The sequence below is a fragment of the Primulina tabacum genome, chromosome 14 (assembly GCF_025594145.1).
Source record: "Primulina tabacum isolate GXHZ01 chromosome 14, ASM2559414v2, whole genome shotgun sequence".
Lineage (NCBI taxonomy): Eukaryota > Viridiplantae > Streptophyta > Magnoliopsida > Lamiales > Gesneriaceae > Primulina > Primulina tabacum.
The window spans coordinates 22,297,638-22,441,816 of record NC_134563.1 but is presented as its reverse complement, the minus strand read 5'-3'; the positions used below and the strand labels follow the sequence as shown (position 1 = coordinate 22,441,816).

Genomic DNA, 144,179 nt, shown 5'->3' with positions numbered 1-144,179 from the left:
AAGAGAGCGCAGGATAGGCAAGCCAAGTACGCGAATATACGTCGCCGACCGTTAGTGTTTGAACAGGGAGACAGAGTATTTTTGAAGATCTTTCCTTTCATAGGCATTGTCAGATTTGGCAAACGTGGGAAATTGTCTCCTAGATACATTGGTCCGTACGAGATTCTTGAAAAGATTGGTGACCGTGCATATCGACTTGCTCTTCCTCCTTCTTTATCCGGGATACATGACGTCTTTCATGTGTCGATGCTATGGAAATATCTGCCAGATACTTCTCATATACTTCAGCCTGACGAATCCGAACTCGACGAAACTGAGTTCTTTTGAGCAACCGATTCAGATTCTTGATCGGAAGGAAAAACAACTCAGGACGAAGACTATTCCGCTGGTGAAAGTCCAATGGAGTCGTCATGGCATTGAAGAGGCTACCTAGGAAACGGAGTCAGCTATGAGACAAAGATTCCCAGAGTTATTTCACTGATGTAAGTCTTTTATATATAGCCTTTTCTATTATACCTTCTTATTGATATGATTGAATTGCCTTTGATTTCGAGGACGAAATCATATCTTAGGGGGGGAGAAATGTAATGCCCGAGATTTTGACTATGTTAATATGGAATTATGGAATTTGAATTGATATGATTATATCCGGCCATTCCGAGACCAGATTGGACAAATTATAAGAATTAAAAGGACGAAAAGATGAGTTGGGCCGAATGTTGTGCGCCCAGGCGGAAGTCTTTGACCGCCCGAGCGCTACATGATAAGGGAAGAGGGCCATAGGTTTCGCGCCCGGACGGAGGTCTTTGACCGCCCGAGCGCGCTTGTATAAAATTTCAAGGCCGAGAGTTTCGCGCCCGAGCGGAACTTTATGTCCGCCCGAGCGCGAAACGTGTTGGACAAAGAATAAGCCAATTGCCCCTCACCATGCATGCTATATAGATGATGTGTACTTCATTTCCTTCATTCTTCAGCTGAAAGCAACGAGAGCAAGATTCAGAAACTCCTCAAGTGTCATTTTAATTTGATCTTGTGCAACATCTAACCATTTGTTGGAAACTAAATTCTGGAGTTTGACAAACTGATTAACCAACTGAAAATACGAACCAACTGAACTCAGCAACTGGACTTAATAACTGAAATCGACTGTCTGATCGGTTGGAAACTGATCAGTTAATACATCCAGCCGAATGCCTTAAAGTTAAGTATCTCTCAGCTGAAGATGTCTCGGGAAAGAACCTTCAACCGACAAAGAGACATAACAGATTACAACTGAATATGAAACGCCGCATCACAACCAAGACTACCTAGAACAACGCGTTCCGGCTAAAGCTATTAAGACGCCGCAAACAAAGTCCGAAGAAAAATGAAGTGGAAATCAACAGATACATAGATTCAAATTTATCTCAAGTTACCATTGGAAAAGAAGCATATAAATATGACAGAAGAGCAGCTGAAAACGATAACGAAGTGAATACTATTCAAAAAGCTTGCTGTCACTCTGTCAAAATCTCAGCTCACCTCTTACTTGATTTATTCGTAGCAGTTAAGGCTACAATTTGAGCTTACAAGCAAGTTGTGATAATCATTGAAATTCGATAGTGCTAAGATCAGTTAAGCACTGAGAACATTCTGTTATACTAAGAGTTTCAGTTTTTGGCAGTGTTAAGTCCAAGCTGAAGTGGGTCAGTACAATTCTTGTATTTGATCAAAGTCTTTTAGTGAATGTGGGGACCCGGACGCTAATCATCATCTTAATCATCTTTGGGATTTAATTATCAATTAAGATAAACAGGGTCTAATTTTTTTTCTTTAAAATGCGGAAGGTAATGGAATCAATCTATTATACATCTCAGTATAAAAGTACAATAATGTACAACAATTATTCAAACTAGTCTAAGGTTCAACTACTAAATTTCAAGTAGTAAACCAAGTCGACAATAAGTCCAGAATCGCCACTCTAACTCATCTTCTCTCATCATCTTCTTGACCCCGATCCTGTCCCACCTGTTGTCATGCACACATACAAAACAAGACAACAGCCGGATACTCCGGTGAGAATAAATCCCAGTATAAAACATGTATACATGCATACGCACAATATAAATCATAAAGCATATTATCATGCATAAAATTCATAACAATAGGTTTCATAGTCTATGAAACTAAATCAAAATAAGCATGCAGTAACAATGGGTTCCATAATCTCTGAAACCAAAATAACATAAGCATGCAACTCAATTCAATTCATATCTTGACTCGACTCGACTCTAACTCTAGGGATCCCGGTGTGAATAAGACGTCACTGTCTGTCACCTACCCTCCCAATCGGGGTAACTGTACGTCTTATTCCTAGACTTCGGTCCTGTCTGTATCGAATGTCTACAATCGGATTGAATCTGATCCGAAGCGTCGATACCACCGAACATCTAGTTTGGCAAGTCTGCCAATGACTCTCCTATGTCAAATGCTTGAATATAAATCTATAAACAAGGCATCGTCATATCAAGAGATTTGAATATAATTTCATAAACAAATCAATTATATCAAAAGGTAAACAACAACCCTAGTATGTGATTTTGTTGGGCAACTCAAATTGAATCTCATTTGAGTTGTGTCTCCCCCCAAAACAAAACATGAATTATACCTTTGTCTTCCCGGTCTGACGAAGACGAAGTCTTGTATTCCAATATGTCCATATCAGTCTGGAAATGACAATTGCATATATACAATATCAGTATATAATTCGATTCAAAACCTGTTCTGATCAATACTCAATTCAGTATATACTCTGATCCATATCTGAACAAGGTACAATCTAATTCATATCAATGATATCACGATACAATCGAAATCATTACTGAATCTGATCAATATCAATCTACTGATGTTTCGACGGCATAACAATACAGTCACGATAACCCCGTCTATCTCAACATCACGGATATAGTACCAGAATTCAGTACAACTCAAAATCTGAATAATAACACAACTCAGATATAGAATCTCAACTAAATCCACTCTGAAATTCATAACAATTTCATAAACAGTCTATTCTTTAATCTGACTTCAGTTATACCATGTCTACTGTAGCAGAAACATCATATCTGATTCATATTCAATTCTGATAATATCATAAATTCAAATCATGTCTAAATGTAACAAAACTTACGTCCAGTTGTAGCCTGCGTCGATAGGAACACAGTACTGAAACCGGATTAAAATTCTAACGGGCTGATCTTTCACAATCACAATTCTACAAAGCCTCGACCCTTTTCTGAATTTTTTGAAGGAAAGGCGTGCAATTCTTATATATATACTACATGCAACACCAGGAAACGTGGCTTATTTTTCATGCTGCACGTCGCACCGCGGGTGCGCTCATTCAATAACCGCGGGTGCGCTCAGTGTAATGATATACATCAACTTTTCCGAAAGCTTCGACCACGGGTGCGCTCAGTCCTGTAACGCGGGTGCGCTGACCTCACTGTAGCAGAACCGCGGGTGGGGTCTGTCTAGCACCGCGGGTGTGGTGTCACTTCCGTAATTAATCTCCAACTCTCTGTCCATCAACCGCAGGTGCGGTCTTGTTCGTAGCGCGGGTGCGGTCTAGACTTTATGCACCACTTCATAATCTCATTTAGTGCTTCTCATTACATGTCATGCATACTCATATCTTCCGAATATCACATCAATGAAGACTAATACATCTCGAGCCTTACAGTGAATATCATATCCTTGTGATAGAAGGGGTGACGTAGGAGTAATTGAAATCTCCGAACATCCAGAAACAACCCTTGCGCATTTTATTTTTGTATTCTATCTTTCAGTCAGTTACCTTCCGCATCTGATTCAGTTTAGCTTATTGATATTGATCAACAAGATTCCGAGAATCAGTTTGTCACCAAACTGAACTCAAAATTTGAAAAGATCAATTTTTATTGTGAGTGTTTATTCAACCCCCCCTTCTAAACACTTTTGATACGTTAACCGATCCTAACAAGTGGTATCAGAGCGGGTGAATCTTGTTCTTGAATACTTTTGATATATAAACTTGCTAGCATGACTTCATTCAACAAAATTCCTATGTTCTCCAGAGAAGAATTCGATGATTGAAAAATTAGAATGCAAGCTCATTTAGCAGCACAAAATGATGACATGTAGTATGTCATAACTGATAGACCCATGAAGATTCTAAAAGCAAATACAGCAATTGCCATCACAGAAAGGGCACCACAAAGAATAGAAAAGCCCGAGATGAATGGACAACTGAAGACAAAAGAAAAGCAAATCTTGACAATGTGGCTAAAGACATTCTGTACAAAACGCTGGACAAAGTAACTTTCAGCAAAATAAAGATGTGTAAAACAACCAAAGAAATTTGGGAAAAGCTGATCCAGCTGTGTGAAGGAAATGATCAAACCCAAGAAAATAAACTTTCTGTTGCTGTGCAAAAGTTTGATAACATCAAAATGAAAGCAGGAGAATCGATGCACGAGTATGATGAAAGAGTAAGTAGTATCATCAATGAGCTAAATGCACTTGGAAAAGTGTATACCAACAAAGAAATTGCACTAAAGGTAATGAGAGGTCTTCCCAAAGAATGGGATGTCAAGACCATGGCAATGAGGGAGTCCAAAGATCTGAACCAAATCGAACTCCATGATCTATTTGCTGATTTAAAAGCCTATGAATTTGAGCTGCAGACCAGAGAAGGAGAACCATCTATTTCTGCAGCCACAACTGCTCTAGCCGCTGTCAGAACTGAACAAATCAGTTCAGTTGAAAAATCTGCTGATCAGTTGAGTAACGATGCTATGTCATTGTGTATCAAAAAATTTGGAAGGTTCATGAGAAAGAATCAAGGGAACTTCCAGAAACCATATCAAAGAAACAATGCCAAGGATGAATCAAATGCATGCTACAACTGTGGCAAATCAGGCCGCTTTATTGCTGATTATCCAAAACCTAAGAAGGATGTTCAAGGCTCAACTGATAGGAGAAAGAAATCATATGAACACAAAAGAAGACCCAAAGAAGATAAAAAGTTCTTCAGAAAAAAACATGAAGTACTCTTAGCTGAAGAAAACAAATCAAAATGGGCAGAAACTGACAGTGAAGAGTCGGAACTAGAAAGCTCATGCAGTTCTAGTGATGATGAGGAAGTAAAGTGCTTGATGGCTAATGATGCAGCAGAAGAGTCATCTAGCCAACAGGTATTTGAATTTAGTTCAACTGATTTTACACGAGAAGAACTCATTTTCACATTACATGACATGGTAGATGAGTATCAGAAACTTGCATCATCATTTGAAAAACTCAAAGCAAAGCAAACTGATCCCACAAACAATAAAACCAAAACTGATGAATCAGTTGAAGGGTTGAGTCTAAAAAGGGAAATTGCTGAGCTAAAAGCAGATTAAAACAAAAATCAGTCATTAATACAGAAGTTGATGCTTGAGAACACAAAACAGACTGAGCTTATTCAGTCGTGGAACAAATCATCTATCGCATTGACTGATATACAGAACTCCCAAAAATCGGTAACTGATAAAACTGGTTTGGGGTTCTGTAACCAAGATGAAATGTCAACCAATGATACTCAACCAAAACTGAATATTAGCAAAGGAAAATACATTCACTTTGTCAAATCAGTTATGGTACAAGAAAAATCGGAGCCAAGTAAACTTGTTGAAAAGCCAACTGAAAGTATGAACAAGGGCAAAAGATATGGTATTGGTTATAGCCCAAAAGTGGTAAGTGATTCATGTAGTCGGTCACCAAAAAGCTTTTACAAAAACTATTCGAATGGCTATTCCAATTACTATAACTGCAAGCCAGTTCAGAAGAGATATAGACTGAACAATCAGTTGAATAAAGCTAAAACTCATATTGTATCATCCATACACTACACAAGCACACAAAAGCCGAGAAAAACCATTTGGAATACAGCTACTGGAAAGTCTGTTAGACTAATTCAGGTATGGGTTCCTAAGGGACTAATCAGTTCAGGACCCAAATAGATATGGGTACCAAATTATATTATGTGTGTGATTGCAGGTAACAGGTACAAACAAGAACTCAATATGGTATTTGGACAGTGGATGCTCATGACATATGACAGGAGATGCAAGTGTGCTATCTCAACTGATCAAATACAGTGGTCCAAATATCAGTTTCGGGGACAATTCCAAAGGTAGAACTGCGGGTAAGGGTAAGCTTATCCATGGTAATTTTACTTTTAAAGATGTTCTACTAGTAGAAAACCTGAAGTATAACTTGATCAGCATCAGTCAATTATGCGACAGTGGATTTTCAGTACATTTTGACAAAAACTCATGCTCAGTTAAAACTTCAACTGATGAAATCATACTAACTGGCAAACGTTGTGGAAACACATATAAAGTCAGTTGGAATGATCAAACTAATGCACCAGTTTGTTTTATTGCTTCCAAATCATCTAAAAACTGGTTGTGGCACAAGAGACTAAGTCACCTAAATTTTAAATCCATTGCCTATCTGAGTAAACATGAACTTGTAACTGGTTTGCCCAAAATAGAATTTTCAAAAGAAAAACTTTGCTCAGCATGTCAGTTTGGAAAACAAGTAAAATCGTCTTTTAAAAACAAGGGCTGTAAATTTTCATCCCGATGCTTAGAACTATTGCACATGGATCTCTTTGGTCCTATACCGGTCATGAGTTTAGGGGGAATGAAATACACCTTGGTGATTGTTGATGATTTTTCAAGATTTACTTGGGTTATCTTTCTCAAATCAAAAGACCAAACTGCTGCACAACTGATCAAGCTTTTCAAAAGACTTTTAAATGAAAAATCAGTTGGAATTGATCGAATCAGATCAGATCGAGGAACTGAATTTATCAATCAAACTCTTTCAAATTTTCTAGAAAATGCTGGAATCAAGCATGAGCTCTCAGCAGCTAGAACTCCTCAGCAAAATGGTGTAGCTGAGAGAAGAAATCGTACCCTTAAAAAAGCTGCTAGAACAATGCTTGCTGATTCTAGTATTTCTCAAAGGTTTTGGGCAGAGACAGTAAACACTGCGTGTTATACTCAGAACAGATCAATGATTAATAAGAATCATATGAAAACACCATATGAGATCTGGCATGGAAGAAAAAGTATAATCACTTATTTCAAAATATTCGGGTGCAGATGTTTTATCCTTGATAATGGTAAAAATTATTTAAAAGCATTTGATGCTAAATCTGCAGAGAGAATATTTCTTGGATACTCATCAGTTAGTATAGCTTACACTCTTTAACAAGAAAACCCTAAATGTTGAAGAATCTGCTCATGTTGACTTCGATGAAACTGAACTAACTAATAAGCCAACTGATCAAGTTGAGCTAGTTGATCGACTGACAGATATCAGTTTGGATGATGATAATGAAGAAGACAATCATATTAATCAAAACACTCTTCAAACACCCGAACCAGAAGTGTCAGATCAATCAACTGAACAAGAAGCCATTCCTAATGATCAGTTGATAGAGCAAACTGATGATATTCAGTTACCAGCTGAAGAAATTGCCGACACAACAAATACAGAGTACAGATGGAGAAAATCACACCCACCTGAATTGGTAATAGGAAATTCATCTGATCCAGTAAGAACTCGCAATCAAATGCTAAATCTATTTATCTATTCAGCTTTTGTTTCACAAATAGAACCAAAGAAAACTGATGAAGCTCTTGCTGATCCTAACTGGGTAAATGCAATGCAAGAAGAGCTAAATCAGTTTACTCATAACAATTTCTGGAACTTAGTTCCAAGACCAATTTCAAAAACTGTCATAGGTACAAAATGGGTTTTCAGGAAAAACTGAACGAAGATGGTTCGGTTGGACGCAACAAAGCAAGATTAGTAGCACAAGGATACAGACAAGAAGAAGGAATTGACTATGATGAGACATATGCTCCAGTTGCAAGACTGGAAGCAATCAGAATGTTTCTTGCCTATGCATCATACAAGAATTTCAAGGTCTTTCAGATGGACGTAAAAAGTGCATTCCTAAATGGCCAATTGCAAGAGGAAGTATATGTTGAACAACCCCCAGGTTTTGTAAATCACATCTTTCCTGATCATGTATATCATTTGAACAAAGCATTATATGGTCTTAAACAAGCTCCCAGAGTTTGGTACGAAACTCTTTCAAAATTTCTAACTGATCATGATTTTTCTGTTGGATCAGTTGATAAGACCTTGTTCAAATTTACTAAGAATAATCACATTTTATTAGTTAAAATTTATGTTGATGATATCATATTTGGGTCAACTAACCCCAAATTATGCGAGAAATTTGCTAAGTTGATGCAGGAAAAGTTCGAAATAAGCATGATGGGTGAACTGACATTCTTCCTTGGACTGCAAGTGAAGCAACTGGAGACTGGCATATTCATTAGTCAGACTAAATATACAAAGGAGCTGCTGAAGAAATTTAGCATTGAATCATGTTCAGCTGCAAATACTCCCATGAGCTCATCAGTTAAATTGGACACTGATCAAGGGGGAATATCAGTTGAGGCGACACTATACCAAGGTTTAATTGGGTCATTATTATATCTAACTGCCAGTCGCCCTGATATTGTATTTGTTGTGTGTATGTGTGCTAGATTTCAGCAAATCCTAAGCAATCACATTTCTCAGCTGCTAAAAGAATTTTGAGATATCTTAAGGGCACACAAAATATTGGGTTATGGTATTCTAAAGACTTTACTTTCAATTTAGTTGGATATTCAGATGCAGATTATGCAGGATGTAAGCTTGATCGAAAAAGTACAAGTGGATCTTGTCAGTTTCTAGGAGACAGACTGATCTCTTGGTTCAGCAAGAAGCAGACATCTATAGCTACCTCAACAACTGAAGCAGAATACCTTGCTGCTGATAGTTGCTGTGCAAAACTGATCTGGATCCAGCAACAACTGAAAGATTATGGAGTAATTACAAATAATTCGCCCATATTTTGTGACAACACGAGTACAATTGCCATCACTTATAATCCAGTTCTCCACTCAAGGACAAAGCATATAGATGTCAGACACCACTTCATCAGAGATCATGCTTTGAAGAAGGACATTAGACTGGAGTATATATCAACTGAACAACAAGCAGCCGACATCTTTACCAAACCATTACCCGAGACTTAGTTTTCTTACTTTCGCAATATTCTTGGTTTAATTGATTTGTCTTAAAATTATTACTAATGTTGCTTTCACTAATAGAATTATCTGCAAAAAATAAGAACACAACGAATTGAAAATAATAATTCATTAAGAATACCACCGTTCCCAGTTTACAGCATAAATCATAGAACCAACTGTATCTAGCCAATCCCTAACCCAATCATTCATCTCATAAATTCGAATTTTAGAAAATGCCCTAGTTTTAGAAATCTTATCAACCACATGCCACTCCTTCCATAACATAGCCTCCAACAAACATTTGTCCTCAATCAAATCTGTAACATGCCTAACTTCAAAACGTTCAAGATACTTTCTTGCTGTTGCTTCCTGAGCAAAATTAGGAATCGCACCACTTCTACTCACTCTCTGCAACTCATGAATCTTAAACCATGTTGACATCACCTTTTTGAAAACATATTCCTCCATCCTTCTCTTCATCACTTCTAAACGTGGATTCGATTGTTCAGTAACATGAACGTGTGTACTGCTGCATGCATCAGAGTCACTTGAATCCGACATTTTGAACTGTTGTTGTCTCACATTCTATCATCTTATTTATAGACAGATAAAATTTGAACGATAAAGAAACTGAAGAGACTCTAGTCAACCGAAGCGTTTTTCTCATTTACCGAGGCCTCTTAACTATCAGTTGTTCATTGTCAAGTGATATCAGTCTACCATTTACAACTCAACAATTAACTGATTTCAATTCTTAATCAACTCATATCAGTTAGTCTTTCATCAGTTCATTTGTTTATAATCATAATTTATTATTTGCACGAAAAGAAAAACAAAGATAAGCCAAAATAAATACTTCATTCAACAATAAATATTTGCCTGAATTACATTTTCATATTTTTCCTCTATATCATCTATCCACATTCTCAACCAAACAGATAGAGCTAAGGAAGATGTTTTGCAAAAGCTGTGAGAAGAAGCTATGCGATTAAGGAGCTCCAGTTCCTTTTGAAGCATCAGCTGATAGATATGACCTTCTTTGAAGACGTCCACCCACACAGCTATGTTCAAGTGCTCCCGCGCTTCTCTCAACTCTGCCATCAGCTTGGGGGTAGTAGCCTCTCCAGAATTATACAGGAACTCTAGCTCCTGTAACCTTTCCCAGTAGGGAAGACTCTCATAGAAGATTTCGTCTTCTATGGCAGTCTTCCTAGCTTCCAGAGAAAATGGCGAAGCACTCGAGCTACTCGCATCTGCCATTCTTTAGTTTTGAATATTTTTCACCAATATAGCTGAAACTAACCGTGTTATGTCTATTTATAGCAGAATATCAAGGAAGCTGAAGAGTCATCAACATTTCAGCAGACCGATAATCTTTCTAATCTTTGAATTTATTCGCTTTAATTATCTTATGCACTAATTAAGGGGGAATAATAGTTCTAAGAGGTTAACTGAGAAGACAAATGTTAGTAAATGCTTAGACTGAAAGGACACAGTTTTTCAACTGATCTTTCAGTTGGGAATTTCACTAATCTTCTCATATAAGTTAACTGATTAAAACGAATTATATTCCAAATCAAGTGACGTGACTGTCTACTATCTAATGATGAATCCTATTTTGAAAACGTGGAAGCATTTGAACCATTTAAATTGTACACACGCTTATAGCACACGTACACACATTTTTACTCAAATTTTTAATGGACTGACACGTGTCCCGAATTTAAACAGTCACGAACAACTATACTAAGCCCGCTTCAATTCAGTTTTTCTTCTTACGCGTACAATCAGTTTCTAAGAGAATACTAATTCCAGAGCTCTCGTTTACAAATTGCAGATCATTTTATCTATCAAAATGGCGAATCAAATTCCCGCTTACATGCTGAATGCAATGGCTATCAACTTTGGATCAATTCTATCTTTTGGCGACACTAATGTCAAGAACGTTTTTCAAAAACTCGAAACTGCTGGGTTAAGGACATTCTTGGGACAATCATCACAAGAGATCTACCCCAAAGAACTTCAGGAAATCTACTCTAACGGTACGATCAATTCTGATGGAAACATCGCTTTTACTATCAATGGTCAGCTGCTGACCATTTCCGAGAATTCCTTTGGAGAAATCTTTTCTTTACCATCTGATGGACTAGCACACTTATCTGATGTTAAGGCATCTGACATTGAAAAGATGCAAACCTCAATTTCTGCTGAAGGACGGAAAATCTATGTTTCCGATCCAAAGAAGGAACTGAAGCACGAAGTTCAGTTACTTGCTGATATAGTCGCCAAAGGGATTTTGGCGAAAGCTGGATCTTTTGCTGCACTTACTTTGGAAAAATTTCAAGCTATTTCTGTCATTATGGCTGAACATAAATTCAACTGGAAGCATCTTATGTTCAATACTTTAAAGAATATGTTTCTATCATCCAAACAGTCCAAAGGTTTTGCAGTGCAACTGAGCTATCTGCTGAAAAGTGAAGGGGTTAGTGGCAGATAATACAGAAAAATCATCAAAATTCAAAGTATTTAATGCGAAGAATATTATGCCACCCAAGACAAAATTGGACATCTCTCCTGATCAGTTTGTAAAGATAAAACAGGAGATTGTGATTCAACAGGCGGCTCCTAAATCAATAAAAAAAGGCCAAGACATTGGCTCAACTGAAGTCAGCAAAAAGAAAATTAATTGTGGAAGAATCCGATCCAGAGAAAACTCCTTCCCCAAAGATCACCAAGAAACCGAGAACCCATAGGATTAAACCAATAACTACAGAGGAATCTATTCCTACTGACAAGCCAATATCTTCAGATGCTCAGCAATTGAAGCAGTCCCTCTGAAGATCATCCCACCAGAAAAATCAATTGGTTCAAAGAAAGAAACGGTTAGGATGAAAGCCCATCTGATTAATATTACTCGTCCCACTCCTCTGGCACCTGCCCGACCCAAGGGCATTAGTATTATAGAACGGGTGGATACTACACGAATTGGTCTGGAAATTCCACACATCTTCAGTTCTGACAAAGGCAAGGGAAAATTGACTGAAGAACCAAGGCCATCCAATCCCATTCAAACCCACATTGACCTTGTTTGGGACGAGGTTAATGATTTTGCAGCATCAAAACTTCAACTCTATGATGCTTGGACAGCCTATCGTACACAGATTTTTGCCAAGCAACTAAGAAAGCAATCTCAACTGAACAAATTCATCAAGCTGGAAGCTTCTGTCCTCAAGATAGTCAAAGCTGCCACCATTGCCCAAGCTATGGAGAGAAAAACATATTTGTTTGATCAGATGAGAGCAAAGAAGTTAACACAAATTATTGACAAACTGAAGGCTAACTACGTTCCAACAAATCCTACTGCCTATGCTGATCATGCGGTGATCACTCAGCTAGACACCGATCTGATGGGATTGCTATCTCAGATAAAGTTTTGGGAAATGGATCAAGAGTTAGTCCTTCATAAATGAGATTCAGACGATGATGAAAAGGAAATAGTTGAAGAACCTCCCTCAAAGCAGAAAGAGTCATCCTCAGAACAGGCTATTATTCCAACTGAAGAGCCAGTTCAGGATGTGTCTCAATCACCAACTGGTGAACATCAAATGTACACTGAAGCAGAATTATCTTTCGCAAACATTGATGAAATTATTCAGATAGTGGTGCAAGAATCCCAATTGAGTGAACCCATTTCTGATAATGTTGATCATCCCGTTGATCAAATCAATTCAGAGGTACCTATCTCTTCAGAAGCACCAGTTCAGCCAGATCCTTTTGCTGAACAGACTATTCCAACTGATGTGCAAATTGATCCCCAAGATCATCCTCTAGAGACACCAATTTTTACTTCATCAGACTCTATTATTCCTCCAGGCAGCTCATCTGCTGATCAACATCCACTTTCTCCACCTCAAGTTCCAGAAGACATTGCTGCAACAATCACTTCAGTTCAGAATGTTGCTGAAACAGTAGCAACTAACCAAGAGTTGGTTATATTTGATCAAACCACAAAGGGACCGGAATTCCCTCATCAGTCACCTCCTCCTCAAACCACAGAAATGGATCTTGTTCTTGAAGAGATCCATAATATGCAGCACAATATGCAGCAGATAATCACTGACATCAAGAAGATTCAATCTACACAATTATCTCACACTGTCAAATTGGATTCTTCAATTGAATATGACTCTGCAAAACTGAAAGCAATTCAAGCAAACATGGATTCTCTCACCAAAACTGTAGATGAGATGAAGAAAGGTCTAGCTCAAATCCTATTTACAACTCAGGATATAGTTAGTCAACGAGTTCAACGATTAGAAACTATTGTTTCTAATAAAATGGAATTGCTGCAGACCTGTTTGCAAACTGCTGTCTCAAGTATCTCAGCAGATATCAAAATTCTTTCAACTGATGTTTGAAAATTATCTAAGAAGATGGAGTTGTTTGACAAAAAGGGGGAAGAAATCAAAAGAATGCTAGAACAACAGAAGAAATTCTCGTTTCAGTAGCAGTCTTCACTGTACTCATCAAGTTACTGATTCAGTTGATCAGTTTCTTATTTTATCTACAAAGAGTCCAATCAATCGTAAAATTCAGTTGATCAATCTCTTATCTACAAAGGGTTCAGTTACTTAATTTTGTCAAACACCATAAAGGGAGAAATTGTTGGAAACTAAATTCTGGAGTTTGACAAACTGATCAACCAACTGAAAATACGAACCAACTGAACTCAGCAACTGGACTTAATAACTGAAATCGACTGTCTGATCGGTTGGAAACTGATCAGTTAATACATCCAGCCGAATGCCTTAAAGTTAAGTATCTCTCAGCTGAAGATGTCTCGGGAAAGAACCTTCAACCGACAAAGAGACATAACAGATTACAACTGAATATGAAACGCCGCACCACAACCAAGACTACCTAGAACAACGCGTTCCGGCTAAAGCTATTAAGACGCCGCAAACAAAGTCCGAAGAAAAATGAAGTGGAAATCAACGGATACATAGATTCAAATTTATCTCAAGTTACCATTGGAAAAGAAGCATATAAATATGACAGAAGAGCAGCTGAAAACGATAACGAAGTGAATACTATTCAAAAAGCTTGCTGTCACTCTGTCAAAATCTCAGCTCACCTCTTACTTGATTTATTCGTAGCAGTTAAGGCTACAATTTGAGCTTACAAGCAAGTTGTGATAATCATTGAAATTCGATAGTGCTAAGATCAGTTAAGCACTGAGAACATTCTGTTATACTAAGAGTTTCAGTTTTTGGCAGTGTTAAGTCCAAGTTGAAGTGGGTCAGTACAATTCTTGTATTTGATCAAAGTCTTTTAGTGAATATCCTATCCTTGTGATAGAAGGGGTGACGTAGGAGTAATTGAAATATCCGAACATCTAGAAACAACCCTTGCGCATTTTATTTTTGTATTCTATCTTTCAGTCAGTTACCTTCCGCAACTGATTCAGTTTAACTGATTGATATTGATCAACAAGATTCCGAGAATCAGTTTGTCACCAAACTGAACTCAAAATTTGAAAAGATCAATTTTTATTGTGAGTGTTTATTCAACCCCCCTTCTAAACACTTTTGATACGTTAACCGATTCTAACACCATTCGATTTTAAATCCGAGCTTAGATTCTTGTTCCTTGCATCATAGGCTTCTAAAGGATGTAAGTATTACTACATTTCAGCATGTTTTGAAGTTGAGATGATTGGGAAAATCAGATTTTGATTGTTATTAATTGTTATTGTGATATCGGTGATAGTATATTCGAAACCGGATCAAAGAACGGATATGATATGCGATTTTGTTCAATTTCCAGCATGTATTGAGTGGAGTATTTGCAGATTTCAGCATGATATATTGTTTTTTTATGATGATGATTATGAGTTATTGTTATTGATTACTGGTGTTTGAGATGACCGGTATTGCGAGATTACGCCGTTATGCCGTTGAAATGTACAGAGATTGAATATTGATCTGTATGTGTATTGATTTAAGCTAGAGATTGATAGAATGCATCTTGAATATGTCATTTCAGATTTGTCTTGACTAGCTTCGACATCGAGACCTCGACATCGACAAAGACTGAACAAGGAAAGGTATAATTCAATGTTGATTCGGGAAGACACAACTCGAATCAGATCCGGTTTGAGTTTCCCAAAATCACATACTAGATTGTTTATAATTTGATACGGTTATGCCTTGTATATAGAGATGTAGCAATGCACATGAGATAGGTGAGTCGTTGGTAGACATGCCAAGATATCGGATGTTTGGTGATATCGACGTACGTAGGAGAAGATCGACTCCTATTGTAGATATTCGATACAGAGAGGGCCGAAGTCCGGGAATAAGACGTACCGCCACCCCGATTGGGAGAGTAGGTGGGAGATTGTTACGTCTTATTCACATCGGGATCCCTAGATTTAGATATGAGTTGAGTTAAAGAATAAGAGTCGAATTGTTTTATCTGTATTCACTAATGTGTCATAATTACTGATTTATGTGTTATGATTTTGTATGTAATTGCATGACATGCATGTATACATGTTTTATACTGGGATTTGTTCTCACCGGAGTATCCGGCTGTTGTTGTGTCTGTATGTGTGCATGACAACAGGTGGGACAGGATCAGGGTCAAGGAGATCGTGACTGAGATTGGATAGCGTGGTGATTTCGGGCGTGAGAAATGAACTAGTAGTTGTACATTTTCTATGTAGTTTGTTGTAAACGCTATTTTGTATGACTGTAATGGAACAAGACATGTACCGACGTTTGTTGAAATAAAGTTGAGATAACGTTGATGTATGATTTATATACAATTTTTTTGATATTAAAAGCAAAATTTTGATCCACATTTTCTAGCAAAGATCCAATTAATCCCAAAGACAATTGAGTTAGAGCCCGGGTCCCTACATATGTTGCTACAGCTGTTGAAACAAATACTCCCAATCGGTTCAAATTTGCCAGAATCCTATTATGATTCCAAAAAAATTATTAAAGATCTTGGTCTCTCTTATCAAAAAATAGATGTGTGTAAAAATGATTGTATGCTGTATTGGAAGGAAGAAGATAAGTCTGACATGTGCAAAATATGTGGTGCTTCTAGATGGAAAGAAAATAGTCATAATGAGGAAACCATAGTTCGAAACAATGGTAAGAAATTAGCAGTGAAGACCTTGCGTTACTTTCCTTTAAAGCCGAGGCTTCAAAGGTTATTCATGTCTAAAAAGACTGCTTTTTTCATGAGATGGCATCATGAAAAAAGAGTAGATGATGGACTGATGAGACATCCAGCTGATTCTATGGCATGGAAGTCGTTCGATGATTTGCATAAAGATTTTTCCATTGAACCTCGAAATGTACGACTTGGTCTTGCTAGTGATAGTTTCCAACCGTTTACTCATTCAAAAAATCATACATTATTTGGCCAGTAATACTCATTCCATACAATTTGCCTCCATGGATGTGCATGAAAGAATCTAATTGTATTCTTTCAAGTCTCATACCAGGTCCCGAGTGTCCGGGAGATGCTATTGATGTCTATCTTAAACCTTTGATAGTAGAGTTGAAGGAGTTGTGGGAACTAGGCATTGAAACATTTGATAACTTCAATTCGCCAAAATTTTAAATTGCATGCATCTTTATTGTGGACAATCAATGATTTTCCAGCATATGGGAATCTTTCTGGTTGGAGTACCAAAGGTAAGATGGCATGTCCTTGTTGTAACGTTTCATCATAAAATTTCATAAATATTAAAAATAAACATTTTAGCATATATTACAGCATTCAAGGCACTACCAGGACGTCTATCAAATTTTTAGGAGTGAAAAGACCGTTTTATCCCTAGAAGCATAACTTTCCATATTTATCCCTATACCTCAAAACGATGTCCCAAATCATTCCAAACTTAACCCATTACCTTAAAACACTCCTTTAAATATTCCTTAGGCTTAAAATTTAGGTTTTCGATAATTTTTTCGATTCGTTTCGAAACTTAGATGTGCATCCTGATTTTGACTCGTATTGACCCGAAACTTAACCAAAACTTACCAAATTTGAACCAAAGCTTACTAACACATAACTAAAACTTTTTCAACCCAAACTAAGCCAGTCAAGTCCCTTGAACACAAATAGGAGGCTACTGAATTTTTTTGCACAAGAGTCCTAGTTCTAGTGTGATTCGTACTTATGCTATCTCGACTCCAGCCCTTAACCCCTCGGTCCAGACCCTATTTGACCCTCCTAGGACTCTAACCAAATCCTCTATTAGACCATCCCACCTGACCCATGCACGTAAACATGCAGGTTTCCTACCTATGTTCTCGATCGCGGCTAGGAAGAGTCCTAGTTGTGCGTGCCTCCCCTTCCTACCCTTCCAGCAATGCATGGACCTTCCTAGCTTGTGGCTAGGACCCTCACGGAGTCCAGACATTCACCCAGTAAGAGCCTCGCGCAGCCTCTCTCCCTTTATTCTTCAAAAGCCGCAGCTAGCCCTAAGAGTCCCCCACCGTGCGGTCCCTCTCCTATTTGCTTCCAGCCCTTGCACTTCCACCCTAGGACCATTTGATCCCCTTAAGTCTCTTGGACGTGACCTTAACCACAGTTAAATGGTGTTTTCCCTTAGGAAAAAATCCCTCGTCCTCAATACATATAATTTCCGTTCAACCTAATTGCTCTATTTGTCCAGCCTTGAAACATGCACCTTAGGGTCCTTAAACATGTAGGAAATCATCTCTTCAAGTTACCCTACCATGGCAGCGCCCTTTTGCGTCATTAGGAAGAGTTTTAGGTTTCAAAAACACATGTTCTAATCATAGTTTGGCATAAAAACGAAAACAATTACAAAACCAACATCTTTTCATGCAATCATACATCAAATATATATTATGGTGTGATAGATGAGAAAAAGGAGAATTAACACGTGCCTTTGCGTTTATTACGTATGAAAACGAGTTGGCGATGCGAAGAATGACGACGTAGAAAACACTAGGATGTAATCCTCTCAAAACCGTGGCTTTTTCTTCTTCAAACTCTCATGTGTGTGTGTGTGTGGTGAGGGGGAGAGAGAGTCCTTGTAAGATTATGAAGGGTTATGGTTAGGGTTTTTAGGCTTTTATTTTGACATAAAACAGGTAGTGTAAGTTTAGGCCCATTAACATGGTATAATAGGTCCATTAAGCCCATTAAGTAATTTTTAAAATATTTTGTTTAGGGAATCAAAAAGTTCATATTTTTGTCAAAAATCGAATACCGTATAAAAATACAACTCGGCGTATAAAAACACCTCAAAACACCCCATTTTCAAAAATAGCATATAAATATACCATATTTTAAATAATTAAAAATAATTATTTAATAAAAAATATTTTCCTTTTTTTAGCCATCTGTCTCCGTTCCTCGATTGCGTTTCAAATAAGCTTTTAAACACAGTTTTATGCATTCGTGTCGAAATGTGCATTTTAAACATGTAAGCATGCACCATATATTTAATTCATGCAATTAAAACCGTTTAATTAGTCATTTTCTATTTTTCCTATATTCACATGCAGTTAGGTTACGTTAACGCATTTTGGATCTTACAATTTTCATGTTTTGAGTTTTGTTCAAATCATTGAGGAATACAAGCCAAAAGCGCCCCGAAGGGTGTCGTGTGTATCGTTGTTCCTTCAATGACACATTTTGGTAAAATGAGCATAACGTTTTACGCAGACCTTCAAATGACATGAGGCCAATTGGAGATGCAAGAAAAGACATAGGGCTACAACTTTCATATTTACCACTCTTTCTAATTCTGAAGTGAAATGGCATTTCGGAAGCAATCTATGTTGTAGCTGTGTGCTGAGCGCGCTGGGCTATGGATTTTTGGTGTTTTGACCGAGAGGTCCGCGCTAGGGCGGTAAAATGTGACCGCCCTAGCGCCCAGCAAAGTGTAAAAAAAACGTGTTTTGAGGTTTGGGAAGGCTTTTAATTGATGGTGTATCAATTTTCTCTCATTTTATCTCTTTTCCTTCTCTTCTCTCCATCGGTAAGTTAGGGTTCTTCATTTTTTATTCTTCAATCCAACTTTTAGCAAGGCTTTGAACTTTGATTGGAGATTTTAAATTTCTTCTCCTCAAGAGCTAAGGATTAAGGAGCACACCAAGAAGCTAGCCTATCTTTGTTCATTGGGTTGTAAGTAAACTTTTCCTTTGAATGCATATCATGAGCTATGTGTATGATAAATGAAGTTTCTATTAATTTTAGCTCCTTTAAATAATTGATTATGTATATTGTATGTATTGATATATTGAAAAGAAGTGGAATTGATGCCAATGGCAAAGTAAATGATCTAATTATTTAGCACATACGCCACATGTTTGATGAAATGTTTCAATGAATGTTTTAATGGTTTTATGGTTATATGGTATAGTGTTGTTACCTTTGGTAATTTTGAACCCACGCGACTGAAGTTGATCAACATAATGACCAGTACTATGACTGATTTTGATTGAGACGTACATGTATACCATCGACGGATGACCTATAAATGTCATGCAAAGGAAAAGAAAGTAATGTTTTATGGAATGTCATCTTATAATTGTTATATACGCATTTTATTGAAAGATGACATATTACGGTTAAGAAATGATACAGATTCCTTCTTTACACTATGGTATATGTATTTGTTATTACAATGTCTACTTGCTGAGTTTTATAACTCATTTTAGTTATGCTAATGAGATGCGGATGCATGTAACAAAGATTAGATATGACGGAGCGTCGAGACAGAAAAAGAACTGGTGCCAATCTTGGAGGAAATTATAATGAAGTATATTTTGTAGTAAAAATGAAAAAGTTATTTTGAAGTGCAAACTTGATTTGTAATGATTTTTGATAACGTCATTTGCTACTTTTGGTTATGTATATAGGTTTTTATTTTGTAGTTAATGGTTATATGGAAAGTTGTTTTTATTGGCCTTATTTGAAATATTTTGCTTGAGACAAGTGGCAAGTTCCTTTTAAGGGGAAACTCTGCCAAATTTTTTTAAAATGAAATCTTTTCTCCAATTGTATTTATGGCTTCCGCATTACGGTATTACGATTTTATAATTGCATGGTAGAGCATAACAAATCTTGTTGAATGAGGCCATTTAAGAAAATGTTCAAAAACGAGAATAAGCCTCTGATAGGATCGATTAATATGTAGAAAAGTGTTTAGAAGGGGGGTTGAATAAACACTGACTATTTTTTTTATAACCTTCTTGAATGAAGTATCAGTTTTGTGATAAACTGAAACTTAGGAATCTTGTCAGTCGATGACAATCAGTTTAACTAAATATAGTTGCGGAAATAAACTGACTGAAAGATAGAATAAATGACTGAAATAATAATGCAAGGATTTATGGATGTTCGGAGATTGAATAACTCCTACGTCACCCCTTCTATCACAAGGATAGGATATGCACTAAAAGACTTTGATCAATACAAAACATGTACAGACCCACTTCAGTTTTGGACTTAACACTGCCAAGACTGAAACTCTTAGTTAACAACAATTTTCACAGTTCTTCGACTGGATCTAGCATGACTGATATAAGTAACACAGAAGTTTGTGATATTAAGCTCAAAAAGTAGCCTCAAATGCTACGAATATTTCTAATAAGCGTGAGCTTTTTTAATCCCAAATGAGAGTAATAAATCTAGCAGAATAACAGCAAGCTTGAGAGAATGGATGAATCGTAATTTTCCAGCGTTGTATCTCATCTGCTCTTCTCGCCTATTTATAGGCTTCCTTCCAACGGTAACAATAAATATAATTTGAATCTTTGTATCCGTTGATGGTCACGTCAACATTCTTCTGACATTCGTACACTGTATTCTCTGAAATGCGGCGTTTCACTACGAGTTACAGTCTACTTTGTACTATTTTCGGTTGAATGTCCTTTTCAACTGATGACGTGTCCAGCTGAAAGATAGAAGCTGAAGAGATTCACAACTGCAGTCAGTTGACTGCGCGTCCAGTTTCGTAGATCAGTTGGTTAGATAATTCAGTTGCTGGATTCAGTTGCGGCGTCCGAAAGCCCTTCAGTTTGTCAAACATCCGAAACTTGGTTTCCAACAATTTTCCCCTTTTTGGTGTTTGACAAAACTAAGCAAATAATAACTAATCAACTGAGCTCATTGTAGATAAAATAAGATCTTGAACAACTGATCTTCTTTATAGATAACTCTCTCAGCGTACAGATTTATTATAAGGAATGAAGGAGTACAATAATCTTCAGTAATCTTCAAAAATCTGCTAAACTTTAAAAATCTGCTAAAACGAATCAATCAACTGCTAATAGTTTCTTGATGTGCTGTTGATCTAGTTAAGCTTTAGCTTTAGTATCTCTTCCCCCTTTTTGTCAAACTCATCCATCTTGTTAGATAATCTCCGAACATCGGTTGATAAGAGATTAACAGTAGTGGATACGTCTGAAACATCATTGAGAATAGTAGTTTGCAGCAAATCTATCTTTCTGGAAACAGTTGTCTCCAAAAATTCAACTCGTTTTCCAATAACATTTTGAGTTACGGAAAGACTTTCAGCTATACCTCTGTTATTTTTGATTTCTTCCATTGTAAATGAGAGAGAGTTCACAATAGCTTGAATATTCTTCAGTCTCTCAGAATTGAATACATTTGAAGAATTCAACTTTAGAGTATGAGCAAGCTGAGTAGATTGGATGTCTGAAATGGCGGTCATCATATCTGATAGGTTGTGCTGGATGACCTGAATCTCTTCAATTACTGAATCAATATCTATTGAGGGATGAGGAGATAAAGGTCCAGATGTTTCTGGTTCCTGTTCTCTGGTAGCTTGATCAAAGATCACCAGAGTCCTATCAGTTACTACCATTTCTGCATGTATCATTTCTGGAGCATCTTCTACACAGTCTTCCTGTTGAAGCTGGGGAGGAGAGGAACGATTCAGATCAGAAGAAGTGGTTGGTTTATTAGTTTGAGGATCAGCTGGTTTTTCAGTTGAGGGACTAACTGATTCTTCAGTTGTATGAATAACTGGTTCGTCAGCTGGCACTTCTTCAGTTGTAGCTGAGTGCAGCTGTGCTTCATCAACTGATTCAATAATTGTCTGTTCATTCATAACAACTGACTGAACCGGCTGCTCATTTTCTTCAAAAGATTTCTTCTCGGTAGGTTCTTCAGTTGAGCATTGCTGAATCTCCATTGTTTCAGCAACTACCTGTTCAGTCATGACAGATGACTGAACCAGCTCTTCTTGTTCAATTGGGATGAAGGACTGAACTGGTTCCTCAGTTGTATCAAACGTAGCCCCTACGGCTGCTGGATCAGGTGAAGACACATTGGGCTGAAATTCTGTGGCGACTGATTGAATAATTTCATCGATATTTGCCAGAGATAATTCAACATCAGTGTAAATGAGAGGATCAGTAGTAGAAGATGGTTGAGGCACATCCTTGACTGGCTCAGTTGAAGTAGTAGACGGTTCTTTGGATGGCTTTCTGTTCTGAGATAAAGTTTCCGCTTCCTCTTCTGAAGATTCTGTTGGATCTGCTTGAATTACCAACTCTTGATATTGTTCCCATTGTTTTATCTCCATTTGTAACGTGATGAGGTCCATGTTCAACTGAGTAAACACGGCTCTGTCATTGTAAGCAGTTGGACTGGTTGGGTTGTAATTGCTCTTCAGTTTATCAAGCAGTTGATATAACTTCTTGGCTCTTATTTCATCAAAGAAATACTTTTTTCTATCTAGTGCCTGAACAATGGTAGCAGCTTTGAATACTTTGAAAATTGCTGCTTCCAGTTTAATGAATTTTTCCAGTTGAGACTTCCTCCTCAACTGTTTAGCAAAAACATGAGTTCTGAATCTCACCCACGCATCAAAAGTTTTGATATGAGACTTAGCAAAAGCATTGACCTATTGCCAAATGAGGTCAATGTGAGTCTGAATGGCATTAGTTGGCCTAGGCTCTTCCATTAATTTTCCCTTGCCTTTTTGATTAGTAAGGACATGAGAAATGCTCAGTCCTGAGTGAGTAGTATCCACCAGTTCCCGAATTACAACTCCTTTAGGTCGTGCAGGAGGAAGAATAGTAGGGCGAATAATATGAGTCATAGGAACTTTGACTCCTGCTGATTTCTCCTTTTCACCAGATGTGGTGATGGAATTTTTAGATTGAGTAATTGGTGGAGGTAACTGAACCTCAGTTGAGACTTCAGCTGGAATAGCTTTCACTGGAACAGCCTGAATAGGATGTTGGGCATTCGATTGTTTCAATCTTTCAGTTGGTATAGAGCCAACCACAGAAACAGGTTTTGACTTCAAGGTCCTTGGCTTCTTTACAACATGAGGAGAGGATGTCTTCTCAGAATCTGATTCACTGACAATCAGTTTCCTCTTGGTTGTCTTCAGCTGAGCCAGAGTCTTTGCCTTTTTGACTGATTTGGAGCCATTTGTTCCGTCCCAATCTCCTTTTTAATTTTTACAAATAGTTCAGTAAAGATGTCCAATTTGGTCTTTAGTGGCTGGATATTCTTAGCATTGAAAACTTTGAACTTGGATGATTTTTCAGCAGTATCACCCACGAGCCCCTTCATCTTTAGTAGAAAACTGATTTGCACAGCATATCCTCGTGACTGCTTCGTTGACTGAAGCATATTTCTCAGAATGGTGAAATTAATATTCCTCCAGTTCGTCTTCTTCTCAGCCGTGATCACCGTCATGACTTGAAATTTTTCAAGAGTAAGGGCAGCAAATGAACCAGCCTTGGCTAGTATCCCCTTGGCTGAAATATCCGCCAGCAGTTGAATTTCTGGCTTGAGCTCTTTCTTGGGATCGGAAACATTGATTTTCCGACCATCAGCTGATAGAAGAGACTGTATTCCCTCAATATCAGAGGTTTTTACCTCAGAGAAATTGTTAAGCCCACAATATGCAATTGAAACAGTTCGCCGAAAGATTCTTCAGAAATGATCAGCAACTGACCATTGATAGTAGCAGCGACATTTCCATCAACAGTAACGTAACCAGTTGAATAGAAGTCATGAAGCTCCTGTGGATAAATTTCCTGAGAGGATTGTCCCAGAAATGTCTTTAAGCCGGCTGTTTCCAATTTCAGAAATACTTTGTGACTGTACAATTTCTGGACACGTGTCAGTCCATGGAAATTTGAAAAATAGTGTGTACGTGTGCTACAAACGTGTGTACAATTTTAAATGGTTTAAGTGGGTCCACGTTTTAAAACACTGTTCATCATTTAATGCGAAAACTAACCGTCACGTCACTTGATTTGGAATAAAATACGATTAATTATTTAACTTATATGAGAGGATTAGTTAAATTATCAGCTGAACGATCAGTTGTGAGACTAAATCATTTCAGATGAAAATTCACTAACTACTGTCTTTTCAGTTAACCTCTTAAAACCGATATTCCCCCTTAATGAATGCATGTTTAAATTACGAAGATTTAAACGACAAATAAAGTGACATAATAAATTTTATGCTTCAGAAAATGAAACGTCGAGTGTAATGATTTCGTCCCTTCAGTTGCTATGAACCTGGGTTAAAAATAGGAATAATTAGATTAGTCTTAACACATTAGCAAATAAATATTTCAAGAAATATAATGGCAGGTGCAAGCAGTTCTAGGTTTCCAGACATGGCTGAAACGTTCATGGATTCAGCGCTGGAAACAAGAAAGACTGCTATGGAAGATGAAGTCTTCCACAAGATTCTCCGATTCTTGCAAAAACTTCAAGATCGTCAGTTCCTTCAGCAGGGAAGAGCAGTTGCCACCCCCAAACGGGTGGCACAAATGAAGAAATATCGACGGCGTTTGCGCGTTGCTGATGAGATGGACATCTTCACAGATGAAGGTGTCTACCTGCTGATGCTTAAGAAGGAGAAGTGGACTCTGAAACACATATCTATTTCAGAGGGCTTCCTGAAGACTACCACTGGGGTTTTAAACGGTTGGTTGACCTCATGGCGGTCTGCTGTTAAAAAATAAATTACCAATGTACGCTCCGTTTATAATAAATGAGATGTTTAATTATTTTATCGTTGTCTTTTACTTTTCTGCATACAAACAGGTGTTAGATGACTAACATGCAACTGAAAATAATTCAACTGAAATGTTATTAATTGGCAACTAATTGACTGAGTAATTAACATATGATAAAAGACTCAGTCACGACAAAAAAATGGTAATAACTGATATAATCAAGTTAAATCAATTAATTCAAGTATATTGCGAAAGTAAGAAAACTTAGTCTCAGGTAGAGGTTTGGTGAAGATGTCAGCTGCTTGTTGTTCAGCTGAAACATACTCCAGTCTGATGGCTTTCTTCAAGACATGATCTCTGATGAAGTGATGTCTGACATCTATGTGCTTGGTCCTTGAGTGAAGAACTGGGTTATAAGTGATAGCAATCGTACTAGTATTGTCACAAAAGATGGGTGATTCTTTAGCAGTAACTCCGTAATCTTTCAGTTGTTGTTGGATCCAGAGCAGTTGAGCACAGCAGCTTTCAGCAGCAAGATATTCTGCTTCAGTTGTGGAAGTAACTATGAATTTCTGCTTCTTGCTGAACCAAGAAATTAGTCTGTCCCCTATAAACTGACATGATCCACTTGTACTTTTAAGATCAAGCTTAAATCCGGCATAATCTGCATCTGAATATCCAATTAAATTGAAAGAAGAGTCTTTAGAGTACCACAACCCAACATTTGGCGTGCCTTTAAGATATTTTAAAATACGTTTGGCAGCTGAGAAATGTGATTGCTTAGGGTTTGATTGAAATCTAGCACACATGCAGACATCAAATACAATATCAGGATGACTAGCAATTAGGTATAATAATGAACCTATTAAACCCTTGTAGAGTGTCGTCTCAATTGATATTCCCCATTGATCAGTGTCCAGTTTTACTGATGAACTCATTGGGGTATTTGCAGCTGAGCATGATTCCATGCCAAATTTCTTGAGCAACTCCTTCATGTATTTAGTTTGACTGATAAAAATACCACTCTCCAATTGCTTCACTTGCAGTCCAAGAAAAAATGTCAGTTCACCCATCATGCTCATTTCAAATTTGTCCTGCATCATCTTAGCAAATTTCTCGCATAATTTTGGGTTAGTTGACCCAAATATGATGTCATTAACATAAATTTGAACAAGTAAATATGATCATTCTTAGAGAATTTGAACAATGTCTTATCAACTGATCCAATAGAAAAAACGTGATCAGCTAGAAATTTTGAAAGTGTCTCATACCAAGCTCTTGGAGCTTGTTTAAGACCATATAAAGCTTTGTTCAGATAATAGACATGATCAAAAAAAGAGTGATTGATAAAACCTAGAGGTTGTTCAACATAAACTTCTTCTTGCAACTGACCATTCAGGAATGTACTCTTTACATCCATCTGATAGACTTTAAAATTCTTGAATGATGCATAGGCAACGAATATTCTGATTGCTTCCAGTCTTGCAACTGGTGCATATGTTTCATTGTAATCAATTCCTTCTTCTTGCCTGTATCCTTGTTCTACTAGTCTTGCTTTGTTGCGCACAATTGAACCATCTTCGTTCAGTTTGTTTCTGTACACCCATTTTGTATCTATAATAGTTTTTGAAATTGGTCTTGGAACTAGGATCCAGATGTTGTTATGGGTAAACTGATTTAACTCTTCTTGCATTGCATTTATCCAGTTAGGATTAGCAAGAGCTTCATCAGTTTTCTTTGGTTCCAGTTGGGAAACAAAAGCTGAATGAATAAATAGATTAAGCATTTGATTGCGAGTTTTTACCGGATCAGATGGATTACCTATTACCAATTCAGGAGGATGTGATTTCTTCCATCTGTACTTTGCATTTGTTACATCCAAGTAAGCAACTACTCCAGTTTCCAACTGAGTATTGAAACTGCTGCATCAGTTGGTAACTTAATATTTTCAATAGGTTCCACCAACTGATTGTCAGGAGCAGCTTCCTGTTCCACTGGTTGATCCAACACTTCTGGTTCAGGTGTTTGAATGATATTTTGATTGATATGATTTTCTTCTTCATTATCATCATCTAAACAGATATATGTAAATCTATCAACTAGCTCAACTGGATCAGTTGGCTTATTAGTTAGTATATTTCATCAAAAACAACATGGATAGATTCTTCAACATTTAACGAATTTTTATTGAAGACTCTATATGCTTTGCTAGCTGAAGAATATCCAAGAAATATTCCCTCTGCAGATTTAGCATCAAAAGCTTTTAAATGATTTTTACCATTATCGAGTATAAAACTTCTGCAGCCAAATATCTTGAAATAAGAAACCACACTTTTTCTTCCATGCCAGATCTCATATGGTGTTTTCACATTATTCTTATTAATCACTGATCTGTTCTGAGTATAACACGCAGTGTTCACTTCTTCAGCCCAAAACCTTTAAGAAATACCAGAATCAGCAAGTATTGTTCTAGCAACTTTTTTAACGGTCCGATTTCTTCTCTCAGCTACACCATTTTCTGAGGGGTTCTAGCTGCTGAGAGCTCATGCTTAATTCCAGTGCTTTCTAAAAATTTTGAAAGAATTTGATTGATGAATTAAGTTCCTCGATCAGACCTGATTCTATCAACTCCAACTGATTTTTCATTTAGTAATTTTTTAAAGAGTTTGATCAGTTGTGCAGCAGTTTGGTCTTTGGATTTGAGAAATATAACCCAAATAAATCTTGAAAATTCATCTACAACCAACAAGGTGTATTTCATTCCCCCTAAGCTCATGATTGGTATAGGACCAAATAGATCCATATGTAACATTTCTAAGCATCGGGAAGAAGATTTACAACCCTTGTTTTTAAAAGAAGATCTTACTTGTTTACCAAACTGACATGTTGAACAAATTTTATCTTTGGAGAAATCCATTTTGGGCAAACGAGTTACAAGATCATGATTACTCAGATAAGCAATAGATTTAAAGTTTAGGTGGTTCAATCTCTTATGCCATAACCAGTGTTTGGAAGATTTGGAAGCAATGAAATAGACTGGTGCATAAGGTTGTTCAGTCCAACTGACTTTGTTAGTATTACCTCAACAATTTCCAGTTAGAATGACCTCATCAGTTGAGTCCCTAACTGAACACGTGTGTCTGTCAAACTGAACTGAGAAATTGTTGTCGCATAACTGATTGATGCTAATCAAGTTATACTTCAAATTCTCAACAAGAAAAACATCTCTAATTGTAAAGTTACAATGAATAAGCTTACCTTTACCCGCAGTTTTACCTTTGGAGTTGTCTCCAAAATCGATGTTTGGACCATTATACTTGATCAGTTATGATAGCAAATTTGCATCTCCTGTCATATGTTATGAACAACCACTGTCTAGATACCAAGTTGATTCTTTGTTTGTACCTGTTACCTGCAATTATACACGGTATATAACTTTGGTACCGATATTCATTTGGGTCCTAAACTGATTAGTCCTTTAGGAACCCAGACTTGGATCATTCTAACTGACTTCCCAGTTTCTGTGTTCCAAATGGTTTTTCTCGATTTTTTAGCAGTATGTGTGTGGTGTGAGGATGAGACAGTATGAGTTATTCCCTTTTTCAACTGACTGTTCTTTTTATACCGTTTTTGAACTGGCTTACAGTTGTGATAATTGTAATAGTCATTCCTTGAGTACTGATATTTGTAACTGAATCGTTTAGGAGACAAGTTTCTTGTATCAATTGAACTCTCTGAGCTATATCAAATACCATATCGTTTTCCTTTGTTCTTTCTTTCTATAGTTTGAACAATTGGTTTACTTGGTTCTGAATGTTCATTTACCATGGTTGATTTTACAAAGGTAATGTATTTTCCTTTGTTATTATTCAACCTTGGCTAAGTATCACTTGCAGAGTTTTTAACATGACTGTTAAAACCTAAACCAGTTTTATCAGCAATTGATTTTTGAGCATTCTGCATTTCAGTTAATGTAACTGAAGACTTGTTCCAAGCTTGAATCAGTTCAGAATTTGTTGAAATCTCAGTTTTTAACTGATATATCAAAGCTTGGTTTTCGATCAGTTCAGCATTTTGCTTTGCAATCTCCCCTTTTAAATTTATCACTTCGACTGACTTATCAATTTCAGTTTTGTTATCATTGGGATCTTCTTGCTCAGCTTTGACCTTTTCAGATGATCGAGCCAGTTTATGATACTCATTTACCAATGTGGTAATGAGTTCCTCACGAGTGAAGTTAGTTGAGCTAAAATCAAATACCTGTTCACTTGCTAAATCCAGTTCAGCATCATCTGCCATCAAGCACTTGATTTCCTCTTCATCATCACTTGAGCTGCTTGGGCTTTCAGATTCTGACTCATCACTGTCAGTTTCAGCCCACTTTGATTTTCTCTCCTCAGCCAGGAGCACTTCATGCTTCTTTTTGGATGATCTCTTGTCATCCTTAGTCTTTCTTTTGTGCTCATACGGCTTCTTTGCTTTTTCAATTGATCCTCGACTGTCCTTCTTTGACTTAGGATAGTCTGCTATGAAATGACCTGATTTGCCACATAGAATTCTTCTTTGGATTGGTTCTTCTGGTATTGCTTTTGGAAGTTTTCTTGATTTTTACTCATGAACCTTCCAAATTTTCTGACAAACAATGACATGGCATCATTGCTAAGTTGATCAGCAGATCTGTCAGCTGAACCAGTTGGTTCTTGTCTGACAGCAGTTAAAGCTGTTGTTGCAGTTGGTGTAGAAGGTTCTCCTTCTCTGGTTTGTAGTTCAAATTCATATGCCTTTAGATCAGTAAATAGATCATGTAGTTCAACTTTGTTAAGATCTTTTGATTCACGCATAGCCATGGTCTTGACATCCCATTCTTTGGGAAGACCTCTTACCACCTTCAGTGCCACTTCTTTATTTGAGTACACTTTTCCAAGTGCATTCAATTCGTTTATGATGCAACTGACTCTTTCATCATACTCGTGCATAGACTCTCCTGCTTTCATCTTGATATTATCAAATTTTTAAATAGCAACTGACATCTTGTTCTCCTTGGTTTGTTCATTTCCTTCACACAGCTGAATAAGTTTTTTCCATATATCTTTGGCTGTTTTGCACATTTTGATTTTGCTGAACGTGACTTTGTCCAGCGTTTTGTATAGGATGTCCTTGGCCACATTATCCAAGTTTGCTTTTCTTTTGTCTTCAGTTGTCCATTCATCTCTGGGCTTTTCTATTCTTTGGGGTGCCCCGTCAGTGATAGCAACTGCAGCGTTTGCTTTTAATATCTTCATTGACCATCAGTGATGACATACCACATGTCATCATCTTGTGCAGCTAAGTGAGCCTGCATTCTTATTTTCCAGTCATCTCAGTCTTCTCTGGAAAACATAAGTATTTTGTTGAATGAAGACATATTGAACAGTTGTAAGTGAGAATATTCTGAGACAAGATTCAACTGCTCTGATACCACTTGATAGGATCGTTTAATAGGTAGAAAAGTGTTTACAATGGGGGTTGAATAAACACTGACTATTTTTTTATAACCTTCTCAAATGAAGTATCAGTTTTGTGATAAACTGAAACTTAGGAATCTTGTCAGTCGATGACAATCAGTTTAACTAAATATAGTTGCGGAAATAAACTGACTGAAAGATAGAATAAATGACTGAAATAATAATGCAAGGATTTATGGATGTTCGGAGATTGAATAACTCCTACGTCACCCCTTCTATCACAAGGATATGATATGCACTAAAAGACTTTGATCAATACAAAACTTGTACAGACCCACTTCAGTTTGGACTTAACACTGCCAAGATTGAAACTCTTAGTTAACAACAATTTTCACAGTTCTTCGACTGGATCTAGCACGACTGATATAAGTAATACAGAAGTTTGTTCTAGTAAGCTCGAAAAGTAGCCTCAAATGCTACGAATATTTCTAATAAGTGTGAGCTTTTTGAATCTCAAATGAGAGTAATAAATCTAGCAGAATAACAGCAAGATTGAGAGAATGGATGAATCGTATTTTTCCAGCGCTGTATCTCATCTGCTCTTCTCGCCTATTTATAGGCTTCCTTCCAACGGTAACAATAAATATAATTGAATCTTTGTATCCGTTGATTGCCACGTCAACATTCTTCCGACTTTCATACACTATATTCTCTGAAATGCAGTGTTCCACTACGAGTTACAGTCTGCTTTGTACTATTGTCGGTTGAATGTCCTTTTCAACTGATGACGTGTCCAGCTGAAAGATAGAAGCTGAAGAGATTCACAACTGCATTCAGTTGACTGCGCGTCCAGTTTCGTAGATCAGTTGGTTAGATAATTCAGTTGCTGGATTCAGTTGGGGCATCCGAAAGCCCTTCAGTTTGTCAAACATCCGAAACTTGGTTTCCAACAGCCTCTATCTGATACCACTTGACAGGATCGATTTAAGTGTTTAGAATGGGCGTTTGAATAAAAACTTACTAAAATTTATTTCTTAAAAAATAATTCAGTCCGGTTAGAAACTGAACTTGATATTCTAGATTGTCAATGCCAGTTCGCTAACAAAGTATGTGTAGAAAGAAGCCAAACTGACAGATTAGAACTGTTCAAATAACGGCTAGGCTATATAAATTGTATGATCAGTTTTTCTTGTAATTTTGAAAACTTGAATCAGATATCTGTCTGTGTAATCTTTTGTTTTGTTTATTGGTCACCTCTGCTCGACTGATCTGCATCTATTTATAGACTTCAAACTACAATGGTCACAAACTTAATAAAAGGATCTGTTCCAAATAATGATAGTCGTTGCTACGTCTTTTGTCCAGGTCATCATTCTTTGACATCCGTACAAAATATAGTGCGGTTGGATTTGGCTGCATCAGCAAAGTACAAAAAATTATCAGTTTAGCAATCTGTTGTAAACTGATGTCCTTGAGAATGAATGATAATCTCTAAACTGATAAATTGATAAAAAGTGCTTTTATATAATTCAGTTTAGGTCCAAGTCAGTTTTTCTTAATTAGTCCAGTTTGGGTAAACTAGTTTAGCTTGTGGACACAGTCATTTCCATTCGGATGACTCAATTTAGCCTTGTTCAGTTTAATTTAGATCAGTTTTGCTTTAAATTATTTGATAACACCAAAAAATAAATGATGTTTCTTATAGCCTCTTCTACCATACAGCTGAGTTTATAGCATGTTATGAGGCATCCAATCATGGGATGTGGCTGCCAAATTTGTCACAAGACTTCTCATTGTTGCTGGTATTGAAAAACCACTAAAGTTATTGTGACAATAAATCAGCAGTCTTATATTCCAACAACAACAAGAGCACGACAAAGTCAAAACATATTGACATCAAGTTCCTGGTTGTTAAAGAAAGAATTCAGAGTGTCCGATTGTCTATTGAGCATATTGTTACAAACTTCATGGTTGTGGATCTGTTTATAAAGGGACCACTACCAAAATGTTTCATGAGAACGCCATATGGGTGTTATGTCAATTGAAGATATTCGGTTTGGTTGAAGTTTGTTATTTTTATGTCTTTTCTGTTATAGACATTTTCAGTTATGGTTATTTAAAGTTATTTTCTACAAAAATAATTTCAGTTTATTCACATTATGTTAATGTTAAAGTTTGATCTGAATAAGGTTTGAACCAGATTGATTATAGACATATTCAGGAGTGAATAGTTTTGAGCTCATAATGTTATTTTTCACAAAAAAAAAACATAATGATAAGGTTACACATTAAACGTCTACTATTCGTTTTCTTTAAAATATACTAAAGAATTTTCTTTCTTTCTTTTCTTAAAATACTTTTGGCCGAATATACTCACACATACACACACACACACATATATATATATAAATACTTTGCACTATTTAAAATAAACTTACTGACTAATTATTTGAAAATCCAAACCGCAATGCAAAACATGAAATTGTAGGATGTCAACCAAACCTAAAACTAGTATTTTTCAAAATAAAGTATAAGCATCTGAAATCCTCTCAAATCACTCAAAAGCATCAAAAGTCATAAAATATTTAAAATCATAATAATGTGGAAAAACTAGCAAAGGTACTCGGGTTATGTGCACCATCAGCCAAGCCAGTTCAACCATCAAGTCCTCCATCATCATCAAAATTATTGTCATCTGCATCATTCACATCTAGTGAGTTTATTGACTCAGCAAACCTTAACCATGATAACAAGTAGTATATATATACATTCACAAGCAACACTGAAAGATATTTTTAATAAAATAGCCTTTCATGAACATGCATAAACTTTAAACCGTTTTCCTTTCATCATATCCTTTTTCTTTTCATCATATACGTATATGTCTCCCTTTAAGGTGAATTCCATTTATTAATTGTGATCATCCTTTCATCATTCGGTCGATTGATCAATCTCAGCTGTAACCATGGTACCAGGCGGCGAGGAGGCATTAACCACTTTTCTGTTATGTGCCTTGGCCTATAGTCGGCGGGCATATCAACGACACTCTCACCTGTCAACTGAGCCTTAGCCTTACATATCGTCATATCTTTTCGATAGAAATTCGATCGTTGAGCTCCTCTGGGGCCTTCTACAATAAATAGGCTCCCTCTGGGGCCTCGTCCCTTATGAATCCTCATTTCCTTCCTGTCACAATTAAGTCACTTCTTTCAAAACATTTTTTTCTTGTTTCCATCACTTCAGAAAATTACATACAATAATATCATTTTTTTTTCTTTTAAACCAAGCATGCAACACGTCTTTTAGCATTACCTTTATTCATCATAAAATCCCATAAACTTTCAAAATAAACATGTTATCATTCAATTCAGCATTCAGGGCACTGCCAGGACATCTAATATTTTTCATGTGTAAAATGACCATTTTGTTTCTGAAACCCTAACTTTCTCAATTTATCATTAGACCTTAAAACGACGACCAAAATCCATTCAAAATTAACATAACTCCTTAAAATACACCCATAAACATTCCTTAGACGTAAACAAAAGCTACTTGAATAATTTCCCGATTCGTTTTAAAACTTCACTGTACCTCTCGATTTTAACCCGAATCGAATCAAAACTTAGCCAAACATTACCAAACTTGAACCATAGCTTAACAACACCTAACCATACCCTATATAACCCAATTCAAACCATTTAAGACCTTTAGAATAGCTTAGAACACCTACTGAATTTTCTGCACAAATTGATCAAACCCTAGATTATCATACCATGGTTTCCTTCAAGCCTAGGCTCTAACCATCATGTCCAGACCCTAACCAACCATCCTAGAACCTAGACCACATGCTAGGGACCCTACTGGAACGAGCCTACAATGCCTTGCATGAGTTGCGCACACCCTAACTCGCGCCCCTACAAGCCTTGAGCGCCCAAATCGTACGCACCTTCCCTAGCCCTTGCACCAGTCTTCCCTCAAGCTATCTAAGACCATGACTAGACCCCCTTAGGACCCCTGGACGTGACACAACAGCATCACATGGCCTGCTCCTTCCTAGACCTCAAAATCGAAACCCTATCTTATTGAAACCCAAATTTTCGTTCATCCTTTTGCCTTATCCTTTCCCGCCTTTAAACACGCATCTAGGGGCTCTTAAACATACTGAAATATGTCCATTTTTATAGCCCTACCATGGGAGCCCTTTGTGCATCATAAACATGAATTTTAAAACATAAAAACTCATGTTTTGTTCATGTTATGCCATAAAAATGAAAATTTAAGAAAGTGAATCATTTTTTCATGCACACATGTATTAACACATATAATATGATATGAACGATGAGTGAAGGAAGATTAAGGCGTGTCTTTGCGTATTTCACGCACGAAAAACAATCCTTGACGCAAGGGACGTTGGCGGAGAGACGGGGGAGAAGACCTTGCTGAAATTCCTTCAAATCCACGTGAATAGCTTTTTTGTGTGCTGGATGGTGGAAAAAGCCCTAGGTTTTTAGTGTTTTAAACATGTGGTTTGAAGTGTTTTGGGTTTACGAAACTCTATCTTTTGATATAAATAAATGATTAGAAAACTAGGCCCAATAACCTTATCATAATAGGCCATTATATTGTAGGTAAAATATTTCGTTTAGGAAAGTTATCAAAAATATTAGCCGAGTTCCCAAAAAGTCCTTATTTTTGCCAGAATTCGATTACCAGTTAAAAATACGACTTGATGCGTAAAAACACCTCAAAAAATATCATTTTCGAAAATACATTTAAAATATACCATATATTAAATAATTAAAAATAATCATTTTATAAAAAAAATTTCCCTTTATGGTCACCGGTCTCCGTTCCTCGATCGCGTCTCGAATAACCCTTAAAACACAGTTTTATGCATTCTAATACAAAACTCTATTTTAAATATGTAAATATGCCTACCACATTTAACTAATGCAATTAAAACAATTCAGTTAGTCATTTTCCATTTTTCCTAGATTTTAATGCAGTTGGAATACAATATTGCATTTTGGACGTTACAACACATATAGTCCAAATGCGAGATTTTTAAATCAATTTTATATTTTATGTGCCTACATATGAATAATTATGTACTATGAGTTATCTGTTAAGATAAAATTCTAATTAAAGTGATCGAGTAAAGTTTTGGTTAATGAGCTTTAATGTATCTGAAAAATAGTGGGTTTTTAATGTATAGAGATCAAAATGTAATTTTTATTTTTATGATACGTCAAAACAAAATATCAGAAGATAATTATCAATAATTTCTATATAATGGTTATAGTCCATAGCCCTATCTCTGAACCCCATTATAAAATTTAGATTTAGAGAGAAACTAAAGAGCTCTCCAAAAGAAAGAATGCATATATATGAAAGATTAATCACTCTTTCTAAAAGATTAAGGATTGTGACTTCAAGTATATTTCCACTACAGTTTATTAGTTAAATTCTTGATGATATAACGTGATAGAATCTAGGTTTTCATGTGGTTATTCTCTAACAGTAGATTCAAAGATTATTCTTTTATCATAATAATAACCTCCAATGGGTTGGAAAAACACAAACTTTACACAATAATTTATAGTAAACTGCAATGAAAAGCAAACACAAAGATAATGGTACGTACATTCATATTACTATTTCCGGATAGAGTGGTAGCTTCTTGATCTTCTTGTAGTATTGAGCAAGGCAATGAATCCTACTCTCCACCAAAATCAACCTGAACTTGGAGTATTATCATTCATGTTCCTCTCCAAATGCTTCCAAATTGTCACAACTTTCAATATCAAGAGGTACAAGCCTGAACATTATCCATTAACCAATCGTAGAAACATTAATGAACAAAATAATATTGTGGGACTTTAGAATAAGAAGAAAAGAATGAGAACATATATTTGGAAGAGTTGTTTGGATCACTCACATACTTCAACCAGCCATGATTTGTGCGCGAAGAGAAAGCCAAGAGACTAGGGGTTTGGGCGATGATGGTGTCTAGTTGAGATGAAAAGTGTTGAAAATAATTAATTTGCAATTGGCTTTCAATATTCTTGGATAATCCTAGAAGATGTGAGATGAATCAGCAGAAGCCGAGGAGTGCATGGTTGGATGGAATGAATCTGCATTAATTGAAGGATATTATTATTGCTTAGTATCAAATTAAAATTAGTCTATAAAGAGGCTTGTGTATTCAATCATTCGGTGATAGGGAAGATAATAAAAATAAATAAAAAGAGATAACTTCAAAAATATTGTAATTCTTGCAATATTATATTCTAAACCCAACATATTTTTGGTATCAGAGCCACCCTTGGCCTAATATTACCTCCCAAATTCCTATATGGCATCCACCGGCAATCAAGAGCTTGCCTTCACATATTCCCAACAAGGTGTTCCTATCTTTGTTGGTCAAGATTATGAGCTTTAGAGTGTTCTCATGAAGACCTTGTTCGTGTCTCATGAATTATGGGATATCGTCGAAGAGGGTTTCGCCTCTCTCACAACGGAGGAGGTAGGCGCATTAACAAATGCGCAAAAGAAAGAGCATAAAGAGAACAAAACAAAGGATGCAAAAGCCTTGTCCTTTATGCACCAAGGGGTGAGTCGATTCATACTTCCGCACATCACGAGTGCCAATATAGCAAAAGATGCATGGCAAATTTTGAAGAATCAATTCGGTGGCCATGAGAAGGTGATTACAATCAAGTTACAAAATCTATGGCGAGACTTCGACAATTTGACCATGAAGGATTCTGAAAATGTGCAAGAATTTTTATCTAGAGTATCTTCCGCTGTAAACCAAATAAAAGGATATGGAGACAATCTAGAAGAAAAGAAGATCATAGAGAAAGTTCTACGATGTTTGCCAGCAAAGTTCGAACATATAGTTGCTATGATTGAAGAATCCAAAGATCTTTCTAAATTAACTTTGGATGAACTCATGGGTTCTCTCGAAGCCCATGAGAAACGGATGAGCAGGTTCTCAAATCAAAGTTTGGAGCAAGCCTTTCAAGGAAAGGTTAATATCTCACAAAAAGAGGATGATACCCTGCAACAAAAGAAGAAGGAGCCGATTCAAAGATCATCACGAGGAAGAGGTCGTGGAAGGTATCTGAGTTTTCAAGCTCGAGGTCATAGAGGAGGTAGAAGCTTCAGCAATTCGAGAAACTCCAGTCAAAATCAAGAATCTTATTGTGGAATTTGCAGAAAGAATGGCCATGACACCAATAGCTGCTGGAACAAATGCAAAAAATGTCGAAATGCAAATCATTCTCAAAGAGACTTTTGGTATCAAGATGGCGGTGAATCTAGGGAGGCAAATTTCACCGAGGAAATTAAAAAAAATGAGACTGATCAAGTATTTTACTCCTGTTTAAATTCTCAACATCAACTTGAGAATATTTGGTATGTTGATAGCGGATGCAGCAATCATATGTCTGGTGACAAAAATATGTTTGTGGATCTGGATGAATCGTACTCATCAGAGGTAAAGCTTGGAGATAATAAGGCTGTAAAATCACCGGAAAGGGAGCTATTGCGGTCCAGACAAAAGACGGCAAAACCAACATTATCAAGGATGTATTTTATGTGCCTGAGTTAACTCAAAGTTTGTTGAGTGTCGGCCAGCTGCTGAAGAAAAATTACAAGGTGGAGTTCAATAATGATCTTTGCATTATTATTGATAAACAGAAGAAACTCACGATAGCAAGTATCAAGATGACTCCAAACAAAGTCTTTCCTCTCAATTTGCCAATGGCTCAGAAAGTTGCATTGAAGAGTACCTTAAACGAGGATCACAATCTTTGGCATTTTAGATATGGGCATCTAAGTTACAAAGGTTTGAATTTTTTGAAGAAAAAGAAAATGGTTTTTGGTCTTCCTAACTTTCCAGATCAGGAAAGCCCATGTGAAGGATGTATCTTTGGCAAAATGCATCGACTTCCATTTCCAAAGATCTCCTATCGAGCCAAAGTCCCTCTCGAGTTAGTACATGCCGATGTTTGTGGACCAATGCAGACACCTTCTATCAATAACTACAGGTATTTTTTATTGTTCGTGGATGATTATACAAGGATGATGTGGGTCTATATTCTCAAGGAGAAGTCCGAAGCATTTCAAAAATTTATGGAGTTCAAGACCCTTGTTGAAAATCAAAATGGCAAAAAGATCAAGATTTTACGAACAGATCGTGGATGAGAATTCATTGGAAAGGCCTTCATGGATTTTTGCAAAGAGAAGGGGATCCAAAGGCAACTGACAGTTCGTTACAGTCCACAACAAAATGGGGTTGCCGAAAGGAAAAATCGCACGATTGTAGAAATGGCTCGAAGCATGATGGCAGGCAAAGGGCTTCCAAAGTCATTCTGGGCAGAAGCTGTAAATACTACTGTTTATATTCTGAATCGATCTCCTACAAAGACACTTCCTAATAAGACTCCATATGAAGCATGGTACTGAAGAAAGCCTCAGGTACAACATCTCAAAGTTTTTGGATGCATTGCTTATTATCATATCCCTTCTCAGCAGCGAGAAAAGTTTGATAAAAAGGGAGAAAAACTCATTTTTATTGGCTACAGTGATGAATCAAAGGGTTTTCGTTTGTTTAACCCGAAAACAAATAAGTTAATAATTTCCAGAGATGTTATTTTTAATGAAGAACAGTCTTGGAGTTGGGGAGATGATCAAAAGATGAAGACAACGCTTGAGTATCCAATTGAGCCATTATCAATTTCAGCAAATCAAGTGGATCAACCAACCACAAGTGGCGCCAGTCCAAGTGCAAGCCCAAGTCCAAATTCCTATACTTCAGGAACCACTGATTCTGAAAGCCCTATAAGAAAGGTTCGAAGCTTAAGGCAAATTTATGAAACATGTGATGTGGCGTTCTTTTCAAGTGAGCCACAATGTTTTGAGGAAGCTACTAAAGAAGAAGTATGGCAAAAAGCATTGGATGAGGAGATTGCCAGCATTGAGAAAAATAATACGTGGGAACTTGTGGATCTTCCCACTGACAAAAGCGTCATTGGAGTTAAGTGGATCTACAAAAGAAAACTCAAGGAAGACGGTTCCATTCACAAGCACAAAGCCCGCCTAGTTGCAAAAAGGGAATTCTCAGCAGCCTGGAGTTGATTTCAACGAGACCTTTGCACCAGCCGCTCGAATGGAAACCATACGAATTGTTCTTGCCATAGCAGCCCAATTAGAGTTTCCTGTGTATCAACTTGATGTCAAATCTGCATTTCTCAATGGAGATTTGGAAGAAGAAGTGTACATAGAGCAGCCAGAAGGCTATAAGGTTGAAGGCAAGAAAGACAAAGTCTATCGGCTCCGCAAAGCATTGTACGGGTTAAAACAAGCACCAAGAGCTTGGAATAGCAAGATTGATAGCTATTTCCAAAATAATGGATTTATTCGAAGTCAAAGTGAACCATCATTGTATGTGAAGAAAGGTGCGCAAGAGTATCTCATTGTTTGTCTTTATGTTGATGATTTAATTTATACAGGGACAAATCCAGATTTTGTGCAAGAATATAAAAATGCCATGATGAAAGAATACGAGATGACTGATTTGGGTCTCATGAAATATTTCCTTGGCCCTCCAAGTTCAGCAATCAAAAGGAGAAATCTTTATTTCTCAAGAGAAATACCTTGATGAGTTATTAAAAAAGTTTCAAATGAAAAATTGCAAGTCTGTATTGACACCACTTGTTGTTAATGAGAAGTTGCAGCTGAATGATGGAGTAGCAAAAATTGATGCTAAGTTGTACAGAAGTTTGGTTGGCTCTTTGATATATCTCACAAATACAAGGCCAGACATTGTCTATCCAGTTAGCTTGATCTCAAGATTTATGCATGATCCAAGCAAGTTACACTATGCTGCTGCAAAAAGAATTTTGAGGTATCTTCAAGGCACAAGAAAACTTGGCATCAAATACGTTAAGGAGAACAAAAATCAGCTTATCGGTTTCACTGACAGTGATTGGGCCGGATCATTGGATGACCGCAAAAGCACCTCTAGATATGTTTTTTGCCTTGGAACAAAAGTTATTGCTTGGGCATCAAAGAAGCAAAAGACCGTTTCACTCTCATCAGCAGAAGCCGAATACATTGCTGCCACTGATGCTGCTTGTGAGGCAGTTTGGCTTAGGAGAATTTTGGGAGATGTGTATCAAAATCAAGATAGTCCTACAACAATTTTTGTGACAATATGTCCACTATTGCAATGACAAAAAATCCAGTCTTCCATGCGAGGTCGAAGCATATAGAACTCCGTCACCACTTCATCAGAAATCTAGTGAATGATCAAGAAATTCAGCTGGAGTTTATAAATACAAAAGAGCAATTTGCAGATGGATTCACGAAAGCTGTAAGTGCGGACAAGTTGGAGCAATTCAAGAATCACACCCGAATTACAAATTAAGAGGGGGTGTTGAAAATAATTAATTTGCAATTGGCTTTCAATATTCTTGGATAATCCTAGAAGATGTGAGATGAATCAGCAGAAGCCGAGGAGTGCATGGTTGGATGGAATGAATCTGCATTAATTGAAGGATATTATTATTGCTTAGTGTCAAATTAAAATTAGTCTATAAATAGGCTTGTGTATTCAATCATTCGGTGATAGGGAAGATAATAAAAAAAAAATAAAAAGAGATAATTTCAAAAATATTGTAATTCTTGCAATATTATATTCTAAACCCAAAAAAAAGGGCGGAAAAAAATGTTAGGACGACGGTGGTGGGGGTTGTGATGAGAAGGAGGGAAAAAACTTTTAAGGTTATCGGAAGAGAGACTTGGGAGAGAAATGACCCATTTACATCATGGCCCGATACATTACCCATTTGACCCACATTTTTTTGCCTAAAAACTTAAAAACACATCCTAATTGTTATTAAAAAAACTATATTTGGAGAATATGTTTTTTGAAAAAAATCAAAAATGTTTTATAAATTTTTTTATCAAAATACATACTTTAAGTTTTTTCACTTATAAAACACCAAAAATGTTTTTAAAGTTGAAAATAATTTTTTTAAAGTGTTTTTTGTCTGTTAAAGTGCTTCTTCAACTAAACCCAGTCTTAATAAGTGAACTGGGCCAAGAATTCTAAAAACTGGGCCGAGCTCAAATATACCAGCAGCGGTTTATATAATATAATATATCGTTGAAATCACGAAATAAGCAAAATTCACATCACATCACATCACAATATATAAACGGAGGGAAGGGCTCCAACCAATTTCAAAGCCCCTCCCTGAAATACCTCACTTCTGCTTCATTTTGAAGCTGTCTTTTTTAATGACCCAATTCCCTTTTACTTTCCATTGAAGCATCAAAGCTAGGGTTTGGTTTGGTTCTTAGGGTTTTCGGTTAGCTGGGTGTTATTTTACCTGCTAGGGCTTTTATTGACAGTAGGGAGTAGTGATATTCTCCATGGCGGCAGAGAAGTTGCGGGATTTGAGCCAGCCGGTGGATGTTACTCTGCTCGATGCCACTGTCGCTGCTTTCTACGGAACCGGATCTAAAGAGGAGGTCTGAAGCACTCTTTTAATCAATTTTTATTTTTATTTTTGTAATATTGGAGTTTCTCTTTTTGTCGTTTGATGGTTGTTGCGTTTGTAATTGCTAACGGTGAGGGAGGACAAACAATGTAGTTGTTATTGATTTTCTAAGAAATGTTTGTGGCATCGCAAGGTTAAAGACCCCGGACAGTTTGAAGGAGGAAGTAGCATTATCTACTTTGAACACTGACTACAATTTTTCCTTTTGAATATCGTGAATTTGGTTGTCCATGAATGCCATTAACTGTTGGGTGAATAGCTGTCCAACATCTCCAAACCATGGAGTGTTGGGTGAATAGTTCAAGTCCACTCGGTGAATATTTGTCCATGATTTAAGTTAATGATCTAGAAAGTGAATACTTAACATTGTGATTAAACGGTAAGCTTTCTCATTCCATGTTTATCATAAGAGACAAATGTTTCTCGCATCTATTCAGGTCTTTTAAACAATTTGTCTGCATCTATCAAGGATTCTGGCTCATTGTGTTTATTTATTCCCATTCCCTAATTGTCCTTTAGAATAAAAGTAAAAATGTGAGGTGTGGAACAATGTGACTCGTCTGGTCTGTTTTTGGGAGTGATAATATACTTAAGAGGCCCTTTGAGCATTTGTGTAATTTATTAGGAGCTTCTCCACACTGGCGATGACGTGATGTAGAGTCATTTACAGCGATCACCTATGAGTAGGCAATTATGTTTCATATTATTTTCCGAGGGCAATAGTGAATACATTCTGAACTAACGGAACATTGAACCTTCTCATAATTCCAAATTATGGCTCTCCTACCATGCATAAGAACTATGTGTCTGGTTGTTGGATATTACGTTTTCTTTCATGATTTTTGTGCATGTTATGAATACCTTTACTTATTTTTTAACTTTTTAGCATGGACACTGTTAATTTTGCTGCTTTGCTTTCTGTGTGGATGTATGGAGTTACGCAATTGATTGCCGCAAAGGGTTTGTTCGTAACTTATAGAAAAAAATTCCTTGCTTGGAATGGCGAAAAATCTAATTTCTTGCAACAAGTCTGTGTATTTTGTCTTTTCTAATCTGCTTTGTTATATTGTACCGTGTCTCTTGTAGTAGCGTCGGTTATATCGAAACTCCCTTGAATTTATTAACGTGTCTCGGCCAGGAGCCCATGACAGAGAAAAAGGTATAGTGTGACTCGAGCTCATTTCGATTTACTTCGACCTAACAAACTCTCGGTGCACGATAAATGTTGTAATTAATGACATCACTGTTATTAATTCCTTAAAGCATATTCCTTAAAGCATATAATAATTTTAACATCCAATCTCGTAATAAATAGGGACAAGCTAATCTGAATAATCAGTAAATCTTTGTTTTTTGCTTTTCAATTGGCTTCTATCGAACTCAGCTTAAAGCCTTAACCTTCATTTTGTGTTAAATTCAAAAGTATTACATAACCTTCCTCTATTCTTAAACTAGTGGAGGAATGTGCAATAACTCATGCATAATTTCTACCAACATCAATTGTTTAACCATAAAATAATAAATTTAATACCCATTTTTTCCAACCATATCAGAACGAACGAATCGAAACTGCCTAGTCAGTTTGATTGAATAAAAAGTAGAAAAGTATCTTAAATAATATTTAATGTTGTAGGAACGGCTAATGGATCTGGCAGGGGAACATGTAGATATTATTTTGGTCTATCTTTTTAAAAATTTTGATTTAAAATTTACAAATAATATATTACAAATGTATGAACCATGAAGAAGGGAACATGTCTTAATGTTCTTGAGGATGAATATTGGTCGATTCTTTAAAATTTTACGCCTTGTAAGAAGTTTTTTTCACTTGATTATTTGATTATTCACACCTCTCCATGCATCTCTCAAACTGAATATATTTACTCGTGTAAAAGTTTCTGTTTATTTAATTTCAAACATTTATTCCTGTTCACGGATCTGCATTGTAAATTTGGCAATTAGTTTAATCTTTTTCTTGTGGTTTCTCTTGGTTGGCATTGGTAGTTATTTGATTCCCATTTCCAGCATATTATTGCTGCTTTATTTAGAATACGGTAGAGAAATTTACATTGAAAAGATAAAGTGCATAGAATGGCCATTGGAAGTTTTTTCCATTTTTGCATTTGATGTGAATAACAACTATTGATTTTCCCTTTTTATGATGCAGAGGACTGCCGCAGATCATATTTTGCGAGACTTGCAAAATAATCCAGAAATGTGGCTTCAAGTGGTTCACATTTTATCCAGTACTCAGAACTTGAACACCAAGTTTTTTGCCTTACAGGTCTGTGATTAACTATGCCATGGATAGTAAAGAAGTCTAATATGTATCATAGTAAGATTTTTGCCTTTTTTAACACTAACTTCTCTCTGCTTATTTCTAATTCTTTTGTTTTGTTTTTTTATATACGTTGCTTGGTGATACTGATAAGTGAACTGATTCTTGAACAGGTTCTAGAAGGTGTTATCAAGTACAGATGGAATGCTTTACCCGCCGAACAACGAGATGGCATGAAAAACTATATTTCTGAAGTTATTGTGAAGGTGATTATGACCAATTCTTTCTGGAACAAGTTTTATGATTGTCTTTCATGTTATGTTTAAGTTATGAGGTTTTGTATGCTTAGAGTTTCACCAAGCAATGTGTTTTGTAGCTTTCAAGCGATGAGATCTCCTTTCGGCGAGAGAGGTTATATGTTAACAAACTCAACATTATATTAGTGCAGGTATTTACGTTCTATTTTAATATGATTTCCCCTTTATTATTCAGAGTTTCTTTCTATGGATCTCCTCGTTCAACTAGGGAATCTTCAGATTAGAATTCTCTATGTGTTAACTTGGTTATTATTGTGGTATGGTTTTCAAGATTTTGAAGCATGAGTGGCCAGCCCGTTGGCGAAGCTTCATTCCTGACTTGGTTTCAGCTGCAAAAACTAGTGAGACCATTTGCGAGAATTGCATGGCCATTCTAAAAGTCAGTAATTCACAACTGTGTTTGTATTTATTTATGAATTAAATTTAGTTGACGAAAAGATTTTCTGACAGCTTCTAAGTGAAGAGGTCTTCGACTTCTCAAGGGGTGAAATGACTCAGCAAAAGATTAAAGAGTTAAAACAATCATTGAACAGGTAGCCATTTGATTCTTGGTCTAGTTATGGATTACTTCAATTGTTATAACGTTGTTGATTAGATTTTCATTGCAGGTTAGTTCAATTCTTTATATTTGTAATTGCATGGATGTCTGCTATGAGCAATCACTTGTTCATATTGTATCCATCCTTCGATGCTTAAATTGAATGCGTTCATTTTTGTTTTATTGTTCTGATGTGCATTGTACTTATTTGCTATGTTTTTTATGTGTAATCGCTTTTATTTTATTTTAAATCATTCTGTTTCTTTTCTCCTAATGTTGAGTAGTTTTATTTGTTTACAGTGAGTTCCAGCTCATTCACGAGTTATGCCTGTACGTATTGTCAGCATCTCAAAGGCCCGAACTTATCAGGGCTACCCTAGCTACATTGCATGCGTTTCTTTCGTGGATTCCGCTGGGTTACATATTTGAGTCTCCACTGGTGTGCGGTCTTTCCTTTCATGTGGTTTCTTCTTAGATTGGGGGGAGCTGTAACCTTCGGATTTGCAGAATCTTTTGTTGATTTTTTTATAAAGTTTTTTGTTGTTTTGTTTGTGCTAAATTGTATTTGTTGCCCCTGTGCTTTTGCTTGGCAGCTTGAAACACTTCTTAAGTTTTTCCCTGTGCCTGTGTATCGCAATCTGACGCTTCAGTGTTTGACGGAGGTATATTGTCCTGTCACCTTTGGAATGGTAATTATGCTCTTTCCCGGTAATAATTATTGGCTGGCATGAACCGGGTTTTGCAGGTTGCTGCTCTGAGTTTTGGGGATTTTTACAACATGCAGTATGTCAAAATGTATACAATATTCTTGGTGCAACTGCAGGTATTTCTGATATTTATGCAATATATCGATGTTCATTTAACTAAATTTTAGGGACAGGGTGGGATTCTTGGATGAGTCTCTGAAACAATCTTTGTTGCCTTGCAGAACATCCTCCCAACAAGTACAAACTTTTTAGAGGCTTATGCGAATGGAAACACTGAGGAGCAGGTATTTTTTTTGAATGATATCAAACGTCGAAGTTTGTAATTTGTTCCTTGTTTGTCAATGCTGATATTCTGCTACTACTTTTTTTGCTCCCAGGCCTTCATTCAAAATTTGGCTTTGTTTTTCACATCATTTTACAAGGTAACTCCCTTTGTCAACTCTTACAAGGAACTAGAAGGCAATAAAAAACCTTTTGACAATTGGTTTGCTACGATTGTTTTGTTGATGACATCATGTGGAAGTTGCAATTATATTTGAATATTTTTAATTTTAATTTAAAGCTTAAAGCTGATTTATCTCCTTTTTCAGGTATAATTTTTTTGTACATGTGGAATCTTGATCTCATTTTTTTTTGATAGGAAACATATATTTTAATTAATTATAAAAGACATTACATTGTAAGCAGAAGAGTTTTCCGCAAAATAAAAAAGAGTAAAACAATCAAATTAAAACGGTACAAACTTCCAATCCCTAACCACATCTGAAATAGCTAGATGACCTAGTTCTTTGATATTTCTAGTTGACTGTGCCACCCTGAATTTCAGCAATTCCCAAACTTTGTCCTCCGAGTTAGACAAGTCATTGAAAATTCTGTTGTTTCTCTCGAGCCATATTGTCCAAAACGTGAAATGAACGACCGTATACCAGAAAGTATTCACGATAGCCCCCTTTTGAAACCTCAGATCTATGATAAACATATCTTTGGCCCTCCTCGGAAAAATCCAAAAGAATCCTAACTCTTCCATCACCTTAATCCAAATGCTTCTTGAGAAAGAACAATGCACCAATAAATGATCCTGATCTTCTTCGTGGTTTTGACATAAGCAGCACCACTGTGGCCTTAAAGCACATGATGGCCATCTTCTTTGCACTGAATCAGAGGTCTGTAGCTTGTCCAGAGCAACAATCCACGAGAAAATTTGAATCTTTTGCGGGATAGGAACTTTCCAAATATGTTTATATGGGTGGAAAACAGGAAAGTTATGGAAAGGAAAGAAAGACTCGTAAAAAGAGCGGACTGAGAACAGAACCGAAGAATCTCCCAACCACACCCTACTATCCTCCGAGCCCAACTCGATACTGACCGAATGAAGTACACCCATTAAATTACCAAACTCCCCCAACTCTATCTCATTAAGGTGTCTCCTAAAACACACGTCCCAACGATAATTACGACTGACTCCTAACTCAAAAACCTCAATAAAATTACGAATTGGTTTATTGATGATGGTGCAAATCGAAAACAAAGAAGGAAAGCGTTCTTTGAAACAAGGACCCCTTCCCCCCCAAACATCCTCCCAAAACCTAATGTAATTACCCCCTCTCAAAACCTACCCACTCAACAGTTGAATTGCCGAGAAAGAACGAGAAATAAATTTCCAATGGCTTCTAAAAGTCGCGTTTCTGGCCAATCCCAAATCACATCCATTCTCTTGAAGACCATAAATGCTCTTAATTACGTTCTTCCACAACTGCTCCTTTTCCTCTATTCCTCGCCACCACCATGTTGCGATCGATTAGGGGGGTAATCGTTGAGCTACAATAGCTCAGTTCTTGAAATATTGAACACCGATGAATTAAATCAAGTTTGGCTAAAAACCAAGCGGAAGATACTCGAAATAATCCTTCGTAAAAACCGATTAAATATTTTGTTAACCATTTAAAATATATGCAAGTTGAATGAGTAAAAATATTCAGTTGAAGCATTTTATCAAACACTTGATATGCAACATTTTGGTATTTGAAGAACACATAAAATGATTCAACAATGCTTCTTTAAAACTATGAAAATGATGAGTAAATTCAATAAACAAATAGACACGAATTTGTTTATGGATGTTCGGAGATTTCAAACACTCCTACGTCACCCCTTCTTCCCCTTGGGAAGGATCCACTAGAAGACTTTGATTTATACAACTACTTGTACAAACCCATTCCGGAAGGGCAGCACCCAACTAGAACTCCTAGCACTCAAGATTGTAGGCAGCACATCACAATCAGCATATTGTTTAATGTCTCATATGCAAAGATTACATACACAAGTTTATTGTCTTTGTGCAAGACTCACTCAACTAATCTTTGAAGTTCAACTCTCTTGTATATGTGTGAGTGATTGTGTGTGAGGAATTTATCATTTACAATGTATATCTCAAATGTATCCTCACACAAAGGCTTGTGCTCTCAACTAGCTGATATCTTCATGCTAACTGCCCATGCTTTGAATCAACTTCAAAAGCTGTTGTTTGATCTTCAATATGTTGTATTTATAGGCTCCAACACTGATATATACGTTAGACACAAGAATATGACCGTTGGAAAGTTTCTGTACTATTTCTGGAATTGCAACGGTCAAATTCGTCTTGCTGGACATTTTCTCGACTGGTCAACTCTGGTCAACTGGTCAACTCAACTGGTCAATCAGTTCAACTGGTTCAGTTGGTCTGGTTCAGTTGGACTGGTTCAACTGATCTTCAGCTGGTCCAGTTCAACTGGTCTTCAGCTGGTCTGGTTCAACTGGTCTTCAGCTGGTCTGGTTCAGTTTTGCATATATATGTGTAAAAAATCTGAAATTTTCGAATTTTAAACATCAAAATCAGTTTCAATGTTCTTTCGAGAACAACCCGCTCTGATACCAATTGCTGCGATCGATTAGGGGGTAATCGTTGAACTACAATAGCTCGGTTCTTGAAATATTGAACACCGATGAATTAAATCGAGTTTGGTTAAAAACCAAGCGGAAGATACTCGAAATAATCCTTCGTAGAAACCGATTAAATATTTTGTTAACCATTTAAAATATATGCAAGTTGAATGAGTAAAAATATTCAGTTGAAGCATTTTATCAAACACTTGATATGCAACATTTTGGTATTTGAAGAACACATAAAATGATTCAACAATGCTTCTTTAAAACTATGAAAATGATGAGTAAATTCAATAAACAAATAGACACGAATTTGTTTATGGATGTTCGGAGATTTCAAACACTCCTACGTCACCCCTTCTTCCCCTTGGGAAGGATCCACTAGAAGACTTTGATTTATACAACTACTTGTACAAACCCATTCCGGAAGGGCAGCACCCAACTAGAACTCATAGCATTCAAGATTGTAGGCAGCATCTCACAATCAGCATATTGTTTAATGTCTCATATGCAAAGACTACATACACAAGTTATTGTCTTTGTGCAAGACTCACTCAACTAATCTTTGAAGTTCAACTCTCTTGTATATGTGTGAGTGATTGTGTGTGAGGAATTTATCATTTACAATGTATATCTCAAATGTATCCTCACACAAGGGCTTGTGCTCTCAACTAGCTGATATCTTCATGCTAACTGCCCATGCTTTGAATCAACTTCTAAAGCTGTTGTTTGATCTTCAATATGTTGTATTTATAGGCTCCAACACTGATATATACGTTAGACACAAGAATATGACCGTTGGAAAGTTTCTGTACTGTTTCTGGAATTGCAACGGTCAAATTCGTCTTGCTGGACATTTTCTCGACTGGTCAACTCTGGTCAACTGGTCAACTCTGGTCAACTGGTCAACTCAACTGGTCAATCAGTTCAACTGGTTCAGTTGGTCTGGTTCAGTTCAACTGGTTCAGTTGGACTGGTTCAGTTGGACTGGTTCAACTGATCTTCAGCTGGTCTGGTTCAGTTTCAGCTGGTTCAGTTCTGCTGGTCTGGTTCAACTGGTCTTCAGCTGGTCTGGTTCAACTGGTCTTCAGCTGGTCTGGTTCAGTTTTGCATATATATGTGTAAAAAATCTGAAATTTTCGAATTTTAAACATCAAAATCAGTTTCAATGTTCTTTCAAGAACAACCCGCTCTGATACCAATTGTTGCGATCGATTAGGGGGTAATCGTTGAGCTACAATAGCTCAGTTCTTGAAATATTGAACACCGATGAATTAAATCGAGTTTGGTTAAAAACCAAGCGGAAGATACTCGAAATAATCCTTCGTAGAAACCGATTAAATATTTTGTTAACCATTTAAAATATATGCAAGTTGAATGAGTAAAAATATTCAGTTGAAGCATTTTATCAAACACTTGTTATGCAACATTTTGGTATTTGAAGAACACATAAAATGCTTCAACAATGCTTTTTTAAAACTATGAAAATGATAAGTAAATGCAATAAACAAATAGACACGAATTTGTTTATTGATGTTCGGAGATTTCAAACACTCCTACGTCACCCCTTCTTCCCCTTGGGAAGGATCCACTAGAAGACTTTGATTTATACAACTACTTGTACAAACCCATTCCGGAAGGGCAGCACCCAACTAGAACTCCTAGCATTCAATATTGTAGGCAGCATCTCACAATCAGCATATTGTTTAATGTCTCATATGCAAAGACTACATACACAAGTTTATTGTCTTTGTGCAAGACTCACTCAACTAATCTTTGAAGTTCAACTCTCTTGTATATGTGTGAGTGATTGTGTGTGAGGAATTTATCATTTACAATGTATATCTCAAATGTATCCTCACACAAGGGCTTGTGCTCTCAACTAGCTGATATCTTCATGCTAACTGCCCATGCTTTGAATCAACTTCTAAAGCTGTTGTTTGATCTTCAATATGTTGTATTTATAGGCTCCAACACTGATATATACGTTAGACACAAGAATATGACCGTTGGAAAGTTTCTATACTGTTTCTGGAATTGCAACGGTCAAATTCGTCTTGCTGGACATTTTCTCGACTGGTCAACTCTGGTCAACTGGTCAACTCTGGTCAACTGGTCAACTCAACTGGTCAATCAGTTCAACTGGTTCAGTTGGTCTGGTTCAGTTCAACTGGTTCAGTTGGACTGGTTCAGTTGGACTGGTTCAACTGATCTTTAGCTGGTCTGGTTCAGTTTCAGCTGGTTCAGTTCTGCTGGTCTGGTTCAACTGGTCTTCAGCTGGTCTGGTTCAACTGGTCTTCAGCTGGTCTGGTTCAGTTTTGCATATATATGTGTAAAAAATCTGAAATTTTCGAATTTTAAACATCAAAATCAGTTTCAATGTTCTTTCAAGAACAACCCGCTCTGATACCAATTGTTGCGATCGATTAGGGGGTAATCGTTGAGCTACAATAGCTCAGTTCTTGAAATATTGAACACCGATGAATTAAATCGAGTTTGGTTAAAAACCAAGCGGAAGATACTCGAAATAATCCTTCGTAGAAACCGATTAAATATTTTGTTAACCATTTAAAATATATGCAAGTTGAATGAGTAAAAATATTCAGTTGGAGCATTTTATCAAACACTTGTTATGCAACATTTTGGTATTTGAAGAACACATAAAATGCTTCAACAATGCTTTTTTAAAACTATGAAAATGATAAGTAAATGCAATAAACAAATAGACACGAATTTGTTTATTGATGTTCGGAGATTTCAAACACTCCTACGTCACCCCTTCTTCCCCTTGGGAAGGATCCACTAGAAGACTTTGATTTATACAACTACTTGTACAAACCCATTCCGGAAGGGCAGCACCCAACCAGAACTCCTAGCATTCAATATTGTAGGCAGCATCTCACAATCAGCATATTGTTTAATGTCTCATATGCAAAGACTACATACACAAGTTTATTGTCTTTGTGCAAGACTCACTCAACTAATCTTTGAAGTTCAACTCTCTTGTATATGTGTGAGTGATTGTGTGTGAGGAATTTATCATTTACAATGTATATCTCAAATGTATCCTCACACAAGGGCTTGTGCTCTCAACTAGCTGATATCTTCATGCTAACTGCCCATGCTTTGAATCAACTTCTAAAGCTGTTGTTTGATCTTCAATATGTTGTATTTATAGGCTCCAACACTGATATATACCTTAGACACAAGAATATGACCGTTGGAAAGTTTCTATACTGTTTCTGGAATTGCAACGGTCAAATTCGTCTTGCTGGACATTTTCTCGACTGGTCAACTCTGGTCAACTGGTCAACTCTGGTCAACTGGTCAACTCAACTGGTCAATCAGTTCAACTGGTTCAGTTGGTCTGGTTCAACTGATCTTCAGCTGGTCTGGTTCAGTTTCAGCTGGTTCAGTTCTGCTGGTCTGGTTCAACTGGTCTTCAGCTGGTCTGGTTCAACTGGTCTTCAGCTGGTCTGGTTCAGTTTTGCATATATATGTGAAAAATCTGAAATTTTTGAATTTTAAACATCAAAATCAGTTTCAATGTTCTTTCAAGAACAACCCGCTCTGATACCAATTGTTGCGATCGATTATGGGGTAATCGTTGAGCTACAATAGCTCAGTTCTTGAAATATTGAACACCGATGAATTAAATCGAGTTTGGTTAAAAACCAAGCGGAAGATACTCGAAATAATCTTTCGTAGAAACCGATTAAATATTTTGTTAACCATTTAAAATATATGCAAGTTGAATGAGTAAAAATATTCAGTTGAAGCATTTTATCAAACACTTGTTATGCAACATTTTGGTATTTGAAGAACACATAAAATGCTTCAACAATGCTTTTTTAAAACTATGAAAATGATAAGTAAATGCAATAAACAAATAGACACGAATTTGTTTATTGATGTTCGGAGATTTCAAACACTCCTACGTCACCCATTCTTCCCCTTGGGAAGGATCCACTAGAAGACTTTGATTTATACAACTACTTGTACAAACCCATTCCGGAAGGGCAGCACCCAACTAGAACTCCTAGCACTCAAGATTGTAGGCAGCACATCACAATCAGCATATTGTTTAATGTCTCATATGCAAAGACTACATACACAAGTTTATTGTCTTTGTGCAAGACTCACTCAACTAATCTTTGAAGTTCAACTCTCTTGTATATGTGTGAGTGATTGTGTGTGAGGAATTTATCATTTACAATGTATATCTCAAATGTATCCTCACACAAGGACTTGTGCTCTCAACTAGCTGATATCTTCATGCTAACTGCCCATGCTTTGAATCAACTTCAAAAGCTGTTGTTTGATCTTCAATATGTTGTATTTATAGGCTCCAACACTGATATATACGTTAGACACAAGAATATGACCGTTGGAAAGTTTCTGTACTATTTCTGGAATTGCAACGGTCAAATTCGTCTTGCTGGACATTTTCTCGACTGGTCAACTCTGGTCAACTGGTCAATCAGTTCAACTGGTTCAGTTGGACTGGTTCAACTGGTTCAGTTGGACTGGTTCAACTGATCTTCAGCTGGTCTGGTTCAGTTTCAGCTGGTTCAGTTCAGCTGGTCTGGTTCAACTGGTCTTCAGCTGGTTTGGTTCAGTTTCAGCTGGTCAGCAGCTGGTTCAGTTCAGTTGGTTGGTCAGCTGGTCAGCAGTTGGTTCAGTTTCAGCTGGTGTGCTGACTAGGCTGATTTCAGTTTGTGCAGAACCAGTAACTTCATCGTCATTTATCAGCATCTTAAGCTTTGATTCAAACTTTGACTTCTGAAGATGATTTGTAGATCATCGTCTTATCTTTCCAACGCATACTGAATCGCTTCATTTCGATAACCGAGCTGAGATATATGACCAAAATACCGCAGCTGCTCAAACTCAACTGATTGCTGTTTTCGTGTGATCAGTTTGGTAATTGAGCGATCAGTAAGACCATGATAACATCCGATTTTGCCCAACTGACGTGAAATACGATTTGTTCCAAATTGAGTTTTCTAACCAGTTGAGAGATATCATCAAAATACCGAAGCTCGCCAGAAATTCAGTTTGTGCAAAATTCAGTTTCAGTTTGCTTCTTGTGTTTGCAACTTCACTTGAGTAAATATGTTAGAAACACAATAACAAGTTTTGTTAACATCAAAATCAAGATTGCGAACTTGAAAAGTTCCAACACACCATTTCCCTAGTAACGCTTTGTTTCTCAAACCAATATTCCCCAATCCTAGCCCACCCCTATCCTTCGGTCTGCATACCTGTTCCCATCCAACAGCGTGACAACTCTTATCCCCAGTCCGCTCCATCCCACAAGAAATCTCTCATCAGTTTTTCCATTATTTTTGCTACTTTTGCTGGCACTCGAAACAGGGACATGTAATAAGAAGGCATTGCGCTTAACACAGCTTTGATCAGGGTCAACCGACCACCTCTTGATAAGAACGATTTCTTCCAGCTTGAGAGTTTTTTGGTCATTTTTGTAAGGACTGGTTCCCACAACTCAAGAGTCATCGGTTTCCCTCCCAATGGTAACCCAAGATACTTAATCGGCCAGTCATCTTTTTTGCACCCAATTGTTTGGGCCAAGCAAACCCACTTCCTCTTCCTCACAACCAATCCCCAACACCATACTTTTGTGAAAGTTGATCTTCAATCCCGATTTCAGCCCAAATAATTTGATTATTTCCACTAGTTTCCTCACATGTCCTTCCGTCTGTACTAAAAACAATGTATCATCAGCAAATTGAATATGCGAGATTTCCACGTTACCCCTGCCAACCACCAGTCCTCTTACCTCATTCAAAACCTTAGCCCTGTCAACCAACCTCTCCAAAGCGTCAATGACCAATTTAAAAAGAAAAGGGGACAAAGGATCTCCTTGTCGAAGTCCTCGTTCCCCTCTAAATTTCCCCCTTGGTTTTCCGTTAATAAAAATCGAGAACGAGATGTGAGACACACACCCTCTTATCCACCTTCTCCATCTTCTTCCGAATCCTTTTTTTTCGAGCACAAAATCAAGAAATCTCCCATCAACGTTGTGATACGCCTTTTCCAAATCCACCTTAAGCACCCACCCCTTTTTTTTCTTTTTACGATATTCTTCAACCACTTCATTAGCAACAAGGCAACAATCCATTATCTGTCTTCCTTTGATAAAAGCACATTGATTTTCTGCGATTGTAGAGCTCAACACTTATTTAATTCTGTAAGTCAACACTTTGGCAATTATCTTGTACAAACTCGTTGTGAGGCTTATTGGTCTAAACTAAAGTCATTGATCTTAACAGCATCTTGTTTCTTGGGAATGAGGCAAATGTAAGTTTCATTTGTGATGCCGTTCACCACTCCCCCTCTGTGAAATTCAGCAAAAACCTTCAATAAGTCCTCTTTAACCGTGTCCTAATTCTTTTGGAAAAATGCTATTGTGAATCCATCCGGTCCCGGCGCCTTCGAACCTTCACTTTCAAACACTGCTTTTTTGATTTCCTCCTCGGTAAAGGAAACTTCCAGCTCGTCTCTTGCACCGATATCCAAAGGGCACCACTCCAACCCATCAAATCCCCCCCTTCCCCCTCTGAATTCCTATACAGATGCTTATAAAATCTTACAATGTTTTCCTCAATCTTTTTCTCCTCCGTAACCAAAGTCCCATCATCCAACTCCATCTTATCTATAATTGATTTATTTCTTCTGTTGGTCAACATCGAGTGAAAGAACTTAAGAGTTTTGATCACCTTCCCTCAACCACCTCACTTTCGCTTTTTGACTTTCCAATTGATACTTTTTAAAAGTCAAATTTTCCAGCTCACATTTCGCGTCTCTTCTTTCTGAATTTAAATTTTTAGTCCATCCTCCCTCGGCTTCTAACTCATCCAAAAGCTTAACCCTATACTTCAACTCCTCCAATCTAACACCCACATTGCCAAAAACTTCTTTGCTCCAACTTGAGATATCGGCTTTCAATTTTTTGAGTTTTTTCATAAACTTGTACCCCTCCCACCCTTGCTCCTCCCCATCATTCCACCACTTTTGGACCAATTCTTTAAAATTATGATGTGACAACCAGACGTTCTCGAATCTGAAAGGGGCAGGTCCCCATTTCACCTTTGTGGTGTCAAGTAACAGTGGGTAGTGATCTGAAGTAATTCTAGGTAACACCTTTTGTCTGAAGTGTGGAAAAATGTCCCTCCAACCATTCGAAAATAGGTATTTGTCTAATCGGCAACAAATCGGATGATCCCTGAAATTAGACCACGTGTATTTAGCGTTCAAAAGTGGAGGATCATAAAGGCCCAATTCTCCTATCAACATATCAAAACATAACATGCTAGTACTGTTTGAAATGTTGTTCATCTTTTCTCCCGTGTTTCTGACCACATTAAAATCTCCTCCCAAGCACCACTTATCCCTGCATATAGAACTCAATCCTGCCAATTCATCCCAAAATCTATCCCTCTCTCCCGGCTTGACAGGTCCATAAATTGCTGTGAACCACCACGTGTTGTCATCGGTCGGCTTTATTTCAATTGACACGGAGAATTCGCCTATCAAATTATTACTGACCACCACCACTCTCGGATCCCACATGACAAGGATACCTCCCGAGCGCCCATCCGACGGTAAACAGACCCATTCCACAAATCTAGATTTCCACATACTTGTCACAAACCACCTGTCAACATATTCTTTTTTAGTTTCCTGAAGTACCACAATGTCTGGATTTTCCTTACGTATCATCCTGCGTACCAATTCTCTTTTCCTCGTCTTCCCTCCACCCCTTATGTTCCATGAGAAGATTTTCATAACGAAATTCGTGGACCCTTAGAGGACGAACCTCTCTCATAATTGATTCCACACTTCAACCTATTCAACTCTCTCTTCAACGTACTGGTTGGAACCTTCCCCTCCGCTCCACATAAACCAACATCACAATCTGCCATATTTTCCGTTGCAACCCTCCCTGTCCTTACCTCCTGTAGCCCCTCGAAATGTTCTTTCCCGTAACCCGACAATTCAACTACCCTCTCACCCCCCCTCCTAAAAGGCCACTAGACAACCCCAATGCATTGAATGACGCAGGAAGGTATGAATGAAGCTTGAAAGAATGATTGAGAATTGAAGAATGAAAATTGGTTAGTACCTGTCCCACAGCAGATGTCGCATTCTCATATTGATGTAACTCGGCATGTGCTACATTCCCCTTTGGTGAAGAGAACATCTCCTTCATGATTTCTACTTCTTCTACCCTTTTGTTCGAGTCTTCTGACTTCATTGTGCCATGACTATCCGTATCTGAGAATTCAAAGTCAATATCATTTCCGAACAAATCATCTTCCGAGTCGTCGAACTGCATTACTGCTCCGTTATCTGATTCATTGATACCGCCATGCTCGTTTTCTTCACTGCTGCCGACATATGCGGCCTTCTCTTAATCCTCATCGGCCTCCTTTCCTTTTCGGACGCTGGATTTTTCATTTTTCCGGAAATAAACATTCTCGTAAGTATTTACTGTATGACTGACGGCTCCTGTACCCCCGCTTGACTGCTTCTCCTCCTCCTCTCCTCTGGCAGTGATCGATTGGATAGGAGATTGGTTGAAATTCGAAACTAATTTCGGAACAACTCTCCTCAAGATTTTGTACACTTTGCCTCCATATGTTTTTGATCATGTTCCCTTATTCCCCTCTGGAAGGCATTGTTTTTCATTCAAATATATTGGCTCCTGTGTCTCTTCCAAATTCAGCCCGCTTTCTTCATAATCCTCCCGTGAATTCCTTGCGTCGATATTCTTTGGTGGTTCTCAATTCTTCCTTTCCTTTGATGTTAACTGTTTCCTCCGCTGCTCCTCTCTGTTCTTTTTCAATGTTTTTGTTTCCCCATCCAGCTATCGTCCTCTTTCCATTCACCAGAACTTGTGCGTATGTTTGGCGTTGGTATTGTTCGTATGCCTTTGGATCAAAAGAAACTACCTTGATACTTATATCTATAATCCCCCCTTCCAATGGAATACGCATCGCACTCCGAATAAACCCTCCTTCAAGGCCTTTAACCTTAATCTTTGCCACTTCCAGGTTACGGTAGAACATAGTATCATTACTGATGGCCAACAATCCCCCACACTGTTCCCCAATGATCTTGAAAGTGTTGTGTGACCAAAGGTTCCAAGGTACCCCTAAAACTTGTAGCCAGCTGTTGCAACAATTTTGCATCCTATCTTGCGTATTAATATCAGGTCTCCATCCCTCAAACTCCAAAGTTACCCCCTTCTCAAAAAATCCTCTTTTCAGCTTGATGTAATAAGCCAAATCTTCCGAGGTTGATGGCCACCACATTGCCTTGTTGGCTTGAAAGGGGAATACCTCGACCGGTTTGTTGGTAGACTTCCAAAGAATTTCTTGAATAATTTTCCAAGTGATGTTTACACTTCCTTTAGTAATCACAACAGCTTCCTGCCACTTCCTCTTCACTGTTTGATATCCAATAGGCTTCGTAGCTAACTGCTCCTTGTGGCTAAAGTTCCTCTTCGTTTCCTTGACATCTGTTTGCACATGTTTGTTCCTATTCGGTACGAAACCTCGATGTAGCGTAGCTTGATTGTTCTTCCCCTGATATCTCCCTGCCAACAGCATCCTCAATGAGGACGATATACTCTTCCATCCCCTTAAGCTATATCCACTGGGCATTATTGTAACTTGCTTTCTTCTGTTATGACTGAATTTTGTCACTTCGATGAAACTGCCTCGTTTATTAACAAATTTCTGCATGGTGAAGACCGCATTCGTTCCCCTGAATCTATGGAACTCCGAATCTGTAGAAGGGTAATTGACAAAATCATCGAATCTCAGGCTAACCCATCTTGCTTCGTCACGTTCAAAATCCAACATGTAGCTCGACTTCCTGGTTCGTTCTTCCCACCATACGGATCCGCCCCCATTTCCCATCCGTAACTTGAAGATTTTGTGTTCAATGCGTACAACTTCATCGCAACTCATATGCCCAGCACCTGATTCCTTCATCCAAGTCAATATTTCGCTGTCTTCAACCAGAAAAGACTACTCGGCCAGCTGTCAAGAGAGAGTGCCGAAAGAAGCGAGAACAATCCAGCAAATCGGTGAGATGAAATGAAAAAGTAAATGCCGCCAACAGCCGTAGGCCGGCGCCGGTGACGGAGAGGAAAGGCAATCACCAAAGCTCAGAAAAAGGAAGAGCCGATCGAGCAGTGATTGGCTCGGATGTTTGAAAACTAGACGAGAGGGAGAGCATTTCAAATTTTTCTCTCTCTAGGGCTTTTTTTTCTCAAACTCAGCAGACAAAAACTAGAATCTTGATCTCATTAGTGCCTTCTATATGTATTATTACGTATATGAGGTTGTTTTAAAACGGTTGTTGCATCAGTTGGACTAATTAGCGATTGACATATTAATGAGTTCATGTAGGAAGTTCTCTTTGTTGAGATTTTACCCTAGAGTATGTTACTGGATATCATGCTTAGTAGTTAGTCATACGTGGACAGTTGTTTTTTTCATCTTTAGTTCTTTCATTTTCCAGGTAAGAGCTCCCATGCTTGTGCATTGTTCCAAACTATAAACCCCACTTGAATTATTCTGTGGCTAAAAGTGTTGGAACATTGATTGTGGCCATTGGTTTCCTTCACTGAAATAACTCTCCTCGGGCTATCCTTTTTTCCTCTGATGCAGTCTCATATTCGAGTTTTAGAATCATCGCAAGAGAACATAAATGGGCTGCTGATTGGCCTCGAGTTTCTAATCAATATCTCATATGTGGATGATACTGAAGTTTTTAAGGTAGACTTGTTTCATCCTCAATTTCGTTATATCCATTATTGATTTATTTTGTGCTCCAACACTACTGGGAGCTCCTAGTTTTGATCTTGATCTGTCTAGAAACAGTCAATAGGATATGATACTTGGCAGTAAAGCTGTCACTACACTAGCAGCCACCAAGGTAGTTTTTGAGGTTTATTGGCTTGCAGGTTTGTTTGGACTATTGGAACTCCTTAATTTTGGAGCTGTTTGAAGCTCATCATAATCTAGATAATCCCGCAGTGACTGCAAACATGATGGGACTACAGGTGCAATGATGTTTTACCTACTCTGTCTTCAGTTAGTTTAAACCATAGAATCTAGCTGCTTTCTATATTTATGTGAATTATGTTCTCTTGATAGAGTAGAGATATAGAATAGATGTTTTTCGAATCAGATTCTGACCTAAAAGATATGGGAATCTGTGTAAAGTTATGCCTTGTTAAGGTTGATTATTTTAATGTTATTTTCTCTAGCAGTTGGTTGGTTGGTTGGTTGGTTGAAAACCCAAAAGGGAAACTTACTGGGATATGTCTTTATACATTTGACGATATTCCTCGGTTCTTGTTGCATGCATTTCATGGATGGTGAAAATGTGAAATCCATCTTGGATTCAGGTCTGAATTTTCATGGTGCATTGTGGATAACATACTGAGTTGGAATTATTTTTGTGAGCTGTGGGTAGACTTGAATATCATTCATTCTTTGTGTTGCCCACTTAAATGGATCCTCGTCTTTAATAAAATAGATGACTTATTCCAATTTTATTTTGTTTCTGGTTAGCCTTGGACGTAAATTTGCTATATCTTATATAGAATGAAGTCAGCAGCCCCATTTTTCTTTGATTATTCCAATTTAATTTTGTTTCTGGTTAGCCTTAGACGTAAATTTGCTACATCTTATATAGAATGAAGTCAGCGCCCCATTTATCTTTGATATAATTGCCTTTCCAGCATCAGTTTTTTAACAAGAATCTAACCGTATCATAGCGACACTGTCTGACTTGTTCCTAATGTTGTATTGCACCTTGATTATATTTTAATTTTTTCAAGTAGGCGAATTGGCTAAAACTTGTGCATCAGTATCATATCCATTTAAACTTTGAGAGGCTAAATTTTTCTGGTCTATTGTTGGTTATGTTCTTTGCCCTTGTGATGGTAATATTATTTTGAAAATAAGAATTTAATGGTCCTGAGAATGGATGTATAATTGATAAAATTTATAAATCTTACTAATCTTTAGATAAAGAGATACAATTAAATGATAGATTTTTTAGCATTCCCTGTATTTTTATTAAACAACGTGACCTTTTCCTTATACCAACTTTAACTTTATATAGATGTATACAATAGCTGCCTGATTTTTGTATTGAACAACTAGACTCCAATTCTTCCTCTTCCCGGTATGGTCGATGGACTTGGTTCACAACTCATGCAGCGACGACAGCTGTACGCCGGACCAATGTCAAAGTTGAGACTGCTGATGATCTGCCGCATGGCAAAGCCGGAAGAGGTGCTTATAGTTGAGGATGAAAATGGAAATATAGTTCGTGAAACCATGAAAGACAATGATGTGCTTGTGCAGTACAAGGTCCTTAATCTTAAAAGCTTAAATTCCCAAAGCACTTCATGTTTCCTTGTTTTTCAATTTGAATCTTGTGCATAGTATACTACATGTTGACACGCTTGTCTAAAAACTTGCAGATTATGAGGGAAACTCTGATCTACTTGGCTCATCTTGATCATGAAGACACAGAAAAGCAGGTATTCATTTCTGCACCTATGTGAGTTTGTGGAAAGGAGTTGTTTGTGTCCTATTTACTATGGTCAAATGTTTGTGCTGCTGTAAAATTCAATCAGGTTATGAAACACAATTAGAGTTGAGATACTGTTATATGACTATGAGATGCCATTTAAGTTTAGACATGACTTATTCCCTTCTCCCCCATATTGTTTGGAATAAACTAAAGTCATTGAGAGACCAGAGTCCGAGACTAACGTTTATCGTGCTTTTCTGAATGTTTCATGACAGATGATGTGAATTCTATGTGTGAGTTTTGTTTTTTGATATATTTTTCTAGTATTTAGGAATTACTCTTGGGGTACTGAATTCTTATTGCCGCATCTGAGTCCAAGAATAATGTATAGCTTATATCATGTCTGGAAAAAAGATGTTGAAATCCCTAATAAAGGAATAAATGCTCGCTACTGGCTTTGTCAATTTACATCTCGTGGTTCTCTTTTAGGTGATGGTTTGATTCCAATGTGAGTTTTTTGTTCCCTAACTTAACCACAGCCTTTTTTAAAATAGAAAACATCATCATTTAGGTAGTCATGATTATCTGCTTGGACTCTGGTACTGTTGTCACTATCAGTTTGGCTGAAGGCTTGATGTGGTGCTCTCATTTCTTGTTATTCTGTGTTTGAGTACGACCAATAATTTTAATTTGTAGTATAATTATGTTATTATTTTCGTTCTCTCCCCTAGTTTTTGGATAATTCACCAACTTCTGATTATATTTCCAGATGCTGATGGCCTTTGTATTTGATTTTACGTGCTTTTGACTTCAACGAAACTCATTTTCTGGATCTAATTTCTTTATATTATAAATTCAGATGCTGAAGAAATTAAGTAAACAACTGAGTGGAGAGGATTGGACCTGGAACAACCTCAATACATTATGTTGGGCAATTGGATCTATCTCTGGTTCAATGGTGGAGGAGCAGGTAGGAAATTTTTTTCTTTTTTTAATTTGTAGGGGAAATTTTATATGCATTTTATTCTTGTTTTTTGCGTACTACATAATATTTGTCATCTTAGTTCCTTTATATATTTATTTCTTGTCTTGGGATGTGATTGCTAGTAATATTATGAAAGTTCTGAGCCTTTATAGACATATCTTTGATTTGTAGCTAAGCCAAAGCTTGCACAAGACATTAGTTTTCATTCAACTATATGTTTTGATTCTTTGTATCCCTTTCCACAGTTGTAAACTATTTATCCTTTGTACATGTGGCCATTCATTGATAGCAATTTAGCATGAGGAATTAGGTGATAAGATTCATTTTTATTCATCGTGTAATCATGGTTGAGAACATGAATGTGTTAGTTTGATTCTAGTTTTATGGTTTAATTTTGAATCATTAAAATTGAAGTTTTATTAGTTATGTGTGCTCTTGTTCAAAACTATTCTTAACATATAATTAAAATCAATCCCTTTTTCATCATTGTGGTTGCATCATTTTTTTTTTCATGAAAGAATCGTCTCCTACTCTCTGTTCTACATTTGAAGGAGTTGTGCAACTTTTTTACCTTTGACAGGAAAACAGGTTTCTGGTGATGGTCATTCGTGATTTGTTGAACCTTTGTGAAATTACCAAAGGAAAGGACAATAAAGCAGTCATTGCCAGTAATATAATGTAAAGATTGTGGAAATATTATTTTTCTCTCTTTCTTAGATATTGACAATCGTCGGTTATGGTGCTGAATGAGAACTAGTTCTGATTGATGAGATATCTATAGTTCACTGTATAAATTGTATGCTACTTAAGAGACATTGCTTATCTAATTTGTATTATCCTCTTTGATTCACTTTGGTGGATGCAGGTATGTGGTTGGGCAGTACCCAAGATTTTTGAGGGCTCACTGGAAGTTCTTGAAAACTGTTGTGAACAAGTTGTTTGAATTCATGCACGAAACCCATCCTGGAGTTCAGGTTTAATCTGACCTTGCTCATTTAAAAATTATTTCAAATAATAATGCGCATATCGTAGCCGCTGGTAGGGTAGGGTACTTCTGTTCTTCACTTCTTCCTACTTTGGTTTTCCTTTTACATCCTGCATTTTAGCTTTGGACTTACGCGGACATGCTCCTTTATTAATTCTTCAGGTTTTTTATTGTGATCCTGTCTACTTGTGTGTAGGACATGGCGTGTGATACATTCTTGAAAATCATGCAGAAATGCAAACGAAAATTTGTTATTGTACAGGTCGGGCTTCTATCGATCACTTTTTCTGATGATAGGATTAGACAAACAATATCTTTGATAGCCAACAATTTTTTAACCTTGCATGCCATTTCTTTATTCCAGGTTGGAGAAAATGAACCATTTGTTTCAGAACTATTAACCACTCTTCCAACGACTATTGTAGATCTTGAGCCTCATCAGATCCATTCCTTTTATGAATCTGTAAAACCTTGTTATTTGCCACATTTTAATTTAAGGAAAGGAGAACTGCGATATTATTGATTTAAGACTATGCATTAGTTTTAAGCGTCGTTTCCTTGCCACTGTAGGTGGGTCATATGATTCAAGCAGAATCGGATCCTCATAAGAGGGACGAATATTTACAACGATTGATGGAGCTTCCTAATCAGGTAACTTCCTGAGTGTTCACCTGTTTGTAGAATAAATCCCTGTTAAAGGTCTCTGCCTTCTTACTTCCTTTTTGTGATCATTACTTTCTCCACCTTCTTTCCTTTTCGTGATCATTACCTATACTAGTGTTAACCGGAGCTCCTGTCGAGCTTGACCTGTTGCTAATGCATTGTGTTTTGCAGAAATGGGGTGAAATTATAGGGCAGGCTCGTCAGAGCGTGGATTTCCTGAAAGATCAAGATGTGATAAGGGCAGTGCTTAACATATTGCAGGTATGTTTCTCTCAGAGTAAGTATGGAGTTATTCATGTATTATAACTGATTTACCATTGATCCTCTGTGCATTCTCGTATCTACAATGTCTGACGGTAAATGAAGATGTTGGCTATACCACATCTTATTCTTAGATGGTAGAGGGCACACATGATTTTTCTTAAAAGAGAGAACAGCTCATTCATCAATGTGGTGTCTTGAATTATTTGTGTTACTAAATACTACTCATTTCGATTCTTCTAAATTTATTGTTACACAAGTACTCTGATGCGTGCTTATTTTTCCCCAGACAAATACTAGTGCTGCCAGCTCTCTTGGAACATATTTCATGTCACAGATTTCTCTAATCTTTTTGGACATGCTCAATGTGTACAGGTCTGTCCAGATTTGTTTGGAATCTCTAATTAAACATTTTGTCCAAGGATGTTCACCTCGACAACTCTTTTCTTATTAAGATTTTGTTTGTGTGCTGCAGAATGTACAGTGAACTTATATCTACAAGCATCCAACAAGGAGGGCCATATGCTTCCAGGACATCCTTTGTAAAACTTCTACGGTGAGGTCCAAATTTTGAATCTTTGTTTGCATGTTTGTTGGATTTTGATATTCATGTTGACCACTTGTATTTTAACAGCTCAGTCAAGAGGGAAACATTAAAGCTCATTGAAACATTTCTTGACAAAGCTGAAGAGCACCCTCATATTGGTAAACAGTTTGTTCCTCCAATGATGGATCCCGTGCTTGGTGACTATGCCCGGAATTTACCTGATGCAAGAGAGTCGGAAGTTCTTTCTCTCTTTGCCACAATTATAAATAAGTATGCTTTAAAAAAAGAAAAATTGTGGTGTTTTTCGTTTTATTTTCTGGGCCTGCTGCTCTTTGCTCATTGTTTCTTACTTTGTTTAGGTACAAAAGGGCAATGATTGAGGATGTTCCTCGCATATTTGAAGCTGTTTTCCAATGTACTCTAGAGGTTGACAAAATACTTTTTGCTAATTAATTTAAATTACCATGTCTCGGTTAAAAAAAAAGCACCGGTTTGCCAAACTTTAGTTTAAGTATTTATTATTTCACATCTCCCTTCAGAAATATAGATGCACATGAAATAGACATGGGAAAGGGCAAGTGTGTACAAGCTAATATTGCCATGCATATTGTTATTTTGTGATTGAAACAGGATTCAAGTCATCCTGAAATGATCTCCGCCTCTCTTTGTAATTCAATAAGTGTAGTATTGCTCCTCCCTAAGCCAATGTAAAGATTCAATGTTGCATAGACCTAACTTTGACTATGTCAGCTTGCTCCGGAAATTTCCTTTCACATTTCTCTTTCATTTGTTTTCATAGATCAGAGAATGGTTTGTGGCAAGTGTGTGTCGCGACTTTTCTAGGTTCAAAATTTGAACTTTTATTCGACTCTAAGTGGCTGTCTTTACTGGATTCTTCTATGGGAACTACCATATCATCTTGTGTGCTTGACTTCATTGGTTACATGGCAGATGATTACAAAGAATTTTGAAGACTATCCTGAGCACAGACTAAAGTTTTTTTCGTTACTTCGGGCAATTGCTATGCATTGTTTTCTTGCTTTGATGCACTTGTCCAGTGAGGTATGTTGTCATACATAATATTCCCAATCACTTTCTTGATGAAAATCTATGACATATGAAGCTGTTCCAAATATTCAGGGCTTTAAACGAATCTTATTTTAAATAAATTGGACTTTTTATAGCCATCTTTTAATGAATACAATGTTTACTGTTTTTGTTTAGCAACTAAAACTTATCATGGATTCCATCATTTGGGCTTTCCGGCATACTGAACGAAATATTGCTGAAACTGGACTCAACCTGTTATTGGAGATGCTGAAAAACTTTCAGGTGTTTTTTGGTTTGTTTTTTGTGTGCGTCGCACAATTCATTCTGGGCTAGGTCTTATGCTCCCTTTCATGAATTGGCAGGTTTCTGAGTTTTGTAATCAGTTCTATAGGACTTATCTTTTGACAATAGAGCAAGAAATCTTTGCTGTTTTGACTGACACCTTCCACAAGCCTGGTTTTAAATTGCATGTGCTGGTGTTGCAGCACTTGTTTAGCCTGGTAATCTTACTCTGTTTTCTATTGTTCCCTTTCCTTGTTTCTTTCTTTTTTCTTTCCCCAATAAGGATGCTGGCTGTTGCTTGGCGTTTGGTTTGCCCAAACTGCCTTTGTATTCTATCTTTATATTTTTAATCACTTGGGCTTCCCTAACATTTTTTGTCAACGTAGGTTGAATCTGGTGTCTTGACTGAGCCTTTGTGGGATGTTGCAACTGCTCCTTATCCTTATCCTAATAATGGCATATTCGTTCGTGAATACACAATTAAACTTTTGAGTTCATCCTTCCCTAACATGACGGCAATTGAGGTACTGGAGAAACCTGTGGACAAAGTTTGTGAACATATTTATTATTTCACCTGTAAAATCTACCTTTTTTTGGTCTTATCAGGTAACCCAATTTGTAAATGGTCTTTTTGAGTCGAGAGCTGATCTTTCGTCGTTCAAGAACCACATAAGAGACTTCCTTGTGCAGTCAAAGGAATTTTCAGCTCAGGTAAAGTGTTGGTTATGTGAATTCATGCAATATCCACATCTTGATTTGCTTGAGTCTGCTTAGGTCTTATTTTTCTGTTTACATCAAATTTCTATTTTTCCCTAGAATTTCTCTTTAGATCTTTTAGATTGTCTGAAATTGAGAGAATGTTAATAATTCCGATTCATTTCTGAACACTTCAGTTTGTTTTATGAGGTGGCATTGGATTATAATATTACAGATTTAGATATCTCGGGCGTTTAGGTTTTTAATAAAATCTTGGCTGTCAGCTACTCCAGTTGTCCCATGTCCAAAAACGGTGATCTAAAATTTAAAATGCTTAAAACGATGGTGTCCTTTTGATGAAGACGGGTGACTGTTAGTGTGAAAAAGTTTGGAAGTGATGTTCGTGATATACTTAGCTTTGAACGTTCATCCCTCTCAACCTCACTTCAGTTTTATAACCCTGTACTGAATCCTACTTTTATAATACAGGACAACAAGGATCTTTATGCGGAGGAAGCTGATGCACAGAAAGAAAGGGACCGACAAAGAATGCTATCAATTCCAGGGCTGATAGCACCCAACGAGATACAAGATGAGATGGTGGACTCGTAAGGTGCTGGCAGGACTTATTAAGCTATTTTTGTGGATTTTGAACTCTGAAATTAAGCTTTCAGCCCCTGGAGTCTACAGTTATTCTTTCAATGAAATCCCGTGTGTAATTTTCCCTCGATTTTTTTCAGAAAATTTAACTTTCTCGTGCGAAGTGGTGTGTTGCCGTGGGAGGCACACTGACTTTGTTACTGAAGAAACTATATGCTTCTGGTTGTAGAGTATTTAGATCCTACAATAGAACTACAGTTTTTCAAGAATCTGTTTGTGACATTGTAATTCCAAATTTCCCCCGGGTGAGACGTAGTGGCGTTTCAGGATAGAACTAATGTATACAAGATTTGTGGGTGTGCGCAGAAATCCCTTTTTAGTTTATTGTTAGAACAGTTTATGTATTTTGGATCTGGGAGGTTTTTTTTTCTAGTGATGTTTCATATGGTCGTTTGTGGAATATTTGAATTGTTCCATTTTGTTCCTGGAAACAATGAGTGGTCTCGGAAGGTTTGCCTATTTTCTTGTTAAATTAATATTTGAAGGTCGTACGAAGACAACAAATAGAGTTATTATGATATCCTATCGTGGAAAAGCCAGTTTGGTGCCTAAATGAACTGGAGTTGCATCATCATTGGAATGATGCTTCATTACCTTGATTGATTCATAGACTAACATGACATTAATTTTACAGTATTTGTTTTCCCAAATCATTAGATTTTTTTTTAAATCTAAACTAAAATAAAAAAACTAGGTAATATATTTTTTTTTTATTGAAGTTGAAATAAAAAAACAAGATAAGATACATAATTATTGTTTAGTATCACAAAGAAGACATGGCGTTTTCATTTGATGAATGAATGGCCAAGAAACAACTGTTTACTAAATGATATTGTTTGTACTATATTTTTGTGACGTGGGTGTGTTACGTGTAAATATGCATCAATTTGTGTAAAAATGAAAAAAAATTTTAACTTTTAAAAACAAACGATTGCTGATACCAATTTTGACCGTCTGTTATGATCTTCTAAACAAATATAATGCTATAAACAAAGAAAATTAATTAAAAACTACAAGAAATTGAGAGATAAACTTCTAAAATGATTTATATTATCAATAAACTGTAGAAATTTACGAAATATTAACATGAAACAAAAATTATTGTTAAAATCTGAAAGAAAATGAGTTGAACTAATAAAATCTGGAATGAAAATGATTGACTAAAGCTATGAAAATACTATAATTTGTGCGAGATATTCTTTTTTTTTTCTCTGGCAGATGCCCTCTTATTCTTCACAACACTGCGGTTTTCCCACTCTTTCCACTACTCCACGATCTTGTCCATTATCTCTCTATGATCTCTTCATGTTTGTACGCATTTTTATTTATCTAAATCCACTGATTGACCTCTTTGTTTTTCTCTATTAATTTAAATTTTTGGGCTTGGACAATTAATTGGGCCCAATTTAATTTTAGGTGCAAACAAATGCCCCCACAAGACTGGCCCGATGGGCCAAAATACCTCTAAATTAGGTCTTATACTATCTAGTTTTACCCATTTGCAACAATAGTCAAAAATTGTATTTACGAAGTTGGACTGCTTTCGGAAGCAGAGTTAGAGAAATTCACTCCCCCGTCAAATTTCAAATTGAGAGAGAACTTCACACTCACCACCTGCCTCAAAATTCTACTCAGGTTTCCAATAAAAGTCTCAATCTCTCCTAGAGTTCCAAGCATTCATCGTCCAAAGCCACAACTTCTCCTTTCAACCTTCTTGTTAATCCCGGTGCCATTTGCACTCCACTCAAAACCAACCACTCTTGCTCTCTACTCCTGCACTATAGCCACCTCTTACGTTAGCCATGCTAATCTATAAATCACTTAGATCACCCTTGCGCCTTAATGATGTTTGTGAATTTGGCCCAATGAAAATCCATAAACATTTGCAAGAATCAAACTTGTTCCAATCATGAATCCTTCTTATGCTACCATCACACATTCGTCGTGCCTGTACCGCTGCTTCTTACATTTACATCATAGTTCTTCCACTCCGGTATCCAATCTAGTTTGTCGCCCAATATGCAAGCACGAGTCACCACTGCCTGCCCCTACTCACGACTCCACCAATTGTCGCGAGTTCCTGCATCTCTGACTGCCGCTGTTTCTTACCTTTAAGTCACAATCTTGCTACTTTCTTAATTTTTTATTCCAGCCTACACTCTTAAGTAAGACCAAGACCTTACATACGGAATATAGAATATGGCAAACATGGAAAGCACAATCAGTATCAGTATGAGTGGGGGGCCGAAAAGACGAAGAAGAGTACGATGTTCTTTCTTCATCTCATTAGGGACCACCACATGACAGCAGTGAAAACGGAAAGGAATTCCATGGGGAAATCATACTAAAGGGCTACTCTTTGGCAAATTGTGATCGAATACAACCTAGGAATAAAAACCTACATAATGTGACTTTTATTGCACATGGTGTTTCAAACTTTGATATGGTTGTGACTGATCTTCCATCTACTATTGAAAGTCCCTTACTTTTAACTTTAAAATGTAAATAAATATTAGAAGATTTTTTTTTATAAATATTTTTTTTTATCCTCAAAACCCTCCAACATAAAAATAATATTTAAAAACTCAATTGCATAAAAGTCCATAATCGTCAACCATAAAATTGTACTTCAATTTTAAAATAATAAATTCATAATCGTCAACCATAAAATCGTACTTCAATTTTAAAATAATCCAACGACTAAACTTCAAAATAAAATATAAAATATTTAAATAAATAATCTTCAAATTATTTGCGTAAAAACTTAAAATACTAAGTAAGTGCGGAAAATAAAGTCTCTTGGGAGTGTACTGTCGGACTCGATCCACTCAAGCATCAACACCTCCCTAAAAATCATCCTCACTTGCAACCATCCAAACCTAGTGAATCTAATGACTCATCACGTTCTAACCATACGTAACAAATAGTACATATACAGGCTCATGCATTAAAATCATACATTTATTTAAAATAAGCTAGCATAAATTTGTAAGCGTAAATAAATCATAAATCATTAAATCGTAAAGATTTCAATCATCATATATCATTTTGGGTAAAGTTTGATCATTGAAAGTGACTAGCTGTAATCGTATCATAATGTGGTCGACTGATCAGTCTTAGCTCGCCATTATACATGGGGGCGGGCGTTAGCAACATTCGTCATTGGACCTTGCCAAATATGGAAATACGATTGTCGGGCTCCCTCTGGCCTTCTCTCGTAAACGAGCTCCCTCTGGGGTCTTTTTCCTCACGATATCCCCAATCATATCATATCATATTTGTCATAGTCAATTCACATCCTTCAAAATATTTTCCTTTCCTTTTATTTATGAAATCGTATCCTTCAATACACATATTTTATATCATCATATAAAATATATATGGATATTGATTAAATTAAATAACTATTATTTAATTTATATAATTAACTCATAGGTTAATTTAAATCTAGACTCCTCTAGAACATTTACGAGAACTTGTATATGTTAGAACTCACAACTACCAGTACAATAATTTAATTAGTAAATTCTCAATTCGTTAAATAAATGATTTCGAACTCATTATAACCTCGATCGACGATTGAGAGCGCCAATGTATCAACGATACAAGTCTTTTTTCATATAATGAAAAACGAAAATTTCAAAAATCAAAATTTTCACTTATCATATTGGGCGACTGGCAGTTTAGTGAACTTCTTCACAAAACAGACAGTTCCACTCTCCTTCCTTAATTCGTAATCATGCTAACTTCTATTTTTCATTCTATGGAATCAGCTCATAAACTCTTTTATAAACTTTCTGTTTGATTTCCATCAAACTGTAGTCGTCAAATTTCAACTCCTTGAAACTTGACTATCTCAATGGAAACACATAATTCGATACTTGTGTGACCATCAATGATTTAAGGATACATCTAGCAGTGGGTTCACATCTTCATATGATTCAGAATAACATTTATTTTTATCCGGGTTTAACCTAGTTAACCCCATTCTGTACATCAACTCCTTGATCAAGAATGTCAAAACTCATTTCTGATTGCACCCATCAGATCATGGTAAGAGCGTCTAGTAGTATCATCCCATGATCCCCTAGGTATCACTGATAGTGCCTGCAAAAACCTTTAGTCATGATTAGCGTACAGTACGGTCCCTTCAACACATATATCCCAATGGAGTCTGCAACCATTGATATATCGAGAGTTGCATATGAACTCGATAACGATGTGATTTATCTTTGAGTACTAATAGTGTCATGGTATGTGCAACTAGGAAACACATTTCTTAAAGCATATTTCTTGCTCTGGCCAGAGACTCTTGCACAATTAACTCATTAGATCACATAGGATATCTTCACCCGTAGGCGAGTGGTGAATACTCGACTATAATGCATTTGCTCCTACGTATTTTGAAACTACACCTAACCTTAGCATCTAATGACCCTCAATGGAGCTGGTAAACGGATCAAAGTGCATGTTAGTACGTATATCCCCTACATTGTCCCGAGTCTAAGGACTAATGGTGTACAATCATAACTGCGAACTATTTCACTCGATAAGTGAGAACCACTTGGACAGTTCGAGGGAGTGTTTTTCAGTGCATCGTCATACAATCACTCATCTGTGTGAATGGACATCTCCATGCCCTTGCAAATGAAACATGTCGTTTATATCACAGATGCTAGTCTCAAAGCTCGAGCAATCTTTATCCTTATTTTAGGCGGTTGATTCAACTAGGAACATGTTCGAATATGTTTAGAATATACAATACACTTCCTAATGAGTTTCATGATCTTACGTTGCGACGCAGACCTCATGGTATCAATTGTATATTCAAAGACTTTATCTATGGAGCATACATGAGTATACATATAAATTATAATGTCATAATCGAATGAAATCATAAAATATTATTAAAATAAAGATTGTTTTACATTAGAGTTAATAAAAGCCCGAGCCATGAGTTGGCTTGCTGGACACCTACTGTAACACCAATGAACTTATTTCACCCTTTAGATGAGTAACAAACATGAGATTGTTATCAGTACCCATTGAGAAGTTAGAGAAATTTCAATGTCTGCTTCATTTCTGAAATAGTTTTCAACAAAACATATTTCGGTCATGTAGATGATCATTATCCTTGACAGTTAAGAATGATGAAGAACAAGCAGATGATTAAATAAACCATTGTTAGGCTGTTGAAAATGATGTTTTAAAGTTGTTATGTTATTAAAAATTTGTGTGTAGTTGATTTACATTGTATATTTTAAGATGTACGAGCATATTGCATTATGAACAAATATACCGATTTAAGATATTTTTGTACTATAATGCTTATTGTTTTTAAATTTTATTTATTAAACAATGTCAATATTGTTGGCTCCGAATTAGGGTCTGACATGCACAATAGTCAAGAGTTTACTCGACCCTGTCCTACTGGCAGTGCCCGCAAGGGTCGATCCAACGGCTCAGATTTTTTCGAGTCAATTTTTTTTTTCTTACATGGAGGTGGACCCGGATCACTCATGTGGAGTGATCGGGGCCGTAGTGCCTGTACGGGCAGGATGAAACAATCCATAGTCAAGAGACACTACACATTTAAGTTGTATTTGTCTTCACTTATAAATAACTAATCTAAATTATTATATAAATCCATTCTAAGTTAAAATTATTTTTAGGAAATTATAATTTATAGATTTGTTAATATAAAAATGATTGATATTTTTAAATAAGAGAAAAAAAATTAAAACAACTAAGAGGGACGGGGCTTTGAAAATTTTGATTTTTTAAATTATGAATATATTTATAATAAAAAATAATATTTTTAGTATAAAAAATTATTTTTGTGTGTGATCCAATTAGAAAATCCAAATCATAAAATTGACCAATGAGACAGTGTAACAAGAATTTTTATACTATTTTGTTTACGATGACGTAATTATTGATATATTTTTCAAAGATATTGGCATAATCCCCTCAACCGGCTAAACCGCGATATGCAGTTTCAACATTTGTTCACCCGTGAAACCTGAATCATTAAAGAGAGACAAAAAGTCATCAAAACCCACCAAACCTATCCATTACGCCTCCATTTGAGACAGCTTCAATGTAAATGCGATGTACATAACTAGAGAAATTACATGTTTAGTGGTCTATTTGTTATCGGTTTAATTCACTAAACTTTATTTTTTCATCATAGAGTTATGTGACATCGTTGTCCTCAATATCTATTGTCATGTCAGAATTTTTTTATAACAAGTCAACATTTTCCGACGAGGTTCAACTGAAAATACTAAAATAAAAAAAAAAAAGTGTAAATTAGTAGAGTAATATAGTAAATTGACGGATAACATGAACACAAAATAATAAAAAAATCTGCAAGTTACATGGTAGAAAAAATATTTTTTTCGTATAAAAACATAAAATAGGTGCAGTATTCCATCTGTTTGAAAAGATTTGTTGTAATTATATTATATGATATAAATCTATATATAAATTTTACTCGACGAATAAATTTTAACGATAAACATTTCGAAAGTACTTTTTACACTATACACACTGTTATTGTCTCGAGTTCGAGATCTGTATCTCGACCCCAAAATGTTTTTTTTTTTTTAAAAAGTTACCATTTTACAAACTTTAAAATTGACAAAAAGAAAAGAGAAGAGGTCATCCAACATCCTCCACTTTCATGCCTGTGTTCTGTCCATTTTGGGGACATTAATTATTGCCAAACAAACGACTAATTTACAGTCCATTTAGGCTAACTAGGGCCGGCTAAATTCATGCTGATTCGGTTGAATTTGTGGGTGTACATGAATTAATTGGATTAGTCCAACTAATTTAATCAATTAATCTAGGTCCATTAATAACTTTAATATTTACTATGTTGGATTTGTACTCTTACAAGCCCATCAAACATATTTCCCATCATATTTAATTTATTAATTAATAAGCTCAACTTTTGAGTTTAATAAATTCAACATTTGAATTTATTATTTAAATTATAAATTCAACTCCTTGAATTTTATCACCTCCAAAATTTAGTATTTAATAAACTCAACTTTTGAGTTTAATAAATTAAATTATCAAATTTTATAAATTCAGCTTCTTGAATTTATTCTCTCAAAATTTAATTATCATAAATTCTAACTACTTGAATTTACTATATAATATAAATTCAACTTCTTGAATTCATTATCTCAACGAGAACAAACGATCCAGTGCTTGTGTGACCCACAATGGTTCAGGGATACAGCTAGCCGTGGGTTCACAACTCTTTGTGATTCAGAACATAATCCTTTATTCGGGCTTACCCTAGTTAGCCCCATTCTTTTCATCAACACCTTGATCAAGAATGTCAGAACTCGTTTCTGATTGCACCCATCGGATCATGGTAAGAGCGTCTAATAGCATCGTCCCATGATCCCCTAGGTATCACTGATAGTACCTGCAAGAACCAGTCGATTATGATTAACGTACAGTACGATCCTTTCATCTCATATATCCCGATCGAATATGCAACTATTGGTTCATCGAGGGTTGCATATTAATTCAACAACTATGTGATAACTATAATAATGGCATCGCGTGTACTATTGGAGAACTCCTTCTCCAACGTACATCTCGTACTCTGGCCAGAGATTACATGCACTATTATTTCATCAGATCACATAGGATATCCACACCCGCAGGTGAGCGGTTAATCCCCGACTACAATGCACTGGCTCCTATATGTGTCGCAACTCTATCCAACCTCGCCACCTGATGACTCTCCTGGAGCCGGTAAACGAGTCAAAGCATAGCCCTAGCATATAGAGCCTCAGTGTTGTCCCGGGTCGTAAGGACTAATGGTGGACAATCATAACCACAGACTCATCCTCTCGATGAATGATAACCACTTGGAAAGTCCGATGGAGGGTTGTTCGTTATAATCATCATATGACTACCCATCTGCATGTTTGGACATCTCTATGCCCTTACCAAGAAACGCAGTACACAACATCACAGATGCTAGTCTCGAGCTCAAGCGACATTTATCCATGTTTTAGGCAGCTGAATCGACTAGGAACGGATTTAGATCATACAGTGTTTACAAACGAGTTTCAACATCGAATTACGATTCATTTGTATTAAAGTATAATCAAGGTCTTTATCTATGTTGTTCACATGGGTATACAGATAAAGAAATAACAAACCATGAAATAATGAATTATATTAAAATAAAGATTGTTTATTACAACTGAGTCAATAAAATCCCCAACTAACAGTTGGCTTGCAGGACATCTACTCTAATACTAAGAATATATTCATTTTTCTTCCTAGCTTATAATATTATTATTCCAATCCTTCACATTTCCGATGTCAACTAATTGTCGACCTTTCGTAGATTCAATACCTGTTTGCATATATAAACATGTTATATGACTCAAGTTTAATTTTTCAAAGATGATAATGAATTAATAACCACTTGAAACCTAGGATGAAATAATTTTTTTTTAAAAAAATGGATCAATATATTATAAAATGGATATAGTTGAAAAAAATTGATGTTTTGCTTTGTTTTGTTTTGTTTTTTTTTCCCAAAAATAATATATGATATGAAGTTAGAAAACGTGTCGATCCTTAGTCACATCTATTTCTTTCATTTACATTGGAGGCTAGGAATTTTTGGTTTAACCTAATATAAATGGCTTGATCGTAAACGGCACGAGATTTTTATTCTACATTTACTAAAACGGCTTGGTCTCTCTTATATATTAAATGCAAATATAATTCATTAATTTTTTTTTTGGGTTTTTTTTTTCAAAAATAATATATTGATACGAAGTTAGAAACCATGTCGATAGTTTGGCAAATCTATTTTTGTAGTTACATTGGGAGGTTAGGAATTTTTGCTTTAGTCTAATATAAACAGCTTGATCGTATGGTACAAGAAGATCTTACTCTTTAAGTACAAAAACGTTTTGATTTCTATACTTCTTTGAGAGTTTTATTCTCCATATATTTTGTACAATATATTCATATGATCATTTGAATTCAAAATAAAAATACGTGAGAAATACATAACATATATAAAACCAAGATAAAGCTAGAACTCTCCCCTGATATTGGAATAGGTATGTTGCCACAGCACCATTAGGGGTGGCATGACTTTGGCACATCTAATTTTGAGGTAGGTGTTCATTGACTTCTATGTCTTAATTTTTTATTTTTTATTTTTCAGCAGAATGACACATTTTTTTGATTGAGCAAAAATTGTTAAGCACGTCAAAATTAAATTTAAATAATAACATTTTTTTTCCAAAAAATTAGTAAAATTATTATTTTATATTCAAAGTATGCTGTATCAAAATATAATATTATTAAACATGACATATCTCCCAAATTCTAACTGTTAAAACAAACGATTTCAATAATGTATTAAATGCAAATTTCTTTCATTAGTCATTACTTGTGTTTAACCAACTTGTACATCTACATTTTGATATTAATTAATTAATTCTGCCGTTTCTCATTTATGTAAACAGTGCTGTGACGCAAATGTTGTATGTTTTGTATAATATTTTTATAATTTATTTGGTTTATATTTAAATACAGATGAAAATATAATTATAAAAATTAATGAAAAATACGCTACAATTTTAATGTATGAATTAAAAAATAAATAGAAAAAAGAAAGGGCAAAAATAAAGTCCAAATAAGAATTGAACCGCAACTCGATGATAAAAAAAGATAGACTCTATACATTATGCTATAGACGACTTACAATAAAATTCTAGCACTTTTGTTATAAATATATTTATTAAAATAGATCATAAATTCTAAGTGTCTCAATTATATATGTTAGTATTAAAATATAAATAAAACTACTAATTAATATTGTCACTTATGAATTCGAAATTTTGATACGACTTTAAACAAATCTAACAATAATCTAATTGATATACAACCGTAATCCATGACCTCTTTGAAATTTCATATTCAAATTATATAAATCATTCAAACGATTGACCGATGTGAGAATCCACCAAATCAACAATAACAATTTCTAAAATCTCGTGTTTAATAAAATAGCCAATATATAATATATAATTTTATTAACATAAATAATTAGTGAGATGAGGAAAAAGTTAAAATTATTATTTTTATTTTGATATTATTTGTTGTTAAATTTTAGTTTTAATTTATTAATTTTTTTTCAATTCAATTTTATTAATTTTTCTCACGTAAAAACGATGCGATAATTAAGTGACGGCGCATGTAGTATCAGATCAACACTTTCAATAAAAAATGATTAAAATTATCAAAGATCGAAATATATGAGACTATATATGAAGTTTGACAATATTTAGAAGACCGTAATCACATGAAGATAAATATATAATACTAAAAATTCAATTTTCAAAAATAGAAAGAAAAAAAAATAAACAGCATTCTTTCAGGGAAAAAAATGAAAAAAATAATGAAGAATTGGGATGGAAAAGTAGGTAAGATTTAGCTTGACAAGTAAAATTACCAAACAACAGCGTAGAATACAGCGAAGTTTGTAAATAAACCCCAAGTTAAGCCAAGTAAGAACCTTGAATTAGAATCCGTCCACGTTCACACGTTAGTGCCAGTCAGCAGATTCCAGGCGAACGGATACCTTAAATAATCCGAAACGCGCATACAGAATCGACGTGCCTCTTTGTTCTTTCTTCCTTCGAAACTCCTTATTCGGGAAAGCCTCTCTGTTGCTTTGGATAACATGGGGAGAGAGAGTAATGCACTGGAGGATCTGATAGAGAAGGCCGGTGGTTGCGCCGTCGTAGACGGCGGTTTTGCCACCCAGCTTGAGAGATACGGCGCCTCCATTAACGACCCTCTCTGGAGCGCCCTCTGCCTGATCAAAGACCCCGATCTCATCAAACGGGTATTAAATTATTACGCGTTTTGTTTGTCATCACAGGATCGAGATTTTGATTAACGTTGCACTTGTAGATAACCTTCGATTTACAAAATTTTTTTGTACGTAAATTAATGAAAATGGGTTATTTTGTGAATGAGATTTTAGCCTTTGGGTCAGATTGGTGGAAATGTTGGATTTTTGTTTTTCTTTTGAAAAAATGAATTCCATGAAGAATGTATAAAAGTCAAATTAATTAAGAATTTGTTCGAATGACTTATATGTGAGAATCTGGGGTCCTTGCAAAGCTCTCTCTCGACGTACCATGTTAACTAACACGAAGGTTGGTTTGATCACTGCTGAGCTTCAACTTCCATTTATAAAACTATATATATATATATATATATGCCTTCGTGATTAAAATATCGAACCTTCTTTTCTTCATAATACATTATATTATATTTCTATAGTACTTTATTTTGAAATCAACCATAAAGTAACTCAATGAACTCAAATTTCAAAATTTTATGTATCTCCCATGAACTTATTTTTTTAAAGAAAATATAGATAACGTTTAATATTCGACCTTTTGAAAACATAAACATAAATTTTGCATTCTTGCTTCCATTTGTTCGATGGTTACCCTTGGACTCATTGCCATGACGGAACGTCCAAGCCACCATATGCATTTTCAAACGTGGTGCCCGTATTTTCTTTTTCATGCACTCTGTATCTCAAATGTATGTGGTCCTTTGGGACGATACCCCAAAAGTAACATTATCAGAATCAGATTTGTTTAAAGATTATTTTTCAAGTTGAAATTTGACGAAGGAGGCGGAATAGTTATCCGTGTTTAAAAAATGGGGTACTGCAGGTACATTTGGAGTACTTGGAAGCTGGTGCGGATATATTGGTAACTTCATCATATCAGGTCCACACCATTATTGTATTCTTATTGGATTTTTACAGCCATTAAAAGGGTTTAGTTTTGTAAGTTTAATTGAAACTGAAGTTTTGATTTACCTTGTGAATGAACAGGCAACTCTACCAGGATTTCTATCCAAGGGATTGTCCATGGAGGAAGCCGAATCATTGCTTACCAAAAGCGTGAGCATTGCTGTCGAAGCCCGTGATAAGTTCTGGTTCTCCGGAAAATCTGGAGACAATTACAGCAGGGCATTGGTTGCCGCATCCATCGGAAGCTATGGTGCGTATCTTTCAGATGGTTCGGAGTACAGGTGAGTAGAATGTTTGCTCAAATAACTGATGATCTTGTTTCCTAATGTCCGACCAAGTTGAACGTGGTGCTCTTGTTGGATATTAGTTTCGGGCAATGATGTCTTGGTCTCTTGTTCACACATGCTGAGCATGATAAAGTATTAAAAAAACTATTTTCCATGTCTCCCCTAGTGAACTTAAGTTTTCACGGCAAATGGCTTTCAACGACTTTAATGCATAACACTACGAATGCAGTGGGAATTATGGACCTCATGTAACTTTGGAGAAATTAAAGGATTTCCATCGCCGTAGGCTGCAAGTTCTTGTGGCAGCAGGGCCAGATTTGCTTGCTTTTGAGACCATTCCAAACAAACTAGAGGCTCAGGTACTCTTTCACATTTTTAGAATGCCATGGAAAATTTCTTGACATTTCCATGCATTGCAAACTATGTTTTCGAACAAAATAATTGTGAACATTGCTGTCAGTTTAAGCTGGTTGCGGAAATTGACGACAATTTGAGTTGAAGTAGGCGGTAAGTTATGTCTTGTGATTAAAATTTAATGATCTGAGATATTACTGGCAGGCTTGTGTCGAGTTGCTCGATGAAGAAAAGGTCGAGATCCCATCTTGGATTTGTTTCAGTTCAGTCGATGGCGAAAATGCTCCCTCGGGAGAAAGCTTTGAGGAGTGCCTTGACATAATCAACAAAAGTAGCAGGGTTGTTGCAGTTGGAATAAACTGTGCACCACCTCATTTTGTTCTTACACTTGTACAGAAATTCAAAGAGGTAATTGAAAATTTAATGGTTACAAAATTGATTTATGATCAATTTTTTGATGAAAATGTACAATGTGCAGTGGACTAGGAAGGCCATAGTTGTGTACCCAAACAGTGGTGAGATATGGGATGGCGTGGCTAAAAAATGGCGGGTGAGTTCGAAACTTTAGCTCATATGATCCATCACTACTTGTATTATTTGATCTTGAAACCTGATCTTTGTACCCGAAATTTTCAGCCATCCAAGTGTTTTGATGATGAAAAATTCGAGATCTTTGCATCACAATGGCGGGATGCGGGTGCGAAACTCATAGGAGGCTGCTGTAGGACTACGCCTGGTACTATTCGCGCCGTTTCTAAAGTTTTGAAGAAGAGATGAGAAGAGGAATTTTAGAAGTATAAAGGTTGTGTTGTAGTTCCAATGCTAGTTTATGGCTTGTATTGTTTATTGATTAACGTGTTCTAAAAATTTTCCCATTTATCTTACACAGGAAAAGGGTAAGGGCTTAATTCATTAATATAACATAGTCATTACAACACAAGTTATGCTAAGAGAACACGATGGTTTGGTACTCATCCACGGCTTCGAGGATCAGCGTCGAGTAAGGTCATATGATCCCCAAGATCCAGCACTATACTCGTTTGCGGAGCCATCAATTCGATACTATCCGGGCTAAATTTAACAAAACACAAAATATTTCATGTCAATTAACTTCGTAGCAATGTGATATTCTGAGATAAAATCTTAATTTTATTGGCACAATCTTTCTTTTTCTATTTGTTGTTGTTGATGACTGGCTACTTCATCGAAAATATCGAGCTTTTGGTGTGGTCTACTTATTTAAAAGTACAGATATATATATATTTTTTAATAAAGCTCACATTTTGAAAATAATCATTTGATTAAATTGTTTGCATGCATCCCTACTTAAAATATTTTTTAAAAAAATAATCATAAGTAATTGCCAATAAAAATTTAACGGAACATAATTGAGTAAAAATCTTAACATCCAACAGTGAAATAAATCGGCATATAAAAGTACTCATATCCTCTCAACATCATAAAATCATAAATGTGCGGAAAACATGCGGTCCTCGGGTAGTGTCGCCCCACCAGGTCTGCCTACTCAGAGTTCTGCACCTCCAGTCCTCTCGATATCATACTCACCTGCATCAGACACGCCTAGTGAGTCTAAAGACTCAACACGCCTGTACTAGAAATAACAAGTACATATACATAGCACACAGCAGTGAAAAATACCATACTAGACATACCTTTCATTAACTTTAAAAGCGTAATTTAAACGTATCACATGAAATTTGTGACATGTCAAAATAACTCATCGTTAATCATCATTCATCATTCATTATTCATCATTTATCATTTCTTTTATTGAATTCAGTTCATTAGAGGTGACTATCGTACATCATCATCATTTACGATGGATCTATCATACATAAAACTACGGTACCCAGCGGCTGTCGGACATTAGTGACAGGATTATCCATCCACTGTGCCTAGGCCTCATCTTCATCATTTACATATACGTCTTAAACATTTACATATACTTCGATAGCCACAACTAATTATCATTATTCAAAATATCGTCATTTTCATCACTTATCAAAAGCATGCACATATGCAAATTTTTTTTAAAACCAAGCATGCAACGTACATTTCATAAATTCATAAAAATCGTGATCATTATGCATAAACATTTAAAACATGATAAATTTGTGCTCGGGACGCTACCAGGACCAAAATCTTACCCCGGGTGCAAAATGACAATTTTGTTCATGGAAACCCAAAATGACCATTTTACCCCTGGACCTCTAAAATTTGACCCGAAGCTTACCAAACTCCTTAAAATATCCCGAAAAATATTTTTGAGCATTCTAGACTTAAACTTGAGCCCGATACAAAACTTAACAGATTCATTTTAAAAAAAACTTGGACCGAACTCCTGGTTTTAATCCGAATCAACCCGAAACATTACCAAAATTTTCGCAACTCAAACCATGTCTTAAATTTACTAGACCAGCTCCTAAACCATCAATTCCTAAACACCCGAAAACCAGCCCTAAAGTTGCTGGAAATTCAGCTACTTTCCATACTCGATCCCTAGTGCAGCCACCATCCAAATATTTGACGCTAGCCTACAGCCGAGGGAACCAACCGCGAGCCAGCCTACCCTAGGCCACCCTATGACCCCTCTAGAAGCAATGAACTCACGGCCCCAGCCCCATGCAGCCTACCCACGCGCACACACTTGAGACGCGAGCATACGCACCCAAAGCCATCTCCCTCACTCGATCGAGTATATGTCCACGCCAAGCTGTGTTCGCACCATTCCAGACCCTAGCTCAGCCCCACCAGGGTCTGGTCCAAGGTTACGGAAGGTTCTCGCAATGCTGGATCGTTCACATCTCCCGATCCAAACCTCCTTTACTCTCGGCCACTCAAAAAACACCCTAAGATCGACGCTAACGACCCGAGATCCCCTCGTTTTCAGCCTTTGGACAGCATGCTCATCGACATTAACACACCAATAACAATACAGCACAGCCGCCCCTTGCAAAAATCGTGAAAACGTGAGTAGCCATAAGAAAACGATGCAATTATCATGCCGAAATTACAACAAAAGGCATACACCATATGGATCGAAACATTTACATGCATTAACACACATTTCTCATAATTATGGCGTGAATGATACATAAAAGAGGATACATGCCCGCTTTGATGTTTTTTTGTGAACAAACGCTAGAAGGAGTACACACCCGAGGCGCGGGGAATGCTTGAGCTTGAAGGAAATGAAGAAACCGAATTTTTCTTGCTGCTGCACTCACGAGGAGGCTGATGAGTGGAGGGGGTGGGAGGCTGATAGAGTTAGATTAGGTTTAAGGTTAATTAGGTGATAGGTTTAAGCTTAAATAAATTGTTAATGGGCCCTAGCAAAAAATTTAAAGGGTAGAAAATTGGTTTGGAGCCCATCAAGCTTAAAAGTAGGCCCATTAAGCCCAAACGCACACCCGAAAAATATTTCGTTTAGGTAAATTTTTGAAAATATTGCCCGAGCCCTCAAAAAGTCCTTCATTTCGATAAAATTTGCGTATCGATTAAAAATATGCTCCGGGATCAACAAAGCCATTTCTTGAAAAATACTTTTAAAACACATTATATTAATTAATAAAAATTAATTATGTAATAAAACAATTTTCCTGATAATTCCTCGGTCTCTATTCCTTGTTCGAGCGCGAAATGCAACTTAAAAATCTTAATGCATGAACTTTTAAAAATACCATGAAATAAATCCTATAATGCAATAATTATGCATAAAATGCACAAAAATTATTAAACACATAATTTAAATAAAACTCTAGATTGCACGCATTCATGTTACGTGAATTAAATTCATGGACCTTACATTACAAATCCATAAAAATCTGCTGAAAATGCTTAAATTTGATGCCATTTTTCATTCATTATTTTGTTGTTACAAGGCCATTGAAATATGATGGTAATGTTGTGAAATTAGAATTTCAAAATTCAAAATCTTGGCAGTTACAAGGTCATTGAAATGGCTGATATGCTTGTTTCGAAAATCATGGTCTTCACATACTATTAGCTCATAACTTTCCATTGTCATATAACCGACGATTTCGGTTGGAAATAAATTTAGCAAGTGGACTATGTCAAGTGATAGTAAATGAATGATGATTTCAGGTATCGATCCCACAGAGACTAATATTTAATTACTAGAATTTATATCACTTAACTTAAATTAGACAACATAAATAAAAAAGATGATATATGGATTATTAATCTAAACTATTAAATAAAATAGTTTCAATTTAAAACGAGAGATTCAAATATCAAGGAAGGATTCAAATTCAAATAAATAACTAAGATACACGACGATACCAAATTCTACTATGTTGACACATGTTAAAATTCAATTAATTATTTAATTCTTGATAATCACGGTGAAATCCTCAAATTTATTTATTAAACAATTCCTCGAGTTAATAAACTTATTTGAATCTAACAGTCCAATTATTTCTAATTGAATTTAATTAAATTTAAATGCATTAAATTTTTGTGGAATTTCCGTTTTCACCTAAAACTGCACACTGAAACTGAATACTATTTCTAGTCAGTTTAACCATGTGTTGATGACGTCTTTGTTGCTATATTTAATCAATCATCTTCCGATTCGTGATTAATCAACAAACATGTAAATAATTGATCAGGATGTTAACAAGAAATATTAAACCAACATCAATCAATAATTAAAATCAATAAAAATAATGTATTGAAAATAAACCAAATATCAAACAACGTAATGTTTGGCCCTATCGTGGTATTAGTCTAAATAAAATTAGTCCATAAATTCAAAACAAAAGAGAAAAGTCAGATTTAATTTCATAGAAAAAAATAAAGAAGGAATAAGAGAAATTCCCAGTGATTTTTGGCGTGTGTGTAGGAATTCCTTCAGCTTTTGCCTTCTGTTGTTCACTTCCTCCCTTCTGCACTTCCTCACTGTTGCTGCTTCACTGCAGCCTTCTGTTTTGCACTTCCTTCCTCTTTTCCCTTTCTTTGTTGTTCACTTCCTCCTCCTTTTCTGCACTTCCGTCTTCTTCTCTTTTTCTCCTGCTCTCCTCCCTCTGTACGTACTTGTGCCTCTCATAACGCCTCTTTTTATCTTCCTAAATGGGCCTCATCCTTCAAATCTTTTTAAGATCATGTCAAGTAAAAAAAAATGTAGATAAAATTTTTTATCAAAATTTACATAGATTTTTCCAAAATTTCAATATCATTAAGGAATAAAATATAAGAATATTTTATTTTCTTTCTTTTGATATTTTGTTTCCTTTGAATCTTAATAAATTTATCTTCTCCCAATTTAAATAATTTTCACTTTTATTCAAATCTACAATTATTAATTCAAATAATCATATAATTAGGGATAAAAATTCTAGAAAAAAACAAATATTATAAAATCAAATCCTAAAATCTTTGTAACATTTGGCCTTATCACTATACAAAAATGCAGATCTCGAAATTCTCATGTTTAGGATGTTACATATACTAAACTCGTATGGTTAAAATCAAATACCCTAGTTAAAAAGAATGCTCACTTACCGTAGTCTTGAAATTCTTCAAGAATAAGTGGAAGTTGGTCTGGACTTCCAAGAGCTGATCCGAGAGTCAATTTAACCGATATATGCTGATATATGTTGAAGTTGTGTTAACTTTTTCTTCAGATTTTCATGATGTATATCATGAGTAATTCACACCCAAGATTGACTCCTTATCTACTTCTCCTCATATGCCGTAACTTTTGTGTATATTTATCGAAAATCTAGTGGGTAACGACATTCATATATGTTTGTGAACCGAAAAGATGCTGTATTTAGCTTTCGTGTAAATGGTTCCCAAGGAATTCGAATGTTAGATTTCTTGGGATTTTTGGAGAAAGAAATCACAAGTTTAAACAAAATATAAATTACAATAGGAAGACTGTCCGGCTCGAATTCGATCTCGCAAAGTGAAATGTACTGTTAATGTAGCGAGATTAGGGGCCTCTCCCCTAGCATAAACTTCAAGATCGAAGCGCTGAATTTCCACTTGTAAAGGCTTTTGTACTGATAAATGTGCCAAGACTGTCCTTTTTCTACTCAAAGCATCCGCAACAACATTAGCCTTGTCGGGATGGTAGCTAATGTCACAGTCGTAGTCCTTAACAAGCTCTAGCCACCGTCTTTGTCTCATATTCAAGACCTTTTGGGTGAAGAAATATTTAAGACTTTTATGATCCGTAAAGATCTTGCATTTCTCACCATACAAGTAGTGCCTCCAAATTTTCAATGCAAATACGAATGCTGCAAGATCTAGATCATGTGTCGGATAATTCTTTTCATGTATTTTCAATTGTCTAGACGCATATTCTATAGCTCGATCATTTTGCATGAGAACAGCGCCCAATACAAGTTTTGAGGCGTCGGTAAATACCACATATTCCCCTTGCTCCGTCGGCATAGCTAAAATTGGCGCTGTAGTGAGTGCTTACTTCAACTGATTGAAGCTCTTTTGACATTCTGGCCCCCATACAAATTTCACATTTTTCTTCTTCAATGACGTCAAGAGTATTGCAATGGATGCAAAACCCTTGATGAACTTGTAATAGTAGCCGGCTAAACCCAAGAAACTGCGTATTTCCGTCACACTTTTAGGTGCAGGCCACTACTTGACTGACTCGACCTTAGATGGGTCGACCTCTACTTCTTCCTTTGACACGATGTGTCCTAAAAATCCCATCATCTCCAGCCAAAACTCGCACTTTCTGAACTTCACATATAATTTTCGATCTCGTAAACTTGCAAGGTCGTCCTCAAGTGCTGATCATGCTCCTCATGGCTCTTGGAATAAATCAAGATATCATCGGAAAAAACAATAATGAACTGATCGAGATGTGGCTGAAAAACGTGATTTCTGAGATCCATGAAAATCGCTGGATAATTACTCAATCCGAAAGGCATCATGTAGAAACTCATAATGCCCATAACATGTTCTAAAAGCTGTCTTGTGTACATCTGACTCCTTTACCCTCAATTGGTGATATCCAGACCTTAGATCTATCTTTGAAAAAACCAAAGCTCCTTGAAATTGAACAAATAAGTCCTCGATTCGAGGCAATGGATACTTTTTCTTCACTGTCACTCTATTTAGTTCCCTATAGTCGATGCACAACCTCATAGTTCCATATTTCTTTTTCACAAATAGCACTGGCGCGCCTCATGGAGAAAAGCTAGGGAGAATAAATCCCTTGTCTAACAGATCTTGAATTTGGTCCTTTAATTCCTTCATTTCAGCGGGTGCTAATCGATATGGTGCCTTAGAGATTGGCACTGTACCAAGCATCAATTCAATATCAAATTCCACCTCTCTTTTGGGTGGGAAGCCATAAACATCGTCAGTGAACACGTCCGAGAAATCCTTAACTACCTCCACATCCTCAATACATCGACTGTCAGTGTCAGGTGCAGATATAATACTAACAAGGAAACTTTGGCAACCTTTTTGAATAAGCTTCTTCGCACGCATGGATGAAATAATATGCGACATTGATTGTTTTGCGCTGCCTCAAAGATAAATGCTTTCCCATTTGGTGGTCTAATAGATTGAAACGAACTCAAATTCTCTCTCTTTTTTAAATCATAAACTCGAAAATACTAATTAAAATAAATTAACATTTCATAAATCCTAATAATTTAACATTTAAATATCGAGTATATCAAAATATTCCTAAATCATCGATTAACCAAAAATCCTATGTCGACTAAAAGATCTCCTAACATAAAATTAAAGCATAAAAATATCTCTAATAAAATCATTAACATAAATATTTAAATCTTTTATCTAACAAACTAGTGCAGAAACTTAAAGATCCCTCGGGAGTGTAATGCTGCATTCGATCTACTCAATCGTCAGCGCCTCCCATAAAATCATCAAATCCTGCATCATATAAACCTAGTGAGTCTAATGACTCAGCACGTTCTAAACATGAGTAGCAAATAATACATATACAATCACATGCATTTAAAAATCATTCTTTTATTTAAAATAGCTTTTGACCAATAATAAACCATTTAAAATCATTTAAAAATCATTTAAGCATCAATAAATAATTTAAAAATCTTTTAAGAATAAATCATATATCATAAATCATTTCAATCATAAAGCTTTCAATTCTTTATCATTTTGGGTGAAGTTTGATCCTCGAAAGTGACTAGCATTTATCCTTTGGTCGACTGCAGTCTTAGCTCCACATGGTCTATGGGGTGGGAACTAGGCTCCACCACGGAAATACGATCGTCGGAGCTCCCTCAGGGGCCTTCTCCCATAGACGGACTCCATCGAGGGTATTTTCCCATAGATGGGCTACCTCTGGGGCCTTTTCCCTTAAATGGGCTCTCTCTGGGGCCTTCTTTCGTAAATGGTCTCCCTCTGGGCTTTTTCCCCTCACGACATCCCCACAAAATCATATATCATTTGTCACATTCAATTCACATCCCTCAAAATATTTTTTCTTTTTTTTTTAAAATCATAAAATATCATAGCTTTCCACAAATAGCATTTTAGACAGTAAAAATTGCACAGCTTTTACCATAAATCATAAAATATCCATAAATCATAAAATATCATATTTTCATCAAAATCATCATTTTAAATCATAAAATATCATTTAACATGCATTATGATCATTCGGGACGCTGCCAAGCTTTTACGTATTTTCCTAAGTGTAAAATTACCGTCTTTCTCCTATACGTAAAAATTCTCGATTTTATCTTTTTCTTACTTTTAATGACATGGGCTTATCCCAAATAATTATTTAAACTTAAATATAATTTTTTCGTTATTTTATTCAACTTAAATCTAGGTGTTTCAATTAATTCTTTAATTAACGTTTCGTGAAGCGTTTAAATTCCGAATAAATTCAAAACTCCATATTTTCTTCCCAAATTTTAAACATAACATTTTTGTTACCTAAACTAGTTTTGTGAGCCATGAACCACACCTGTGGACCCATGGTTTCAATTTTATTCTTTTAAATTCGAAATATGACCCTTAACCGAAAAATCCGAGCTATCTCCCAAATTACTCGAGCCATGGTTGAGCCACCTAGAGCCTAACCCGAGCCAACCCACCTAGGCACCCTACTGACCACCCTTGACCCACAGAACCTAAACCTAGCTCGCTCACCAGCCCTGCAACCGAGCTTCCAAATCTGTGCATGGCTTGAACTCACGCCTATAAACTCCTAGTGACACTAGAACTCTTCCAGTCGAGCCACCACCGAGCCCACCTGACCCTAACCATCCTTGGACCATGCCCAGACCCAACCAAGCCCATCGCATCCACTTGAACTCCTGCAGCAAACCCCCTGAATCAGGAGACAGCAGCCGCGCATGCTTGCTCTCCAAGGTGCGCGAGTTGCTTCATCCACGTTTTGCTCGAGCCAGCAGAAACCTAAGCCACTCCAGCCCATACCCCAACCTTGGACCACCTTCCTTAGATCGTGAAGGACCCACCGTGAGCCTCCTTGCCTTAGCCACAAGCCCCATTGGCTGCTGCCAACCCCACCAGTGCGCGCGAGGAGTCTGTGCTCTACGAGACTCCTCCAAAGCTGTGACCAAGGAGTCCTAGCCATGCTAGGACCCATCCTGACCCTGACCCACTTCCAGCCAAGGCCCCAAACCAAGACCTAGCCAAGCCGTGAGCCCCCATGCAAGCCATTGAGTCACATGACTCTTGTACAACCATAAAAACACACGGTTCTAAACCTCTTTTGTTTCCCACAGTTCCAGCTTGTTTTCTATATTATTTTATCATGTTTTGTCCATAATTAAATCATATAACATCCTACTTTGGCAGCATACTCGTTGAATTCAAAGCGTTTTTCATAAAAGCGTAAAATCATTAAAACTTTGAAAAATACGTATCCTATCGTAAAATAATCGAAAACCAATATTTTTCATGCATAATCAATTAAACACACATATTATGATTTGTATGATGTTTTAAAAATGTTTAGAGAACGTGCCTTTGCGTTTATAACGCTCGAATAAACGATTGTTGGCGAGTGTGCGATGTTTGACGATCGGACGATGAAGAACACAAGCCTTCCTTCTCCTCATAATTTTCGAAAATTGTAGGTGTGTGCAAGGTGTGATTTCGGCTAGTGGTGGTGTGGAATATGTGTTAAAGAGACCTAGGTAGCATATTTATAGATTTAAACAACATGCTAATGGGCTTGAGTTTTGAGATTGCAAGTTTAAGGTAATTGGGCCTACTTTAATTAATTAAATAGGGTCCAATGACACTTAATTAATTAAATAATAAAATTTTATACAATTAGTTTCCCAAAAATAATATTTTTGATATTTCAAAACTCCTTGTTTGCCCAAAATCGGCTTCTCGGGAAAAATCGAGCTCGACTCGTAAAATAATTCGAACTCCAACTTTTTAGAAACATTAAATCGTTTTTAATCAAATTAGGAAGCCTTGCCAATATTTAATGAAAAATAAATATTATTGTCTTGTTCGTCCACGATCTCCTTTCCCCTGCCTATTATCGAATATTCAGGTAAAATCCTCGAAGTTAATGTAAACATGTATTATCATTCATGCAATCATACATTTAATCATATAATAAATGCATGATAACATTTAAAATCAATTAATTAAAACAATTAAGCAATTCAAATAATTTGCATGCATGTGGTTTATGTTGGTTGGTTTTTTGGACGTTACAAATCTCCCCCGTTAAAAGAATTTCGTCATCGAAATTTTCCTTGTCTTGATAGAAGAACAATTTTCGATTCCTCATCCACCTCAAACTTAACTCTCAAATATCGAAGTTGTACTACTAACCCAATGTTGACTCCTAAATCCAGCTCAAGTAGAACATGCAACCTATAATCTTCTAAGTTCCTCATTATCCCAATCGATTCCCATAACCCAATTTTAACATTTCATGCAATAAAAGTATCGGAAAAAAATTTAAACAGCTAGGTTACCTAGAAATTAGTGTAGTGCCGGCTCTGCCTCAGCCTCCTCAGCTTGCATCACATAGACCCTTCCAGCAGTGGGTTGCTTGAGCTTTGGGCAATACACAGTCTTGTGTCCCAATTCTCCGCACTTGAAGCACTTGTAGGTGCCCACATGCACTTGCCATTGTGTGGAAAATTGCACTCCTTGCACAGTAGGTTGCTTGAGCTTTGGGCAATCCACAGCCTTGTGTCCCAATTCTCCGCACTTGTATGTGCCCCACATGTACTTGCCATTGTGTGGACGATTGCACTCCTTGCACATTGGTTTCTCATCAGCCTTCGAAATATTCCCTCTAGGTGGTTGCCGTTGTGGTTTTGGTGGTTCTGGTTGTTTAGGTGGTCACACATAAGGCTTCTTATTACTCTGACTAGTTTGCTGAGCATGGTTTCTCTTTCGCTTCATCTCCCAATTAATGTCTTTGAGTGACTGCTCGGCTCTAAAAGCTTTGGCAACGGCAATAATATAATCAGTAGGATCGCCGAGAATCACATCACGACGGATAGTCGACCTCAAACTATCTAGGAAGTGTCGTAATTTTTCAGCAGAATCATTAGCAATCAAGGGCACAAAATGAAAGCCCCTATCAAAATTCTGCTCAAACTCGGCAACAGACCAATCCCCGTGACGGAGACTCATAAACTCTCTCTTCAGCCTAGAACGGACATCAGATGTGAAGTACTTGTCAAAGAACACCCTCTTGAACTCTTCCCATGTCAATGTCGCTATGTTCACTCCTCGCTCCTCTCCCTCCCACCATAAGGAAGCGTCGCCCTTCAGCAGATAGGTAGTGCAACGAACTTGATCAGCGTCCGCCATATCAGTATAACAAAAGATAACCTCCAAAGATCGAATACATCCCTAAGCAACGAATGGATCAGTAGTGCCATGAAAATCCTCGGGGTTCATCTTCCTAAAACGCTCATAAGCAGCCTTTGGTCTAACCTTCGCACTATTTCCTACGTGATGCTCAAAAAAACGGGCCATACCAGCTAGTACACGAGCACTAGCATCTTGATTAGGTGGAGGCTGTAGAATCTCCTGCTCATGTCTATCCTCATCATTCCTACACAAAATCCTTCAAGGAGGCATCTCTGTATACGTCGTCCGACGTAACCGACATGCATTTAGAATTTTTCATGCAGTATGCAATATGCAACTAACATTTATATGTATCATAAAAGCATTTTAAAAGAATTTTAGCATATAAAATATAAACCAGTAAAAACTCACATATTTGAGGCGTGACTTATTGAGCTTCTCGGAGTGATAGTACACAACCCTTTAAAGAACCTTGGCTCTGATACCAACTGAAATGACCTCGACTTCTTCTTTTTTTTTTAAAAAAAAATCATAAACTAGAAAATAATAAATAAAATAACTTAACATTTTCATAAATCATAAAAATTTAACATTTAAATCTCGAGTATATCAAAATATCCCTAAATCATCGAGTAACCAAAAATCATACGCCGACTTTTAAAGATTTACTAACATAAAAGTAAAACATAAAAATATCTCTAATAAAATCATTAACATAAATCTTTAAATCTTTTATCTAACAAGATAGTGCGGAAACGTAAAGATCCCTCGGGAGTGTACTGCTGCACTCGATCCACTCAATTGTCAGCGCCTCCCATAAAATCATCAAATCCTGCATCATACAAACCTAGTGAGTCTAATGACTCATCACTTTCTAAACATGAGTAGCAAATAATACATATACAATCACATGCATTTAAAAATCATTCTTATATTTAAAATAGATTTTGATCAATAATAAACCATTTAAAATAATTTAAGCATCAATAAATAATTTAAAAAACTTATAAGCATTAATCATATATCATAAATCATTTTAACGTAAAGCTTTCAATTCTTTATCATTTTGGGTGAAGTTTGATCCTCGAAAGTGACTAGCATTTATCCTTTGGTCGATTGCAGTCTTAGCTCCACATGGTCCATGGGTGTGGGCACTAGGCTACACCATGAAAATACGATCGTCGGGGCTCCCTCGGGGGCCTTCTCCCATAGACGGGCTCCTTCGGGGGGCCTTTTTCCATAGACGGGCTCCCTCTGGGGCCTTTTGCCCACATGACATCTCCACAAAATCATATTTCATTTGTCACCGTCAATTCACATCCCTCAAAACATTTTTCCTTTTATTTTAAAATCATAAAATATCAAAGCTTTCAAAAATAGAATTTTAGACACTGAAAATTGCACAGCTTTTAGCATAAATCATAAAATATCCATAAATAATAAAATATCATATTTTCATAAAAATCATCATTTAAAATCATAAAATATCATTTAACATGCATTATGATTCTTTGGGACGCTGCTAAGCTTTTACGTATTTTCCTAAGTGTAAAATTACGGTTTTTCCCAAAAACGTAAAAATTCTAGATTTTATTTATTTTCTCACTTTTAATGACATGGCCTTATTTCAAATAATTATTTAAGCTTAAATATAACTTTTTCGTAATTTTATTCCACTTAATTCTAGGCTTTTCAATTAATTCTTTAATTAACATTTCTTGAAGCGTTTAAATTCCGCATAAATTCAAAACTTCATATTTTCATCCCAAGTTTTAAAAATAACATTTTAATTACCTAAACTACCCTTGTGAGCCATGAACCACACCCGTGTACCCATGGTTCCAATTTTATTCTTTTAAATTCTAAATATGACCCTTAACCGAACAACCCGAGCCATCTCCCAAATTACTCAAGCCATGGTCGAGCCACATCGGGCCTAACCCAAGCCAACCCACCTAGGCACCCTAATAACCACCCCTGACCCACGGAACCTAACCCTAGCTTGCTCACCAGCCCTGCAACCGAGCTTCCAAATCTGCACATGGCTTGAACTCACGCCTGTACACTCCTAGTGACACTAGGACTCTTCAGCCAAGCCACCACCGAGCCCAACTGACCCTTATCATCCCTGGACCATGCTTAGACCCAACCAGGCCCAGCCCAGCCACTTGAATCAGGAGATAGAAGCCGCGCATGCTTGCTCTCCAAGGTGCGGGAGTTGCTTCATCCAAGTTTTGATCGAGCCAGCAGCGACCCAAGCCACTCCAGCCCTTGCCCCAACCATGGAACACCTTCCTTAGACCCTAAAGGACCCACCGTGAGCCTCCCTACCCTAGCCGCAAGCACCCTTGGCTGCTGCCAACCCCACCAGTGCACGCGAGGAGTCCGAGCCATGCCATGACCCTTCTTGACCCTAACCCACATCCAGACCAGGCCCCAACCCAAGACTTAGCCAAGCCGTGAGCCCCCATGCAAGCCATCGAGCCACATGACTCTTGTACAACCACAAAAAACCCACGGTTCCAAACCTATCTTGTATCCCACGGTTCCATCTTGTTTTCTCTATTATTTTATCATGTTTTGTCCATAATTCAATCATATAACATCCTACTTTGGCAGCGTACTCGTTGGATTCAAAGCGTTTTTCATAAAAGCGTAAAATTTTTAAAACTTTGAAAAATACGTATCCTACCGTAAAATAATCGAATACCAATATTTTTCATTCATAATCAATTAAACACACATATAATGATTTGTACGATGTTTTAAAAAAGTTTAGAGAACGTTCCTTTGCGTTTATAATGCTCGAATAAACGATTGTTGATGAGGATGTGAAGTTGGACGACCGGACGACGAAGAACACAAGCCTTCCTTCTCCTCCTAATTTTAAAAAATTGTAGGTGTGTGCAAGGTGTGATTTTTCGGCTGCTGGTGGCGTGGAATAATGTGTTAAAGAGACCTAGGTAGCATATTTATAGATTTAAACAACATGCTAATGGGCTTGAGTTTTGGGCTTGCAAGTTTAAGGGTAATTGGGCCTATTTTAATAATTAAATTTGGCCTAATAACACTTAATTAATGAAATAATAAAATATTATAAAATTAGTTTCCCAAAAATAATATTTTTGATCTTTTAAAACTCCTTGTTTGCCTAAAACCGACTTCCCGGAAAAAATCGAGTTCGACTCGTAAAATAATTCGAACTCCAACATTTTTAGAAAATTAAATCATTTTTAATCAAATTAGGAAGCCTTGCCAATATTTAATGAAAAATAAATATTCTTGTCTTGGTCGTCTTCGTTCTCTTTCCCCTGCCTATTATCGAATATTCGGGTAAAATTCTCGAATTTCATGCAAACATGTCACATTATCATTTATGCAATCATAAATTTAATCATATAATAAATACATGCTAGCATTTAAAATCAATCAATTAAGACAATTAAGCAATTCAAATAATTTGCATGCATGTGGTTTACGTTGGTTGGTTTTTCGGACGTTGCAAATCTACCCCACCCCCCCCTTTTAAAAGAACTTCGACCTTGAAATTTTCCTTGTCTTGATAGAAGAACAACTTTGAATTCCTCATCCACCTCAAACTTAACTCTCAAATCTCGAAGTTGTACTACTAACCCAATGTTGACTCCTAAATCCAGCTCAAGTAGAACATGTAGCCTATTCTCTTGTAAAATCCTCATTATCCCATTCAATTCACATAAAACAATTTTAACATTTCATGCAATAAAAGCATCGAAAAAAATGTTAAACAGCTAGGTTACCTAGAAATCAGTGTAGTGCCGGCTCTGCCTCAGCCTCCTCAGCTTCCATTACATAGACCCTTCCAGGAGTGGGTTGCTTGAGATTTGGGCAATCCACAGGCTTGTGTCCCAATTCTCCGCACTTGTATGTGCCCCACATGTACTTTCCATTGTGTGGACGATTGCACTCCTTGCACATTGGTTTCTCATCAGCCTTCGAAATATTCCCTCTATTGCCTTGTGGTTTTGGTGGTTCTGGTTGCGTAGGTGTTCCCACATAAGGCTTCTTATTACTCTGACTAGTTTGCTGAGCACGGTTCCTCTTTTGCTTCATCTCCCAATCAATGTCTTTGAGTGACTGCTCGACTCTAAAAGCTTTGGCAACGGCAATAGTATAATCAGTAGGATCACCGAGCATCATATCACGATGGATAGTCGGCCTCAAACCATTTAGAAAGTGTCATAATTTTTCAGCAGAATCATTAGCAATCAAGGGCAAAAGTGACAGCCCCTATCAAACTTCTGTATAAACTTGGAAACTTACCAATCCCCCTGACGGAGACTCATAAACTCTTTCTTCAGCCTAGAACGGACATCAGATGTGAAGTACTTGTCAAAGAACAGCCTCTTGAACTCCTCCAATGTCAATGTCGCTATGTTCACTCCTCTCTCCGCTCCCTCCCACTATAAGGAAACGTCGCCCTTCAGTAGATAGGTAGTGCAACGAACTTGATCAGCGTCCGCCATATAATTATAACAAAAGATAACCACCAAAGATCGAATCCATCCCCAGCAACGAATGTGTCGAGGACCCGAAAATTCTTAGCTTGAAAATTTGCGGAAAAATTAAAAATTTTCTTTTAAAAATAAATGGAGTGCCTCATTCATAAAATCAACTGATAACTCAAGTTCAATGTTTAAAATATAGCAGCGGAAGAAAATAAAGTTTGCCGAAAATAACAATTTAAAAATATTCAACAGCTGATAAAATGTCTGAGCATAAAAAAAAAGTGGCAAGTGCTGAAACTGAGGTCCTCGGGTGCCACTACTGCCGACCCAAGCTGGCTCACTGGTCCCTGCCCTCGGCCCTGGCCTCATCAGTACCTACAACAATCAAGTCTAGTGAGCCTAAAGACTCAGCATGCAAATATCGTAGGTAACGAGTAAATACTGAAGTAAAATGTGCATGGGATAAAATATCATGTCATGAGGCATACTGAAAATAACTTGTACTGAGCAATTATAATACGTGCATAACTGAACTGAAATCATAGTAAAAATGTTTGTTCCTTGGAGCCCTGTACTGAAATAACTGGTAAAAATTTTCTGTTGAGATTATGGTCTACGCCTGTGGCCCCTGCACTGAACTGAACTGATCGGTAACTGGCTACCGGGGAGTATCAAACTGAACTGAGCTGACCGGTCACTGGCGACCGGGTGGTACCAAACTGAACTGAGCGGTCATTGGCGACCGTATAAAATAATGCTCCCATAATAGTGAATTGACTACAAGCAATATTGCATAAATCTCAAAAATAAGTATTTTCTATTTTCATGCACGTAATATAATTAAATGGCATAATGAAAATATCCTGTATATTTTACCAACTGGATTGGATCGCTCCCAGGCTCGCTGCAACCTAAATATGCCATGAAAAATATGCAATAGCTTAAACTTGACCAAACTATGCAATTAAGTTTGAAAATGCGACAATTACGTCTAACGACTTCGTATTTAATCATGACTCCGAACCAACCCGAACCGACACTGAACCGACTTATAGTCATGATTAAAATACGCTTAAAATTATGAACTAATGCTCCTATAATGATGAGGGTCGAAATCTAGGTGAAATGGAGGCCAAAACAAGAAACGCTCTTTCGAGAGTCAATTTGACACATCGCACCGTAAATTCTCGTACGACCTCAAAAATGATCCGAATCACAAACGGTCAAAAACACGACCTTCCTAACTTGATGAGGCACTGTCCAGTCCAAAGCCATAGGCTAAAAGCCGATCGAGAACTCGAACGAGCCTCCGAACCGACACAGCAACTTGCTGTAAATTCCAGCAGCAGCAACTTCGCTTTCATCGCGTCGTTTGAGAGACTTTTGGCCATTGGGGCTTGAACCACCAAACATAGCCTCTCAAAAACATCCCAAGGAATGATTTGAACCATGGCTAAAGGCCCTAGGCCAGCCACAATTCGCCTCATTCCAGCAACCAACCGAAAGTTCTTACCGAGAAACAATTCTGCACGTCGGGGCATTGTTCTTGTTTTGTTGTCACCGATCGTTCCAGTGGCCATTTGATTGACCATGGCACGATCTAGACATCTTGGGGCATGGTATGAACCGTGGCTTAGGGATATATGCCAAACCAGATCCACACCATTCCACCAAAAACCGAAACAACACAAGCTGAAAAAAAGGAAACCGAAAGTGGGGAGGGGCTGTTCTGGTGTTTTATTTTAAAACCGATCCACCATGGACCAAGCCACCAAAAGGGCGACTTAGTCACGTCTTAGACATGCTAGGGAAGCGATCTAACCATGGCTACGGGCCTTGTGGCAGCCATGATCAGATTCAATCCCTTGACAGAAAAATCTGAAATTTCGAAGCACAAAATGGCAGTGGAGGAATGCTGCTGTCATTTTCGGTTCCATCATGCATGGGGCTGATTTGAATGGACCAACATGGTCCTAATGCACCCTATTACGTGTCTAGATGCCGCCTTGGGAGCCTGGAGTCGAACCATCCACCTGAAACCACTAAACAAGAGGAAACGTGAAGCTTGCCAAGGAAAATCAAAAAAATCTGCACCATGGTTTCGAAAATATTTGGACATGCATCTCGATTTTTTCTTGATAAAACATGATCACATACTGAAAAATAATTGCTAATATGACTTGATTGAGGTTTGAAAGAATCTAGACATGCTTTGGTTATCGTTTGAAATAAAAACGAAAAGAATACGACGACTCGGCGCGGAGGAGGTGGAGCGCTTCTTTCCTTTTCTACCTTTCTTCTTACTCGATTTTTCTCTCCTATCTCCCAATGAATTCTCACGGTTTTTCCACTCTGAAATACTCTCTAATTCGGTGATGGGGGAGGGGAAATGGTGGTTAAGAGAGTGAGGGAAATGGTTGCAAGATATAGGGAACAAATCAAGACCAAGTCTCCACCTTTTGAATTTTGAATTCTAGTTTGATATCAAATGATTTGTTGGTGCATGTTGGGGTGAGGTGGCCGATCCATTACCATCTAGACTAGGTGAGGATAAGGTTGATCATTAATTAAATGGTGCTCCCAAAAATAAAAGAATTATCCTACTAATTAAATACAAAGAAAGGGTCAAATGTGTTAGGTTGGCAAGGGATAATTTAGCAACTAAGGGGGGCCAAAAATTTACTAATAAATGGAGGGAAAATGTTGATTATCTAGTAACTTAATAACCCTTAAAAGCCTCACTAATCCTTTAAATAATTTAGTGAATTAACCCTTAATTATTGGAACTTAAATGAACTTATTTCTTAATCACCTCAAGTAATTAAATTAAATCCTCAAAACATCCTTTTTAACTTAAATGAACTTACTTGCTAGCTAAATTAACTTCTGGAAATATTTCTCGAATCTTAAATTCTATCTCAAAACTCCAACTCCAGTCCGGCCTCACTGAAATAACTGAAATGCTAAAAATCAAACTACTGCATGAAATAATAAAATAATTAACTTCAAAGAAATGCCTTAAAATAATCATGCAATGAAGTCAATTTAATTTTAAAAAATCTAGAATTATGCATGGCTTATACGTAGACTGATTTACGGGTTCTACAATCCTTCACCCCTTAAAAGAAATTTCGTCCTCGAAATTAGAACTCACCGAATAACTCAGGGTATCAACTTCTCATCTCCGGCTCAGACTCCCACGTAGCTTCCTCCTCTGAATGGTTGAGCCATTTGACTTTGACTCGCTTAACCAACTTGTTCCGAAGTTTCTTCTCCTTCCGGTCTAGGATCTGCACTGGTCTCTCCTCGTAAGACAGGTTCGGAGTAAGCTGCAACGGCTCGAAATTCAGCACATGCGAAGGATTTGCCATATACTTCCTCAGCATGGAGACGTGGAACACATTGTGTACTCCGGCCAGATTCGGCGGAAGAGCAACACGATAAGCTAGCGTCCCAACTCTGTCGAGGATCTCAAACGGTCCAATGAATCTCGGACTGAGCTTCCCTTTCTTCCCAAATCTCATGACACCCTTCATAGGTGCCACTTTCATAAATACATGATCGCCCACTGCAAACTCCAAATCTTTCCTCCGCAGATCGGCATAGCTCTTCTGTCGACTCTGAGCAGTCCTCATTCTATCACGGATCTTGACTACTACATCTGCTGCCTGCTGAACAATCTCTGGACCCAACTCTGCTCTCTCTCCTACTTCATCCCAATGGACAGGAGATCTGCACTTGCGGCCATACAGTGCTTCATACGGAGCCATACCTATAGACGACTGGAAGCTGTTGTTATAGGTGAACTCAACCAATGGCAAGTTCGACTCCCAAATCCCTGAGAAATCAATGACGCAAGCGCGAAGAAGATCCTCCAAAATCTGAATAACTCGCTCCGACTGCCCATCTGTCTGCGGATGGAAAGCTGTGCTAAACAGCAACTTCGTACCCAAAGTCGAATGCAAACTCTTCCAAAATGAGGAAGTGAATCGGGGATCTCTGTCGGATACGATCGAAACTGGAACACCATGGAGTCGGACTATCTCTCGGATATACAGCTCTGCATACTGAACCATGGTGAAAGTCGTCTTAATAGGCAAGAAGTGCGCTGATTTGGTAAGACGATCTACAATCACCCAGATAGCATTCGATCCTCTGGCTGACCTCGGCAATCCGGTCACAAAGTCCATGGTAACATTCTCCCACTTCCACTCGGGAATAGGGAGAGGCTTGAGCAAACCTGCTGGTCTCTGATGCTCGGCCTTCACTAACTGGCAGGTCAGACACTCGGACAAAAAACGTCTGATGTCCTTCTTCATACCAGGCCACCAATACAATAGCTGCAGATCCTTGTACATCTTCGTACTCCCTGGATGAATAGAGTACGGCGACGTATGGGCTTCTGATAAGATATCTGCTCGGATAGAATCACTGCTAGGAACCCATATCCTGTCTCGGTATCTCACAATACCATCACTGACTGAATACAAGACACTGCCCTTGGCTTCATCTCTCTTCTTCCACTGTGCCAATTGCTCATCTGCTGACTGACCACTGCGAATACGGTCCAAGAGGGAAGACTGAATGGTCAAGGTAGATAGACGAGGAACTCTACCTCGAGGATAAGTCTCGAGATCAAACCTCTGTATCTCAAACTGAAGAGGTTTCTGAATCGTCAAATGAGCCATCACTGCGAATTTTCTGCTCAATGCATCCGCAACTACATTAGCTTTACCCGGGTGGTAGATAATGTCACAATCGTAGTCTTTCACAAGCTCCAACCAACGCCTCTGACGCATGTTCAGCTCCTTCTGCGTAAAGAAATACTTGAGGCTCTTGTGGTCGGTAAAGATCTGGCATTTCTCTCCATACAGATAGTGCCTCCAAATCTTCAAGGCAAAAACTACGGAGGCCAACTCTAGATCATGGGTAGGGTAGTTCTTCTCGTGGATTTTCAGCTGTCGAGAAGCATACGCTATCACTCTCCCATGCTGCATCAGAACTGCACCTAAACCGAGCTTCGAAGCATCGGTATACAGTACAAACTCACCGGACCCTGACGGCACGGCCAAAACTGGTGCTGAGATAAGAGCTTGCTTCAAAGTATCGAAGCTCTTCTGACACTCCTCGCTCCAAACAAATTTCACACTCTTCTTGGTCAGTGCTGTGAGTGGAACTGCAATCGAAGAGAACCCCTTAATGAACTTCCAATAATATCCTGCTGAGCCAAGAAAACTGCGGATCTCTGATGCATTCTGAGGCACAACCCAATCTCTGACTGCTGCAACTTTTGCTAGGTCTACCTCAATACCACTGCTAGAAACAATGTGGCCTAAGAACGCCACCTTCTCTAACCAGAATTCGCATTTACTGAACTTTGCGAATAATTTGTGCTTCAGCAATGTCTGCAACACTGTGGTCAGATGTCTGCTGTGCTCCTCCCGACTCTTGGAGTAGACTAGAATGTCATCTATGAACACTATCACAAACTGGTCAAGATACGGCTGAAATACGCGATTCATGAGATCCATGAAGATTGCTGGCGCATTCGTCAATCCGAACGGCATCACAAGGAACTCGTAATGGCCATAACGAGTCCTAAAAGCAGTCTTGGAAACATCAGCACGTCTCACCCTCAATTGGTGATAACCAGAGCGCAGATCAATCTTGGAGAAAATCGAATCTCCCTGCAACTGGTCAAACAGATCCTCAATCCTCGGAAGTGGGTATTTATTCTTCACTGTAACCCTGTTCAACTCCCGATAGTCAATACAAAGTCTCATAGAGCCATCCTTCTTCTTAACAAACAAGACTGGCGTGCCCCAAGGTGAGAAGCTAGGGCGAATGAATTCCTTGTCCAGAAGTTCCTGTATCTGCTTCTTAAGCTCTGCCATCTCTGTCGGTGCTAGTCGGTACGGCGCTATGGATATCGGAGCCGTACCTGGCATAAGCTCAATGGAAAACTCCACCTCTCTCTCGGGTGGCATACCAGAGACATCTTCGGGAAAAACGTCTAAGAAATCTCTGACAATCGGAACATCTGAGGCTGACTGGCTGGGTTCCTCGGGGACAGATAAAAAGGTCGCTATAAATGCCCGACACCCTCTATGCATGAGCTTCCTGGCCTGAACATAAGAAATAATGCGCGGTAAAGGAAAGTACCTGTCCGGCTCAAATAAGAACTGCTCCATTCCAGGCGGTCGGACAAGAACAGATCTCCTCTGGAAGTCTATCAACACTCTGTTCCTCAATAGCCAGTCCATCCCTAGGATAATGTCAAATTCTGGCATCGGTAGCACAATCAGATCCGCATAAACAAGATTACCGTGCAGCTCAAGGTCTATATCTCGTATAACATTGGTAGCTGCCATCTCCTCGCCTGACGGCAACACTACTGAAAAGGCTGTATCTAGCCAAATGGTCTGGATCTTGAGAAAGTTTGCAATGACCTACGAAATAAACGAGTGAGTGGCCCCTGAATCTATCAAGGCCTTGGGAGCGGAACCAGATATAAAAATTCTCCCTGAAAGAGCGGAGCTCTAAGTTGAATCCAGTAGTTACAAGAACTAAACTTATAGACATGCAATGGTCAAAGTTCTTCTAACTTAAATCCCCAAAATACTACTGAGTAGAGCATGCAATCCTATCACAGTTCTAAGTTCAATCTTAATCCTTATTCCCAAAACACGAAATTCAAATAATAACTTAAAGCTTAAAGGTACCTGTCAACAACATAGTCTCCGGGTTGGTTTCCACGGCATGGAGAGCAAAAACTCTTCCTTGGGTAGGCAGATTCCTCTGAGGGCACTGCAGCAACATGTGGTCTGGACTGCCACACTTAAAACACTTTCCTGAGCCAGACTTACATGCTCCAGGATGGCGGCGTGAGCACTTGGGACAGACTGGGTGCTCATAAGTCCTCGGGGCTGGGCGTCCCCGCTGCTGCTGGCCTCTATTTCTAGGCGGTCCGTGAAAAGGCCTCTTGTTCTGCTGCTGATGCTGATGAGGAGAAGGGCGGTGTGGTACTTGGACTGGGCGCTTGCCCTGGCGATCCCTCTCGATATCCCGCAGATCCTGCTCTGCGGCTAGGGCCTTGGAGACAGCAATCTCATAAGTAGCAGGGTCAGACACCCTAACATCCCGACGCAAGATCGGCCGTAGACCCACCAGGAAATGCATCAACTTGGCTTTGGCATCATTCGCGATCAGGGGCACAAAATGACAGCCCCTCTCGAACTTACGGATGAACTCCGTAACCGTCATATCTCCCTGTCTCAGGCTCATGAACTCAGTGGTCAACCTGGTGCGCACTTCCTCAGCAAAATATTTGGAGTAGAAAACCTCCGTGAAGCGTGTCCATGAAAGTGTAGCCAAGGTCAGGGCTACTGACGCTCCTTCCCACCATAAGCGGGCGTCTCCAGTGAACAGATAGGTGGCACATCGGACTCGGTCTGCGTCTCCCAGCTCCATAAACTCGAAGATAACCTCGAGGGATTTGATCCATCCCTCGGCAATCATGGGGTCAGACGTCCAAGAAAACTCCTTCGGACGCATCTTCATGAATCGCTCGTAAACAGCCTAGGGCCCTGTCGGCCTAGTCACTACAGCATTGTTCCCCGCAAACTGTGCAAAGAACTGCGTCATCCCAGCTAGCATCTGGGCACTCATGTCAGGTGGGGGCGGTGGTGGAGGTGGAGGAGGAGGAGGAGGTGTCTGCCTCTCTTGTCTCTGATCGTCATCGTCCTCGCGACGGTGCTCGCCACTACCTCTCGGGCGTCCTACTTGACGTCTAGGGGGCATACTGTTCCAAACATAACCCATACGTAACTAACATGCATAATTCCATAATTTATTTTAAATGAACACTGAAATGCTGAAAAATCTGGTCGAAATTATTTCATGGAAGCATGCTGAAAAAATAATTCATGCTATAAATAAAATGCTGAACTGTAAAACTTACAGACCGAAGGCGTGACTTTGTGAGCTTCTCGTGGTCAGTAGTAGTGTAACCCTATACAGAACCACCGCTCTGATACCAACTATCGAGGACCCGAAAATTCTTAGCTTGAAAATTTGCGGAAAAATTAAAAATTTTCTTTTAAAAATAAATGGAGTGCCTCATTAATAAAATCAACTGATAACTCAAGTTCAATGTTTAAAATATAGCAGCGGAAGAAAATAAAGTTTGCCGAAAATAACAATTTAAAAATATTCAACAGCTGATAAAATGTCTGAGCATAAAAAAAAGTGGCAAGTGCTGAAACTGAGGTCCTCGGGTGCCACTACTGCCGACCCAAGCTGGCTCACTGGTCCCCGCCCTCGGCCCTGGCCTCATCAGTACCTACAACAATCAAGTCTAGTGAGCCTAAAGACTCAGCATGTAAATATCGTAGGTAACGAGTAAATACTGAAGTAAAATGTGCATGGGATAAAATATCATGTCATGAGGCATACTGAAAATAACTTGTACTGAGCAATTATAATACGTGCATAACTGAACTGAAATCATAGTAAAAATGTTTGCTCCTTGGAGCCCTGTACTGAAATAACTGATAAAAATTTTCTGTTGAGATTATGGTCTACGCCTGTGGCCCCTGCACTGAACTGAACTGATCGGTAACTGGCTACCGGGGAGTATCAAACTGAACTGAGCTGACCGGTCACTGGCGACCGGGTGGTACCAAACTGAACTGATCGGTCACTGGCGACCGTATAAAAAATGCTCCCATAATAGTGAATTGACCACAAGCAATATCGCATAAATCTCAAAAATAAGTATTTTCTATTTTCATGCACGTAATATAATTAAATGACATAATGAAAATATCCTGTATATTTTACCAACTGGATTGGATCGATCCCAGGCTCGCTGCAACCTAAATATGCCATGAAAAATATGCAATAGCTTAAACTTGACCAAACTATGCAATTAAGTTTGAAAATGCGACAATTACATCTATCGACTTCGTACTTAATCATGACTCCGAACCAACCCGAACCAACACTGAACCGACGTATAGTCATAATTAAAATACGCTTAAAATTATGAACTAATGCTCCTAAAATGATGAGGGTCGAAATCTAGGTTAAATGGAGGCCAAAACAAGAAACGCTCTTTCGAGAGTCAATTTGACACATCGCACCGTAAATTCTCGTACGACCTCAAAAATGATCCGAATCACGAACGGTCAAAAACACAACCTTCCTAACTCGATGAGGCACTGTCCAGTCCAAATCCATAGGCTAAAAGCCGACCGAGAACTCGAACGAGCCTCCAAACCGACACAGCAACTTGCTGTAAATTCCAGCAGCAGCAACTTCGCTTTCATCGCGTCGTTTGCGAGACTTTTGGCCATTGGGGCTTGAACCACCGACCATAGCCTCTCAACAACATCCCAAGGAATGATTTGAACCATGGCTAAGGGCTCTAGGCCAGCCACAATTTGCCTCATTCCAGCAACCAACCAAAAGTTCTTACCGAGAAACAATTCTGCAGGTCGGGGCATTGTTCTTGTTTTGTTGTCACCGATCGTTCCAGTGGCCATTTGATTGACCATGGCACGATCTAGACATCTTGGGGCATGGTATGAACCGTGGCTAAGGGCTATAGGCCAAACCAGATCCACACCATTCCACCAAAAACCGAAACAACAAAAGCTGAAAAAAAGGAAACCGAAAGTGGGGAGGGGCTGTTCTGGTGTTTTATTTTAAAACCGATCCACCATGGACCAAGCCACAAAAAGGGCAACTTAGTCACGTCTTAGACATGCTAGGGAAGCAATCTAACCATGGCTACGGGCCTTGTGGCAGCCATGATCAGATTCAATCCCTTGACAGAAAAATCTGAAATTTCGAAGCACAAAATGGCAGTGGAGGAATGCTGCTGTCATTTTCGGTTCCATCATGCATGGGGCTGATTTGAATGGACCAACATGGTTCTAATGCACCCTATTACATGTCTAGATTCCGCCTTGGGAGCCTGGAGTCGAACCATCCACCTGAAACCACTAAACAAGAGGAAACGTGAAGCTTGCCAAGGAAAATCAAAAAAATCTGCACCATGGTTTCGAAAATATTTGGACATGCATCTCGATTTTTTCTTGATAAAACATGATCACATACTGAAAAATAATTGCTAATATGACTTGATTGAGGTTTGAAAGAATCTAGACATGCCTTGGTTATCGTTTGAAATAAAAACGAAAAGAATACGACGACTCGGCGCGGAGGAGGTGGAGCGCTTCTTTCCTTTTCTACCTTTCTTCTTACTCGATTTTTCTCGCCTATCTCCCACTGAATTCTCACGGTTTTTCCACTCTGAAATACTCTCTAATTCGGTGATGGGGGATGGGAAAGGGTGGTTAAGAGAGTGAGGGAAATGGTTGCAAGATATAGGGAACAAATCAAGACCAAGTCGCCACTTTTTGAATTTTGAATTCTAGTTTGATATCAAATGATTTGTTGGTGCATGTTGGGGTGAGGTGGCCGATCCATTACCATCTAGACTAGGTGAGGATAAGGTTGATCATTAATTAAATGGTGCTCCCAAAAATAAAAGAATTATCCTACTAATTAAATACAAAGAAATGGTCAAATGTGTTAGGTTGGCAAGGGATAATTTAGCAACTAAGGGGGGCCGAAAATTTACTAATAAATGGAGGGGAAATGTTGATTATCTAGTAAATTAATAACCCTTAAAAGCCTCACTAATCCTTTAAATAATTTAGTGAATTAACCCTTAATTATTGGAACTTAAATGAACTTATTTCTTAATCACCTCAAGTAATTAAATTAAATCCTCAAAACATCCTTTTTAACTTAAATGAACTTACTTGCTAGCTAAATTAACTTCTGGAAATATTTCTCGAATCTTAAATTCTATCTCAAAACTCCAACTCCAGTCCGGCCTCACTGAAATAACTGAAATGCTAAAAATCAAACTACTGCATGAAATAATAAAATAATTAACTTCAAAGAAATGCCTTAAAATAATCATGCAATGAAGTCAATTTAATTTTAAAAAATCTAGAATTATGCATGGCTTATACGTAGACTGATTTACGGGTTCTACAGAATGGATCAGTAGTGCCATGAAAATCCTCGGGGTTCATCTTCTTAAAACGCTCATAAGCAGCCTCTGGTCTAACCCTCGCACAATTTCCTACGTGTTGCTCAAAAAACGGGCCATACCGGCTAGTACACGGGCACTAGCATCTTGATTAGGTGGAGGCTGTAGAATCTCCTCCTCATGTCTATCCTCATCATTCCTACGCAAAATCTTTCTAGGAGTGTGGGGACCCGGACGCTAATCATCTTCTTAATCATTTTTGGAATTTAATTATCAATTAAGATAAATAGGGTCTAAAATTTTCTCTTTCACAATGCAAGGGCGGAACGTAATGGAATTTAATTAATATACATATCAGTATAAAAATAAAATTCTGTACAATACACATTCAGACTAGACTAAGGTTCAACTACTAGATTCCAAGTGTTAGAACCATATCTACAACAAGTCCGGAATCACCACGCTAAACTTGTCCTCTCTCATCATCTTCTTGACCCCGATCATGTCCCACCTGTTGTCATGCACACATACAAACAAGACAACAGCCGTATAACTCCGGTGAGAATAAATCCCAGTATAAACAATGTGTACATGCCATGGTATAATAAAGCATGAAACAGATATCACTACATGTATTATAATCTGACAATGCGAATCGATATCAAACTTTAAATAAAACATGAATTGAAATCTACGAAACATAAATTATACAATCTGTAATTCAACTCATGACTCGGCATCTCAGACTCGACTCATCTCTCATCTAATCTAGGAATCCCGGTGAATAAGAACGTAACAGGTCTCACACCTACTACTACCGATCGCGGTGGCGGTACGTTCTTATTTCTGGATTTTGGTCTAGTCTATATCGAATAATCTGTAATAAGGATGCTATCTGTATCTGAAGCATCTCGATATACCAAACGTCCAGTGTCTTGGCATGTCTGTCCAAGACTAAACCTATTCTGACAATGTGCAATGGGCCAGTGACTCCTCTGTCATAGTCTAGCCCCTCTGTCAGTGACTCTCACTCAATAGCTCTCTGCTTTCTACTTTTTAATTCAATAGAATAAACATAATCAATAAAACATAAAGGTATAAAAACAATACCATACAAGTATGTGGTTTAGGGAAACTCGAGTTAAATCTAACTCAAGTCGATCTCCCAGTTAACATCGATTTATACCTTTCTCTTCTCGATCTGACGAAGTCAAAGTTTCGGGTTCAAATCTGTCCATTCCCAATCTAGCAATGACAATCGAATATGTATAATATCAGTGAACAACTCAATTCAATACCTGTTCTGATCAATACTCAAAGCAACACATAATCTGATCAATGTCAACGACATACAATGCAATCTCAATCACTATTGAATCTGATCAAAATCAATCTACTGATGTCTTGACGGCATAACAATACGGTCTTGATAGCCCCGTCAATCTCAACATCACAGATATAATCATACAACTCATAATCGCTATCAATACGAATCATAATCTCAATTCTGTACAGTCTCGCAATACCGGCAATACAATATCAGTATATTCGAATCAACAACTCATCTGATCCAAATCTGAATAATATCAATATACCCAGCGATACAATATAAATCAGATATCAATTCCAACACCTCATAATCGATAACAACATAATTTTGATATCAAATCGGTATAACCACAATTGAATCACTTTTGAAAATTCATAACAATTGCATAAATAGTCTGTTCTTTAATCCGGTTTTGATTATACAATGTCTATTGTCTCGAGAACAACATATAAGAATCATATTCAATTCCATCAACATCATATTTTCAAATCATCTCAAAACGTAATAAAACTTACGTCCTTGTGTAGCTCGTGTCGAGAGGAACTCAGAATTGAAGTCGGATTCAAAATCGGACGGACGGATTTCTCACAATTCACAATTTAACCTACAAAAACAAGAAATTTTTTTCCCTAGAGAGTCTCGGCTCTTTTCTCTCTGAATTTCGAAAGAAGACATCATATATATAGTGCATACAACACCAGGAAACGTGGCTTATTTTTCATGCTGCACGTCACACAGCGGGTGCGCTCATTTTTGCACCGCGGGTGCACTCAGTGTACTGATATACATCAAATTTTCCAGAAGCTTGGACCGCGGGTGCGCTCCCTTTGGTACCACGGGTGTGGTGCACGTTCTGCCCAAAAAACGTACCCTACTGCCCTCTGAGCGCGGGTGCGGTAGAAGCTTAAGTGCGGGTGCGGTGGCTATTGAAATAAAAAATCCAACTTTCTGCCCTTACACCGCGGGTGCGGTCTACTTCTTGGCTCGGGTGCGGTCTCTCTCTTTGTCAACAAACTCAATTGGCAACGTCGCTTCTCCACGTCTGTTCTTCCATCGCCTTATTCATAATATATAACAATTTAAAAGTATCAAACTAAAATCTCGGGCATTGCATTTCTCCCCCTCTTAGATATGAGTTCGTCCTCGAACTCACAGGTAATCCTATCAGATACATAAGAAGAAATGTATAACAGAGTTTAATCCGAAAACTCATCTCAATGAATCATTTCTAAAATCTCAATCTCATAGCGGATTCTGTCTTTTAGATAGTCTCTTTGATATTCTGACAATCTTACTGTGTTTTCAACCACAGAATAATCTTCATTTTGAAATATCTGTCTTTTACGGATCTTTGATTCCAAACTGGAATAATAATTCAAAAAGTATAATATCATAATATCCTTCGGAATAACCCTGTTCGAATCAATCTTGCAATACTGGCTATACAACATCCGTATATACCAATCCACAGCTCATAAGAAATCAACACCATCAGCTGTTATCAAATCTGTTTAACCTAGTCAAGGATATATTCTATTTTCAGTCGCAAATACTAACAGTCATCGTCCGACGTTGGCATATTCAGTTTGTTTACTCTGAGCTGTTTTCACATTCTCCTAAATCAGTTACATTTTCTTTGCCATATCTTTGACCGTATCCGATTCTATCTTAGGTATCTCCAAGGTATTATCCTTATATAAAGGAATCCGTATTGTACAATGCCTCGAGAGAAGCTATCTCATTATTCATCTGATAGCTATTGTCGTACAATCATTCACAAAGTGACAACACATCGTATCAACTAGTGCTAAAATCCAGCCCTACAGTTCCTAGATATCCTCCAGTATCAGGATAGTTGCTCCAACTATCTGTCGATCTATAGACGATAAGTGAAAGAGTTCATTGTATACTCTGCCAAAAGTACAAAATCAAACGAAAAATTACAGTCTGATATAATCAACCTTGGCGTTCAAGACCATCTATCCTCTTTTCTGACATAAATCTCCATCGACTGGTCATATCCGTAAGTCTTCATATACAAATAATATATGCAAATTCACGTAATCTATTAACAACAATCACATCGCATCACAATTTTGAAAAGATTTCGGTGGTTTCATTACGAAATCTATAGAAAGGTACTCCCATTTCTATTCAAAAATCGATAATCGATATAACCAATCTCTTGTTTTCCCCTCTTCTGCTACTAGAAAGGATACTGAATCAACCACTGTGCGCTTCTGACCATATCGGTCATTTCAGATTTGAAATATATCTGGCACAACTAAATCAGTTATTATCATACCAGACAGTATTACTTACCTGATATTCTGATCGACACCCTGTTCTGACTATCGATATCGAATTCTATAATATCAATCTGAAATATTCGGTACAAAGAGATGATTCTGTCACATATCTGTTACTCTGATCGATGCTCTGCTCTGATCCTCATAAACGGTAATTTCTGATAATACTGTCAATTTGGCTACTCGATCATATCTTCGATGTTGTTTAAATTAACTGCTATATCATCTTTGAATGTAATGTCCCCCAAAAAATATAATTTGTCTTCAATACTGTTTTAGAACAATAACAATTCTCAAGCAATTTCACAACAACAGTCACATATCATAATTTGCTAACCGCAGACAAATATGAATTTCTGACTTTTCTGCCATCGGTGTCGTTCTCAATCACTGATCACGGCCTTAGCTGTGCTAATATCAATCGGTATACCATATTCGGATATCACATACTTGGAATACAATCTGTTTCAATTAAGATTCATATCTGAACAACTTCTGTATACAACAATTTCAGTTCTCAGATCCTACAATACAAAATATTCGATTCAGTCAGTCATATGCCACGAGTATATCACAAAATATCATAGATAAACGGCATAAAATCATCAGAATACCTCTGAATACAGGATTCATCAACCCATAATCAGAACTGAAGTATTTTACAGAGAACATACAATCAGATGTAACTTTCGATCAGTAAATCTTCTAACTGATATTTAAATTCTTTCAAATCAATCAGTATCATTCTGTACGGACTTCTAAAATAAAACCAGTACCTGGTATCAAATCAAGACGGAAATTACTCTCTCTGATATAAGGCAAATCCGGAATTTCATCTAGAAAGACTTTAGCAATTCTCCTGCTACTGACCAATCAGCTCATGGTATATTCATTTCCAGTAATCAGCTGAATGCATAAGGAATAATTCCATTCCTTTCGATAATCATCGAATCATAATTAATACGAAAATAAGGAATTCAAAATCGAAAATCCTTACCGTACATTATTCATTCTTCAGCCATTTCAGGTCCGAATCTTACCATTTCCTGGTAAGAATCTACAATAGCTCTGTACTTGTTCCATATATCCATATCAATAATGCTGCCAGAATCAAACAATACAAGTACAACATAATCTAACTCAATCTCATTCTCATCTTACTGCAGTATACAATATTTCACAGAATGTCACTGATATCAAATCCTCTCCCCAAAAGGTAAAGAGATCAGTACTACAGTAAATACAGACCCAATAGATAAAGCATGTCTCAATGCAATTCATACAAAATTATGTATAAGATGTATTAATATCTCTTAATACATACTCAAAATAATCATAAAAGAACAGTTACCTGTCCGTATCATCAAGTGCATCCTGGGTCTGTCCCTCTGTCACTACAACCAGATGATTCTGCTCCATGAAATCTCCGGGAATCTCTCTGTGGACAAACTCTAGCAAAATGTCCCTGCTGTCTACAGATATTGCATCTACCAGTCACTCTCTGGCATTGTTCCGTGGGATGTCTTCCTCCGCAAGTTCTGCAATAAACTCCAGTATAACTAGGGCTAGAACCACTGGAGCTAGATAAATCGCTCGGTCCGGACCCTAATTTCTTAAACTGTTTCTTTCGAGCTTTCAACAGATCTGGCTTCCCACTCGTAGTGCCACTATCAAATCTGAGAGGGGATTGCTGTGTCTGGGGTCGGATCACATCCAACCTCCCTCGTTGTCGACTCAAACTTGCCTTAGCTCTCTTTGCTTTATTCAAAGCATCACCAAAATGCTGGGGTCGCTCTACCTTTACCAAGGAAGATATCTCAGCATTCAATCCATTGATGAACTGATCCGCTACAGCTTCATCATTTCCAGCTATAAGAGGAGCAAAACGTAATAAAGTAGAGAATTTAGCAACATATTCTTCAATATTCAGTTGGCCCTGTTTCAAATTCTCAAACTCTGCTTTCTTGTCCTCTCGGTACGAAACTGAGAAAAATCTTCGATAGAATTCAGCTCTAAAGATTTCCCACGTAATTACCGTACCACGCTGTTCTAATACTCTTTTGGTTGTAATCCACCAACTCCTTGCGACGTCGTGTAACTGGTTGGGCACTAGTTTAATTCTCCGTTCGTCTGGATACTCAAGTGAATCAAACAATATATCATCTAACCAATTCTCACAATCATCAGATGTCTCAGTACCTCTCAGAATCGGCGGTTGAAATGACTGAAACTGTTTCAACTGTATTTCCATCGGAGTTTCTGACACATCTATCTGATCAGTGGAAGTACTACCTCTTTCTGAAATTCTTCGAGGAGGTATATTTGATTACCACAAGAGTTAATATCACATGAGATAAATCAATCTCAGTCCCTTTCTGATCAGCTTACCTTCTGATCAAGAATTGGTTCTGATTCATTTTAAAATCAGACATATTACCAAATCAACTCAGATATTCAGGTAACATGTATTTAAAAACAATAACACATAATATCATGCTAGCACACACAATGTAATTCAACATTATAATAAATCACATGCTAGCACTCACATGCAAGGAAAGAAAACTCATTCTACCCCGCTCACTAACTTCTATTTTAGTCTACAGAACCTAATGCTCTGATACCACCTGTTGTGGGGACCCGGACGCTAATCATCTTCTTAATCATTTTTGGGATTTAATTATCAATTAAGATAAATAGGGTCTAAAATTTTCTCTTTCACAATGCAAGGGCGGAACGTAATGGAATTTAATTAATATACATATCAGTAAAAAATAAAATTCTGTACAATACACATTCAGACTAGACTAAGGTTCAACTACTAGATTCCAAGTGTTAGAACCATATCTACAACAAGTCCGGAATCACCACGCTAAACTTGTCCTCTCTCATCATCTTCTTGACCCCGATCATGTCCCACCTGTTGTCATGCACACATACAAACAAGACAATAGCCGTATAACTCCGATGAGAATAAATCCCAGTATAAACAATGTGTACATGCCATGGTATAATAAAGCATGAAACAGATATCACTACATGTATTATAATCTGACAATGCGAATCGATATCAAACTTTAAATAAAACATGAATTGAAATCTACGAAACATAAATTATACAATCTGTAATTCAACTCATGACTCGGCATCTCAGACTCGACTCATCTCTCATCTAATCTAGGAATCCCGGTGAATAAGAACGTAACAGGTCTCACACCTACTACTACCGGTCGCGGTGGCGGTACGTTCTTATTTCTGGATTTTGGTCTAGTCTATATCGAATAATCTGTAATAAGGATGCTATCTGTATCTGAAGCATCTCGATATACCAAACGTCCAGTGTCTTGGCATGTCTGTCCAAGACTAAACCTATTCTGACAATGTGCAATGGGCCAGTGACTCCTCTGTCATAGTCTAGCCCCTCTGTCAGTGACTCTCACTCAATAGCTCTCTGCTTTCTACTTTTTAATTCAATAGAATAAACATAATCAATAAAACATAAAGGTATAAAAACAATACCATACAAGTATGTGGTTTAGGGAAACTCGAGTTAAATCTAACTCAAGTCGATCTCCCAGTTAACATCGATTTATACCTTTCTCTTCTCGATCTGACGAAGTCAAAGTTTCGGGTTCAAATCTGTCCATTCCCAATCTAGCAATGACAATCGAATATGTATAATATCAGTGAACAACTCAATTCAATACCTGTTCTGATCAATACTCAAAGCAACACATAATCTGATCAATGTCAACGACATACAATGCAATCTCAATCACTATTGAATCTGATCAAAATCAATCTACTGATGTCTTGACGGCATAACAATACGGTCTTGATAGCCCCGTCAATCTCAACATCACAGATATAATCATACAACTCATAATCGCTATCAATACGAATCATAATCTCAATTCTGTACAGTCTCGCAATACCGGCAATACAATATCAGTATATTCGAATCAACAACTCATCTGATCCAAATCTGAATAATATCAATATACCCAGCGATACAATATAAATCAGATATCAATTCCAACACCTCATAATCGATAACAACATAATTTTGATATCAAATCGGTATAACCACAATTGAATCACTTTCGAAAATTCATAACAATTGCATAAATAGTCTGTTCTTTAATCCGGTTTTGATTATACAATGTCTATTGTCTCGAGAACAACATATAAGAATCATATTCAATTCCATCAACATCATATTTTCAAATCATCTCAAAACGTAATAAAACTTACGTCCTTGTGTAGCTCGTGTCGAGAGGAACTCAGAATTGAAGTCGGATTCAAAATCGGACGGATGAATTTCTCACAATTCACAATTTAACCTACAAAAACAAGAAAGTTTTTTCCCTAGAGAGTCTCGGCTCTTTTCTCTCTGAATTTCGAAAGAAGACATCATATATATACTGCATGCAACACCAGTAAACGTGGCTTATTTTTCATGCTGCACGTCACACCGCGGGTGCGCTCACTTTTGCACCGCGGGTGCGCTCAGTGTACTGATATACATCAAATTTTCCAGAAGCTTGGACCGCGGGTGCGCTCCCTTTGGTACCGCGGGTGCGGTGCACGTTCTGCCCCAAAACGTACCCTACTGCCCTCCAAGCGCGGGTGCGGTAGAAGCTTAAGCGCGGGTGTGGTGGCTATTGAAATCAAAAATCCAACTTTCTGCCCTTACACCGCGGGTGCGGTCTACTTCTTGGCTCGGGTGCGGTCTCTCTCTTTGTCAACAAACTCAATTTGCAACGTCGCTTCTCCACGTCTGTTCTTCCATCGCCTTATTCATAATATATAACAATTCAAAAGTATCAAACTAAAATCTCGGGCATTACAAGGAGGCATCTCTGTATACGTCGTCCAAACCACGTAACCAACATGCATTTAAAATTTTTCATGCAGCATGCAATATGCAACTAACATTTATATGTATCATAAAAGCATTTTAAAAGAATTTTAGCATATAAAATATAAAGCAGTAAAAACATTTATTTGAGGCGTGACTTATTGAGCTTCTTGGAATGACAGTACACAACCATTTAAAGAACCTTGGCTCTGATACCAACTGAAACGACCTCGACTTCTTTTTTTTTTAATCATAAACTAGAAAATACTAAATAAAATAACTTAACGTTTTCATAAATCAAATAATTTAACATTTAAATCTCGAGTATATCAAAATATCCTTAAATCATCGAGTAACCAAAAATTCTACGCCGACTTTTAAAAGATCTACTAACATAAAAGTAAAGCATAAAAATATCTCTAATAAAATCATTAACATAATCTTTAAATTTTTTATCTAACAAGCTAGTGCGGAAACATAAAGATCCCTCGAGAGTTTACTGCTACACTCGATCCACTCAATCATCAGCGCCTCTCATAAAATCATCAAATCCTGCATCATACAAACCTAGTGCGTCTAGTGACTCATCACGTTCTAAACATGAGTAGAATATAATACATATACATCACATGCATTTAAAATCATTCTTATATCTAAAATAGCTTTTGATCAATAATAAACCATTTAAAATCATTTAAGCATCAATAAATAATTTAAAAAGCTTTAAGAATTAATCATATATCATAAATCATTTTAACGTAAACTTTCAATCTTTTATCATTTTGGGTGAAGTTTGATCCTCGAAAGTGACTAGCATTTATATTTTGGTAGACTGCAGTCTTAGCTCCACATGGTCCTGTTAGAGTAGGTGCCCGTCGAGCCAAGTGTTGGCCGAGTGTTCACAATGAAACTCTATGTATAAACAATCTTTATTTTAATAATATTTGAAATTAACGTTTTGGCACATCTTTATCTGTATACCCATGCTGGTTGCATAGATAAAGTCCTTGAATATACAAATAGTAGAAAGAATATGAGATGCTCATATGATGAGTATCATGAAACTCATATTTGCAATACTGTATATTCTAAACAGTTCCTAGTCGATTTAGCCGCCGCTAAGAAGGATATAGGCCGCTCGAGTTCGAGACTAGTATCTGCGATGTGAGAACCATGTTTCATTGGTAGGGGAAATTGTGATGTCCGAACATGCAGATATGTGCTCCTTGTAGAGTGCACTAAACAACCCTCCATAAAGGACTTTCCAAGTGGTTCTCACTTATCAAGTGAAAACGTCTTAGTTTATGGTTGTACACCATTAGTAGTTATGACCTGGGACAACATTGAGACTCTATATGCTAGCATTGTACTTTGACTCGTTTACCGACTCATATGGGGTCATCGGGTGGCAAGGTTGGGTGTTTTGTCGAAACATATAGGAGTCGATGCATTGTAGTCGGGGATTCACCGCTTACATTTGGGTATGAATATTCTATGTGATCTCATGCGTATGTAATTTGAAATCTTTGATCAGAGTATGGTGGTAATTATGAAAGGGGTTTCATATATTATTTCATCGATGCAACTATGACATGACACATTGTATCGATTCTTTGACAACTCTGATATACCAATACTTGTGTAATCAGTCGGGATATATGATTTGAAGGGACCGTATTGTACGCTAACCATAATTGAATGATTCTAGCAGGCGCTGATACCTAGGGAATCATGTAAGCGATGCTGTTAGGCGTTTAACATGATTGGTTGGGTACTATCAGACTTGAGTTCTGACGTTTTTATTATCAAGGAGTTGATAAGTAAGAATGGAGCAACTGGAGTATGCTCATATAAGGACATGTTTAGTCCCAAATCACATTGAGATGTGAACCCACGGCTAGTTGTATCATTGAACCATTGAGGGTCACACAAGTGCTAATTTTCTAGATCCCGTTGAGAAGTAAAATAGTTCAATGTGTTGAACGGCTTATAAAGGAGTTTATAAGCGCAAATAAAAATAGAAGTATGACTTCTATAAGGAGAATGTAACTTTTAATTTGAGGAAGTGTTCCTAAATTAAAAGTTGGCCAAACAAATAATGTATTTGAAAATTGTTATTTTCATAAACATTGTTATGGACTTAATTAAATTAATTCAAGTGTTGAATTAATTAAATACTAGTGGACCTAGTAGAGTCCAAATAATTAAATTAATTCAAGTGTTAAATTAATTAAATAACATTGGGCCTTGTAGAGCCCAATTAGAAATAATTATTCAACTAGTGGGCTTGAGTAAAATCAAGTAAGGTTTAATTGGTCTCAAATTTGTTTGAGACAATTAAATTAAAGTTCATGGGCTTTGTAAAGGTTACATGGCCAAATAAAATGTGCTTGGGGAGGTGAAGAGTTGTGAGACAACTTTTTCAACAACCAAGAAAATTTTCTCTCCCCTTCATTCCATGAATAGTGCCGAAAATTTGAGCAAATTTTTCTCTTATTCCCTCCTTCATTTTGCTTCTTCAATTGTTGAAGATTGCACTCTCTTATCAAAAAAAATATCCTCTAATTTTTCTAGTGAAAAATTACAGGGGATCTACCTTATTAGTGGTGGACCTAATTTTGAAGAAAGGAGTCCGTTTTGAGCAAGGAGTGGTGTTGGAAGCTTGTAGATTGTCTACCTTCAAGAGCCAAGTTGTTTACAACTTGGTTGCAGCCAAAAACATCAATCCTTGTGATTGATAGGTGCATTTCTTAAGCACTCTATATATGATATTTTGTGTTTTATTTTATTTTCTACACATCTTAGTGTTTAGGGTGCTCGGTTTTTGCTAGAAAAATAATTTTGAAACTTCCGTTGCGCAAGCGGGCACCTTAAACGATCTCCTTTCACGTCCATGGGGGTGGGCACTAGGCTACACCATGAAAATATGATCGTCGGTGATCCATCAGAGGCCTTCTCCCATAGATGGGCTCCCTCAGGGGCCTTTTCCCATAGACGGGCTCCTTCTGGGGCCTTTTCCCATAAATGAGCTCCCTCTGGGCCTTTTGCTCTCACGACATCTCCACAAAATCGTATATCATTTGTCACCGTCAATTCATATCCCTCAAAATATTTTTCTTTTTATTTTAAAATCATAAAATATCAAAGCTTTCCAAAAATAGCATTTTAGACACTGAAAATTGCACAGCTATTAGCATAAATCATAAAATATCCAAAAATAATAAAATATCATATTTTCATAAAAATCATCATTTTAAATCATAAAATATCATTCAACATGCATTATGATTCTTCGGGACGCTGCCAAGCTTTTACGTATTTTCCTAAGTGTAAAATTACGGTTTTTCCCGAGACGTAAAAATTCTCGATTTTATTTTTTTCTCACTTTTAATGACACTGTCTTATCTCAAATAATTATTTAAGCTAAAATAAAATTTTTTCGTAATTTTATCACACTTAAATCTAGGCTTTTCAATTCATTCTTTAATTAACGTTTCTTGAAGCGTTTAAATTCCGCATAAATTCAAAACTCCATATTTTCATCCCAATTTTTAAAAATAACATTTTAATTACCTAAACTACCCTTGTGAGCCATGAACCACACCCATGGACCCATGATTCCAATTTTATTCTTTTAAATTTTAAATATGACCCTCAACCGAACAACCCGAGCCATCTCTCAAATTACTCGAGCCATGGTCAAGCCACATCGGGCCAAACCCGAGCCAACCCACCTAGGCACCCTACTGACCACCCTTGACTCATGGAACCTAACCCTAGCTCGCTCACCAGCCTTGCAACCGAGCTTCCAAATCTGCTCATGGCTTGAACTCACGCCTGTACGCTCCTAGTGACACTAGGACTCTTCCAGAAGAGCCACCACCGAGCCCACTTGACCCTAACCATCCCTGGACCATGCCCAGACCCAACCAGGCCCAGCCCAGCCACTTGAACCCTTGCAGCAAACCGCTTGAATCAGGAGATAGCAGCCGCGCATGCTTGCTCTCCAAGGTGCGCGAGTTGCTTCATCCAAGTTTTGATCGAGCCAGCAGCGACCCAAGCCACTCCAGCCCTTTCCGCAACCATGGACCACCTTCCTTAGACACTAAAGGACCCAACGTGAGCCTCCCAGCCCTAGCCGCAAGCCCCCTTGGCTGCTGCCAACCCCACCAGTGCATGCGAGGAGTCCGTGCACTACGAGACTCCTCCAAAGCTGCGACAAAGGAGTCCTAGCCATGACATGACCCTTCCCGAGCCTAACCCACATCCAGACCAGGCCACAACCCAAGCCCTAGCCAAGCCGTGAGTCCCCATGCAAGCCATCGAGCCACATGACTCTTGTACAACCACAAAAACCCACGGTTCCAAACCTCTCTTGTATCCCACGGTTCCATCTTGTTTTCTCTATTATTTTATCATGTTTTGTCCATAATTCAATCATAGAACATCCTACTTTGGCAGCGTACTCGTTGGATTCAAAGAGTTTTTCATAAAAGCGTAAAATTTTTAAAACTTTGAAAAATACGTATCCTACCGTAAAATAATCGAACACAAATATTTTTCATTCATAATCAATTAAACACACATATAATGATTTGTATGATGTTTTAAAAAAGTTTAGAGAACGTGCCTTTGCGTTTATAATGCTCCAATAAACGATTGTTGGCGAGGATGTGACGTTGGACGACCGGACGACGAAGAACACAAGCCTTCATTCTCTTCATAATTTTAAAAAATTGTAGGTGTGTGCATTGTGTGATTTTTTGGCTGCTGGTGGCGTGGAATAATGTGTTAAAGAGACCTAGGTAGCATATTTATAGATTTAAACAACATGCTAATGAGCTTGAGTTTTGGGCTTGCAAGTTTAAGGGTAATTAGGCCTACTTTAAATAATTAAATTGGGCCCAATAACACTTAATTAATTAAATAATAAAATATTATAAAATTTTTTTCAAAAAATAATATTTTTGATCTTTTAAAACTCTTTGTTTGCCCAAAACCGGCTTTCCGGGAAAAATCGAGCTCGACTCGTAAAATAATTTGAACTCCAACATTTTTAGAAAAATTAAATCATTTTTAATCAAATTAGGAAGCTTTGCCAATATTTAATGAAAAATAAATATTCTTCTCTTGTTCGTCTCCGGTCTCTTTTCCCCTGCCTGTTATCAAATATTCGGATAAAATTCTCGAATTTCATGTAAACATGTCACATTATCATTTATGCAATCATAAATTTAATCATATAATAAATACATGCTAGCATTTAAAATCAATCAATTAAGACAATTAAGCAATTCAAATAATTTGCATGCATGTGGTTTACGTTGGTTGGTTTTTCGGACGTTGCAAATCTACCCCACCCCCCCCTTTTAAAAGAACTTCGACCTCGAAATTTTCCTTGTCTTGATAGAAGAACAACTTTGAATTCCTCATCCACCTCAAACTTAACTCTCAAATCTCGAAGTTGTACTACTAACCCAATGTTGACTCCTAAATCCAGCTCAAGTAGAACATGTAGCCTATTCTCTTGTAAAATCCTCATTATCCCATTCAATTCACATAAAACAATTTTAACATTTCATGCAATAAAAGCATCGAAAAAAATGTTAAACAGCTAGGTTACCTAGAAATCAGTGTAGTGCCGGCTCTGCCTCAGCCTCCTCAGCTTCCATTACATAGACCCTTTCAGGAGTGGGTTGCTTGAGATTTGGGCAATCCACAGGCTTGTGTCCCAATTCTCCGCACTTGTATGTGCCCCACATGTACTTTCCATTGTGTGGACGATTGCACTCCTTGCACATTGGTTTCTCATCAGCCTTCGAAATATTCCCTCTAGGTGGTTGCCCTTGTGGTTTTGGTGGTTCTGGTCGCTTAGGTGATCCCACATAAGGCTTCTTATTACTCTGACTAGTTTGCTGAGCACGGTTCCTCTTTTGCTTCATCTCCCAATAAATGTCTTTGAGTGACTACTCAGTTCTAAAAGCTTTGGCAACGACAATAGTATAATTAGTAGGATCGCCGAGCATCACATCACGACGGATAGTCGACCTCAAACCATCTAGGAAGTGTCCTAATTTTTCAGCAGAATCATTAGCAATCAAGGGCACAAAGTGACAGCCCCTATCAAAATTCTGCACAAACTCGGCAACAGACCAATCCCTCTGACGGAGACTCATAAACTCTCTCTTCAGCCTAGAACGGACATCAGATGTGAAGTACTTGTAAATGAAGACCCTCTTGAACTTCTCCCATGTCAATGTCGCTATGTTCACTCCTCGCTCCGCTCCCTCCCACCATAAGGAAGCGTCGCCCTTCAGCAGATAGGTAGTGCAACGAACTTGATTAGCGTCCGCCATATCAATATAAAAAAAGATAACCTCCAAAGATCGAATCAATCCCTCAGCAACGAATGGATCAGTAGTGTCATGAAAATCCTCGGGGTTCATCTTCCTAAAATGCTCATAAGCAGCCTCTGGTCTAACCCTCGCACTATTTCCTACATGTTGCTAAAAAAAGGGCCATACCGGCTAGTAAACATGCACTAGCATCTTGATTAGGTGGAGGCTGTGGAATCTCCTCCTCATGTCTATCCTCATCATTCCTACGCAAAATCCTTCTAGGAGGCATCTCTGTATACGTCGTCCAAACCACGTAACCAACATGCATTTAAAATTTTTAATGCAGCATGCAATATGCAACTAACATTTATATCATGTATCATAAAAGCATTTTAAAAAAATTTTAGCATATAAAATATAAAGCAGTAAAAACTCACATATTTGAGGCATGACTTATTGAGTTCTCGAAGTGACAGTACACAACCCTTTAAGGAACCTTGGCTCTGATACCAACTGAAACAACCTCGACTTCTTTTTTATTTTTAAAATCATAAACTCGAAAATACTAAATAAAATAACTTAACATTTTCAAAAATCATAATAATTTAACATTTAAATCTCGAGTATATCTAAATGTCCCTAAATAATCGATTAATCAAAAATCCTACATCGAATTTTAAAAGAACTACTGACATAAAATTAAAGCATAAAAATATCTCTAATAAAATTATTAACATAAATATTTAAATCTTTTATCTAACAAGTTAGTGCGGAAACATAAAGGTCCCTCGTGTACAGCTACACTCGATCCACTCAATCAAGAAGACCGATCGAAACAGATCTAAAATATTCAAACTATCGGTTGCTCATAACTGAAGATTAGTACGCAGATTTTCAAAGACAACTGGACTAGCAAACTGAACTACACAGACAACCGACTGATCAGTTGGAACTGATCAGTTACTACAAATAGTTGTAAGCTTATCAGCTACATCCTATCAGTTGATCTTTCAGCTGTACACGTCATCAGTTAAGGAAAAGGACGTTCAACCGACAACTATACAAAAGCTGATTGCAACAAGTAGTGGGATTGCAAAAGCTGCAGCATACGAATGTTGAAGACTGTTGACATGGCGAACAATGGATATAAAGTTTCAAATCATTTTCAATATTACCGTTGGAGGCAAAGCCTATAAATAGCAGAGAAGAGCAGCTGAGACATATATCTGAATCAACCCGATCGATATACTATTATATCAACTGAGCTGTTACTCTACTGAAATCATTGCAAATTTCAAAGCTCACACTTATTTTATACATTCAAAGCATTAAATGCTATATTTCGAGTTTACAAGCACAAACTGTCATTATTGTAATACTTGATCTTGAAGAGATCAGTTGTGCTAAATTATTTCAGTCCAATTGAGTACTGTTAACTGATTTTTAACTAAGAGTTTCAGTTTGGCATTGTTAACTCCAAAACTGAAGTGGGTCTGTACAACTCTTTGTATCAATCAAAGTCTTTTAGTGAATATCCTATTTTTGTGATAGAAGGGGTGACATAGGAGTGTTTGAAATCTTCAAACATCCATAAATTCTTGTGTCCTCTAATTTCAGTTTTATTCTATCTATCAGTCAGTTTATTTCAGCATTTTTATTGTTAACTGATTGATATCGACTTACAAGATTTCCGAGTATCAGTTTATCACTAAACTGACTCATAAATCGAGAAATGGTTGTGAAAATTGTTAGTGTTTATTCAATCCCCCTTTTAAATATCTGTCACCTTCACCCGATCCTATCAAGTGGTATAAGAGCAGTTGAATCTTGTTCCTGAATATTCCAATATACAAAATGATTGCTGTAATGCCTCGAAAATTTAAAGGTCCACGCGAACCACATGCATTTGAATTATTTAATTCTCCTGAATTTTAATTAAATGTTTTAATTGCATGAATTAATTTTGTTGTGCATATTTACATGTTTAAAATATATTTTTCTACATGATTGCATTAAAATGTATTTTTAAAGGTTATTCAAGTGACGATCGAGGAACGGGGACCGAAGGCTGAAAAATGCAAAATGTTTTTATTAAATAAATTTTTTAATTATTTAAATTAAGGGTGATGCTTTTTTATTATATTTTTGAAAATAAGGGGTTTTGAGGTGATTTTATACGCCGAGACGTAATTTTTATCGGTGTCGGTTTTTTTCAACAAAAATACGAACTTTTTAGCAACCCGGCTAATAAATTCACAAACTTTATTAAGAAAATCTGTTTTAAATATTTAAGTTAAATACTAATGGGCTTAGTGGGCTTAATTAAATTTATTAATGGGCCTAAGCTTTGTTATTGGATTAATTAGGTATATAATATATTAAACAACCCTCCCCCACTCTCATAACTCACGCCCCACACCCCAATAATTGATAAACTCTCCCCCTCAAACACAAATACACAACACACACCTTCAGCAATTGAAAGAAAATTCGTTAGCTTCGAGAGAGTTTCAAGCCTTGGTTGTTCGTCGCCGTTCTTCGCAATCGTCAATGTTTATTCGTGCGCAAAGGCACGCCATACATCTCCTTTTCTCATCCATCATATCAGATTATTGTATGAATTATTGTATGCATGAAGAATATGAAATATCTTTCATAATTTTCGGTATATTGCATGTATACATGAAGAAACATGATTTTCGAACCCAATAATGTGTATATTGTTTGGTTAAGGGGCTGCCATGACAAAGTGGGGTTTACACATGTGTTAGAGTCACACACACTCACCCTAAACACCACAAAAAAATCGGCAGAAGCAAACCCATCACAGGAACATGAAACTAGCTGTCATGAGGGAAAGGGGTGCGGGTTTGGTACCCCACGGGTGGGCAAGGGCTGGATTCTGTCTAGAGGCTAGCTAGGGTCATGGGGGGAGTCTAGGGAAGAGTCCTAATCACGCTAGGACTCGAGTCAGGAGGGCTGGGGAGGGGTCCTAGCAAGCTAGGACTCCCACCCGAGAAGCACAAGGAAAAGCGCAGGTTGTTGCTGTGGTGCAGGGAAGAGAGGGGCTCGGCCAGGGGGTTTGGGCCGGGCTAGGTTAGGTCCTTAGGGTCCTAAGAGGGTGCACAAAGGTCTGGGCAGGGGCTGGTGCGGCCTGGCTGGTTGCTGGTCGAGAAAGAACATGATGAAAGCATGGACAGAAGGTTATACGAGGATGCTGCTGTGTTCTTCAGTTGGGGGCTGCTCGCGTCCAGGTGTTTGGGTCGGTCTGGGCGTGGTCTAGTCGTGGTCTAGGGAAGGTTAGGGTCAGGTTGGGTCAAGTGTTTAACAGCTGGTAGTGTCCTAGAAGAAGGAGGAGTCCTATTGTGCCAAAACACTACACACGTACACATGCATGTAAATTGGGTGAGTTTCCAGCAAGCTTTTGGTCGGGCCAGGGGTTGTTTTTCGGGCTGGGCTTGGACAATAGGGTCCCTAGATGGGTTGGCTAGGTTTTGGTTCAAGGCGGCTCGGGCGTGGCTCGAGAAAATTAGGAGATGGCTCGGTGTGTTCGATAAGGTGTCAAAAATGAAAATAATAAAGCTAAAATTAAAACCAAGGGTCCACGGGGGTGGCTCATGACTTGGAAGGGTAGAATAAATCTTAAAAATGCTATGTTAAAAATTTGGGATCAAAATAACGTGTTTTGGATTTATTCGGGATTTAATCGGCGCACGAAACGCTAATTAACGAGTTAATTGAAACACCTAGTTCTAGATTTTATAAAATTATGAAAAATTAGGTTTAAGCTTAAATAATTATTATAAGTCTAAGTTTTTAATTTGGGAATTTTATATTAAGGTTTGGTTTAATTCGAGATTAAAATGCATTAATACGTCACATTTAAAGATTTATTTAAAAGTCCTCGTTTTAGGCTAAATAAAAAAATAGGAAAATTCAGGTAGACTTAAATAATTATTTGGGACATGTTAGAATCAATGGAATTAAGAAAAAGTCAAAAACGTGAAATTTTACGTCTAGGGGTAAAATGGTCATTTTACACCTAAAAATTAGTAAACGTCATGGCAGTGTCCTGAATGCTGTTTTATGTGCTAATATGATTATTTTCTATAGTTATGGATGTTTATGAAATGTTTTATGTTAAAATGATAATTTAAATGTTTATGAGATTTTATATGTAAAATGATATTTTAAATGCTTAAGGAATTTTAGATGCTTATGATTTAATATGTAAAAATTTTATTTTACATGATTTGAGGGTAAAAGGTTATTTTAAATGTTTATGAAATGTTCATGATTAAATTATGATTTTTTTAAATGTCCATGGGATTTTTATGAATTAAGGAAGACATTTAAAAGACGTGTTGCATGCTTGGTTTCAAAAACAAAATGTTATGTTATGCATGATTTTTCTAAAGTGATGGGAATGAAAAATGTTGAAGGAAGTGAAGTGATTGTGACTAATTCGTTAATGATGGCGATGTCGTGAGGGTGATGGTCCCAGTGGGAGCCCGACAATCGTGTTTCCATTATTGCGAATATGATGTTATGAGGATATGAGGTTTGAGGTAAGAATGGGAATATCGTGAGGGGAGAAGGCCCCAGAGGGAGCCCATTTATGGGAGAAGGCCCCAGAGGGAGCCCCGACGATCGTATTTCTATTCGATCATGATAGGCCAGGGCCCAGTTGACCGCTGAGACTGTTGTTGGTGTCCCCCGCCGCCCAGTACTGTGGTTACATGTAGATGGATCCATTGACTTTTGAGGTTTGAGGAAAGTCACAATTAACGATCTGAAGTTTATGCATCTTCATGAAAACGATATTTTAAGTACAAATATTTTTCATTGTTATATGTTGACTGTATTACGTATTACTTGCTATAGGGATGATGGTGTGTTTAGTCTTTAGACTCAATAGGTGAGATGTATGCAGGTGAGTTTGAGGGAGGACTTGATGGGTGATTTGACTAGAACTGAAGGCGCACACAACCCGAGGACCAGCGGTTCTACTTTTTCCGCATTATATTTATAACTCATGATTTATGTTAAAGATTTTAAGACCATTTATTTATGCTTTTTGGAGAGATTTTTGAGAGGTTTAGTATGGGCTATACTTTTCAAATTATTGCTTTTCTAGGTTTGGTAAAACAGTAGACGATTTCATTTTTAATACTATTTCACTTGATTTTTAAAATGCTAGTTGGATGATGTTTTATTTTAAAGGGTAAAATATTTTATAAAAATATTTTCAGGAGATTTTTGTGTATGGCCGAAAATTGAGTGTTTTAAAAAAAAAAAATTTCTAGTACTTTTAAAGCAATAAATAGGGCAGACGTTTCAGTTGGTATCAGAGCAAAGGTCCTGTAAAGGGTTGTGCCACCATTAGCGCCAGAAAGATCAGTCGTCAAGCCTCAAAGTTGTAAGTTTACATGCTTTATATGATTTTATGATGTTACCTGCATAAATACATGGCTTATATGTTCACGTCACATGTTTAATAGCCTTATGATGATAAATGTTTTATATGCTCTAGAATTTTTATACGTGATACGATATGAAATAAGAAATTATTTGATTTAAACGCATGTTGGCTTTGTGGTGGAATTTGACTATGTTGATTTTTGGGTTTTAGCATTGACGTTCTATTTTTGGGCTATAGGTTAATCGTGAATATTATGAATGCTTTATGGGACACATAGATTTTCTAAGAAAATATTTATGATATAAGGTTACTAGTCGAATTAATTTTTGGGAATTAGACGTAAGGAATAATGATTTTAGGATTTGTAACGACTTCGGGAGTAAGAAAATATATAAATTTGGATTTTAAGTTTTGATGAAAGGTAAATTAGGTTATAGCAAATGATTTTGGGTAAATAAGTTTAAATTATCGAAATTTATGTTATGTGAAACCCGTAGAGGAGAATTAAGAATGTTAAGAGCTTATGGGTTAATCGTAGGATTTTTGAAATTAAGGACCAATTAAGATAATTTTTGAGGAAATTAAGAATTGATTTTTGCACTTGTTAAGGAATTTGGGAACTAATTTAGCAATAAGCGGTAATTTGATGGTTTAATTGATAGGAATTTTTGATGATTTGGGCTAGAAAGAATATTTAGAACCTTGGGATATCTTAGTTAAAATGTTATAAGGAATGTTAATCAAGGGTTTTTAGAATGAATAAATATTAGGCTTGAAAATCTAAGCGTTAGCGGATGCGTTTGGGATTTTAAGATTGAAATACGATAAGTCGACGAATATTTTGGGTATAAAATAAGAAAAGTAATAGACGATAAGTATGGTCATCCATCTTATTATACTGGGAATTGTAAAAAAAAAAATTGAAATTCGGGGTTATAATAGTATAACATTAAGTCATTATGGGTTTTCTTAAGTTGCAAATTGCAAATAAGGATTTAGAATGAAAATTTAATTGGGATCAAGGAGACGTAAGGACATTCTAGAACTTAAGTTTTATCAGAGTAGCGCAGAGGAAGCATGGATTTTTGGGATACTAGAACTGAATCTAAACTTTGGGTTATTAAGGATAAGCGAATTTCGAGGACGAAATTCAATTTAAGGGGGGAAGATTGTAACGCCCCGAAAATTTAAAGGTCCACGCGAACAACATGCATTTGAATTATTAAATTCTCCTGTATTTTAATTAAATGTTTTAATTGCATGAATTAATTTTGTTGTGCATATTTACATGTTTAAAATATATTTTTCTACATGATTGCATTAAAATGTATTTTTAAAGGTTATTCAAGTGACGATCGAGGAACGGGGACCGAAGGCTGAAAAATGCAAAATGTTTTTATTAAATAATTTTTTTTAATTATTTAAATTAAGGGTGATGCTTTTTTATTATTTTTTTGAAAATAAGGGGTTTTGAGGTGGTTTTATACGCCGGGACGTAATTTTTATCGGTGTCGGTTTTTTTCAACAAAAATACGAACGTTTTAGCAACCCGACTAATAAATTCACAAACTTTATTAAGCAAATTTATTTTAAATATTTAAGTTAAATACTAATGGGCTAAGTGGGCTTAATTAAATTTATTAATGGGCCTAAGCTTTGTTATTGGATTAATTAGGTATATAATATATTAAACAACCCTCCCCCACTCTCATAACTCACGCCCCACACCCCAATAATTGATAAACTGTAAGGCCCGAGAATTTGATTACCGTAATCTGAAATGATTTGGGGATAATCGATCTGATTATAGACGTAAAGGATTAGACTGGAAAAGACGAGAAAAGACACGCAAAGTACGTGTGAGGGTGTGCCATTCGCGCACATGCGCGACGTGATGCGCGAGCCATGCGTGAATTGGGCAGAAGACCCCACGCATATGCACGGCGTGAGGGCGCGCATATGCGCGAGGTGTCCAGTAGCCAAGGAGCTATAACAGAACATTGCGCGCACATGCGCGACGTGAGCCGCGCACATGTGCGAGGTAGGCAGAGAGTTTGGCGCACATGCGCGGGGTGAAGTCGCGCATATGCGCGAGCTGTCAAGATGATGATGCGCCGAGACGTAGGTCTCGCGCATATGCGCGATGATAAAGCGCGCATATGAGCGAGAGGATTGGAACGAATCTTGAGAAAGACACGTATCATTTGCATGCATAATATATAAATATTGATATTCTTGTTTCTTCCTTCGAGAATTCCAACAAAGAAGCGAGCCAAATTCTCTGAAAATCCCTCAAGCCTCCTCGTATAATAGATTGGTGATCTCGTGTGATCCGTATATCAGAATTTGAATCCGAACGCAGTACCGAGTTCTTAGCAACGACAGCTACAACTGGACGTAAGTTGTACTATGTTTCGATATGTCTTGAAATTATGGTATTGCCAGAATCGGATAGAATTCATATATGTTGTTCTTGCGATATCAGACATTGTATAATCGAAACCGGATCGAAAAACAGATACCGTGTGAAATTGTTATGAATTTTCAGGGGTGATATATTAATATTAGACCGATTTGATATCGAAATTGAGATTATAATATATTATCGTTGGGGTTATGAGTTGTATTGATATCGATTATGCCTCGTGGTATTATATCTGTGATGTTGATATTGCTGGGGTTATTGAGACTGTATTGTTATACCGTCGAAACATCAGTAGATTGATATTGATCAGATTCAGTAGTGACTTCGATTATATCGTGATATCGTCGATATGGATTAGATTGTATCTTGATTAGATATTAATCAGATTATGTTTGATTTGAGTATTGATCAGAATAGATTTTGAATTGAGTTGCATATTGAGATGGTGCCTATGCGATATTGTATTTCAGATTGATATGGACAGATTTGACTTCGAGACTTCGACTTTGTCAGACCGCGAAGACAAAGGTATAAATTTATGTTGATGTGAGATTGCACAACTCGAGTCCGATTGACTTAAGTTTCCCAAAATCACATACTTTACTTTATTGCATCGATATTTGCAATTGTATGAGGTTGATACCTTTGATTTATTGATTTATGTATTGAGTCATTAAGCGGATACGCCTAATTGTGAATGAGTAATCTTGTGACAGTAGTGCCGGATAGTGATGGAATCGTTACTGGCACATTGCACATTGTCACAGGATAGGATATTGGTGAAAATGCCAAAGTCTGTGATGGTTAGGTCAAGACACCGGACGTTTGGCTATATCGGAGTGGATAGAATTGGAGTTTCTTGCATTACTGGTGTTCTATATGGAAAGAGCCAAAGTCCGTGAATAAGAACATACTACCACCCCGATCGGGAGTGTAGGTGGGTGTATGTTCTTATTCCGATCGGGATCCCTAGATTAGGACTGAGTCGAGTCTGAGTCTGAGAATCACGGAGAGTGATTCATTGCTTGATATGGAATTATGTTCCTGATGATGGTATATGTTTAGAATATAATTTATTCTTGATATTGATTCATGTTTAGGATTATAATACATGTGATGAATATTTGATTCATGTTCTGATTTTGATACATGTTATGAATGTTTAATTCATGCTTTTATATTGTTTATATGAAAGGCATGTATACATGATTTATACTGGGAATATAATTCTCATCGGAGTTTTCCGGCTGTTGTCTTGTTTATATGTGTGCATGACAACAGGTGAGACAGGATCAGGGTCAAGACAAGAAGAGAGAGATCATGATTAGAGTGGAGACTACGGACTTGGATTAAAGATAGGGTTGAACACTTGATAATTAGTTGTTAAACCTTAGTTTTTATTGAATGTAGATTGTACAGGACTTGTACTTTATTTATACGAATCTGTATATTAGTTAGATTCCATACGTTCCGCAATTAAAGAATTTTTTTTATGACCCAAATTACTTGAATTAATAAATTGAACCTAATGATGATTAAGAATTGAATTAGCATCCGGGTCCCCACAACAGGTGGTATCAGAGCAATAGGTCCAGAACGGTAGGTTCTTGAGATTGAGATAGAAGCTAGTGAGCGGGGTAGATTGAGTTTTCTTTCCTTGCATGTGATTGCTAGCATGTAATTTATTATAATGTTGAATTACATTCTGTATGCTAACATGATATGAAGTTTTATTGCTTTTGAAACTACATGTTACCTGAATATCTGAGTTGATTTGGTAATGTGTATTATTTGGAAATGAGTCAGAACCAATTCTTGATCAGAGGTAAGCTGATCGGAAAGGGATTGAGATGGATTTGTCTCATGTGATTGCTAACTCTTGTGATTATCAGATATACCTCTGAGAAGAATTCGAGAATCGGGTAGTACTTCGAGTAATCAGATAGATGTGTCAGAAACTCCGATGGAAACAATGATGACGAGGTTTCAGTCGTTTCAACCGCCGATTCTGAAGGGTACTGAAACACCAGTCGATTGTGAGAATTGGTTAGAGGATATAGAAATGCTATTTGAATTTTTGGGTTTCACAGATGATTGTAGAGTTAAACTGATTGGGCACCAGTTACGGGAAGTCGCAAGGAGTTGGTGGCTGGTAACCAAAGAAGCCTTAGAACAGCGTGGTCCAGTGATTACGTGGAAAGTTTTTAAAGTTGAATTTTATCAAAGATTCTTCCCCATATCATACAGACAGGATAAAGGTGCAGAGTTTGTAAATCTGATACAGGGTCAGTTGAATGTTGATGAGTATTTGGCCCAGTTCTTTACCTTGCTACGTTTTGCCCCTCACGTGGCTAGAAATGATGCAGCTGTGTTTGATCAGTTCATCCAGGGATTGAATCCGGAGATACGTACATTGGTAAATGTGAAACAACCGAATAACTTTGCTGATACTCTGAACAGAGCTAGAAGAGCAGAAACAGTTCTGATGAGACAAAAGGAAGCTTCGTATGTTCTTTCAACACCGAGACCACAACAACTACCTCTCAGAATCGAGATTGGTAGCAGCATTAGTGAAAAGAAAGAACAGTTGAAAGCTCGAAAGAAGCAGTTCAAGAAGTTAGGGAGCGGTTCATCTAGCTCCAGTGGTTCTAGCCTGAGTTATATCGGAGTGTATTGTAGAGCCTGTGGAGGAAGACATCCCACGGAGCAATGCCAGGGAGTGACTGGTAGATGCAATGTCTGTAAACAAAAGGGATATTTTGCTAGAGTTTGTCCACAGAGAGGTTCCCGAAGATTCCAGGGAGCAGAGGCATCTGGTGGTAGTGACCGAGGAACAGATCCATGATGTACTTGATGATGTAGTGACAAGTATCTGTTCTTTTATGATTTTGTTCCATATGTATTGGGAGATTCTCGTACATCTTATACATGATTCTGTATGAATAGCATTGACATATGCTTTATTCGGTTGGGTCTGTATATACTGTAGTATTGATTTCTTTATCTTTTGGGGGAAAGATTGATACCAGTGAATTCTGTAAATATCGTATACTGTAGTGAAGTGAGAATGAGATTGAGTTATACTGTGTTGTACTTGTGTGATCTGATTTTGACTGCATTATTGATATTGATGTATTGACAAGCACAGAACTATTATAGATTCTTGCCAGGAGATGGTAAGATTCGGACCTGAAATGGCCGAAGAATGAATAATATACAGTAAGGATTTTCGATTTAAAATTCCTTTGATATCTGTATTATTTATGACTCGATGATTATCGAAAGGAATGGAGTAATTCCTTATGTATTCAGTGGATTACTGAAACTGAGTGTATCATGGAATAATTTGCCAGTAGCAGGAGAATTGCTAAAGTCTTCCTAGAGAAGATTCCGGGTTTGCTTTATATCAGGGAGAGTGATTTTAGCCTTGATTTGATATCAGGTACTGTTCCTATTGTTAGAATTCCATACAGAATGATGTTGATTGTATCAGAAGAATTGAAATATCAGTCAGAAGATTTATTGCCTGAGAATTAGAGTTACATCTGATTGTGCATTTCTCTGTAAAATACTTCAGTTCTGTTAATCAGTTCAGTTATGGGCGGATGAATCCTGTGTTCAGAGGTATTCTGATGATTTTAGCCGTTATCTATGATATTTTGATATACTCGTGGCATATGACTGACTGAATTGAATACCTTGTATAGAATGATCTGAGAACTGAAAATTGGTGTATACAGAAATTGTTCAGATATGAGTTTTGACTGAAACAGGTTGTATTTGTGGGATGTAATATCCGATTATAGTATACCGATTGATCTTGACACATTTGAGGCCGTGATCAGTGACTGAGGACGACACTGATGGCAGAAAAGTTAGAAATTCATATTTGTCTGCGGTTAGCAAATTATGATATGTGACTGTTGTTGTGAAATTGCTTGAGAATTGTTATTTTTCTAAAACAATATTAAAGACAGATTATATTGTTTGTGGGACATTACATTCGAAAATGATATAGCAGTTGATTTAAACAACGTCGAAGATGTGATACAGATTATTGGGAACCGTTGAGAGTATATAAAGTTCAAGCCGAATCAGAGCTGATTTTGAAAATTACAGCAGTTTAGAAGTTTGATCAGACTATTCAGAACTTGATTCGATAGTCAGAACAGGGTGTCAATCAGAATATTAGGTAGGTAATACTGTATTATATGTGAATAATTGACTTGTTTGTGCCGAATATTTCGAATCTGAAATGACAGATATAGTCAGAAGCGCACGGTAGTCGATTCAGTATTTATTCTGGTGACAGAAAATGTATGATTATTCAAAAAGATAGTTTTGATATAAACAGAGGAGATCTGTTGTAGCAGAGTTTGTACTGAAATGTATGCATCGTCGACAGATGAAGACAGAAAAATAGAAACCAGGAGGTTGGTTATATAGATTATCGATTCTTGAATAGAAATTGGAGTACATTTCTATGGATTGTGTGACGACACTACTGAAACTAGGATAAGATTGTGCTATGATGTAATTATGATTGACAGATTGCTTGAATCTGCTTATATGATGTTGTACAGGATGACGTACAAATACGACCAGACGACTGAGATTTATGTCAGAAAAAGGGGTCAGATTTAATCGTATTGAATGCCAAAATTGATTATATCATACCATGATTTGGATTGATTTTGTATTTTTGGCAGAATATACAATAAACTCTTTCACCGATCGTATATAAATTTACGGATAGTCGGAGTGAACTATCTTGATACTGGAGAATATCCAGGAACTCTAGTGCTGGATTTTAGCACTAGTTGACGCAATTTGTGGTCATTTGTAATTTTCGTACGACAATAGTTATCAAATGCGTATTGAAATAGTATTATTCGAGACATTATACAGTGATATCGTCAATTTCCTTTGTATGAGGATGATATCGCGGTGATATCTGAGATTGGATCTGATAGGATCAGGAATCTGATAGAGAAAATGAAACTGATTCAGAAAAAAATGGAGACAGCTCAGAATAGACAGACTAAATAAGCCAATGTCGGACGATGACTGTTGGTATTTGAGGCTAAAAATTTAATATAGCACTGACTGGGATAAACAGATGTGGTAGCAGATGCTGATATTGATTTATTATGAGCTGTTGATGGGTATATACGGATGCTGTATAGCCAATATTGTGAGATTAATTCTGTTAGAGCTATTTCGAGTGGTATAATGAGATTATACTTCTTGAATGATTATTCCAGAGTGAAATCAGAGATTCGTGAAAGAAAAATATTTCAGGATGAAGAATATTCCGCTGTTGGAAGTATAGTACAAACATTAGGGCATCGAATAGGCTACCTGGAAGACTGAGTCTGACATGAGGTAGCGATGTTCATAATTATTACACTGGAAGGAATTATGATTGATTCTGTTATACATTTCTTTCCTTGTCGGACTTGCTATCGGATTTAATTGCCTGTGATTTCGGGGACGAAATCGTATCTTAGGGGGGGAGAAATGTAAGGCCCGAGAATTTGATTACCGTAATCTGAAATGATTTGGGGATAATCCATGTGATTATAGACGTAAAGGATTAGACTGGAAAAGACGAGAAAAGACACGCAAAGTAGGTGTGAGGGTGTGCCATTCGCGCACATGCGCAACGTGATGCGCAAGCCATGCGCGAATTGGGCAGAAGACCCCGCGCATATGCGCGGCGTGATGGCGCGCATATGCGCGAGGTGTCCAGTAGCCAAGGAGCTATAACAGAACATTGGGCGCACATGCGCGACGTGAGCCGCGCACATGCGCGAGGTAGGCAGAGAGTTGGGCGCACATGCGCGGGGTGAAGTCGCGCATATGCACGAGCTGTCAAGATGATGATGCGCCGAGACGTAGGTCTCGCGCATATGCTGCGAGAGGATTGGAACGAATCTTGAGAAAGACACGTATCATTTGCATGCAAGATATATAAATATTGATATTCTTGTTTCTTCCTTCGAGAATTCCAACAAAGAAGCGAGCCAAATTCTCTGAAAATACCTCAAGCCTCCTCGTATAATAGATTGGTGATCTCGTGTGATCCGTATATCAGAATTTGAATCCGAACGCAGTACCGAGTTCTTAGCAACGACAGCTACAACTGGACGTAAGTTGTACTACGTTTCGATATGTCTTGAAATTATGGTATTGCCAGAATCGGATAGAATTCATATATGTTGTTCTTGCGATATCAGACATTGTATAATCGAAACCGGATCAAAAAACAGATACCGTATGAAATTGTTATGAATTTTCAGGGGTGATTTATTATGATTAGACCGATTTGATATCAGAATTGAGATTATAATCTATTATCGTTGGGGTTATGAGTTGTATTGATATAGATTATGCCTCGTGGTATTATATCTGTGATGTTGATATTGCTGGGGTTATTGAGACTGTATTGTTATACCGTCGAAATATCAGTAGATTGATATTGATCAGATTCAGTAGTGACTTCGATTATATCGTGATATCGTCGATATGGATTAGATTGTATCTTGATTAGATATTAATCAGATTATGTTTGATTTGAGTATTGATCAGAATAGATTTTGAATTGAGTTGTATATTGAGATGGTGCCTATGCGATGTTGTATTTCAGATTGATATGGACAGATTTGACTTCGAGACTTCGACTTCGTCAGACCGCGAAGACAAATGTATAAATTATGTTGATGTGGGATTGCACAACTCGAGTCTGATTGACTTGAGTTTCCCAAAATCACATACTTTACTTTATTGCATCGATATTTGCAATTGTATGAGGTTGATACCTTTGATTTATTGATTTATGTATTGAGTCATTAAGCGGATACGCCTAATTGTGATTGAGTAATCTTGTGACAGTAGTGCCGGATAGTGATGGAATCGTTACTGGCATTTTGCACATTGTCACATGATAGGATATTGGTGAAAATGCCAAAGCCTGTGACGGTGAGGTCAAGACACCGGACGTTTGGCTATATTGGAGTGGATAAAATTGGAGTTTCTTCTATTACTGGTGTTCGATATGGAAAGAGCCAAAGTCCGTGAATAAGAACATACTACCACCCCGATCGGGAGTGTAGGTGGGTGTATGTTCTTATTCCGATCGGGATCCCTAGATTAGGACTGAGTCGAGTCTGAGTCTGAGAATCACGGAGAGTGATTCATTGCTTGATATGGAATTATGTTCCTGATGATGGTATATGTTTAGAATATAATTTATTCTTGATATTGATTCATATTTAGGATTATAATACATGTGATGAATATTTGATTCATGTTCTGATTTTGATACATGTTATGAATGTTTAATTCATGCTTTTATATTGTTTATATGAAAGCCATGTATACATGATTTATACTGGAAATATAATTCTAATCGGAGTTTTCCGGCTGTTGTCTTGTTTGTATGTGTGCATGACAACAGATGAGACAGGATCAGGGTCAAGACAAGAAGAGAGAGAGATCATGATTAGAGTGGAGACTACGGACTTGGATTAAAGATAGGGTTGAACACTTGATAATTAGTTGTTAAACCTTAATTTTTATTGAATGTAGATGTACAGGACTTGTATTTTATTTATATGAATCTGTATATTAGTTAGATTCCATTACGTTCCGCAATTAAAGAATTTTTTTTTATGACCCAAATTACTTTAATTAATAAATTGATCCTAATGATGATTAAGAATTGAATTAGCGTCCGGGTCCCCAGATAAACTCTCCTTCTCAAACACAAATACACGACACACACCTTCAGCAATTGAAAGAAAATTCGTTAGCTTCAAGGGAGTTTCAAGCCTTGTTCGTCGCCGTTCTTCGCAATCGTCAACGTTTATTCGTGCGTTTAAAACGCAAAGGCACGCCATACATCTCCTTTTCTCATCCATCGTATCATATTATTGTTTGAATTATTGTATGCATGAAGAACATGAAATATCTTTCATAATTTTCGGTATATTGCATGTATACATGAAGAAACATGATTTTCGAACCCAATAATGTGTATATTGTTTGGTTAAGGGGCTGCCATGACATAAGGTAGGATCAAGTGGGGTTTACACATGTGTTAGAGTCACACACACTCACCCTAAACACCACAAAAAAATCGGCAGAAGCAAACCCATCACAGGAACATGAAACTAGCTGTCATGAGGGAAAGGGGTGCGGGTTTGGTACCCCACGGGTGGGCAAGGGCTGGATTCTTTCTAGAGGCTAGCTAGGGTTGTGGGGCGAGTCTAGGGAAGAGTCCTAACCACGCTAGGACTCGAGTCAGGAGGGCTGGGGAGGAGTCCTAGCAAGCTAGGACTCCCACCCGAGAAGCACAAGGAAAAGCGCAGGTTGTTGCTGTGGTGCAGGGAAGAGAGGGGCTCGGCCAGGGGGTCTGGGCTGGGCTTCGTTAGGTCCTTAGGGTCCTAAGAGGGTGCACAAAGGTCTGGGCAGGGGCTGGTGCGGCCTGGCTGGTTGCTGGTCGAGAAAGAACATGATGAAAGCATGGACAGCAGGTTATACGAGGATGCTGCTGTGTTCTTCAGTTGGGGGCTGCTCGCGTCCAGGGTTTTGGGTCGGTCTGGGCCTGGTCTAGTCATGGTCTAGGGAAGGTTAGGGTCAGGTTGGGTCAAGTGTTTAACAGCTGGTAGTGTCCTAGAAGGAGGAGGAGTCCTATTGTACCAAAACACTACACACGTACACATGCATGTAAATTGGGTGAGATTCCAGCAAGCTTTTGGTCAGGCCAGATGTTGTTTTTCGGGCTGGGCTTGGACAATAGGGTCCCTAGATGGGTTGGCTAGGTTTTGGTTCAAGGCGGCTCGGGCGTGGCTCGAGAAAATTAGGAGATGGCTCGGTGTGTTCGATAAGGTGTCAAAAATGAAAATAATAAAGCTAAAATTAAAACCAAGGGTCCACGGGGGTGGATCATGACTTGGAAGGGTGGAATAAATCTTAAAAATGTTATGTTAAAAATTTGGGATCAAAATAACGAGTTTTGGATTTATTCGGGATTTAATCGGCGCACGAAACGCTAATTAACGAGTTAATTGAAACGCCTAGTTTTATGCTTTATAAAATTATGAAAAATTAGGTTTAAGCTTAAATAATTATTATAAGTCTAAGTTTTTAATTTGGGAATTTTATATTAAGGTTTGGTTTAATTCGAGATTAAAATGCATTAATACGTCACATTTAAAAATTATTTAAAAGTCCTCGTTTTAAGCTAAATAAAAAAATAGAAAAATTCAGGTAGGCTTAAATAATTATTTGGGAAATGTTAGAATCAATGGAATTAAGAAAAAGTCAAAAACGTGAAATTTTACGTCTAGGGGTTAAAACGATCATTTTACACCTAAAAATTAGTAAACGTCATGGCAGTGCCCTGAATGCTGTTTTATGTGCTAATATGATTATTTTCTATAGTTGTGGATGTTTATGGAATTTTTTATGTTAAAATAATATTTTAAATGTTTATGAGATTTTATATGTAAAATGATATTTTAAATGCTTAAAGAATTTAGATGGTTATGATTTAATATGTAAAAATGTTATTTTACATGCTTTGAGGGTAAAATGTCATTTTAAATGTTTATGAAATGTTCATGATTAAATTATGATTTTTTTAAATGTCCATGGGATTTTATGAATTAAGGAAGACATTTAAAAGACGTGTTGCATGCTTGGTTTCAAAAACAAAATGTTATGTTATGCATGATTTTTCTAAAGTGATGAGAATGAAAAATGTTGAAGGAAGTGAAGTGATTGTGACTAATTCGTTAATGATTGCGATATCGTGAGGGTGATGGTCCCAGTGGGAGCCCGACGATCGTGTTTCCATTATTGCGAATATGAGGTTATGGGGATATGAGGTTTGAGGTAAGAATGGGAATATCGTGAGGGGAGAAGGCCCCAGAGGGAGCCCATTTATGGGAGAAGGCCCCAGAGGGAGCCCCGACGATCGTATTTCTATTCGATCATGATAGGCCAGGGCCCAGTTGACCGCTGAGACTGTTGTTGGTGTCCCCCGCCGCCCAGTACTGTGGTTACATGTAGATGGATCCATTGACTTTTGAGGTTTGAGGAAAGTCACAATTAACGATCTGAATTCAACAAAGGAAAAAGAAAAGAAAAAGGAAAAATGTTATGATCATGAAAAAATGTTTTATGTCATGTCATGTTGAGGAAAAAAAGGAAAATGTTAAGGTTTATGTGATGCCTGTCATGAAAATGTTTATGCTTAAAGTTGATGCATCATTATGAAAATGTTTCTATTTAAAGTTCATGCATCATAAAAGATTTACGAAAATGTTCATGTTTGAAGTTTATGCATCTTCATGAAAACGATATTTTAAGTACAAATATTTTTCACTGTTATATGTTGACTGTATTACGTAATACTTGCTATAGAGATGATGGTGTGTTGAGTCTTTAGACTCACTAGGTGAGATGGATGCATGTGAGTTTGAGGGAGGACTTGACGGGTGATTTGACTGGACTGAAGGCGCACACAACCCGAGGACCAGCGCTTCTACTTTTTCCGCATTATATTTATAACTCATGATTTATGTTAAAGATTTTAAGACCATTTATTTATGCTTTTTAAGGAGATTTTTGAGAGGTTTAATATGAGCTATACTTTTCGAATTATTGCTTTTCTAGGTTTTGTAAAACAGTAGACGATTTAATTTTTAATACTATTTCACTTGATTTTAAAATGCTAGTTGGATGATGTTTTATTTTAAAGGGTAAAATATTTTATAAAAATATTTTCAGGAGGGTTATTTGTGTGACCGAAAATTGAGTGTTTTAAAAAAAAAAAATTCTAGTACTTTTTAAAGCAATAAAAAGGGCAGACGTTTCAATTACCATGTCTTCATTCAACAAAATTCCAATGTTCTCCAGAGAGAATTTTGTTGAGTGGATCTAGCTGCACAAGACGATGACATGTGGTACGTTATTAAAGACGAACCCATTAAAATATTAAAGGCAAACACTGCTGTTGTCATAACTGATGGGGCACCACACCGAATTGAAATACCCCGAGATGAATGGACAGCTGAAGACAAGAGAAAGTCAACTTGGACAACATGGCTAAAAAACATTTTGTACAAAACACTGGATAAAGTCACTTTCAGCAAAATAAAAATATGCAAAACTGCTAATGAAATCTGGGAGAAACTGATTTAGCTCTGCGAAGGCAATGAGCAAACCAAGGATAATAAACTATCTGTTGCTGTTCAAAAATTCAACTATATCAAGATGAAGATTGGAGAATCCATGTACGAATATGATGAAAGAATCAGTAGCATAGTAAACGAACTGAATGCACTCGGAAAGGTATATTCAAATAAAGAGGTAGCACTAAAAGTATCAAAGGTCTTCCCAAGGAATGAGATTTTAATACCATGGCAATGCGAAAATCAAAGGACATGAACAAGGTGGAACTTCATGATTTATTTGCTGATTTAAAAACATACGAGTTTGAGTTCCAAACCAGAGAAAGGGAACCTTCTACACCAGCTGCTACAACTGCTCTAACTGCTATCAAACTGGAACCAACTAGTTCAGTTGACAAATCTATTGATCAGTTAAGTAATGACGCTATGTCATATTTGTCAAAAAGTTTGGAGGATTTGCGAGAAGAAATCAAGGAAACTTTCAAAGACAATATCAAAGAAATAACTCCAAGGAGGAACCTAATGCTTGCTACAACTGTGGCAAAGATGGTCACTTTATTGCTGACTGCCCTAAGCCAAAGGAGGACAGTCGAGGCTCAACTGAAAAGGGAAAGAAATCTTATGAGCATAAGAGAAGAAACTAAGGATGATAATAAAACATACAGAAAGAAACATGAGATGCTTCTACTAGAGGAAAACAAGTCCAAATGGACAAAATTGACAGTGATGATTCAGAACCTGAGAGCTTGAGCTGCTCCAGTGATGATGATGAGGAGGTCAAGTGTCTGATGGCTGATGACACAGAACTGGAGTCAACCAGTCAACAGGTATTCGACTTTAGTTCAACTGATTTCACACGAGATGAACTTATTTCTACACTTCATGACACGGTCAATAAGTATCACAAGCTTGCCTTATTTTTTGAGAAGGCCAGAGCAAACCAAACTGATCCCAAAGACGATTTGTAACGCACCGAAATTTTTACTACTTAAAATTTGCGGAAAAATAAAAAAATTCTTAAATAAAAGGCGAATCTTCAAAATTCGATAAAATAAACTGTTCATCCCCAAATATTGTTGCAACAAAAGATCTCAAATGAAGTTTACTAAAAGTACTTGTTTAAAACTCATAATCGATAACATGAAATCAGAGTATTTTGGACAGTTCATAACTCTTAAAAACTGGGCGGTCCTCGGGTCTAGCCTCCTTCTCAGTCCAAGTCAGCTCCTTGGTCCCCACCTCCCGTCTCCTCAAATGCATCCTCACCTACATCGATCAAGTCTAGTGAGTCTAAAGACTCAACACGTATAAACTGGAAGTAGCGAGTAATATGTAATAAAATTACATGCGACTTTAAAATAGATCATACATACCGGAACTTTAACATGCGTACAAGAGCTTGAACTTACATACATACATAGACATGCCATAACGTGAAACTTTTCTTAAACATGCTTGCATACTTGTACATAAATAAACAAACATAAACTTCATCATTTTGCATTGAGGCATGTTTCAAAGAAAGTGACCCATACATAAATACGCCTGATCAGACTAAATCACAGTACTGGGCTGACAGGGAAGATCCACTGCCACATACATGAGATCCCCGTTCATGCTTTAATGGGTGGATTGGTCCCCGTTCATGATTTAACGCTTTCCAATCCTGATCTAAATCCGTTCATGCTTTAACGGGGTGGATTGGTCCCTGGTCATGCTTTACCGCTTTCCAATCCCATACATAATTGGTCACAAGACATTTAGCATACCTTAAAAACTTGAAATATTTTCTTTGCACGTAAAATATACTTACTTGGCGTTGAGAGATTCGTTGGATCTCGCTTGGGGCCGCTGCCTGCACAAATTAACATGAGTTTGAAATACTTAACTTGCATAACTTAGACTTAGGTACTCAAGCTCACCACCGAAGTGAATAAGTAGCTTATGACATTCTAGTTCCCTCGGGACTTGACCTCTTTGAATCATCGTACTAACCATTATCTTGAACCACAAAACAAAACCCGATGTGAAGTTTAACTTTTTTTCCCAAAATATGAAGTAAACAGACCCCGTGCCCGGGTCCGTGTATGGGTCCTTGTAGGTTCGCAAAAGAAATGCTCGAAAAGAAGTAAGGACACGGACCCCGTGCTAGGGTCCGTCTAGGGGTCCTTGTAGGCTTGCAAATTTGACACTTCAAATGAAACAAAGGCATGACCCCGTGCCAGGGTCCGTGCAGGCTCGGTACGCGTGAACCAACGAAAATTCATATACTCAAGGCTTATTTCTCCTAACTCGATCATCCCGACCATGAATCGACACCTCGAGACCCATCCTAGAATACTATAACCTTGAATCCAAACCGGTACAACCACACCAAAACAACGACATCCACCCTACGACACAATACAACTCAAAAACACGAAAATTGACCCCAAATCATTTCCTATGGCTTCTAATGAAATCTAGTGCCTATCGACAATAACCGGCATACCAAATACCAACCCAAAATCATTACTGATATACCTAAACGTAGCAGCGATCACCCGTTGATCCCCAATGAAGCCTGCAACCATAAAAGTTCAAGAATGCATCAGTAACAAAATTTTTCAGAAAACGCAGTTTGAGTAGTCCTACAAAAATGATCATATCTCACTCAAAATCAATCCAAATATTTTGAATTTTATATCAAATCGAAGGTATCAAAAAGTTCTACGTTTTTTACGTTGAAAGATTTCCCAAATT

General features: G+C 37.3%; 3 protein-coding genes across 6 annotated transcripts; all 3 read left to right on the top strand.

Annotated features, from left to right (window-relative positions):
* The first annotated feature begins 40,318 nt into the window (after positions 1-40,318).
* LOC142523850 (secreted RxLR effector protein 161-like) lies at positions 40,319-40,870 on the top strand. The gene has a single exon (XM_075627581.1). It carries the CDS (start codon positions 40,319-40,321, stop codon positions 40,868-40,870), a length of 552 nt encoding a protein of 183 aa, XP_075483696.1.
* Positions 40,871-41,823: 953 nt separating this feature from the next.
* LOC142524407 (protein EXPORTIN 1A-like) lies at positions 41,824-68,136 on the top strand. 4 transcript variants are annotated; one of them, XM_075628378.1, is made up of 33 exons: positions 41,826-42,173; positions 44,370-44,486; positions 44,654-44,746; positions 44,857-44,928; positions 45,069-45,176; positions 45,248-45,330; positions 45,636-45,774; positions 45,929-45,997; positions 46,081-46,158; positions 46,264-46,326; positions 46,420-46,464; positions 59,671-59,778; positions 59,967-60,065; positions 61,177-61,386; positions 61,500-61,559; positions 62,412-62,522; positions 63,118-63,215; positions 63,403-63,511; positions 63,719-63,784; positions 63,887-63,985; positions 64,093-64,173; positions 64,357-64,446; positions 64,736-64,821; positions 64,922-65,002; positions 65,081-65,263; positions 65,353-65,419; positions 65,945-66,055; positions 66,218-66,325; positions 66,406-66,543; positions 66,712-66,849; positions 66,932-67,036; positions 67,511-67,634; positions 67,762-68,136. In XM_075628378.1, exons 1-32 carry the CDS (start codon positions 42,075-42,077, stop codon positions 67,631-67,633), a joined length of 3,237 nt encoding a protein of 1,078 aa, XP_075484493.1. In that variant the 5' UTR covers positions 41,826-42,074; the 3' UTR covers position 67,634; positions 67,762-68,136. The 4 variants fall into 4 exon arrangements, 2 of the variants coding, with proteins under 2 accessions (XP_075484493.1, XP_075484492.1); XM_075628377.1 differs by having other exon boundaries at positions 67,511-68,136; XR_012814879.1 differs by lacking the exons at positions 66,406-66,543; positions 66,712-66,849; positions 66,932-67,036; positions 67,511-67,634; positions 67,762-68,136 and having other exon boundaries at positions 41,824-42,173; positions 65,624-66,055.
* Positions 68,137-78,271: 10,135 nt separating this feature from the next.
* LOC142525490 (homocysteine S-methyltransferase 1-like) lies at positions 78,272-81,043 on the top strand. Its single transcript, XM_075629804.1, has 7 exons — positions 78,272-78,590; positions 79,438-79,494; positions 79,602-79,801; positions 80,037-80,166; positions 80,366-80,569; positions 80,640-80,711; positions 80,798-81,043. The coding sequence occupies exons 1-7, from the start codon at positions 78,426-78,428 to the stop codon at positions 80,936-80,938; spliced, it is 969 nt and encodes a 322-aa protein (XP_075485919.1). The 5' UTR covers positions 78,272-78,425; the 3' UTR covers positions 80,939-81,043.
* Positions 81,044-144,179: the final 63,136 nt, after the last annotated feature.

Coding starts and splice junctions, on each gene's coding strand:
- LOC142523850 (XM_075627581.1), top strand. CDS start 40,319: ATGAAAAATTGCAAGTCTGTATTGACACCACTTGTTGTTAATGAGAAG.
- LOC142524407 (XM_075628378.1), top strand. CDS start 42,075: ATGGCGGCAGAGAAGTTGCGGGATTTGAGCCAGCCGGTGGATGTTACT. Junction 45,177..45,247: donor ATTGCATGGCCATTCTAAAA/GTCAGTAATTCA, acceptor ATTTTCTGACAG/CTTCTAAGTGAAGAGGTCTT. Junction 60,066..61,176: donor CAAACATGATGGGACTACAG/GTGCAATGATGT, acceptor TTGAACAACTAG/ACTCCAATTCTTCCTCTTCC.
- LOC142525490 (XM_075629804.1), top strand. CDS start 78,426: ATGGGGAGAGAGAGTAATGCACTGGAGGATCTGATAGAGAAGGCCGGT. Junction 79,495..79,601: donor TGGTAACTTCATCATATCAG/GTCCACACCATT, acceptor GTGAATGAACAG/GCAACTCTACCAGGATTTCT. Junction 79,802..80,036: donor TCAGATGGTTCGGAGTACAG/GTGAGTAGAATG, acceptor CTACGAATGCAG/TGGGAATTATGGACCTCATG.